This window comes from Amblyomma americanum, chromosome 4 (assembly GCF_052857255.1).
Source record: "Amblyomma americanum isolate KBUSLIRL-KWMA chromosome 4, ASM5285725v1, whole genome shotgun sequence".
Lineage (NCBI taxonomy): Eukaryota > Metazoa > Arthropoda > Arachnida > Ixodida > Ixodidae > Amblyomma > Amblyomma americanum.
The window spans coordinates 126,079,764-126,183,186 of NC_135500.1; the positions used below are offsets into that span (position 1 = coordinate 126,079,764).

General features: G+C 45.7%; 1 protein-coding gene across 3 annotated transcripts; it reads right to left on the minus strand.

Annotated features, from left to right (window-relative positions):
* Positions 1 to 20,497: 20,497 nt before the first annotated feature.
* LOC144128326 (DNA damage-regulated autophagy modulator protein 1-like) lies at positions 20,498 to 94,300 on the minus strand. 3 transcript variants are annotated; one of them, XM_077661648.1, is made up of 8 exons: positions 94,159 to 94,300; positions 71,189 to 71,363; positions 55,439 to 55,584; positions 38,356 to 38,423; positions 37,540 to 37,712; positions 35,303 to 35,477; positions 28,605 to 28,669; positions 20,499 to 23,658 (listed from the first exon to the last, which is right to left on the minus strand). In XM_077661648.1, the coding sequence occupies exons 3-8, from the start codon at positions 55,567 to 55,569 to the stop codon at positions 23,437 to 23,439; spliced, it is 834 nt and encodes a 277-aa protein (XP_077517774.1). In that variant the 5' UTR covers positions 55,570 to 55,584; positions 71,189 to 71,363; positions 94,159 to 94,300; the 3' UTR covers positions 20,499 to 23,436. The 3 variants fall into 3 exon arrangements, with proteins under 3 accessions (XP_077517775.1, XP_077517774.1, XP_077517773.1); XM_077661649.1 differs by lacking the exon at positions 71,189 to 71,363 and having other exon boundaries at positions 20,498 to 23,658; positions 94,159 to 94,298; XM_077661647.1 differs by lacking the exon at positions 94,159 to 94,300 and having other exon boundaries at positions 71,189 to 71,960.
* Positions 94,301 to 103,423: the final 9,123 nt, after the last annotated feature.

The window sequence follows — 103,423 nt, forward strand, 5'->3', positions numbered from 1 at the left end:
GTGTTTGCCTGCTCCCTTTTCCTTCTGGTTGCTGCTACAATGTACCCACTAGCCCTGAGCGAAACTTTGACCAAGTGATTTGCCATCGTGGCGAACATGTCTCCATCAGGGATGGAAAATTCCCACCGATGCAACCTTTACATGCGCTGAGAGCGTCACACAACCGTCCAATAAGGCAATACTTAGGCGACCGGCTACGTCTAGAAGTGGAAGAATATTCGCACGGGGCATGCGCGTTGAGCAGAACCACGAAGAAGGGACCACCATCAGGGTTCTGCCATTATGGAATAAGCTATTTTGCGTCTGCAGGAAAAACTACGCCAAGGACCTCCTCCGAGATTTATGCCGGCCTAGGGATCAGCGTAGTATGGTGATAGCAAAGAAAATTATCAGAGCTATGCTAACCAGCTGAGCGCATTATTTAGCGCAAACTGGTCGGAATTAGCGCCACTTCTGGCATGTAAGGTCCGTCTGGCGCATACATGCAACGAGTACGCTAACGCTGCTGCAAGTACATTTACAGGCATTTTATGCACGTTAGGAGGCAACCCGACACACAAATAGCTACACGGCTTTGGTTTTCCATTGCGCGCACATTTAGCTACTTGGCTTTGACCTCTTTGTTTCGAACACGCTTAGGCACTTGGCTTAGCCTCTCTGTTTCGAACTCGTTTGGCCAGTGGGCTTCGCATCTTTATGAGCCAGCACCATGGGGAACTTGCGCTGAAATTTGCGATGCCGATTGCAGCGCCATAACACACTGCCTAGCGAGAAGAGCAAGCAGTTTTGGGTAGTACTCTTAGTACTTTTCCGCGCCACCTTCAAAAGGCGCTTGTTGGCGTGAGCCGCCGCGCTCTGTCGAAGGCGCACGTTCAGTGCGTCAGCTATCTGGGCTACGCCGAGAGAAGCTAGGCAATGAATGCTGTCAGCCAAACGCGGGTATCTAATCGTGCAGAATGCGTTCTCGCGTTTGCAGCGGCCCAAGCGGCTCACAAATGCAGTTTTGAGTCACCGAATGGAACAATTGCAGTGCCACCTTGGCAGCGCAGGTTCCCCATAGAGAAACGTACTTACGTTAAGAGCGGACACTCAAGGCGTTTCGCGGCCGAGCGAGAAGGGGTCTGACCATCCGCCAGGCGGCCTATGCTAAGTGCCTTTTGGTGTTTGTACACGCTTTCGGGCAGTAGTTTTAAACCGAGTTAAGGGTAGAAAGGCTAGCGGAAGTGTGTGTATCGAAGGTTTTTGCGTAGAAATTTTGGAAGGCTTTTACCTTGCGTATTGCTGAAAGTTTTTGGTGTAGGATTTTTGGCGGGCGTTTACGTTGCGTAGTGCCGAAGGTTTTGGGTAGGAATTTTGGTGGGCTTTTACGTTGTGTAGTGCCGAAGGTTTTTTGTGTAGTAATTTTGGCGGGCTTTTACGTTGCGCAGTGCCGAAGGTTTTTGTGCAGGAGTTTTAGCGGGCTCTAACGTTGACTAGTGCCGAAGGTTTCTTCTCTAGGAATTTTGGCGGGCTTTTACGTTGCGTAGTGCCGAAGTTTTGTGTAATATTCTTGGCGGGTTTTTACGCATAGGAATTTTGGCGGGCTTTCACAAGGCGTAGTCGGCCGAACGATGGGTCGGCAAGCTAGGAAAGTTAAGGAGGACAAGGACGGGGAGTTAGTACAGTGCCAGGAGTGCGACCGTTGGTGTTACTTAGATGAGACAGGGTTCGGGAGCTTAGCCGAGGCGGATGAGGCTAGCTTCGTGTGTAAGATGTGCAAGCGGTTTGGGGACGCCGTTCATGCGTTAAAAGGGGAATGGGAAGCTGGGTTTAATGCACTTAATGCGGACCGGCAGGTCGAACGAGAGGCACGGATTAAGCTGGAAGCTCAGGTCGCCGATTTGATTAAAAAGGAGGAGAATAATGCCGCCCTGTTGAAGCGAATGGTGGGCGAGATTAAAGAAGAGCGGGAAAAGCGGACCCAGCTAGAAAAACAGGTTGAAGCGCTCAGGTCGCGGCCGGCTGGGCACCCCAGTTCGGAGAAGGGTCAGGTGGGGGACGAGGCTCGTCGATCGTACAGTGCTGTAGTGCAGCGAGCATTGAGTGAGAAAAATGAGAACGAAATGAAAAAGGTTAAAGCGGGCATGGAAACTCGCGACAATAGCGTACAGCGGCAGGAGAGTCAGCTAGAGCGATCCGAAGGCCAACAGATGGAATTAGGAAGCGAACGTTTGGGGCGCAGGAGAGCTCTGGTGGTCGGGGACTCGAATGTAGCGAGGGTTGAGGGAGGCGTTCTGACGGCAGTGAAGGCAGACAGGCGGGTGCAGGTGGAGGCTCAGTCGGGAAAGTGCATGGTGGATGCAATGGCCAGAGCCCGGGAGGTGGTGGTGGGCAGCATGGATACCGAACACCTTGTGGTCATCCATGCTGGTCTCAATGATGTACTGCAGGGGAGGAGCCAGAATCTTGAGACGCAGTTGGAGGTGGGGATGCGTAGGCTTAGAGAGGCCTCTGAGAGTGTGCATGTGACCATATGCACAATCCCAGAGGTCCAGAGGCAGGCTCGCGAAACGGAAAGGAGGGTTGTGGAGACTAATCGGGTAATTAGGCTATTGAGTCGACGACTAAGATACGAGGTGATGGAGGTCAACAGGGAAGTGTACGAGGTTAGGCCCCACCCTTTTGCACAGGATGGCATCCACTACGGTGGTGCCGCTGGCAAGAAGGTGGGTAGTAGGCTAGGTCGCCAGGCAACAGCTTTTTTGGGGGGACCCAGAGCTCTGAAGGAACCAGTGTAGAGAATAAAGAATTAAGATCAAACGTACAATGGAACCATAGGGGAAGAAAGAGACGCAAGCGACAGGGCCAAGTTAATTCAGATATAGGTTTCATTAACATGCAAGGTGGCAGGAATAGACTGAAATGGGAGGAAATAGAAGAACAGTTAAGACAGGAGGAATTGATGGTATATGGTTTAGCGGAAACACATCTTAGAGACATGGAGCAACCACCCCGTAACCCAGAGTACGCATGGGAATATTGCAATAGAACAGAGGGCTGCAGAAAGGGAGGTGGAATTTGGGCATTCATTCATAAAAGTATGAATTTTCAAAGGGTTAGACTGGGATGCAGGGAACATTTATGGCTAAAAGGAACAGTGGCAGGCAAGCAAACACTCCTTGGCTTTGTATACCTGTGGACAGGGGTTAATGCCAAAGAGGAAAACAGGAAAATGTTAGAATGTATTGCAAGCGACATTGATGAGCTAGGAGGACAGGGCGAGATAATTATATTAGGCGACATGAATGCACACATAGAAGGCCTGGATGGGTACACGGATTCGACAGGAAGCATGCTGCAGGACATGTGTGACAGGCATGATTTAGTTGTATGCAACAGCACCGAGAAGTGTGAAGGGCTCATAACATGGGAGGCGGGGAGTCTGCACTCGACGATAGATTATGCACTAATGTCACAGAGGATGTATAACAGATTAGGGGTAATGAGCATAGATGAAGATGGCTCCTGAAGTCTAGGTAGTGACCACAAGCGTATCAAGTTGAGCTTCAGAAGAAAAAGCAATGTAGGACTGAATCAAGATAAACAATCAAGGGGAAATTTTTACTCAGAAAAGCAATTGGAAGTAGCAGCCAAACAAATCGAGAAAGTAATTTTTGAGGATAGTGAAACAGAATGGACTTATACCAAATTAACTCGATTACTGGAGCTAGAGCTAGCTAAGGTGCGAGTAAAGCTAAAAGGGAAAAGATGCAAACCCGAGAGTTGGTGGGATGAGGAGGTCAAGAGGGCAATAGAAAAGCGCAATGAAGCATCCAGGGAACACAGATATTCCAAGAAGAGGGGGGAACCAAAACCCGAAGTAGACAGAAAATGGGATACCTTCATAAAGTGTAGAAGGAACGCATCCTATTTGATTAATGAGAAAATTAGAAGAAAGGGTGCCCAATGGATGTCAAAAGTAAATAAAAAGGATAGAAAAGCAGCCCAAAAATTCTGGAAACATCTAAATGCATTGAGTAATAAAACTAGGCTAGAACAAAGGTTTATTGTTACAGATGAGGGTATTCGACTAGAAGGGGATGAAGCAATAAAACACATAGGAACAAGGATGACGGAAAAATTTTCAGCAAAGCACGTGGTACATAATTTATCGAAGGAGGATAGACCGGTTACAGCAATAGCTTCACTTGAGCAAGGAGAGTGGGAAAGGGCAGAGAAGAAGGTTCCTAGTGGCACATCAACAGGACCAGATGGTATCCCGATTATGTTGATAAAGAAGTTAGGACCAAAATCCAAGCAAACATTAATACAGGTAGTGAACAAAATGATAGTGGATGAGAAAGTTCCCGATGAATGGCGATTAAGTAGAATGAACATGATATATAAGGGAAAGGGGGACAAAGCAGACGTAAGTAACTATCGCCCCATAACAGTGACATCTGTGGTTTACAGGGTGGTGATGCAAATTATAAAGGATAGACTGCAGGCTTGGGTGGAGAACGAGGGGGTGTTAGGGGAACTACAGAATGGGTTCCGGAAACAAAGGAGGTTGGAGGACAATCTATTTTCATTGACACAGTGTATAGAAATTGCGGAAAAGGAACATAGGCCCTTATTGCTAGCATTTCTGGATATTAGGGGAGCCTATGACAACGTTACTCAGGAGCATTTGTGGGACATATTGGGCACATTGGATGTGGAAAATTGAGTAATTAATCTTTTAAAAGATATATATATATATATATATATATATATATATATATATATATATATATATATATATATATATATATATATATATATATATATATATATATATATATATATATATATATATATATATATATATATATATATATATATATATAGGTAACAGAGTGCTCATAAAATGGGAAAAAATGTATCAGGGCCTGTAGAGATACAGCGGGGTCTTAGACAAGGATGTCCTCTGTCCCCTTTGTTGTTCATGTTGTACCTGCAAGGTTTGGAGGCCAAGCTAGAGTGGAGCGGACTAGGTTTCAACCTATCTTTTTTCAAGCAAGGGGAATTGATTAAACAGACATTACCGGGACTAATATATGCGGACGATATAGTGATAATGGCTGACAACAAGGAAGACCTGCAGAAGTTGTTAGACATATGCAGTACAGAGGGAGATAGATTAGGCTTCAAGTATAGTAAGGAAAAATCTGCAGTCATGACATTTAATGAAGAGGGCGGCGAGCATAGAATACAGGAGTTCGTGCTAAAAGTAGTGAATGAGTACAAGTATCTTGGGGTGTGGATAAATAACAGTGTTGAGTATCTGACAGAGCATGAAAAAAATGTAATGAATAAAGCTAGTAGGAATGCAGCTGTCATGAAAAATAGGGCACTGTGGAATTACAATAGGTATGAGGTGGTAAGAGGGATCTGGAAAGGGGTGATGGTCCCTAGCCTGACCTTCGGGAATGCGGTCCTGTGTATGAGGCCAGATGTTCAAGCAAGGCTGGAAATTAGGCAACGGGGAGTAGGGAGGTTAGCTTTGGGAGCACATGGCAATACACCAAATCAGGGGGTACAGGGTGATATGGGATGGGCGTCTTTCGAGAGCAGAGAGGCTAGCAGTAAGATAGCATTTGAGGAACGATTGAGAAGGATGGAGGAAAAGCGGTGGGCTAGGAAAGTTTTCAGATACCTGTATATAAAGAATGTTGACACGAAATGGAGAAAGCGAACTAGAAAATTGACAAGCAAATATCTGGACAGCAGTAAGGGGGCAAATCAGCAATTATCGGTTAAGAAAAAGGTTAAAGGAACAGAGAGAGCTTTGTGGAAAACAGGGAGGCTGACGAAATCGGCACTAGAAACATACCAGACCTTTAAACAGGAAATTGTCAAAGAAAATATCTATGATAATTGTAGGGGAAGTTCTTTGTTGTTTGAGGCCAGGACTGGAGTTTTGCGGACTAAGACGTATAGAGTCAGGTAGCATGAGATAGACACTTTGTGCATTGCGTGCGGAGAGGAGGAGGAAACAGCTGAACACTTGATACTTTTCTGTAAAGGGCTTCACCCTACAGTGGAAGGCAGCGGGGCTGACTTACCCAAGGCATTGGGGTTTAGGGATAGTGAAGGGAAAGTGGATTTTAAGAGGTTAGAAGTAACCAAGCGAAGGTTATCTGATTGGTGGCTAAAAGCAAGACAGGAGTAAAATTTCACAAGACATGGCTAGGTGGCTTGAGCCACCGCCCGATTTAAAGGGTTCAGCCGTATCCATCCATCCATCCATCCATCCATCCATCCATCCATCCATCCATCCATCCATCCATCCATCCATCCATCCATCCATCCATCCATCCATCCATCCATCCATCCATCCATCCATCCATCCATCCATCCATACATCCATCCATCCATCCATCCATCCATCCATCCATCCATCCATCCATCCGTCCGTCCGTCCGTCCGTCCGTCCGTCCGTCCGTCCGTCCATCCATCCATCCATCCATCCATCCATCCATCCATCCATCCATCCATCCATCCATCCATCCATCCATCCATCCATCCATCCATCCATCCATCCATCCATCCATCCATCCATCCATCCATCCATCCATCCATCCATCCATCCATCCATCCATCTACTTCAAAGGTCGACAGCTTATCACACGTCCATCGGCTTACATCCTAGAGTTCCATTTCAATATAGAAGATGGTGCTGCGCCGGTGATATGCCGCCGGTTGCGCGCACCTCACCGCGCTTTTCAACGCGTCGCCTCGTTTTTCCGGTAAGTTGTTTGCTTTTGCCTGCAGGAATAATTTTGATGTTTCTTGAGCTAAGAACATTGTAGCAAGTCGTTTGTTATGCTGCGTGAATGTAATTTGCACGTGTAGCATATAATATGCCGTTAGCCATCCGTTCGTTCTTGTACTGTCTTTTCCGGAAGAGCATGTGAACTACTTCGAAAGCGTAATTTTTCAGTCACTCGCTACACGTTCGGTTTAAAACACAGAATTTATCGATGGCTCACCCGTATCGTAACACAAACCTTTTACATGGCGTGGGTCGAAGAGTGTAATGCACATTTGAAATCGGCTACGTGAAAATACCTTTGTCACACGGGAAGCGGGCAGTTTTGGTCGTGATCGGTCAGATCCTCATCGGGCCTCAATATGCCCCATGCCGCGATCGCGTTTGAGCCGCGTTTAGGTATAGTCGACTGCCACGGGAGCATCAAAATGGAGCTGCCCGATTGCGTTCAAAATCTACTATGTGCTTTTTAGGTGTCATAGAGTGCTAGGAAACGAACAGCAAAAAAGAGAAGCCTAAAATAGAAACTATAAAGGTCGTTTTAGACTGCAGTACAACAAATGCTAGTACGTTTTATTCAGGCATAATTTCTCATATCTGTGTCAATACCGCCGACATGATGTGCTTCAGAGAATCTCGGATGATCCGCATTGATAGGTACGTTTTTTTAGCGATAATACCAAAGTGAAATATTTTTTCTGGAATAAGTTATATAGAAGGATTTTTTTCTGCCAACTTGGCAAATTTTGTTGGGTGTTCCGGACCTACTTATTGGCGCTAGGGCTGTTCTTATTTTTCGATCCTTGGACCGTTATATCAGCGATCATTTTCTATCGCGATTGAAAGTCGGATCCCGGTCGAGGGCTCGATCACAATCGAAAATGCCCACGTGAAGGGGCATCAGAAAATCGTTGCGGATACTGCGATCTACGCAATCATTACGACAGTGTGCGATCACTGTCAAGTGAAAGGTTATCACTGGTCCGTACCGCATATAGGTACGGTCTGGAAGAAAACAATAGAGCGGATTAAACTACGGGAGGTACTGCTGCGTTTCATGGTGTGAGAACAACGGGCGAAGACAAAGGAAACCGGTGACGAAGTTCTTCCGCATTCCTCGTGACAGCAGGTGATTGACGCCTGTTCTGTGTACTTTAATGAATATATAAAACAGTGCTGCCAATCTCTTGTTAGAACCGGCTACTATGCGCAGGTTTTTATTAGTCAGCCAGTGAAGCGAATAATCACAGGTTATACTGCGTCATAATTATTTCAGGTCGAAGGCTTGGATCGAGTATGCCAAGAGGGGCGAGCTGTTAGAAAAGTCGCCGACCCAGTTGTACGCCACGTACCACATCTGCGGGGACCATTTCACCGCAGATGACTTCATGGACCTCGGAATGACTTCGATGAAGAATACGGCTATTCCCTCTGTTAAGCCTGCAGTATACTGGGAGTGTCAGCTCGCTCAAAGAGGAGTTTTTTGAGTGGTGTCTACGCCTTCACCAAAACGTAATAACCGCCTTTTACGAAGAGTGCAAGCTTACTATTGTGTTACTATGATGCATTGAATATGTTGTGCACGTATTTCTGAACAGCCTATGAACATATCACTCAAAGCTGCTGATGTGCACGAATCGAGCGTGCTATATACATGCCTTTTTAACCCCTTACTTGTGTCTAGCTGTTCACAACTCCTGGTTGTTCGCAAGGGGGATGTTTTAGATGTCAAACCCGCAGAGCGTATGTGCAATATTTTTTTGTTCCTGACATGGTGCCACCGGCTTTACCATAACTTCTTTCTTGTTGCTCTTTGTATAATGATGTATTTTATGAAATGTGCGTGATCCCGTATTTTTTTCCCGTGCAGTTCAAATTGTAGACAAGAAAAAATACTCTTTGTGTCAAGCCACTCCCTTCTATGTCTGAAACTGAAAGAGGCGGCTCGACGGCAAAAAAAATTAAAGAACAGCTCTGATTGTATTATTCCAACCCGCATGAACTAATTCAGCTTGCGTTGGTTCTTCGCGAAGCTTGGTATTTCCAGTAAAAGTCTGCGATCCGAGCGTTTATTACGTCTATATGTATGGCATGCTTAGAAATGAAATATTGAAGCTAGCTTGTGCTCCACTTAGACGATGTAGTTGAACATTTTAATAGCCAAAGGTAAATCAGAATTGAAAGCATTGCTATCGAAACCGAAACTGAAACAGAGCTGAATCACAAGCCTAAAATCTCGGAGGACGGAATTAGCGGTCTGACCACCCGCCCGGGACTCTGGCAGCAGTGTAGTAGCTCAGCCGAGGGGCCCTAAGGGAGTGTCCGCGCTTTACGTAAGCATGTTTCTCTACGCCTGCACCACGGCTAGCGGCGTGGCCTTGCACGTTCAGCTCGGGTATCTACGAGCATCGTAGGGTGCACTTTCCCGAACATCCGGCATGCACTTTTCCGCAACTCATCAACGCGGCACTGAACTCGCAGCTGCGTCTTTTGAGCAAAACGAAATGGGGCAGTAGCTTTCTCATAGCTCGGTGGACGTCTTAGGCGCAGCTACAGCTGGCGTGGCGAGCATGGCGAGAAGGCGGCATCAGACTCACGCCTAGAAAGAGCAGCCGCCCGTGCCTTTTGCGCATGCGCATTTGACACCGTTCCCGGCCGGGTCTTCGTGATAGCATTTTGCGAAGCGCTGAGGCCAAGCGCTCCCGTGTTCCCTTTCATAGTGATGCTACATGTATTTCATAGGCTTGAGCAGAGAATGCACAAGCGAAGTCACCTGATGTAGCCGCCAGGCTAGAAGAGCGGCAGGATGGCTGTAAAAATATCAGCTTTCAGCATCCGCTTAACTAGGCAGCGCGCCCAGCATTAGGATCCTTCCGATCCCGCATTATGATAGATACGACCACTGACTCAAGCACACCGCAATACATTCGAAGGATGCCGACAATGCCACGCTTATCTAATCCGCCCAGCGTTTCTTTGTGCCCTCCCCCTCCTAGGCTCCTCTCACCTCTGTGCGCGCTTACCCCTTTGACCATCATACCCTAAGGAGCGATTAACTCGGCGCGCCAGCTATCGATATTGTTGCCAAATAATATGTCGGCGCGAGCAGTGGGCTTAAAGGGAAGCTAAAATGTTTTTTTGCGGATTCGAGGTTATTGAAGCATTCGAATCTATGAAGCTTCTAGGTGAAGCACGCAAAGTGTGCGTGCACTAGCATTTAAAATAGTGACGTAATCGCCGATTAAAACCACGACGATGCTCAGGCTTCTCTGCACTACGTTGGAAGAATGCGGGGAAACTCGTAGTGACGTCATCGTTGCCGAAATTTCAGATGTCCGCTGTCTTCGCCTGCACGCTGCTGTGCGCCGTCCGATGCCGCCAAACAATGCTTCGTGAGCTTCATCTTCGATGGCGTTAGTTGGCTTCCATGAAAGCACCGTTTCTTCGCAGGAAAGGTAGCGCTGTCGTACGTGACGTCATTATCGGGGCCTCTGCCCGTCGCTGTGCACTGCAGAGAAGCCTGAACGCTGATGCCGCTTTATTCGGCGACTACGCCACGATTTCAAATGCTAGCTAAAAACGGTTTCGCAGGCTTTACCAGCATGTTTCGCACAATCGGCCCTTTTAAACTCATTGAATTCTAAAACCGCTTCAGTTGCCCAAGACAAAGGAAATTCTATGCATGCGAATTGCGTGAAACCGGAGACTACTGTTCAAAAATTCACCCATTTGAAATCACCTTTTGTTTAACTCTTACGCTATACAAAATTTGCGCCCTGAAGGTCACAATAGCTTGAGGTCACTGTCCTGCTATTAAACCAGCAACCTGCAAGCACTTCTCAGTAACGTCTGCTCCAGACGCATTCACCTTGCCTGATCGTTATCTCTTAGCCGTAGGGTGTGATGCTGACGGTGGCTGCCTCGACATTTGGATGGACACTACCACTATCCCGCCAAATACGCTCAATTGTTTCTACAGATTTACCGCGCTGCACGTGAGTCATCGTCTTGGCAATTTTTATTGTAGTTATGTGTTTCTGACCTCACTTCCTCATCGTGGTCATGATATCGTATCAAAAAAGAAGGTTGCTGCCTCTTCAGTTACCGTTAAACAATTTCTTTTTTATTTCTCTTTTCGCGAAATCGACGCCGCACTACGGTGGCGCCGCGAACTATAGTCCAAGCATGATCAGCGCGCACGGCACAATGTCGTTTGCTTCGTTGCGAGTGTTTAACCGGCACAATCAGACTTTGTTGTCATGGTTTTCCTATAAAAATTTGCATTAGGAGCGCTGTTACGTGGATATTTACTTGCTAATGGAATAGATCAGCTAAGTGTCACTTCCTTATTTTCTGATGCCCGCAATGCAGATAGAGCATGGGAAATGGAAGCTTTCCGAATGTGACGTGCCGCTTGCAAGGCCATTATACCGCAGTTTTATCAGCAACTGAGCTATTTATCTCTAAATAAGGTGATTTTCACTGAATTGAACGGCCTGTATGCAAAAAAGATTACGTATAAAGACAAAGGCGTAGCGTGTGTATGATCGTCTTACATTTGTAATTTATCCGATCTTCACTTTTAGGGAAAGGAGATATTTATTCACCTGTAAACTATTACTGTTATTTGCCTTGTACACGTGTAGCTTTGAAACTTTGAAATTTGTAGTCTTGTATGCAGTATTTGCAAGTTTTGAAATCTATAGCCTATTCAGTAGTGTTGTAATGAAAAATATGGAAGCTGTTACTGTTGCCTTTGGGGGGATGGAGCGTTGTCAATCTGTCTTCAAACAGCCTTTTCTCCACTTTCCTTTATCGCTTTTTATGTGGAATAAAAAACATGCTTTGTTCTGTTCTTTTCGATGTAATTAAGAGGCGTGTTTGCTAACAAACATCACTGATCATACATCATTAACGGGCGCCTCTCAAGTGAGAAGAGTCGTGTGCGTGACTGCATCGGCAATGACAGGCCTTAGTACGGCATGCATGTATGGATATATAGTGCTTTGTTATCCACAGAATGGGGGGGGGGGGGGGGGGCAGCAAGGGTGATATTATTTAATTAGAATTCCATTTAATCCTGATTCCTTTTGCAGTTGGTTATTGCCCGAAGCCTTTGCTGTGTCTGGAATGAGCCAGTAAGGTGGGTGAATGTTAAGATTCGAACGAAAGGAATTGTATCAGAGAGACCTTGCATTCATGACCTTATTTTTCTCACTTCCCACCTGAACACACGACTAGAAATCTGCCTTTATATTTAAAGTCATAATTATCATCAGCCTAACAACATACGCTGCAGGACAAAGACCTCTCCAAGTTGGCTTCAGTTCACTCTGTCCAGTGCCAGGTGCGGCCACCTTATCCCCACAGACTTCCTAATCTCATCCGCCGACCTCACTGTGACGCGCCTTGCTAGGATAGCACTTTCGTGGAATTCACTCAGTTACCTTAAGGGGCCATAGGCTATCTTGCCTTCGCGTTACATGCCCTGCACATGCCCATTTAGTCGTGTTGATTTTGGCTACCATATCACTGAACCGTGTTTGTTCCCTAACCAACTCTGCCTTCTGCCTCTTTCATAACGTTACACCAATCACATTGTTTTTTTATAATTCGCTGGACTGTCTGCGGTCTATGTCCAACTCTTCGGCGCCACCTTCCAGCCGTGGCAGGTGGCGCACGTGTTACGCTATGGCTCCCACGGCTGCCACGGCTGAAGAGCTACGCTCAAATTTTGCATTACCGACTGTCATAATGATTTGTCAGGTTTTTATTAGCCTTCAGGTTTTTGTACCAGAGGTTAGAACCGGTAAGATACTTAGAATAGCTGATAATAACATTTTTCAAACGGAAAAGGGCAGACCTTTAAAATTCAAAACTGAAGCGAAATTGACTGGAAAATTTTTTTTATTTGGTTTCAGCGCAATATGTATTGCAATCACAGGCTCTGGCTTACCTCGGAGAGCGGAATGTTGGGCATGGTGGTTGAAATGCACAGCTGAAAAAAGGGCGTAGTGCCAACTGTAGAAAATTGCGTCTATTGTTTTCTCAGTCAGCTGTTATTGAAGAGTCTTGCTCGTTGTGTCAATGGGTGATTTTAATTACGGAAATTGTAAATTGTGGAGTTAAACGTCTTGAATAATGCATGGGGCATGGAGAACGTCATGGTAAAGGGATCCAAACTAATTTAGGCCACCTGTGGTTCTTTAACGTGAGCTCACGTTGCGAAGTGTACGTTGAGTTCTCGCCGGCGGTCAACCGATAAGCTTTCATGCAGGCAGTTTTAAAACACCTGGTTGTGGTTTCCTCCTTTTTTCTTGTTTAGTAGTTTACATCTCGAGGCACTAAAGACTGGCTCGCACTTGACACGCCCCTTCAAAGCCTTGAAACTTGCAACAGAGGTCCGGAGCACGCTATGTTTCCATCGAATCGGTCTGGGTCATACCCTCTACATTTTGGCTGAGTGTTTAACGTTTTTTATTACCCTGTTCTGATTTGCTGCTGATCAGTTTTGAAAGCTAATTATTCTGCGGTGAGTCATTGCTGTTCCCATACGAGTGCTTCAATTATCTAGCTGTCAATCAATTTTCGTCCGTTTGCCTCAGCCGTTCTTGATACAATATTTTACTGCGCACTCCCTGCGCTTCAAACGACGTCCAGACCATATCCATCGGAAGGGCTCATTTGTGGTTTTGCCATGAGCGCATAATACCACCCTCCCAAGAGCGTTCTGATTTATTTCTTGCCCCGATTGAACATCAGACCTCAAGAGCAATACCGCGTTCCCAAAAGTACTCCCCCCAATGTGTCTTATTTTCCAAGAACCTCTCAGTACTGCTTAATTAGTGTACCGCCATAGAGCTTTACGACTCAGTATCGTAGTATTTGTCTTCCCTTTCGCCCTAGTAACTTGTTAGGGCTTTGCAGTGTGTGTCTTGCCAATGGAGTGATGAAACAGGGTGGTGCTCTCATATTTTTTTTTCTTCATATAGTGAATGTGCCTGCATTCTAGTGAAACGTGTTCAACTGTTTCTATGGATCAACCACACTCGTCACATGTGTCACCTTCGTGGCTAAATTTCATTTAGGGTGAAAACACTACTTGTACAATCCCAAGATATTTGTATCCTGCCGGCATGGGTATCGAATGGCCGTGTACCATAATCGCTTGATCTGTGGCACCGTTGAATACAATCATACATGACTTAACGGCACTAAACGTGAAGCCTGAGATGTCTCCTTCTTCGCAAGTATTAACCAGAATTAGTAAATCTTCCTGACTATCAACTAATGTACAATATCGGGGCATGCATCAAATCCATGAACACCTTCTCGACAACCATTGTTCCTATTTGTGCGAAAATTAAAACTCGATATTCCCTTCTAACCTTATTTCCATATTTACCATGTAAATTATGAACAACACCGGGTATAACGGACAACCCTGCCGTAGTAGTTTCGGTACCGCGACTGCTGGTGCACTTCTTATTCCTTCCCATGCAATATCGACTATATTCCCTCGGAAAATTTCCTTTCGCAATTTTATTACCTTGTGACTTATAGTTTAATCTTTGAGTGTGCTCCGCAGGAGCTCCCTATTTACGTTTTTGTAGGCAACGCTTATGTTCAGGAAGGCTAAATACAGAGGCCTATTTCCCGCCATACCTATTTCCACACATTGGGTAGGCATTAGCAGGATATCATATAAGCACCTACCGCTTTTTAACCCGCTCTGAAAGTTTCCGGGTATTTTATTACAATCTATCTCTGTCTGCATTTTGATTGCGCTGGCTGCATTACCAGTGTATGTAACCAAAGTTATCGTAATCGGTTTGAATACTTTTATGTTGGTCTTATCTCATTTCCCGCTGTAGTTCAAATTCACTCTACACTCTCGCCAGCTTTCCGGATTTGGCTTCCTTCATATGACTATTACCAATGTTTTTAAGTCTTGGCGACATCTATCAATTGCGCCACGAAGGTCCTAAATGATAAAGCGCTAGTCACGTGCTGTTAACATAATCGGCGCTGTTGTCTATACTGCCAACAAAAAGACGTAAAAAGGGAGTAACGTCCTCTAGGGAACTCTTTTTTATAAAACGTAGTGCGTAAGTTGAACCCTTTTCGTTAGCCTGCACGTTTCTAACACATAGGTTAGTACCAGTAGGAGAAAGCAGTTATATACTTTTAGGTTGAGGGTTATTGGTAAACTGCCATTCATGAACTGAGAGAACCTGCCAAATGCGCTCCACCCAATTCATATTCTTCTAGTTATTTCACTCTCATGAGCCACGTCTGTGGTCATTGCATGCCCTAAGCAGACGTATTCCCTTACCACTTCCAGCGCTGCGGTGCCAATAATAAACTGCTGTTCCCTTCCGCGAGTATTGGACATTATTTTTGTGCATTTTAATTTTGAGACCCACCGTCCTGCTCTGCTTGTCTAAGTGTTTGATGATGCTTTGCAGCTCATCGCCCGAGTGACCTAGCAAGGCAATGTCATCATTGAATTGCAAATCACTAAGCTATTCTCCGTTAACTCTTATCCCCAAATGATCCCAATCCAAGCCTCTGCATACCTTCTGTAGACAGGCGGTGAATAGCATTGGCGAGATCATGTCTGCCTACCTGACACCCTTGCTTATTCAAAATTCTATTGCTTACTTTATAGAAAACTATGGTAGGTGTGCAGCCGTTACAGAGAACTTCTAGGCTAATCCTGTTATTTTTCAGCTCTGAGACCTCTTTCTGTTTGCTACACCTGTGTGCACTGTATTTTCCTTTGATGATAAACTGGTTCAGCGGTCAAGAAAAACACTGACAGCATAGATGGGTAGTGACTCGTGAAGGCGATAGTCAGGAAAATTGTTTGAAACAATTCGCTAACTTGCTGACGAACCCGCCGGCACATTCCAGCTCATGCGCCAATTTACTCACCGTGTTAAGCAGAACTGCTGTGTGGAAGCTTGTCATCTATCAATTTACCGATGAGAACAGATACAACGAAACAGCCGCCTTTTAGAGACCGGTTAATTCTTACCAACCCTCTTAGGTCTGTCCTGCTGACTCAAGTGGGTGGTTTGAGGCTAGCTTTCAGCGCTGTAAGGTGGTTACCCAAAACATGGGACACCAGGAGCTACCACGCGTTGGGCGGAGTGCAGCGGGAAGCGCAGTCCAGCTCGCTCATGAACGGAGGACGTGCTGGGGGGAAGAGTTTACCTGGGAGGTAGAGCGCTGACTTAGGGGTGCTTGGACAGCACCAATATCTATGCCTACACGCATATCGTCCGTGAGTGTATCGCCCTGTCTTCATGCGTCGCCGTTTGAGAAGTAGTAACTATGCCAAGTACGAACAAACTCGGCCAACTTTTCGTCCTTCAGGTGTAGTGGCCCCGCATAGCTTATAGCGGGGCTGGCTGAGCTAGTTAAGTGTGCGGTGGTTCTAGACGTAACGAGGAAAATGATTAGACTGGCGTTGTCTGATAAGATTACATTGACGGCGAGTAAGGAATGGGGAAGGGGCAGGGCGGAGGCGGTTAGAGCTGCGCAGTTCTTGTTTCTCTTTTCTTGGTTTATTTTACGGCGTATATCTCACTTGTCCTTGGGGTTGTAACCTTCCGGCCAAAGACATCATCTGGTTGCTCGGGGACATCTCGCGGGCGGCGATATGAGCCTCTTCGTTGCCTAGTGACCAGGCACTGTTTCTCAAGGATTTTCAGTTGGTGGTGATGTTGCAGATAGACGTTCAGGTGTCCATTAATGCAGCCGAGCCCGGATATACTAAACCCTGATATTTCGAATTATTGGTCGTAAGGAACAAACTTTATCCTCTTGAAAATCGCAAGCAAAAGTATAGGTAAGTCGTGCTGCTTATCGAACTACAATTTTGCCGCAAAGTCGACACGTCGGACTGCGTGATGCGCCCCTGCAAGCGGCGCTTCTCCTAAGGGCCCTGTTCGATTACTTTCCGCGCGCGGAGACGGGCGTCAGCGCGGCTTTCGACATCGTGGGCAGCGGTAGCGTTGTGAAAACGGACGGTGGGAACGTGAGATGCGCGCGAGGATGGCCTTCGGCCTCTTGCACTCATTTCCATGCCACATCGCTGTCATGCGATGAAGCCAACCTACCTGAGGACAAGAGGCGGCCGTTGCGTGGCGTTTATCGCTGCCGAAGGCGTCACGGAAACCAACTACACCTTAATTTTAATGAGCGATATTTATAGTGTGCTGGCACACGAGAATTAGACGTACTATAATAGGAAGTGGGCAGTACCAAAGCACCGTTCACAGCGGCTTGGTTGCCAAGTAGGTTAGGCCAAAAACGCCTAGCAAGCGGTGCACCATACACCAGGACGCCGGCGGAAGGCACGTCGCTGTGAGAGACGCGTCACCAGCGGGGGTTCAAAGTATTTCCGCTTCTCGTTTCAGAAGAGCTTACTATTGCAATCCTCGCGCTTCCCTTCACGTTCGATATATCGGGGTTCAACTACATACGACTTCGTATTAGCGAAGAACTCCCAGAGAAGATGGGACTAAAGTTCCGAAGTAGTCTATAGGTGGAATCCGCCGAGGAAAATCTCATTACGCACACAGCCATGTTTGCAGCACGCACTCCTTTCGGTTCTCATCACACAACGTGAACCACATTACACCTCTTTCTGTCTATGAATTCAACCCTCTTACATTGGGTTAGGTGCTTAATTGTTCTCCTTTGTCATCCTGTCTTTCACTGTGAGAAAATCTCCAGGTACAAAACCGTTGTACCCAAGAGGGAACACTAACTCGGAAGAGTTATAACCAGACAGTTTGCAATTACATTTTGACCAGTTTGGTCGCCGCGGAGAAAGGTGGAGCTTGTCGTCATTAAGTTAACTAGGCTTTAAGTTTTATAAACAGCGCTTTAGCCTAATGTGCTTCTATGGCTAAGCTTTGCTATAAAATGTTTGCTGTGCGATTTTCAAATGCAGCATGTTGCCTGCTGACCTAAAAGCTAGAAAACGCTTTGATCACTGGGAAGGCTCCGCGATTTCTTATTTTCTTGCGACATGAATTTTTCATCTTGCTTCTTGCATTCTTGCATTATGGTAAGAAAAACAGGAAACATAAAACTAAAATGAGCAAGAATGCACTTGGGAGGCACCTACAAATTATTATCATGTCTATTTCATCACTTATATTTGATCTCCCAGTTTTATGTAACAGACGAGAAGTGCCCAAATGTGGAAGCTTCTGATTATCCGTAATTCAGAAACTCTGTCTCGTCATTGTGATTACCATCAACAGTTCACCACCACCCGCAGAAGTGTATCCATACTTCTCAAAAGAAATTGCAAAATGAATATGTCCTGAAAAATGTTTAAAAATCTCACAGCGCAGTTGAGGCTAGCGCATAAAACCAATAATAGAAGTATAAAGGAGGTGACGCTCAGAGAGGACGGGAGAACAACAAACTCAAATTTATGATTGATGAGTTGAAATAAAAAAAAGGTGAAAATACACTTGGGAGAGACATGTAATGGAGAAAGGCAAGGGAATGTAAATGTAATGGAGAACGGTAGAAAGTCACCTGGATAGGTGCGATTTGTCTAGTGCTTAGAAGACGAGAGTGGCGCAAGACAGGACAAACTGAAGGTTAATTAAAAGGTCCTTGTGCTTCAATGGGCCTAGCTCGGCACCTGATGACGATGACGATAATGCTGAAAGGTCCAAGGTCACTGTTCCCTGACAGAACATGTAGCGTACGCAGTGTCCGGCTACGGGAGCATACGATTGTCATTTTTTTTTTCTTTTGGCCTGTTGCTCACACAGTCTAAGAACCGCAGCCATCACCAATGTCGTCTTCATTGAGAGAGGAATCTTTTGCCTTGTAAGCTGAAGATACATGAGAAATTTGAGTCAGATATACATTTCTTCCCGCGTTTAAACGCGCCTGCTATAATTTCGAGCCCCCACAATGCAAAAAAAAAAAGAAATGCCCACGCACAACCCGCGCATTTATCTGTAGGATGCACGAATAATCACTGTTATAAATGCGCACAGAGTGATCATTTTGCGGTTGAAAAGTTCATTTCGAGAGGCTTGCTGTAACGCGCAATTCACAGCATTCAGTTAAAGCTCTCACTTCCATCTGCCGAGGCATCATCGCTGCTGTCAGATCTCATTGTCTTCCCATCGATTTTATCATCATCATCAGTCTGACTACGCCCACTGCAGCGGAATGGCCTCTCCGGCGTAGAGGTGCATGGTAGAGATAGAGATGGCGTACAGGTAGAGTATCCGCCTTGCGTGCAAGAGGACCGGGCTTCGAATTCTGGTGCCGCGCAATTCTCCACCGGGTTTCAAAAAAAAAAAAAATCCGCGTGCCGATGGAATTGCATAACCAGGCCTGGAGTGCGGCCAGATCTCGGTGACCAGAACCGACAACGCACACCCTCACCATAACAGGACTTGGCCACCCTGGTGTAGTACTTGGCCACAACCTTCTATGATCAAGCCAATTACCCCATCCATTTAGGCTGGAGCTAATTGCGCACTTCCTAACTTTTCGCGCACCATGTCGGCGGGAATTGTCTTTCCATGCATTGATAATCAATTTATGTAACAATGCGATGTAATTTTCGAACGCGTCCCGTTGATGTGAGGACGTGAAGTCCGCCGGCAATCCATCCAGCATACATCCGCTTCACGTATGCACTAAAAGGCTTGTCGAGACAAACATCCAGTGATTGGAGAACGGCAATGATGCCGCTAGATACGATGACGGGGTCCGTCGAAGTGCCCTTTCAGTGTTTCAGTGTTTCCGTACAGCGACGCCGGAACGAGTCTATCGCAACCATTGGCCGATTTGCCAACATGGCTTCTGGTGCTGCGTCCACTGTTTAAATTCAGTAAGTGGCGAGCCGCCGCGGTGGCTCAGTGGTTATGGTGCTGGGCTGCTGACCCGAAAGACGCGAGTTTGATCCCGGCCGCGGCGGTCGAATTTCGATGGAGGCGAAATTCTAGAGGCCCGCTTACTGAGCGATGCCAGTGCAAGCTAAAGAAGCCCAGGTGGTCGAATTTTCCGGAGCCCTTCACTACGGCGTCCCGCATAGCCTGAGTCGCTTTGGGACGCTAAACCTTCATAAAACACAAACCATCAGTAAGTGACGAGGCCGCTATTCATCAAGGATTTCCCTGCCAGCACAACCATATTCCGGAAGGAATGAAGTGCTCATGACAACCTTCAGCTTAAGTGCAACATAAAGGTGCAGCTGTGTGCCTTGGGCCAAAGCACCTACAATCACAGTGCAGAGTAACTCGGTGTTGCCGGCAGGGAGGACAGTAACAAACTTCGAGCTTTTCTTGTTCTGAGTTGTGTCCATCGGCATTTCGAAATGATTGGAGCTGCGCTCCTTGCCAAGCCCGATAGCTGCCGTTAAAGCCTCTAGCAACAGCTCATTTCTGTGCACTTCGATGTTGAAACACCTGAACGCATGTGTCCATCTATTGCTCCCTCTTGAGACTAGTTAAAGGAAGAATAAAATAGGAAAGAACAAAGGCTCCGATCGAGAACAAGTCTCGATCAATAAGGAAAGGCACATGACTTAACCTTACTGTTGCGGCTGCGCGAGCACTTCCTTGATGCGACTGCCGAGTGAAGAGCTTTTCCATTAGTACTACAATATAAGGAAGTGCACATTCACACTCGTACACAATGGTGCGCAAATAACAGCCTTAATCTCGTACACGCATTTTATTGCCCAGGAAACGGGCTATTGCACGATGCGAGGTTTATGTGGCACACTCAGTGACGGTCAATGAGAGGAGACATAAATAACGGATCTTCCGAAAAAAATAAATAAAATCAAACCAGACATTTATGACTAAAATTTCCCAGCCAAGTTAGCCTGCCCACTTTTGTGATGGTGGACACATCATATGGTGCAAGCAGGAAAAGCGAATGGAAGTATAACGTTGGTAACTGCTGCTACATAGGTACGATTGATTTTTTTTTTATCCCGAAAATAACACAAAATAATAACACTTTTTACATGTGAGTTCGCAAGGGACTTTGTAAAAGCTGCAGCAAATGATCATTGGACCCATCAGAGCATGATATAAAACCAACAAAAGACGGTTACTGTTATTACCTGATGTCATAGATATAAAACCGTTCATTTTAGCGTGGTACACTAACCTTATTATTCGCATAGGTTCCGGAGACTACGCTTTCTATATTTATGTTTGATAAAACAATGCATTAATTTGTTTACATATAGCCATTTATATATGTAAACATGTGTTTATGTACAACACAAGTCTTCATACATATTTGTATGAAGACACAGCACATTTCTGTTACTCTCATTGTGCCAGACCCATAAATTTTAGTTGTGCTAACTACATTGACATTTAATATTCTCAAGGTGAACTCATAATATAAAGGGTAGTCAGCATTAGCTTTCTACTACAATTACAAGACATTGTAATAGTTCGCAATTGCTTTCATTACAAAAGATAAAAGAGCATGCCACTTTTACAACTTGTGCACCGCAGAAGGCCATGTATATTTATTCTAGTTACTGAAGAACTGCAGTAATGGATTGAGAGAAAACCAGCGGCGTCTGGTGATATCAAATTTAGTACTAGAGCGCAAACCTTAAGAGTGACGCAATTCTTAGGCGAACTTAGAATGCCGTTACACAGCGGTGCAATTAATAAAGATCATGCAACGGTGTACGAAGACCGTTAGCAATAATGACAATTTCGGAAATATTCTAAAAAATTGACAGCAATACATTGTACTGCGCCCTCATAGCCTTTCACAAACCATATACTTTACCAAATTTTTGTGCCCATTAAGCGGTATGTTACATAAAGCAATTCGGATTCCAGGACTGCAGTCTCCATGCTCATTCGAATGTTTTGCGAGGGAGTTTATCAGCGATTCACCAGTGCTGCAGAGCCTCCAAATTGTCTGAATTTTCAGCATTTTAATCGAAATACATGCGCGTTGTTCACACGATGAAAACTAATGGTCAGTCATATTTCGCAAGCTTGTTTTCTAAGCAGCCGCCCGCGCCCTTCAGAGGGCGTTAAAAGTCTGTTGAATGTATGATGGTATTCATCCCGATGTCGATGCAGGCACAGTAACTCTTCCTAAGGCCGTAAGGTTTAGAGATAACAATAGCCACGTAAATAAATCTGCGGTGGAAATTAGCAAACACAGATTAGAAGATTCGTGGCTCAAAAGCAGAGAGGTGACTTAAGATTAAAAGTGTAGGAAGATTAGTTTAGTTTATGGGGGTTTAACGTCCGTAAGCGACCAAGGCTATGAGAGACGCCGTAGTGAAGGGCTCCAGGAATTTAGACCACCTGGAGTTCTTTAACGTGCACTGACATCGCACAGTACACGGGCCTCTAGAATTTCGCCTCCATCGAAATTCGACCGCCGCGGCCGGGGTCGAACCCGCGTCTTTCGGGCCAGCAGCGGAGCGCCATAACCACTCAGCCACCGCGGCGGCTAGAAAGTGTAGGAAGACGTATTTTAAAGAAAATGGGAAATTTTAATAACTTACAAGGCAATTAAACAAAAATCAAGGAAAAAGACTGAGCATGGTGGCAACTGCCATCACCCCGTTTCAAAGGGGACGCTCCTACCTTCCATCCATCCATCCATCCATGTGGAAAGAATTAAGTGCAGTGACCCCCACGTGCCACTAATCGCGATCACTAATGATGCGAATGAATCTAGCGTGCAACTCGTCCATAAAAGAAATAATTTCTCACGGACGCCACTGTAGTCACTTTATTCTATCACTCACGTTGAAACAGAAATGCGGTATCAACAAGGTAACAATTAACAAAAACTGCAAAGCTCGCCTTTGCAGTTCATATCACAGACATGAAAAATGACACCTCCATGAGTTTGTTGAACGCATGTCACCTGTGTTTGCGTCAGAGTCTAAATAGGTATGAAAGAACCATTCAAGAAAAAAAGGCTCGTGAAAACTGCACTTGATCCCGTAAAAACGTGCCTAAGCAAATGACATTACGAGAGAACAACTGCTTGGTGAAAAAAAGCACTGCTCCTTTGATCAGTTTGCAGAAAGCATCGGCAATGGTTATTTTCCCTCGATTCATCTTTTGCTGCAGCCCGTCGTGTTGACTGGCTGACTGACAACATCTGGACCGTGGCGGTACCTCAGGCAACTACAAATGGCGGGTACCTCAGGCAACTACAAATGGCGGAAATGAATAGAATCGGAATAGAATTCTATTACCCTGGCCCGGTCTAACAAAAGTACCCCTTCGTTCGATGCAGCCACACGGCAGTGACCATGATAGCACTGTTGTAACACAAAGCACACTACACTGAAACTGCGCTTAACAAAAACATATGTACAAAACAACACAAGATATTGTGTCCCTCATTTGGACCGTTAAAAACATGCACAGAACGACAAATACTCGACCCGTGTACACACAGGCGTGTCATTCCTGAAAACAGTTGCATCCATACTTGCTCGCTTGAAACTAACCACACCATGATTTGAGCACCCGTTAAGAACTGGGCGACAGTAGAGTCGATGGTGGCTCGCAAAGTTTCCATGGTCTCATGCCTCCGAAAAGGCCTAACATTCTGACTAGATGCAAAGCAGGCCTCTAATTTGGGGGCGTCGGAGGGTCCTCCTTGAGAGACGTCTCAGCAGGGCTGCCGGCCGCTGGCTTGAGGGGCGCTCGACTCGAGTTGGGGTCAACGATGTAGTCCAGCTTCAGCGTCAGCTTGAACTTGCGGAACTCGGAAGCGAACGACAAAGTGAACACCATGAACGTGAGGACCACAACCCACTCCGACAATGTGCTGACTATGATGCCGTCGGGATACTGAAAACAATGAAGAAAATAGTGAAAGACGAATCACACGGGAAAGAGATAGAGGATACGCAAGCTCATAGAAAAAGTATGTAAAATTGAGGGTTTCATGGAAACCAGTCTGATCATGAATAAGCGCAGCCGCAAAGTGTTAAGCGCCAACCAAAACAAGAAATGCTTTTTTGGCCCCGCTTCTGCCTTGTTCATAAATCCGCCCGTAGCGGAGACGAAATGACTTATTTTGAATGACTGGTAGGCGACTGATAGTTTTCCGCGAGAAAAAGTAACAGTATGGCTGCTGCAAAAGGTTTTATCACCTTTACGTACTATACGTCCTAAAGCATAAAAAAGGTAAATGAATGTGAAGAGCAGTTTGCCCAAGTTTCTCCTGGAGCTAAAATGTTATATGCCTGCGTCAGCCTACAACTTGAGCTCGGCGGTAACACGACAGATTTGAACCCGCACACGTCGGAGCGAATACATGGGAAAAGCAAAAGAAGCCTAAGCTACGTTTGGGTGCTGGCATGTGTCCGCGTTCAAGTGAGTCTAGTCCTAAAGCAACTTACGCAGCGTTCATTAAAACGCAGATATGTTGCCGATATTGAGCCTTGATGGGCAACTGAAAATGTTTTAAAGTTCGGATAGCTTTGAGGGGTCCAAGTGCGACAATTTTAGTAAAGCATGCGAAGTCTTTTTGTGCTAGCATTTGGAGTTGGGATGTAATAGTCCATTAAAACTACGACGACGGTGTTCTGGCTTCTAGGCAGAGCACTGCGCCGGGTAGATGGCCTGATGGTGACCTCATCAATTCTGGCGGCAGACGTCTAATGCAGAAACGTTTCCCCGAATGAAAAAAAAAAAAACACCACCGAAGGTGAACAGGGAGCGTTGCTGTGCGGCTGTATATACCTTCTCATCAATGAGCTGCTCATGCGCCATTGACTAGACCTTCAATGAGCCCATTGATGACGCCATTAACGAACTCCTCCACTCTTTCCCGATGCTCTGAGAACATCGTCGTCGTTTCATTGGCAATTTCGTCACCATTTGAAATTCGGGCAGCAAAACGCATTGCCCGCCTTACATACATGCTTCGCATATCGGAATATTTGAATGTCCTAGAATTCGCAAGAAAATGATTCAGCTTCCCTCTAATAATTGCTTCAATGAGCGCAGCGTCAGTTTGTGCGAAGTGTGCGCAACACACCTGCGACCACTTCGTAATCAAACGTCGAAATATCGGTGACGACATGCAAAAAAAGTCTCTCGTTACTGAAGAGAAAGTCTTTGCAACGTAAGAGAACTTCTTGAAGCGCTAATTAGGGCCTATCTGGTTCCCGATTGAAGAAAATGTAAACACATCGGGAACACCGGAGATGGACGGGAGTGTATCTGTCTTATTTCTCTCTAACTTGATATGCTGCGTTCGTTGCATGTTTTTGCATTCTGCCTTTTGCTTCCTATATTCAGACGTTGCTGCAAACGATAGGGCTAAAAAGCGCACGATATCGATGGCGCGGCTGCGAAAGAGAATTGCCTCAACATGGTCTTTACGGAAGAGAGCACTTCTCTCTGTTGAGCGGCATTTCAACAACCAAAACTCCCGTTTTCACCCAAAGGTCCGCACTTGCCGGCTCGTACACTTAGGCCATACGCCCCAATTGCTAGAAGCCCTCTCACATGCTGTGAGCACTGGTAAGTGCCAGGAGCCATCACTGATAACTGTTGCGTTTAAAAGGGCCGTGGATCACTACGGCACCGTGCAGTGATCACAGTCAGTAACACAGTTCGCTCTCTAATCGTTACCTTTCAAACTTCATCAAAAACCGATCTATATGTACAGTTGGACGAGAACAAAGCGAAAAGGTTCAAGGAATTCTTTCGAGGCATTCTTTCCCAGACTCTTTCCTCTTATGAAGTAACGCGTGAACAATATGCTGCATATTTAATTCCGATAGACGCCTCAGTGTGCGCTAGTTGGTATGAAGACCTTCTAGAGGTCCGCGCAGAGGTTATTTTTCGACAGAACCCGTGGGTATAGGTGCAGACGCGTCCTCAATGATCAGAAACTATGACCGAAAAAAAAAAGCCAGAGAAATGATAGTACAACTTTGAATTAAGATGCAGTTGAAGAATGACTCAACCCAACTTTACGCTGGTAGGCCTTTTAAAAATCCGGTATAATTTGCAGTATCATACCAAGTGGCCAACGAAAGCTACCCCGACAGTTTTTTTTCCTTGCAATACGCTAACGAAGTTAAGTGCATGCTATAAGCTCGGCCTACTGTCCTGCTGAACTTAAGCAAGCGTGGCCAGTTCGCCGAAATTCGAAAACGCAGTGAACGCAACACGTGGCAGATGTGGAATTGCCTTGCTTCGTCTGATATCTAGCAGGCGCGTAAAGCGGCAAATTACCAGCGTGGAATCCGGATCACATTTGCCGCACCACTCTGCGTTGAACTGGCGTAGTTTCTTAAAGGGGCACCGTCAAATTCTCGCTATTATTATAACTCTCTCTGTAGTTTTCGCTGGCTTTGTTGGTTGCTTTTCGACACCAAAAGACGCATTTCTTCCTCAAAGAGACTGGTTTTAAAAATAGGACACTTCTCTCCACCACTGGCCTAAAACGCGTCATGTAAAGACAGAAAAAAAATAAATAAAGACTCCATGATAATCGCTTAGAAGTGAATGGCGCTATACACAAGCCTCGAGGTTGCGCACACACCCACAAAGTGTATTGACGTCACCAGATTTTTGCGAAAACGGCCAATGGTGGCGACATCTATGTTTTATTTTCGGAATTTTCTAGCTTATGAAAGCTTCGTTTTCAGTGGTGGTACGCTCATTGTAGATCTAACGCGGTTACCAGTAAAAACAGGGAGACTTTATTTGCTCTCAGTTTCCTATTAAGCTCTTGATGCACAGAAATCACGCAGTTCTTCATAGGTAAACTGTTTGCACAACGGCAGTTCGTTACATTGCACAAACCAGAAAACCCATCCACCTTGCGTTGCACTGAACGAAACGGACATACAACGGAAAACACGCACCTGAAAGCAGCTTCCTATGTCGCGTGGCAAATGACATGTCGGTTTGTTTCGTTCTAGCGTGAGGCCCGTTGTGATACGGACGGAATTTCATGAATAACAAAGCATTCAACCATTCAATGAATGTGTGAGAACTATAACTTTGAATCGTTCTCACAAGGACCGTGGCGCTGCAAACAATGCACCGCAACCCGCAATACCGCAACCCTTACCGCAAGAGCGAATTTAACGCTACCAATTTTTATCCTCGCAATTTTTACTGTTTTTCAGAGAGTTCACAATTATTCCAACCGGTCTTTTGCCAGTGGTTGGTACCGGTGGTCTAAAGTTTTGCTAATGTGAAATTTTCTTGAAAACAAAAAAGTCGATAAGGTGATAAGAAAATACTCGAAGCGCGCGAATGCATCAGAAGCTAAACAAACACTTCGCGGTTATTTTTCCATACATCAACCCTAACCAGTAAGAAAACAATTGCGCAAAAGAAGCATGGACGAGAAGGGAAGAGGACAAAAACAACCTTAACTCCAGCCCGCAATCACAGCGCAAGTCAATATGAGTGATAAATGCATATTAATTTCTTTAGTGCAAGTCGTGGCGAGAGAGGGCGACGCTTCATGAATAAGAACGCCCGGACCAACGCTTGTGGTCTGAACTGAAACGTGAAACCCGATTCAAATTGGCCGCCGTGAACTGTATTTACGCAGCCGGTGAGCCAAGGGCGAACGAGCTGTCAAGGTGGCGCCACCAAGGGGGAATGTGCCCAACGAAGGTACGCTGGAAAAGGCGGCTTATTCGAATGCGGTTATGTGCTGAATGCTGTCGATCATTGGTGCCAGTAAATTGTTTTTGCTTGGCAAATTGCTGCGATATACTTCAAGGTATTTGTGGTGTCCGGGCCGGCAATTTTCCACTTGGCTTTAGTATGATCAGTGGCGTTTTTCGAAGTTCGGGCTTTATATTTCTTCTGCCATTCGAAAGCTATGCCTGCTGCTCCAGTCTCTGACTAAAACTAATCGTCTGAAGACAGCCCTTTTGAGGTGCGGCATCTACATTATTTTGCGGTGAAATATTGCCAATTGTTGCTTGCTTATTCGATCGTAGTGACTATGTAATACCTGCCTGTTGGATTTGGTTATGGGTGCAGTAAAACGAAGTTAATTACGACTTTTAGTTGATGGTCGACACTTTAAGTAGTTGAAGGCTGCAGTCTACCCGCGGGAAGCTTTAACTTCGTGATGTTCTTGTGATCTAACTTGTTACGGTGGTATTATTGCGCAGAACGTGTATTCTGCCTTGATCTACACAAAGAAAAAATCGATAATTAGAAAGTATTTTAGATGACGATGGAGAAAATGTTGTACAGAAGCTTACTTCCACCACCTTTGTTGAAAATTAGTCGTTGAGAAAACAGCCCTGAGCGCAAGCCTAAATTATTCACATAACGCTTAAATTTGTCGTGTCACTCGCACTGAAGCACCCGTACGAACATAACAAGTGCATTTCTCGGAGTCACACAGTGAAACAGTACTATTTGTCTACATCATAACAAAAAAATAACGAAAGAAACTGGAGGAAGCATTCGTTCAAAAAACCATATTAACCCGCGGACAAAAGGGGTTCGTCGCAGCTGAACTCCATAATAGAATGAGTGCTCAGATCTCGAAAAAAAAGAATACGCCGCCAGAATCAAGATTGCAAAATTTGTACTAAAGGAGGTCAGTTGTTTGGGGGCAGAAGCGCAGCGCTGAGGTGCGCAACAATAACTGTCGAGTGCTCTTTCATTTCGACAAAAGACACAGGACCAGAGAGCACAGCAGTAAATAATAATAAAAACAGCCAGATTCGCAAAGGTAAGCTTACCAGCAATTAGGCGCTAACTAAAAAAAATAGCACATGGATACAAGTACTTACCATTCGGGTACTATCTGGGAGCGGCGCCAGCTTTTGCGCATCGTGTACAGGACAGAAGGCTATTGCTGTAAAAGAAAAAAAAACAGGTTTTGGATGTAAAATTCTCGCTCAGCATACTGGTTGCATACATTCGCATCCATGCAAAACTCTCTAGAGAATGTCTGAATGATGCTAATGATTTTATTTCAATGACGCAGAGGTGGCTTGGCCAGTGCTGGGGCTGCTCCCAGGTGAGTCGAAGACCCATTTTTTCCCAGGTATTTTACACAAAAGATTCCGAGAGAGCACAAGACAAGAGGAAAGCTTGGTGTCGGGAACGATTTCCTTTTAAAATATCAGCAAACTTTAAAACTATAAAAACGAGCCCTCAGGATAATTGTTAACGTTTCCTGCGGCGCATCAGCAGATGACTTTTTAAATAAGGATGATGATGGATTTTTATGGCGCAAGGGCATCTATGGCCAAAGAGCGCCATGGCCCAAGGTATTTTCGAATTCTCAAGGTGCGGTCAAAGACCTATTAACCAAGCATTTCACCCTAAAGAAGCCAAGCACTAGAACAGGGAAAGCTTGTACCCATTGTACCACCGGTGGGTACCCGACGGCACTCGGGATCGAACCCCGCACCTCCCGCATGCGAGGCGGATGCTCAGCCACTTGGCCATCGCTGCGGACCAACTTTTCAAATACTGCGTATAATTCCAATACCGCTATGTAACTATGTAAAATAACGAACCAGACAGCTACATAAACATACTTAAGACTCTTCAAGCAAGCCGCTGATAATCTAGCTATGTTTTTCAAACCAATGCTCAGACTAGAGGAAAGTGCCACAGCTATGGTACGCACACCCGTGGTCATTTCCACATTCTGCAAACATGAAGGAATTATAAACGCGTAATGATGTTATAATTTACCACTTTCTTTAAGACACCATAGAATTTATAGTGCACAGAGGGCATTGTTGTAAAGTCTTGTTTTTTGTTCACTGCGTGTATGTTCCGTTTTTTATACAGTTCGGTGGCCCCTTAATTTTCGCGTTGTTGCTGTCAACTTAATGAGAAAATGTAATTTTCTCCTGTCCTAGTGCAAACCAAATACTTTCTTTTTACATGCATAATATTACGCTAAAAATGACCAAGCTTTTTACAGGGATGCAGTCACTTCGCGAAGTTTTCTATAAGCTTTTTGGCTGCGCTACTGTCATCTCTGTGGTGTTAAAAAAAAAGATGACTTCTACGTATTCAAAAACCGGTGGGTACCCGGCCACGACGGGGTAGCAAAACCGGCACCTCCCGCATACAGCACGATAGAGTGCTGTCTGAGGTTCTTGACTGCTCCGACTTAGTTCAAGTAATGTATCAAGTTGGTTTCGACAAAGTACGCACCCACATGATGCACGCACACGTTCAATTGCTTCTTAGTACATAATAAAAAGTGCAGAATGAACGATTCGCTGAAGACCGCGTATGAAACAAAAACGTGTTCCCCTAGTCGTCACGCATGACCTGCAGCAACATCGCCTCAACGCCTCCTCCATTTCTGTGGCATGTTATGCTCCTCCATTCGGTGACCTTGGTGCCTGCTCCACACGTGCGATGTAAGGGGATAAACCGCGCGAGACTAGAGATTTACCACAAAAAATGGGTGGGAAAATTTTCGTGTTCTGTTTCTTCGCTAGTCGGCGCTCTAAGCCGCGCCAGCGTTATGACACAAGCCCTCGACCCCTATCTATGGCTCCGCATCGCAACGAGTAAACGCAAATAAGAGTCCAAACGGCTCTAACTGCGAAGATAGCGATGTGACCGGCAATGAACTAGCAGTGACGTTGTTTAGATGCCGAGTTCTCCGGTTGGCTACCTCGGTGGTAAGCAGAATCCCTAGCTGTATAACTAACAACCCTCTACCGTGCGGTTGCCATGACAACCTCCTTGATCTGACGTCCAACCTTCGTCCCTAGACACGTCACGGCGACCTGCGCACGTGACTTGCAAATCTCGCGCCGACGCAGCAGCCCTGTCAGAAACGTGGCTCGTGCGACGGCAGTGACCTCGTCGGTGATGTACGCAATTGAAGCACCGCCGCGTGCCTACACCGAAATGGTGTTTGCAAACAGGGTCAAGCCTTCCGGCCCTGGTAATAAATCGCACCCGGCGCCGTCACAACATCGTATGGAGGCGATTTGTCTTGTGTCTCGAAAGGCGCATTTACGTAGGACCCCGCGAGGCCTTAAGAGGGTCAAGTGAAAGGAAAGTTACTGTGGCCCGGTGGCAAGAGTTTGAGCATGCTAGCTTCTTTTTAGTTTCGCGAAATATGATCGGCATTTCCTGCCGCATAGTGCCTGAGAAAGGAGAGTCATAAATGTGTTAGGGCACAAGTGGGGCTTCCTGCTGGGCCACGACACGTGCGCTGTAAAGCTCGTAATGCGATATAAGCCACACCTGCCATGTGTCACAACTGGAGTATGTAGATTTCGTAACAACATGCAGCCCCTTTTAAGGGTAAAAACAACGGTGGTGTTTTCTTATTGAGCTCGAGAACTTCAGAAATATTGCTACGAACAGCCAGAGAGGGTAATGGTTATATTGCTATTTAGATCCCTCCGCACTGGCTTTGCTGCAAGGAAAAACAGGTGGCGTTTGTGAGCTTGTGCCATGCAAATAACGCGACAAAGAAAATTTCAGCTCCTGAACATCGTGCACTACGACTCGAACTCTTCCGCTCATGCATGCGATATCACCATGTCCACGTGGCTGCAACGAGGTCGACAAGAGGCATCATCGGACAGCGCGGATATCGCGTATAAATGAATCAAAAAGACATGCATCCGTCTAACACCACTCTGCAGTGAGATTCGCCGTCTCCCCGAAACCCCTAGCCTTGGATTTAGCACGCCATTTCGCACCACAGGTCGCAAAAATTTTCATTTCAACGTCAGTCACAGCATCCAGACCGGCAAGGCTCGAGTGCGGATGGGCTAGCCGTCGCAACTATAATCTCATCGCTCGCGCCATCATCCGCACTGCGCCGTAGCTTGCTGGCCTTAAAGTGCAAAATCATCGATTAGTGCTAAATTAGCTGCTGCGTGTTAGAATGGGTCATGATTGGTCCATACTTTTGTAATTGTACAACGGACTCTATTGGCGGCCAAAGTAAGTTGTACTATAGTCAGTCACGAAGCGCTGTTCAAAGTGCGAGATATTTTTCAGATTGCAAGCGTAATTTAGCTGCCATTAGCTGTCGCTTCCTATTAAACGGCGAAATGCGAGACAAAACAGGAGCACAGAGAGGGACATTTGTTCGCGAATATTATCCGCTGTCATTAATGCCGTCCTATGCGCAACTAAACGCAGCACCATTGTAACCGTTTGTGGCGCCAGCGGTCGCATTTAACGCACTCTTTGGGTAGTCTTGCAGTGCCTATAAACAAGCATAGGACACATTTCAACACAGTTTGCATGGTTCTGCCCCTTCACGAGCGAAAACAAAAGTTTTGAAAAATAATTTCCGGGGTTATTTCATGGCAGCGGGTAGAAAAGTTTGAGTTAGCACTTCTCGGAGTTGGCCATGCGAGTGTTTTTGCCTCGGCGCCGGCAGCTCTCCTAAGATATGTCTGGTTAAGGTTCTCCAGTTCCCGTTTTTTGACATTTGTGATTCCAGAAAGAAAATAACCAGTGCTATATTTTCTCCAGTACTACATTCAGGCCGCGAAAAAATGTATGGCTATTCGGGAAGAACAAAAATAAAGCGCTGCCTATGAACTGCTCATACCCAGCGAAGCTCGTCAATAAAAAGGTACTGCTGGTGCTTCATTATTTGGAGAAGGCAAGCGGTATAACTACGAGTATGAAACACGCCGCGTCCCGATCTGTATCCAGAACTTTGCACCTTTTCGCACAGGGAACTAGTGTTCTCAAAGCGCAGCAACGTACATGTTCAATTCATGGATGGCCAAGACAACACTTGATTAACAATATATATATATATATATATATATATATATATATATATATATATATATATATATATATATATATATATATATATATATATATATATATATATATATACACATATATACACATATATACACATACATACATATACATACATACATACATATACATACATACACATACATACATACACATACATACATACACATACATACATACATACATATACATACATATACATACATACATACATACATACATATACATACATATACATACACATACATACATACATATATATATATAGATATATATATATATATTCCCCTGACTGGCATCCGGGGTCATTTTTGTACCATGTTTTCGAGCGGCAAGGGGCTGAAAGGATGCATTTCGTACACTTTTTTTTAGCGGCGCAAATTTGTTTGCGAGGTAGAGAATTGTGCTTAAAGCATTCTTTTGCTCTTCTTATACCCGGGGCCACAATTTCTACAAATTTTTATGCGAAACTTATAGCATCTTAAAAAAGGTTAAGCTGACATACGAACTTCACAAAATGTAAGGTAAGTTTTAATTGCCCTCTCAGCATCCATGGGATCCAATAGGTTTCGAAAACATTCTGGTGCAGCTAACACAGATGTAGGTGAGACGAACAGTGTCAGCCTTGTATGTTAAGTGTGAACTAAATAGGATACAATTACACAGTTTCGTGAGAAGGAGAATAGTCCCACATCATAACTGACGCTATGCGGGAACTTGAAACCTCATAAATCATGGGGCTCGTTATGAAAGGAACTTGAACGAATTATAATGGCTCAACCTGACCTCACTGCGAATGTTCTTGTGTAGGATGTGCGCAATCTATGTCTTGCAATTTCGTCGACACTGTAATGCTGGGACGTGCACATACCCGAAAGTACTTTTCACACAGGACAGCAGACCATGAGTCATGCCCATACCCGCAAGGTCGCAATAGCGAAAAAGAGATGATGCGCTGTCAGAGACAGCGCCACTTTCATGGTCGTGCGGATGGCCCGCGCATTTGTGCACGTACGCCAGCAAAAAAAATTCCCTCGAATTTGCACAGGAGCGGAAGATCTTTCTTTCGTAGAAAACCGAGCCAGAGAGCAACGATACCCGCGCCGACGTCGTTCTTTGCGCGAGGCAGGTGCAATTCGTCAAAGGTGAGACAGGCAGGGGCCGGTTCGCGTCTTCAGCCAGTGAGTGACCTTGAGTGCGCCGAGATGGATGCGGCAAGCGGGCGGCGACAGCGGCGCTGGCCGACTTGGAAACACAATAGGAAGCTGCTGCTGTAGTGCTGAGAGGGAGCGGAATTCTCACCGCGAGCAGCAAACGAGGCGGAAGTGAACTGGTCCTTGGACAGCGCTCAGCCCCGCACGCGTAGTTTCGTTTGCATAACTTGGCATAACGAGCAGCCGGCGCCGCGGCGGGAAGCTAACGTCGTTTGATTTGTACTGTTTCCTCAAGGTTAAAGTGCAGGTAAACGCTCGCGTTAGTCGCACAGCGCAAAGCCTTGAGTAGAGAAAACAAAAGGAAAACACGACGCTTTAAGCGGCGTATATTAAGGCCACCGCAATCACCTGCTGACGCAGTATCAGGGACGCCTGCCGTACGAGGGACTGTTTAACGTTCCTCTTATAGAAGCCCTGAACTAGCTCGGCCCACGTTGGCAAATGAAAAATGTAAGTAGAAGAGCTGCTATTGTTTAACACTCGTCTCTAGTGGCGTGAGTTAGCAAACCCGAAGGAAGTTTTTTTTTTGAGAGCACCTGGAAGTGATGACAAGGAAAGCCTGCTCATGTGGTGCGCGACACGGATGTGTGCTCTCTGCTCCGCTGCTATACACTGGCGGCCTTTTCCTTGCAGTTTAACATTGTCTGTCCTCTTCTGCTCTTCGGTCGTTCGCGCAAGTTTGGGCTTGCACTGTCCGGCCACAAGCTTAGCGTTCCGTGCCCGCCGATAGAGCGTGTGGTGTTCTCTCCTGGTTTTGGAATCTTTCTAGGAACACACGAAGGTCGCAAAAATGATAGAATAGAAATCGAATCGCAAAATTTCTTTGTTCATTTCCTTAAATTTTAATGACGGTTGGCATCTTTTGGAATGAAGAAAATATGTTGCAAACGCAAGCTTTGCTGCAATGGGGACTTTGAGAAGGTGGCTTGCTTTGCCTTCACAAACAGAGGTCGTCTGTCATGTTCAGGTATTCAGAAGCTGTGACAGAAAACAATCTATCGAAAGCACGAAGAGACTGTCAATCTTAAATTCTTAATCGATCTTTCAGTACCCGTTAACACTCGGTTATTTTGTGGGTATTTGTAATCATTAATTCCTAAGGATGGGCGCGATATCGTGTCTTGTGGAATTTTCGCATTTGTCAAGGGGTCTTGAGAATAAAAAAGCACGAGACAAACTTGCGATGCTCGAAACAGAACAGGACCGAGATTTTCTCTGCCAATATATGAGCAAGAACTCGCATAAACAGCCTGCCATACGCCAAACGTCTCCTTAAAAGTGATGAACAAGGGGTGTTGGAACAAAAGCAAAAAAAAACGTTTCATTGTACCTAAACACTCGCGATGCAAACATCGGGCCTGTGATCTACATTTCGAAAGCGATGTACAAACACTGCTTTTTTCGGGTCATAGTATACGCAAAGGAAGGTCTCAGTCAAAGGAACTTGTGGAGAATAAGCCGGAGAAAGTGAAGGTCCATATTGTTCTTACTTGTGATTCCCGAAATGATCCCCACGGTGGCTATGATGCAGCGCAAGTAGAAGGATGGCTTCCAGGCACCGTAGTCGATGATGTAGTTGCACAGGGCCAAGATCCACATGAGGCTGATGCCGCTGGCAAACATTCCCACGGCGCCGATTATGTGTGGCAGAAAGATCGGAAGAAGCTGCGCAGGATAAGGAATGCGGGGTGGAAACAGCAGGCGGAAAGAATATTAGACGTTGTCGAAGTCAGAGCCACTATAGCGACCACGTCTGCTAATCACTTTTTAAAGCCCAAAGTGACAGCTTGAGCGTATTCAAAAGGTGTCAGTTTTCGAAACCGAGTATTACAAGAAAAAGTGAGTAAGAAACCACTAACTACGATTATGAAGTCGAAAATAACTGCTCGAAAGAGATATTGCAAAGATATGCATGTGTTCACTTATCGGACGCGTAGTGGGAAAGAAAAAAGCGCACATCAAAAATAACTTCAACACTGCAATGCCAGGCATATCACGTGTGATGCAAAGTGTGTAAGTGTGAATAATTTTCATATCTGCTCTCACAACTTAATCGCAGGAACGGTCTCTTTCAAGATATTTATGAAAGCAAGACCAAATTTTTAGGCGAACTCGTTTGAGAAGGGGTGCCGAAAGAAGTTCGTGCAGACTAACTCTTATGGTAAAGGAGCCTGAAATTTCTGTTGTAACTGTACATCGACAGATGGTGTAGCAGTTCTGAATTTTGCTGTTCAATATCTGTGCTTGCCTATTGGCGCGGACTTTTATATTAAGTACAGATTCATAAATTATCAGTTGCTTAATTTAATTAAGCTGTGTGTTGATTACGCTGTAATCAACTTTTTTAATGAATCTCCCAGTTTTTTTTCCACATTTATGGAATGAAGGGGCTATTAGTGATGGAGTACTAGAAACTCCTAATATCTGGCGTTTTCAATGCCAGGGCAGTACGGCATAAACTGAAGAAGCGAATACTGAACGCAGCTCGAGTGTTTTAGAAGTAAAACAAGAGATGTCTGCAGGCAGTCAAGAAGGAAAATGATATACCGAAAGTCATTCCATTCAGGAATTCTGCGCATGCTGAAATTTCTTCCAAGTATACGAGACACCGTGCATTGCACATTAAGCAGCGAGTAGCAGTACGAACTTCTTGCAAATTTTTTGTTACACGATCCTTCAAGGCGCCGTGTTACCAAAAGGCAGATGTCTAGCTTCCATACGAATTACGTTACTCTCACGAAGATGACTATTGTACAACCAGCGCGCGTCTCATGCGGCAGGTTCTTCTGATATTCGATACAATATCCACATAAATTTATTCGCATTCAATGGAATGTTTCTGGCTCAAATAAGAGGCCTCAATATCCTTGCTTAAGCGTACATCATTGATTGAGGAGGAGCTTAAACATTGTTTAATAACAAAGATAAATATCTTCTTGGGAGGGCTCAGTCCAAGAGCCCTCTGGCCTGGCAAATCAGCTTGCGCTATTTACCAGCTCGTGTGGCCTGACGTGCGGTCTTCCAGGTCCTTGAGGAATCATTCAGCCTAACCACAAAGCTTTCGCAACTTAGAAATTGTATTGCCTGGCTAATAGAGTAGCAGGCTTACAGAAGAAAAACAGCACTTAATTATAAAACGCCATTAGGAAACGTCGCGTTTAAGTGCTCATTTTAGATACTGTGTGCCTGCCCTACATTGTAATGGAGACAGAGCTGACGCCTCCTTGCATAGTGTACCGAGGAGTCAGAGTGTGCTTCAGAGGGAACTAAATGTGCAAAGGCCAACTTCGGGGGATTTTTCGAAACTTTCAGCTGACGATCGCGTTGTAATTCTAAGACATCCATTTCTCAATCACAAGAAATAATTTTTCATTCTTGTGAATTCATTAATTTCATAAATTTGGCAGCCGCTTCGCGTTTCGGTATTAAAAGCGAAAAAAGCTCCGGGTAACTTATGGCAAATGTTTTGGTGGAACACATGAACCTCTAAAAGACGCCGCAGTGACCCGTTAGAACCGCAAGAACTTAAAGGTGCGCCCTTCATGAGAATGAAGTTTTTCCTTCACCTTGAACTGCGACTGCCAAAGCGCATCATAATCATGATTGTACGTAGTTATGATGATGATGATGAAAGAGAATCTCAGCCTAAGAACGACGGATTAAGTCTGCACATCGATGTGCATTGTGACTGACACAGCACTGAAGCCTCGCATTCGTAGGAACTCACCCAGGTGCCGTCCCTGCGCACGGTACCGACGGGGTTGATGGCCAGCAGTACCATTCCCGCCGAACAGCCGAGTCCGGCAAGCGGTATGAGGCGGCTGAGCCATTTCACGAGGGTGTTTTGAGACGCATTCGTCACGACCATGATGAGGTAGCATATGCAGCAGCCGACCAAAACTGCAAGGGGTAGGAAGCAGCCTCATTGGAATCACCCGCGCATTCACTAACAATGTAAACAACTCGGAGTACTTCGCTTGCTCTAATAAATGAGCTAAATAAATAAACTCGCATAGGTATACCTAACGGCACAGAAGGACGGTAAAACCAATTAGAGACCCTCGCTAGTTGCCATACACAGTGCGACATCTTATGAGCGAATAACTCCATTATTTTTTCGCAGGCTAACTCGAAGGGAAGGCTTAGGCACAGGGTGGGCAATTTGTGTACAACGAACTAGCAAAGCCTTTACGAACATTCTTGGAAGCTCGAACACGTTGAAAGCGCTCAAGTATGTTGCCAAGTATTTCTCTTACATGTATTGTTGACCAAGTCAACACTACGTCAGCAACACAGCAGTGAAGGACCATGTGCCCCTTCACATGCTTTCACCTGCCGTGTCGCCACTGTCAGTGTCATCGAACCGAACGTATTCGTGACGCGTCAAATTTTCCTACGGGGCCTTGAAATATTCGGATGCTTACTGACTTTACTCCGTGCAAGTGCAGATGGGCGGAACACTGATTTCTGCGTCGCACTACCTTCAGTGTATCCTGCAAATTGGCGCCAGCTAGAGCATGCAGACCGTAAGAAATATACTTACAGCATAGCGCTACCAAGATCATGGAAAAACAGAAGATGCTACTCTGGGGAGGGTCTCCGCCTGCATCGCTGCAAAAAGAACGTGTGGTGTTACGACAGATACGAATAAACCGGATACACGCAAAAGCGTCTGACCAAAAACTAACGCTGCATAAGAGCGGGTAATGATGGTAGCCGGCAAGAGCTATAATGTGGATATAATGATGCGTGTAGCCTTATGGAAGAGCACTCCAGTCGATCGACATGTGAACAATGATACAAACGTTTTGTCGCTGGGGCGTAGAAGAGGCTTAAGAATCGTTACCAGCAGATGTTTGCACGGACTGCGCAACAATTGCAGTATGTCGCAGAGCGAAGAGACATAATGAGAATTAAACAGGTATTAGGCGAAGTTGCTCAATTTACCAGCTGCTGCTTAGAAGAGATATGCAGAAGGTTCTGTTCAGAACAGCTGCAGTAATGGTAATGGCGTACCCCTTAGCTACCACCCATTCGATGATGACGTTCCCAACTGAGTAACTCTGGGAATAAACTGCACCGCACGACAGAAGACCTGCAGGAAAGATGCAACTATAGGTTTAGTACTTTATGTGAAAACGAAACTAAATGAATGGTCAACCCAAGGAGGGCAGAGGTTCAGGTCAAAGCGTTATATGGCTTTGTCATTACTACATAGCCATATTTTATGACCAAAAAGGGATAATACGGTAGGAATATTGGGTGTTTGCGCCAAAATTTTGAGGAAAAGAGCTAAAGTGCTGAATATCACACTAACTCACAACGTCAGCACAGGACGACTCGTGTAAAGAAGAGTAATATCGATGGTTTGCTATTACTGAGCCTCAAAGAAAACTTTTGCAAGATATTCTGCCACGGCGCGAAAAAGGAAGTAGAAATTTACGGGAAAAGTCTTCATCGTTTGGCGAAATAAACGAACGGCTTTTGAGATCGCTATTATAGGCTTCTATATCGCGGGAACGCCGCATCCATTAATGCTTCTCAAGCAGATCAAATTCGTCTTAAAGTAAACCCTGGCATTCGTGAAGCATTTGCCTCCTGAAGCCGAAACATTCTATTCCGGCAAAGCAGAGACACTGTTCTTATACGTCTCTAAGGCGTTTGATAAAGTTGAGTGTATAAAATTACTGCATAAGTCAATGTATGTCAATCTTCCTAACTACCTCATTGAATGGATCGGTATTTACGTAAAGAACTGAGACCAATTGGCAGAAATCAATAGCAGTGTTTCTGATCGCCGCGCAGCAACCTCCGCGGTGCAGAGTACAGTATCTTGGGCTCTTTGCTTTACTTGTTACACAATAATGATATACTCCAATTAATTCCTGACAGTTTGCATTCCATTCTTTGCCGAGGACTGCATTCTTGAAAGCAAACCCGCAGTTAGTGACTGCGAGCCATTAGAGCTATTTATTTTTTTGACAGAACAATGGTGTAAAGAACGGTGTATGAAGCTTTACACCCAAAAGTCTTTCTAAAGGTCACATGTAAAAATAATGATAATTCATTTCAATAATAACTTGCGCAATTACATTACATAGCTAGCGTCATGTCGCCGTAACTGTTTAACATAGAATACCCATATTTCAAATATTTGTGCATCAGTTTTGGACACCTTTGTTTTCTCAGGCGCACAACTAACTATGCTCCATCCCAACAAACACTTGTTTTATAATCCATACCAGTTCTTAACTTGCATTTGTCGTCTGGGACCATAATACTAAATGTGATGTTCATAGCTTAGAACTAATTCAGAGAATTGCTGAGTTTGTTTCGATAAATATAAAATAGCAGACTATCCTACTGACCTTACATGATTGCGAAGTATACATTCTATGCACAGAAACGCGCAGGAGAATTTTATTTACTTCTGATGCGCAAGCTTTTACCCAACATAAACCAAGGCCCGCTGCATTGTTTGAGAGTTTTCAGCGCAAGACGAACACAATATAACCGCAGTAACAAACTAGAACCAATTTTAGCAAAAAACAGTTTTCTTTTACGAAGAGGTTGTTTTCATGGACGATATGAGCCTTGAACTCTTTTCCAGAGAGCCAGATTGAGCGCGCAAAATTTCGCCAGTTGCTAGAGTGGTATTCGTGTGGCTGACAGTACTACTGCAGTGTATTCTTTTTCCGTCCCTTATCACTTTTTATGCATTGGTTATTTTGATTCATTAGTTGATTTATTACTCAGTTCTTGCATTGCTGAACTTCCGTAATTCAATTTCTTTGATTTTGCTAGTTTTGCAGGTGAGGTGCTTCTTTACTCGCGCTTTATTGTATACGTATGAGTCCCATCCTGCTAGGGCAAACATGTTTCGTGTATTATTTCTAAACTAAAGCATAAAAACCCGATTTATGAGGATTATAGCCAATCTCAAAAAGTAATTACGCACGTTACAAAGCTGTGGAAACGCTAGAAACGTTCTGTGCATTGTCAAAAGTCAAACTTTCGAGGTACATAAAATCAAGTTTAATTCAGTTTGTTAAAGCACGAAGCTTTAAAATACTTAATTTACGATCAACCAGCGCTCAAAATTCGTTAGTGATAAAAAGAACATATGTGGGTGAAATTTCGCTTCAATATCCTTCTTTCTTTTGCTTAATTAAGTGTTTTGCTAAATAGGTGGCATTTGTGCGGTTAAACCTCATGTGTCGCTTTAACGCTGAACTGTTTGTGCGCTTGAAAATGCGCTTGATGATTATGTAAGCGGAAGTACTCGCCATTGATTTCAAGAATCAAAATAGTACCTGTGCTATAAAAATAAATAATAAAAAACGACAAGGAAAAAACGACAGGGAATTGAACGTATCGACCGGGGGCCGGTCCTTGTCTTTACAGAGACCAGGCCCCGGTCGATACGTTCAATTAATTCGTTAAGTTTTCCACTGTTTTTCAATTTTTGATGATTGCGCGTTGCGTTTATTATTCAGCTGCGAAAAATTCATTTTCGAGATGATATATAATTCATTACGAAAGTTTACATGCAGTCTTCAAACTACGGTGCATAGAGGATAGTTTTTTTCATTTGGGCTGGTAGCAAATTGATTGATTAATAAGGTTTTATTTGATAATCATTTATAAATATATGAGAAGCTAGCTACTTCCCAAAATAGGCTCCACGTGATTTAGGGCCCATGCAGAGACTCTTCAAATGATCCTAACTGAGGCTCTCCGATCGCTGATGGGTTTGATATTTGAAAAGATAGCCTGTTTACTCCGTAACTTGGCGACATAAGAGAACGCGCATCTGCTCAAGCAGTTTGGCGCCGATAACGACTAAAGAAAAAAAAACATCTCTCGTCATCCTTGCGTGCCCATCGCAGCGCTCCAAGACTCATTCTCACCACGCAAGTGGCGAATCCTTTCCTAATCTGCACGCAACTTCTTCGGTGAATTACAAGTTTTACTACAGCTCTACTAGGTACGTTCGGCGTAATCATGTGTTATCTGCGCCGCCCACATTCTGCATTTTCTCTCTGCGCTCCCTACCTCTTACCTCCACACATCACGTACCCTGACTGGCTACTGCACCGGACTACTCGGAAACTCGCAACACAAGACATTCGTTAGAGCTACCTACGAGGCTGATGCGAGTATAGTGGCATAAAAGACATAGACATCTCACTCCCCTATCCATAGTTACTTAACACTGCGATTGGCGTCAACATTTGGGCTCACATCGGCCGTCGCTGGATTTCGCATTACCACAAGATTTCGCATCTTCGCATTCACACCGGATGAATGTTTTTTATACCTTGGATTTGTAGTACGGACCACCCCTTACATTTACGCAAATTTCAAGGTCGAATAAGATACTCGCGAGGTTGCGCACGGAATTCTGAACCTGAATACCTGCCTGAGACAGAAAAAATACCCATACACCTTAGACTTTCGCTGGCGTGCTGCGACCCACATGCACAATATTCTTGCACAAAAATTTTGGAAATTGCAAAACTGCGCGATACTGGTATATTAATATTGAAGGTAATGATCCACTCTTCCAATATGTAGCAAAATCTCTTTCATAGTGTTTGCATCGGTCGCACTGAGCTCTTAAGATTGCCTTGGAAAGCCAATGGGGGAACGCTTTTGACCATAGCAAAAGCGTTAACAGCAAAAAAAAATGCAAGCATTCCGACTGGAGACCTGCGGGTATATTAATTGTTTGTGTAATCTTACAATACAATACAAGAAAAAATTGCGCTCATAATCTCTTTCCCGTTCAAAAATGTTTTTGTCCAGAATTGTGGGGTATGAGTGAGCCTTCGGCGATGTCAGCTTAATGGAACCGACAACAGATGGCAATAGCAACGTGGCATGCGTGCTTTTCGCAGTCTCTGAAAAATCTGAGCTGTCGCACGACTTCGTAGTGCCGCTGAGTGTTCGTGCAGCACAGGAGGAGCACATGACGTCACTCACCACCGACGTACCTGAGACGCAGCGAACGTGTTAAACGCATTCTTCGATGGCGATTAGACAACACCAGCATAAATAAAGGCATTGCGGTCTCCTACTAATATCCTTAGAAGGTCGGCGGCAGGCCATTCTCATTACTGGAGCGCCTGATTTTATCGCGCGTCGAGTCGCTATCGACAGCAGTCTTACGTTCATATATCGCTTGCGGCTAGCTCCTATGCACTCGCGCGCACTGATGGCAGGGGCCTATTTCTTCAAGGCAAATAAAGCAGCCAAGGTAGCGCGCTCATTATACTGAATCAGTGATGACCGACATAGTTTTGCCATGAACTTAGTCCGCTGCTTCAACATTCATCCATGCAGCTAGGTGCACAACAATACGTTGAATGACAAAATAATTTTCGAGTCGAGATAACCGCCTACAATAAAAAATAAAAGACAACAGGCAACCCGTCAAAGAATTCCTACGCGCCAAAGACAGCGGACAGCGCTGTGCACGCCTGGCGGACATGTTCGACCACCAGGGGTTTTCTAAAACGCCTTAAATTTTCACCACACTGACGTTTCACTCTGTCTTCAACGGAGTGTGGCACGGTGGCCTACTTATGGAAGCCAGGTTGTTTCTCGCACAAGTCCAGATTTCTCGGACGTCTCTAAATTTTTATGAAAAATGAGTAATTTCTCACTATTCTCCACCCAAGCGCAGCCATACAGCTAGAAAGGCAATAGCTTTCACAAAAAGTTCGTAATTGAAGAAAACGGTATTGATGATAACGAGCAACTCCTCCTTTATAGGAAATCTATTCCACCTTGAGGGGGATTCCCCTGAACATTGCCCTAACACTGCTTCCACTTCGAGTTGTCGCTCGAAATTCACTCTCGCCCTAACTTACGCTTGTCGTCCCGGTCAGCTCAATTAGCAGAGCCACTGCTCCGGTGAGGCGGTAGTTCCGGATTCGAACCCAGGACTGGGACGAATTTTCTTTGACTACGAAGTTTCTGTGAAAGCTGTATAGCTCTCCCTTGTGACAATGTGGCTGCACTTGGTTGGATGCTAATGGGTAATTACTCACAATTAATCTACTCCGCCTCGGGGGATTCACCTAAACATTAAAGCATACTTAATTTTGAGGTAACTGGGGAATATTTAAGACACTGTTATACTGATGGGAATTGTCTAACCTTCCGATGAGTAGCAAAAACTTTGTTTTTAAAGTTTGTCTCGCGCTCGCACGTAGTCGTTAAGACCGCCATAGAAAACCAAGGGGGACATTTTTGACAATGGCAGAAAACCACAAGCATCGCGAGAAGCGATCTGCGGATATATTTTTGATTGCTATTATGCGACCTTATAATGTCCCGCGGAAAAAAATCTCCTTGTCCAGATTTTCTGGGTAAGAATTTTGAGGGAGTTTATTAGACAAGCCCCAGTAATTACCTTCACCTATGTTGTAGGCAAATTTATGCAATGTCAGAGCAAATGCTTCTTCAATTAGGCCCTTTAGAATCGTAAGCCATCCCCTGCTACCCTACCCTAGCAAGCTTTCTATCCTTCAACCTCAGCATACGATCAAATACGACTTGATGATGTCCTATTTGAAACTACCATCAGGAAATAACACAAGAAGCTCATGTAGTTCGCATATTAGATACGCAGTACATTGCAGCTTTAGCTCTTGGATTTATACTTCTGCGCCAGGACAGCAAGAAGACCACGTCGGCTCAGATAAAAAGCTTAGTTTTGTTTTCCTTGACCTCTCAACAACGTCACACTTTTGAAATTGTCCTTCAGTGGACTTTTGCTCGAGGTAAACAGCTCTGGGCGCTTTGCGCTGCGGTAGCAGCCCACTGGCCAATAAACGCCATGTTGAAAAGTATCTTTTTTTTCCCAGTTAGTTGAGGACAAAAATAAGTTCACTGACATGTTAACGCTAGTGACTAGCGATGCTTCGACCGCAGTAGTTAAAAGCATCGTAACATCATGAACAAGTGACGTCATCAGGTATGCTCGCCAGTAATGAACCACGGTAACTGACTGGCTGAAAAACTTTATGTTCAAAATATGTACAGGGAGCGAGTGCAGCGGTCCTTAAGGGGCGGTCCTTACAAACGCTAGGTGGGCAGTTCATTAGATGAGCCCATTGGCTGTAGCTGCGGCTAGGGCGCGCCCGACGAGGGCCTTTTGGTTTGCCAGGTCAGAGCAGCCGAGCAGGGCCGCCTCCCAGTCCTCCCGGGTAGGGTTGGGGATAGGGGGAAGGTGCGGGGTTGATTGGCATGCCCACAAAATGTGGTAAATGTCCGAAGACTTTTCCCTACAGTGCGGGCACTACCCTGTGCACGCAGGATCGAAATGTTTGTTGCCTGCCGGGCGCAGCAGTGTTTTTGCATAAAGGCGGAGGAGTAAGCGTTCCTCCGCCTTCGTGAGACCCTTGAAGGCTTAAGAAAGATTGCATGGCCGAATTTGTAATATTGGATGATTTTCTTGAAGGAAAAAGCCGGATTGGGGTCGAAGTCCGCATCGAGGGGAGGCGGGGGCGATGCCCGGAGAGTGAGCGCGCGGGCAGCGGCGTCGGTCGCTTTGTTGCCCTCGAGACCCGTGCGCGCGGGTCTATCGTGCGGGGCGCGGGGCGCCGAGATAATTACTATGTTGAAGTATTTGGTAAGCCAAATAGGGAATAAAGCTCCTTTCGATGTTCCTGCGGGCCCCTCGCGGGTCGGTAATGATAACCCGCGAGTCCTGATCGGCAATGGCGAGCGCGATTGCCACCTCTTCCGCGTGAGTAATGTCGTGCCTTGAACATGAGGCTGTTCACTGCGGTGTTTTGGTGGACGATTGCGGCCGTATACCAGCCCTCATGGTGTGGGCCGGTGGCGTGTGCGTAAAATACTCGGTGTTTGTTTCCATAGTAGCGCGAGGCGCTGGCCACTATGGTCGTATCGTGTCATGTCGGCCGGAAGAGGGCCTACGTGCAAGGCGTACCTCCAGATTTCGGGGATGCACACGCGCTCTTCCGTCAGTGTTGGATGGTGGATGTGAAGTCGGGCAAGCAGGCGGCGTCTTTGGGAGCCTTGTGTAGTGGTTTGTCAAGTGTGCTTCTCGGAGCTCCATGATGGTGTTGACCATCCCCAGGAGGAGCTCGTTGGACGTGGTGACCGGGAGGTCGAAAGCACGCTTGTAAATCTTACGAAGAACCACCTCAAGGGCTTTATCGCCATATTTAGAAAGTGGAGGTAAGGCGTCGAGTACAAGACTCTACTGGTTACGAATGCGTGCGCCAGCCGCAAGGCATCTTTGCACCGTGACCCCCCACGGTTATTGGCAACCCAGCGGATCATGCGGCCCACCTGGTCCCCCACCTTGCGCAGTTACCTTATAATTACCACGTTAAGGCGTTAGGAGTAAAACGTGTGATACAAACGGTTCGTTTATGTAGCAGTCTAACACAATCGAAGAGCAATGGAAGAGTGCGCCACATACAGAACAGCGCACAGCACTATAAAGGGCAACGTTGGCGGTAACGCGTTACAAGTAACAGCGTTACCAATAACGCGTTACTTTTTTCGGTAACTTGGTAACGTACTCGTTACCATTTCTGAACTGCAACGGGTAACGTACTTACATTAAATTTTTTTGGTGCTGTGAGGTATCACGTTACTAGTTACTTTTTGTTTCAATTGTCCTTCACTCCGCCCCTTTTTTAGAAAAGGGGCGCAGAGCACCTAAAGTGATGTTGAAAATAAACAAAACGTACAGGCGCTCTCGACGAGCTTTGTTGCGGCTCGCATGCATGCCAGAAAACACCTGCCCTTGAGGATACACCCAACTAAAAAAAAGTACAGAATAGCCATAGACCGCGAAAAACACGTGCACGAACAAGCATTCACACACTTGCCTTCACCTACCTCCCATTCCCAAACAACTCACACGCACAACTCTCTAAAGAGTGGAAGCATGCCGAGCATTTTGGAACATCACATTTTTCAGAATTACTGTAAATTTATTGAGAGTTCAGCGATGTTTCCTTTGTGAAGTTAGAATTGATGATGAAGTGTCATTTTGTGTTTAATGTCACATTCAGAAAATGGATTCACCCTGTGCTACAGAGTTAGAAGCCATCACATGTAACTCTGCAGGGAACTTCACGCCATTATAACATTGCTAAGCTGCTGCACATTTGTGCGAAGTATTCTCGTTGAGCTAGAGAAATCTCGTTGAAAAATCTTCGTGCTAGAAGTTTTATGCGAATTATGAGCTTTATAAAATTGTTATCTTGAGTTCTTAATGCGAAGATGCACTAATTAAAATGTATGGCCATGAGGTAACGCAAAGTAATGTGCGGTACTTTTTTCGGTAACGGTAACGCGTTCCCTTTTTTGTAGGTAACGTAGGGCGGTAACGCGTTCCTTTTTATTAGCGTAGCGAATAACGCATTTAGTTACTTTTTTCGATAACGCCTACAACACTGATAGAGGTCCACAGTATGTTAGTATGTTGCCCCAAAGCACTCTCTCTCTTTCAAACCATCTTATCAATTGTGCTCACATATTATCCTCAATGATGGCGTCTTTCTACGCCGATGCTTTAGGTTGTGCCTATACTTCGCATCCTCTAGAATCAAAATACTTGTAGTGGCAGTGCATATCCAGTGTTATCTTTGGAAGCTTTTGTTGCTCTTTGGGAGCAAAAATCAAAGGACAAAAACAGTAAATATTCGGCGGTTGCATATATAATGATCGACAGCATGTTGTGCGGCCATGGTAACATGGGCACTTTCTTCAGAATGTGAAATGTTTTTCAAAGGTATCCCCCTCTTGTCTTGACTACGCAGCCGGTGCCCTGTCCTTCAAGAAACATGCGATCCTGCTTTATGTGAGCACAGCTTCATTGGCACCACTCTATATGCGGTGAAATAAAATGATTTTCACGGGCAGTAAGTGTAGGACACCGTGTTTTAAATGCCCGCTGGTTGAAAGCAGCAGTGAAACAGCACTGAAGGACTGGCTGTTCTTGCTGGTTTTATTAACAAAACGAATTATAAACGTAGTAATAAAGCACGACTACGTGTTCCATGAATATCACTTAACAAATATTTCGTGTAGCACAGCCAGCTTTTCCTATTCGGGGTGCGCTTCACAGGGTCTGAAAAGCTTCTCTCATCCACATGTGACAAATCCAGCGCTAGCCAGCACATCCGTGTGCAAGGGGATTGCCATAGCGTTTCTGATTGTTTGCTTCCGCGCTTGCTTGCACAAAGCCCTCCCATTGACAAAACTCTTCCCCTGATGCCACGGCCAACCTCCACGTGCTTTCCCGCGTTCGGGTACCGCAAAACATGCCAGCTCTGACAGCACGTGACCCGAGAAGAAGGGCACGGTTCACACCTCACTGAAGTTAGGATATGACGTCAACGCTAGCCTTCATAATTGAACTCCCGCTTCACACGCCGTTCTTCCGACACATTTCGCTTTGCACTGCAACAGGGAAGTGCGACCTACGCAGAGATCAGCTCTCCGGTTCCCGCCGGTTGAGTGCGGACAAAGGTACTTTCCATCGGGTTACGAGTCAATCTGCGCCCTGAACGCTTGCAGCATCCGCCCGCACTGGAGCTCGACGTTTGTCAATTAACCGGCCCGAAGCATATCGTGCTGCGGGTAAAAAAAGCAGCAGAGACTAACAAATAGACATGAACACAAAAAATAAGCGATAAGGCGCGAAACCCAGTCTTGCGCACGACGCGAATGCGTGCCTACGTTGCGCCGCTCACGCGTGCAACCGCGCACCGTCGACGACACGAGTTGTCGCCGCTGCCGCGTGCGCATGTGTCGCTTGAGAGCATGTTTAAAACATGTCTCGCGCCGCACACAGAAGGGGATCGCTGGTGGGGCCCTGCACCTGGCAGAGATGCCACTAGCCGCGTTATTACGCGGAAGTTTGCCGCGAGCAGTGAAAGACAAACCCGCAGGGCCGCCGGCTCGTCTCCGCCTTCCACTGCCTCTTCCATTTTCCTCTTTCTTTACCCTTCCCTGTACACGTCGTCACATGATTTGCCTCTTTCCTGACCGTGTCCTTGTTCCGCGGAAGTGCCGCTAGGTCACTTGGGCATGCATGCCGCGCCGCTGCAGACATGACGCCGCGTGGTTCCCGATGTCGATGCGCCGCGTCTGTTTGCGCGAGTTGGTGCAGGCCGGGCATACACGCGATGTGTCAACTAGTTCGTCATGCCAAGGCGCTCACCGGAAAAACAGGCTGTTTTTGCCACTGGTTACCGCCGCTGCGGTAGATGTAAGTATGGCGGTAAGAGAATTAAAGGCAAAATATCAGGAAAGCGGTGTGATGAAAGGGTTGTAGGAGTATCATTTGCCAGAACCGAGACGTTTCTGTAGGTCACAATTCGCATTGGCGTTGAAGTCAAGGAAAGTAATGTTAAGGTTACGAAAATTCATTTTTTTCGAGAAACATTACAAAACTTACTGAGTTATAGGTAGAATAAGCTTCATTTAAAACTGACCTATTAGACATGTACTCACCCCAGTCTTCTCGTTATTTAAAAGGCGGATTATGGCGGTCAATGTTGGCGTTGCAGCTATGTTTCACGCCTAAATTTTTTCGAATATTTCAAAAATTCACAAAATTTTGATAGCTCCTTCATCGATTCACGACGGATGTAATAAACCAGCGCATAAACCAATACTTGACAGTGTTTCAAAATTTGACAGATAAAGAAAAGCCGAGGGCGTTTCAGTACTATGTTGCCGCTTTCACACACGCATTGGAGTTCATTCCGCGTGCGAGCGTTACTAATAAATCCACAAATCTGGGAGATACCGCTGTTTGTCCCATGCACGGGATCATTCATTCGCATAAGAACATAGGATAGAAAGGAAGGCAATGCGAAAAACTCCGCAGTGTTTTCTGTGCTAGAGTGTTCTTTCATCCCTCCCTGCCACCCAACACTAATTCACGGAAGGGAGCTGCAGGTATCTAAGTAAGGAACTAAATAAAATAATAGCAGACTGCAAAGGGGCAAGAAGGTGCGATTGTGTTCCCACTGTAAACATGATTTGCACTTCAAACACACAATTCGTTTCTTTTTAGCGGTGTTTTGCTTGTTTTTTATTTCATTTGCGGTAATAACTCATGGACGACTTTTTGGTGGCTTATGATGTCATCAGCTTTGTAGGAGGATTTGTATGTCTTGAACAAAAAATTCCGCCTGTAACCCCTGGCTAGTAAGCCATCGAGAACGCGATCGTTAACAGCCCAAGTGGTGGTCGGGGTGGAGCGAAAAGAAATGAAAATTTGGACAAAAATTTCTGTTCTTGTGGAGGCGGGATAAGGGAGGGGTTAGGCGGGGCGCAGCTATCCATAAAATTCCTTTGATTTGTGCTTCTAAAAAAGCGGTCAGTGAAAAACACAAGCACTATCATCATGTCTTTAGGTTAAGCCCTGTTGTACTTGATACCAGAGTGTGGATCTGAATATGAGAAGAAACTTATCGGAGCCCCGTAGCTTCAAAACTTGAAGCGGTCTCGTCCGTGCCTTTTCTGGACATGTTTTTGGGATTTCTCGCGAGCTCTGATATGCTAACAGTCTTGCAAACAGGCCTTTACGAGTACAATACGACAAAAACTGGTTCACCGTGCCTCAATCTTGGCTTTATTTGAGCTTGTACTTATCATTATGCACAAACGCAATAAAGGAACGAACCATCTGCATACTCTTATCGCGGTGCCCCAGGTGCTGAAATATCTGAACTAAGCTCAACGTAAACACGTCACTGATAAAAGTCGGTGTCTTGACACATGAGAGACCTTTTCTTAGGAGCGATATCAGCAAGAACTGCGCATTTAACTCTCTAGAGGCAGCAACGTGAGAAGTTGCTGACAGCTTCCGCGTGTGTCTGAAGTGCTCAAATGACATATCGCAACAAAAGACGTATGGCAAAGTGTAAACTTTTCCTGGCTATTAAGACTTGAAACGGCAGCGAATAATAATAAAAAAACAGTCTGGTTCATGGCTGGTAAGCAAGACAAGTGCGCTATTTTCTTGGGCACGATATTTTATGTTGGTATGCTTTAAGAACACTATATTCACGGTAAAACTCGTATGCACCACAAAAACAAGGCTTTTGTTTTCTCATCGCAAGATTACCAGAACCTTGGCTTACAGCCCGCTGCCAAAGACAAACACGACAAAAAGAAACTGAAGCAAGTTAAGTTGTCAACCTCTAGAGTTTCCTGACAGTGCCTTGCTTAGGCGATGTTCTTCACGGCAGGCCATTTCAAGAGACATGACACCCGTGAGGGGTTCCGCATACAGTAGTTTGTTGTTTGTGTTCTGCTTTTTGTTGTTTGCTTGGTTCTCGCACCCTGTTCTCGAACGTTCTTTGTCGCCTTTCCCGTTTTTGTCAATGCGTCTAAGAAATAGCCGTTCAGTTGAAACGCGGCTCTCATTCTAATTTAACTGTGTCCTGTTTCTGCCGCGCTGTACCTCTTCGCTGTGTCACACCAACTAGCCCAAAGTGCCACTTAAGCGAATTACACGCCGACTTCTCCCTGGCCCAGAATTTTACATTAAAAAAAAAGAAGCCATAACGGCAACTTTGTAGACATGAGGACGTATACCAAGGCAGAAATTTGCCTTATGCATTGAAAGATTCCAGGCCGATACGGTTACACTTAACGATAGAAGGAAGAAAAAAAAAGCTTTCATCGCAATGACGAACAAAAAAAATCTAAATCCAAGGTGCATACAGTCAGTGCATGTATTTTGCCACTAGTGTGATGAACTACTCCGTCCGACATGCACGAAGAGCTCGCAGGCAAATATAGGAGGCACTTAGACACTGATGCCTCACCAGAGACAGTATCTGGACAGTATCATATTGGCGTAAACGGGAGCTATCCTCGACGCGTAATGAGAAGGTTTAAGAATATTCTCACAAAATCTGCAGCATTGTTCAGCGTTTATAGTTTACTATTTCCGCACGCAAATCCAGCTTCACAGCAACGCGGTCGTGGTGCCGTCAGCTGGCAGCCGGAAACATTCCGATGCTGATGGTGGTACACTTTAAAAACAAGGTCATGCGTGTATGCATGATAAGCAGTAACTAGGGCATTAAGACGACGCAATCTTCTACGAAGACCATGCGCAAAAATTAAAACCGTTGATTTCAAATATGCATTTCGACTTCGCTGCTTTTGTCAAGTATACGCTGCAGATTTGCCAGCGAAAGTATACGTATACAACGGTATGGCTGTTTAGAGCTGTGTCTATTCCTCCAGGCAAATTCGCACGCGAAAGGATGAAGAGTGCGTCGTTTCCCATGTCGATGGCGCCTTTAATGTTTTCCCACAGCCGTGTTGCGCGTTGGCGGCGGCGCATTTTAGCAACGGTACACGGACCGTCGATTTGCACGGCGACGCGTCAAGGCCGACCAGTTTGAGCGCGCATCTGTTTACCAGGTGGGCGTTCTCGGAAGCGTTTGTCGGCTGTACCCTCACCAGGTGCGTTCCCGAGCGGTGCAGGAGGAGCCGTCACTTATCGAGGGACTTCGCGTCTGTCCTTCCCGTTCCTGTATGATGATCGCTCGCGGGCATACGGAGTAGCCAAAGCGGATGAAAGCTATACTTGACACCTTACGCTTGTAAGCGTGTCCCGCGTGGCTTTATTCCCAATTTTTAGAACTCGCAGCGCGGCGTCGTAAAGAATTCTGAAAGGAATCGACTGGACGCTGTATTCTAGCTGAGGAGAGTATATTATGCTCTTGGGCCTTATTCATCACCCGATAAAATTTATGTATCAATCAGGCTTAAGCTACATGTTTTTTTTTTCGCCCGGAGCACGCAACGCAGCTTCCCACTGCGCACAAACTTCCACCACATTTTAATTTAAATTTCTGCATCCTCGTCAGAGTCAGAAAATATTCAGGAGACACTGAGCAGAAAAATAAGTCGGGCTGTGTCAGTATCGGCTGCTTTAACTGAAAATGAAGCTTTTATAAGCAACAAAAGTGCGATAAACTAAATACAGGTGTCGCCCCCATTTCATCGCTTAGATCCCTGAGCCTAGGATACATGGCCTTTCACATTCTAATGGCGATCACGGAGTTGGTTTTGGTGCTGACATCAGGAGGTGACATCACGACGCAGGTAAACAAAAAGAATTGCTGATGGCCTAGCTCTGTTAGGCCAGGATATACGTAGCGAAAGCGCGGCGACTTCTGCATCGGAAGAGTGCATTCACTAGATGCGCCTTATTCATGGTTAAAGCTTTATCCGTCCTGGCGGAGTGGTAGAGTCTCTGCCTCAAACGCCAAAGGCCGTGGCTCGATTCCGAGCCTCGGCACAGTTTTTTTTTGTTTTCATTCAGTGAGCGTGCGGGAGATTTCAATGGCTCCCACAGATGCCGCCACCGAATACATTGGTTAGCGGTTAAGCGCAGACCCTGTTAAGGCGAGCTTGTACTCCGGCGTAGTGCGCGCGCTGCACGGCGACGTCACGTCGGCCAAAGCGAGACCCTCTATACTCCAACTGCGCTTGACCGCCGACGCGTTCGGCGGCTTCGGAGCACTCTTACCGCACTGGCAGAGACTTGGAGCGTCTCTCTATTTCGCGCCGACTGCGCCAGCCACCGCCGGCCCGGCCAGACCGGTTCGGCTCCATGGCGAGGCGCGCGTTGTGACGTCATGTGCCTCCTCGGAGCACCGCCACGGTGAAATCGCAAGTTCGCAGGCCAGTAAAGCTTTCGCTTTAAAAATGTCCCACACCCAAGCGCAATTTTCTCAGCGGTAAATGCCACTATTTTTCCCAGAAAAATGCACAGAATCCATCTTTGTGAACAACAAACAAACGAACCGGAATGTATGAATGTCATTTTAATCAAGGCCAAAAATTGGATCGAGTTGCTCACAGTTCCCCTTTCAATGCACATCAGTGTTATACGTTTTTCGACAGAAGCTTCTGTTCTGCAGCCTAAAGGTCATTCGAAGTTATAGGCTATATCCACTGAGCTCCGCCCGTAAGCGTTTCAAAAATTCTATTGCAGCCGCTGCGGTATGAGCCACCTTCCATGCTGGCTGTTTTTTTTTGTGTGTGTGTAAATCTGCGTCCTGCTTCTTTCTATGATCCTAACGCTTCACTATGAGCTTATTTGTAATTTTAATCGAAGCATGTACTCTGTCCGTGTGTATTTAACTAATAAGCAAGATAAGACGTAGCTGCATGTGTTTGAAGGCATAGGGACCAGTGGAATGGAGCGTAGCGGAAGATAAAAAAATGCTGTTAGACTAATGGCTTCAAAAATTGTCTACGTTCACTGGAATACCCATACATGAGAAATGTGTTTTGATTAATGCTGACCATGCAGGCTGTTGCGTCAGGTCTCAATAGGATATACTATCTCAAGTAGTGGCGTCCCTGTTGAGAACTATGTTCACAATATAAAGTTCTTGCCGCGGTGTCGCATGCAGGGACTGATAATTTACATGGAGTTCCCCCGAAATTACGTGGTAAAAACTGCAGGAAATGTTTCTTAATAAGCCAAGAACACACACACACACACACAAAAGGCTCGTTTAACGCTTGCTTATTTTGGCTTATGCCTGACTGAAGATAATTCGGTGGAAGTCTCGATCCAGCGATGAAATCTGAATTCTTATAATACCTGCTGAAGACAGCGGAGCTGTTCGAACTACATGCTGCAGCGGTACAATACAATATACAATTCGCAATGATAACGAAAAACAAAGATCAGCTATCAAAGATAATAACTTTTTAGTCAAACACCTCTCTTATACCAGACGTTTACGCGAAATGTCTCAAACGGAAATGAACACATCCTATGCATTGCCGAGAATTCCCCCCCCCCCCCCACCGCACCCACCCGCATAGCATTAATGCCGAGGAGGGAGGGTCTTATTATCAGACCGCGCCTGCCAGGAGCGTTATTTAGTAGTACCCTTGCACTACTTGCACTGACCGATTTCGCAACTGTTTGCCCTGCTAATTTCATCACTGTCTGCTAAGCTTGACTTAGGTGGACCCTCCAAGGTAGCAAGTGATCCACCTAAGTCACGTGACCTTGTGACGTCATCACATTACCGATTGTGATCATGCTGCCCATCGGGGCAGGTGGCAGTTCAATTAATGACTAGTCGCGAGAAATTGCTCGGGAAAAGCAACCCAACAAGCCCCACCGGTGGCAGCACCTGCCACCGCCGGGCAGTGGCGCATCGTTTAACTGATGCACCATTGCGCCAGGAGTGGTATGAGGGGTACCAGGGATCTATGAATGTAGAGTCGAGTATGATCAGTTCCACATATGGGCATTAACGCATTAAAGCTACCGTGTCATACCCCCAAAGGTAAACTCTCTCGAGTTTTAGCGCCCTAGCACTAAGGACCCCGCTCACCACTTTCGCCGATATTTGTCTGAAGTCTACTTGACCTTAAAAACAGCCCCAAACCGAAATCGAAATCGAAATGAAAACCGAAGTGCTAGCGCAAGTAATTCGAATCTGGCCTAACTGCGTTAAACCGTTCATTTTTTTTTCTGCGCACTTCTCTAAATAACCGTAAAGTATCAGGCGGGTGACCATTAATAGCTGGACATGTCTGCGCTCAGGAAGAGATAATTCACTCACCTGATGTACGGCAGCCATGGCTCAACGTCGCCCCTGCTGACGGCTATGGCATAGGATGTGAGTATGCCCACCACGCCGGATGCGGCTCCGATGTACGGGATGTAGTGAAGCTTGGTGATGACGACCTCCATGTTTCTCGAAACTTCCTGAAATCAGAAGTGTTAAAGGAAATCGGCTTTGTGAGGAGCAGAAAAAAACGCAGAATTTTCAAAAACTCAAGTGCAATTTAACAAATCTCGACTGACGCAACCAACCAGTCGCGCTCGTGTTGCTATATATTCGCAATATTACTGACATCAAAATTTAATTTAGCTCCACACGCAGAAGTCACTGCCGCAAGCAAATAGCTATCCACCGAGACATAGGTGCCGTTCCACAAGAGAAACCACCTTTGAGACTGAATCAAAAGCCCTCCATATCGCAATTGCTAAGAGAGATATCTCGTAACGTGTTTCCGAGCTCGTTGCTGTCTCTTAATTCATCGTAGGATTTTCAAGGCTCCAAGTTGCTGCAAAACCACTTCAAGGCCGACATTAGCGTAGGGCTGCTGAAATAAATTTTGAAATGAACCTACAGAAGTAAAAATGTGCGTAAAGAACCCGAATACATGAAGTCCAGAAATATGCTCAGAACAATAACCAGTGATTAACTGGAATGAGCATAATTGAAAGAAGCCCCATTTTCCGGCTCATGTGTCGAACAGAGCTTTCACGCAACTCATGCGTCCTCCAAAAGAAAGCTATGTAACATGGGTTTTACCAGAAACGCGCGTGTGCTGAGGAAGTCGAAAAAACAGCGCAGTCTTGCGTTCGCACGCAGACGTATTTGCACTTTAATTAATCGCCCTTCTTCGCTTAGTTTTTCATCGGGTATTATAGCGCGAGTGTCGTCATACTGGTAGCGACATTGATATACATCAGGCCAAAATGTGAAATTATGTCCATACGTGCGATTAGCACATAATTTAAGGACAAATGCAGCACTGATGAGACAGGCGATGGGGCGAAACAAGAAAATCAAGAGCTTGGTTATGGGCCTCCTCGATGCCCCTGGTATACTGGGGTACCTTACGTTAATGCGAAAGCATTACTAGTCCCATTACGAGAAAAGCAGGCGGTGTGTGCTGTATTAGTGTGTACTCGCAGATGGTAGAGAGAATCCAAGCGATTGCAAAAAATGCGCTGACGTCATCAAGCGGCCGTATGACACACAGCAAGCCGAGCACCGCCACTTGAAACAATCATATACCGTGTAACTAGTCTATATATACTCGTCCCTGCCCGAACTCGATGTGGCGCCAGATTTCCCGACATTCTTACCAAAATTGTGACGAAACCGTTTACCGTACAGCGTTCCGGTGGTGTCATACGCACGTGTGTGTGTGTCGGTGGGTGGTGCGTGTATACGGATGGATGTCAGTGCACCCAGGGACAGTGATGCGTTTGCATTTCCACACGTGAGCAGTCTTAAGTGTATCTGCTGAATTTGTTTTAAAACTGACACCAGGGCGTTTCCTTCTTCAGCACTAGATATAAGACGAACGCAGCTGCTGTGAAGCAAAAAGTCGGTAAAGAAAAAAGACATGCAAGAGAGACGTGGAGAAAAATGAACGACTTGCTATCTTTTTTGTATCACAACTTACCACTTTAAACAATAGTTATGAACAGGGTTACTAACTTCCCGTGGTTTATTCAAAAGTTTATACAGTGCAACCTCTGTCTTCTAAGAGCGTTTTACTTTGACAACTTTGATGCAATTAACTATAGTGGGAAAACGCACAAACTATATCAGAGTGCTTCAGGTAGCAAACACTGCGCAGGGCGAGTGCATTAGTTTCACCCTGAAGCGTTCTTGTACGCGTAACATCCATACCTAAGCATTTCACAATTTCGGGAGTAATCTAAAACGCCTTTATTAAAAGAGTTTAAGCCGAATAGGAGAAATCTAAGTGCTTTTAAGTATGCGAAATCTTCAATCTTCTTTCCTAAGTGTTCCTCAGTTTATGCGTACGCGTTCTTCAGTTACGAAATTACGGCGGCTACTTCAGTTGAAAGCGAATGCTATTTCTCTCAAATTCCCATTCAGCGCATTTTTAATTCTTCACTTTTTTTTTTCAACGTATCGCCTGCCTTTCGCAAACTGTTCAATGCAAACGATTTCTTTTCACACAGTTTATCGGCTAGGGTTTTCGATCTTCGAATTTCTTTAATTAGCCTGTCACTGGCACCGCAAGCCGCAATCTCCAAGCCGCGGGGAAAGTGCCAACAGTCTGAAGCTTTACATTTCCTTTATGCATTTCGCTTTTAATGTTACGACACATCGACTACCGATCGAGTGAATGCGTTCTCCCAACAACTCCCCCAGCCCAACTTGTCCGCCTATTCGCCTGCCGCTGTTAGAATCTTCATTGCAGTTCGCGCTGGCCGTGACTCCTTTTCCAGAGTGGCGAGTGCCTTTGTTCTCTGTGTCAGTTGATGCATTTCCCTGCAGGGCGCATGATTTGTTCGAAACAGCCGCGGTGCACCTGCCTCGTAAATATGGAAGGGTCGAGAAGCCAATCAAGCAGAACGAAGGCACCCCGTCGACCTCAAGGGCGAGAACTACGTCACTGGCGACGTCAGCAAGCAGAGAAACGGTCACGCTAGATTTCTTTGAGCGCTTTGAGTAAGCAGGCCCGTAAGCGGATCAGAGAAATTGTCTTTATATAGCCTAACCTCACACGGTGCAGAGCTGTGTTGCACGGCAGAGTTCGGCATCAATTATCGGAGTTCCCCTTATCCCACCCCCCCCCCCCCCCCCACACACACACAAATTCCCTGCGGCGTGTTTAATCACCGATGGCGGCGTAGACTCCTTAAGCTGCATTAATTCCATCTGCAAGCTTCCATTCTGCAAAACAAATAAGAGTCTTAGAAGTGCACTTGCCCAGACTTTTGCAATACAGCAACCGGAGCCAGCACATTTGCCACCGGTGATTGCATGCAATTATATAGCATGTATGCGGGAGTAAATGAGGAAAAATGCGTTTCAGAAGGCGCGCTGCAGGTCTAAATGTACGAGCAAACTTGTTGGTAAAAAAGTCGCTGGAGTTTGTGAAATATTAGCTAGACCACTTTTTTATGCTATTCGACACCATACCAACCGCACGCAAAGAGGGTTGCCGCATTTGCTTCTATACGCCGTGGAAGAGGAAGTATTGATATTTTGGTATTCCTATATAATAGCACTGTGTAAACATTTTGAGCTAGACACCTTTCAGACAATAGCAATGCGTACAGTGGTTTACTGTAAACTAGTTGCCCATCCGGGCCCGTCGCTTGGCAGTAGTTCAGCCGAAACGACCGAATACTTCGGGAAGCAAGACGCCACGCCAGAAAACTGAAGGCTTGGTTCGCATAAAACAGCTTCTATTTATGCAGCTGCCGGGTTCACTCACTGCGAAGTTAATGCAGGTAAATGTTCTATTTGCATAAAAAATATGCATGGGGCATATACCACAGAATACTAATGCAACGCCCCGCCCATGGAGGAAATTCCGCTGTCGGGGGGCTCGGACTCAGCCACGAAAAATTTGTATGCGCCGCACATTTCACTTTCAAGGTCTACGTGTCAACTGTCTTTCCTTTTACAGTAGAAGACGTGCAGAGAAAACCACTTTCGGATCAGACAGGTGCCAGCTTGAATTTGTGGGTTGAATGCATGACCAGTACGGCCGGCCCTACGATACACAAAATGCCCCCGTACTGTACTTGATCGCATCAAAGCTAGCTGGTGCTTGCATTTTCTATCAGAAGGCGCAACAGTGCGATCTCAGCAGGAAGTTAGAGAGACTGAGTGAAAAAAAAGCCCAGAACGTCGAACCGAAGGACGAAGGAGAGTTGAGACCTGCGAGAATTAGAATCCGTTGTTAGTAAGTCCAGTGTATATGTTTGACAAGATGACTCATCTTGTATATGTATATGTTGTATATGTATATGTTTGACAAGATGACTCACCGCCTTCGCTTAGTTTTTAGAGCTGAATTACCTCCACACGTTGTCCACAGATGCCCACTTCGACGTCAATATGCTTTGATGCGTCTCTGTATGAACAAAATAGGACGATAACTCCAGAAAAGTTATTCTGCGCTGAGAGCTACAGACAAGACTTTAGAATAAGCAGAACATGCCAGTCTACAGTCTGCAACGAAGCAAAATTTCACTGCAGCTGCAGCATTTAACTTTTAGTAGGGGAAGAATTGTCTCATCTGGACGCCTTGCGATGCTGAAGTAGACTTTCCATGCTACGCATAGCAAAGACAGAAGGAAGTGAAGACAATACCTTCAGACAAGCCATCGAGGCCAATAAATGTGCCAACGTATTGGTACATAAAAGGAATGACATTGCAAATAAGGTGCGTTGTGTGCGGTGACTGATCACTATAAAAGACTGGAAAAAAAGAATCTGACGACGACGTTATCTAGACATTCCGCCCCTGTTTCCTGAACCAACCGTGGCGCAATAAGCAAACAACTAAATCCAACACCTGAGATGGAGAGCGTGGATTCATGCGATACTGTGTGTCTTAGTTGCAGCAGCGACTACTTACATCAATTCGAAATGAGAACGTCTTGTACACGAAGGCATACATCACATCACAGCACACCATATCACATGATGGGGTGTAAATGATAGTTCTAAGCGCTGGGGAGGAGCAGTCGCTGCAAGGGAATTGGGGAGACCAATAATGGAGTGCTTTCAGGAGCATTAATGAAGCAGGGAATGGTAGGTATACATGCAGGACTGGAATAACAAATATACATGGAACACGTTGATAGCGGCGCAATCCTCGAAAGGGTTTATCCATATCACCTTCACAAGATTCGCATTCGGTTGTGCAGTAATTTTGCAAAACGTTTGGCACGTTTCAGGAGGATATCAAAAAGTTAAAATTTTCTAAATAACATTTGCTTGAATCAGCCTTAAAGACAGAGAAACTGTGAACAGTGCGAAAATGCAAATAAAACAAAGCTTGATTGTGACCTATAAGCGGTCCTAACAATTAGTATTACTCCCGACGTTGTTTCTGGCATAGTAACAAACATTTCACTGTTTACCCTCGGTAGCACTACGGAGGAAAATACCTGACGCTGCTTTTACCTTGATCGTAACTGGCTATAATTGCGACCAACTATTAGAATGTGAGGAGCCCAGACAGAAAAAGAACAGCACGAAGGAACTTTCCAGGTGTCTTGCTAGCCAGCAGTTACTGCGTGAGGCCAGCTAAATTTCGAGCACGAAATGTATATGAAGCAGCCCTTAAGGAGAGAGCTGGCGAACAAATAAAAAAACCAATTCGGGAGGGGCAGAAAACTGCATGAACGATTTTGTGCGTAAATACATCTTATCTCGCGCCCCGCTGTGTAGCATAGTCAGGCGGTGACAAGCCATTGAACTGCCACTGCTAGCTCTCTTGTTCAAAGGCTCACATGTTCAATTTTTCCTAACCACTCAATCTGTGCTCCGTCATGATTCTGGAGTCAGTAGATGCCCGATCAAGTGACATTTCTTGATTATATTGTTTATTAGATGGGCATTTCAGCAGATTTGTCAGTCCTCATGACCCTGAAGAAAGTTTGCAACTGGAAAACCTTTCTAGAACTTAAAAGGTTAAAGTCACTTTCAGAAAAAGAGGCGCAAATGAGGCTAAATCGAAATGAAGATTTATCAAAAAGAGAGAGAGAAGGAGGAATCGGCATATGTACGAGCCCAATAAAAAGCTATCAAAATTATGTGTTGTGTTTTATGGCACATAGGCAACTCAGGCCATCATGCGCCAAACTCAAGGTAAAAAATTATCGATGGTGTAGCCGGCGTAAAACATTGTTTTGAATTACTTGATAAAAGAAGACAGATTTGGTGAATGGTTAATATAACAGCTTTAAAGAAGGTCGGATAGTCACAGCAGGCATCCTTGGCTGGGAAAGGGTGTTGAGCCTCCCAACCAGTAAAACAAAACTTCAGCCTTCCTATCATGAATGAGAGTGTGGCTGACGTGTATCGAAAAATGAAGTGAATCAGTGGGTAAAAAATTCAGGGTTTGCTGAGAAAACCTGCTTCCCATAAAAAGCTAAAAACACAAGTTGTGTCAACAGTTGCATCTTCACTCAAAAGCAATACTGGGTGTAAAAGGTTGTGTTCAGTATAAAACAGTAAAATATTTTTTCCTAAGTTTATCAAGTTTTGTGCATGAGTATAAAATGTTATTTATTGTTATGTCATCTCCACATTTTTCACAGACCGGTTTTTCTTCTCTTGTCAATGGAAAATTGTGTGTGATGTGTGTGTGTGTGGCCTATAGGGAGACAACATAAAATAACTTCAATGAAACGCTGTTGGTGCAAACATGACTTCCATTCACCTAGGACTGGCTTTACGAGGTGCAGTTTGTTGTTTACTTCATTGTTCTCATTGTCTGCCATTTTTTCCTTAAGTTCTCTTGTAATAACGTTGTGCAGTCCTTAAAAGGTATATTTACTCTTTTTATTTCCTTGCCGTGAGCTTGAGCAGCGCATAAATCTGCTCTGTTATTGCCTTTTATTCCTACATGAGTCGGGGCTCAGCAAAATTTTAAATTTTGTCCTTGAGCTGTGGCAGTTACTATGTTGTGTATGATGTAACCAAGCAGAGGGGTGCCTGCATTTTTAGAATGGAGAGCTGTAAGTACACTTAATGAGTCTAAATAATAGCGTTTTTGAGGTTCTCACTAAGTATTTTTTCTATGGCCACATATACTGCGTAGCTCTCCGCGGTGAATCTGGATGAACACTGTGGTAGTTGCACTATTTCCTCCGCATTCCCTAGCACCACTGCGCTTCCTACGCAAGTATCTGTTTTTGATCCATCAGTATAAAATTCTGTAAAACTACTGTGTTTTTCTTCGAGGGCAAGGAATTCTAGTATTATTTGTTGTTGTGGAGTTTTTTTTTACGGGACTGTGTAAGAGCGAAGTAACAGATTGTAGGAAAATTGTACCATGGAGGCAGTGTATCTCGTCTTCGAGCAATGCAAGGTAATGTATCTAGTACTCCGAGGTTTTGGCACATCTCTTCAAAACGCAAAAGGACTGGCCTAAAAGCTAGCGGTTTGTTGTTAAACAGAATTCTGGATGGGCACTTGTGACTATGGGGTAACATAAATGTTTGGGCATCGAGCGGATTTTTAGTATGTATGAGCATGTGAGCATGGTTCTGTCTAAGTGACGGTTCGTTGGTTTCTGATAGTATTTTCAAGACGAACTAGGTGCTCTGTAGTGGAGCACGCATTCTTAAAACCACATTCGATGATATCCAGAAGCTCCCGGTCTTCTAACACCAACGTTAGTCTGATATTCAATATAATTTCAAAAGATTTCGCTAGAAAGCTTGTCAGAGCTATGGGCCTATAGCTGCTAGGAAGGGTAGGGGGTTTTCCGGGTTTTAAACATGGGACAATGATGTCATTTTTCTAGGCTTCGGGAATTTTCCCCGACACCCAAACTTTGCTAAAAAATCTTAAAAGTACCTCTACAGCCGGATCAGAGAGATGGGCTAACATTTGATAATGTATTTTGTCAGGGCCGTGTGCAGTTTGCTTACCGGCGGACAGCACTTTATTAATTTCTTGAACTGTAAGTAAACTACTGTAGGATTCATTTGTGCCGCCACCTGTCGGCAGTCTGTTTTTCAGCCGTGTTTTTGTATTTTAGGAATGAATTTGTGTAGTGTGATGAACTGAAGACTGCAGAAAACTATTCACCCAAAATGTCTGCCTGTTCTAAATTTGTCTGCATACCAGGGACTGACAGAAAAGGAACTAAATGGGGAGTAGTTGACAATTATCTTTAGAACCATCTGCCACATTTGTTTTGATGTGGTTGAGCTGTTTATTGACGACATGTACATTGCCATGAAGTTTTTTCGGCATTACGGCGAATATATCGAGCTTTTGCTCTGGACTTTTTGAAGTTGATGAAATTCTCCTGCGTTGGATATCTACGGAAAATTTCCCATGCTTTGTTTTGCGTCCCGGCATTCTTTTGTGTACCAAGTTTTGTGATTTTGTTTTGCTACACCAGACGACTGTTGAATTGCTAGGCGTGCAGGGTTTAAAATACACTTTGTGATAGATTCATTTAGTTCGTTTATGCTGAGATTAACTGAAACTATTTTATCTAGGCTGGCCCTTCTCTAAAAAGTGCCCAATCTGCTAAATGCAAGTTCCACCGTCCTGGTATCGTCGGGATGACTTGCGGTGGGGATGTTAGGCTGGCTAATACAGGGAGGTGATCGCTGCCGTATGGGTTGTCGATGACATCCGAATTAAAATCGCTAAAAACAGAGGGTGAACCAAAAGACAAATCTATGGAACTCATTTTACCCGTGCTTGAAGAGCATTATGTATCTTTACCGGTATTTAGGAGGCAAACATTATTACTTGAAATAAAATTTTCTAAAATACGACATCTTGCATCAGTGTGTGCACTTCCCCAAAAACCGGAGTGGGCATTAAAATCACCAACTAGCAGGTATGGCTCTGGTAGATGTTTTAAAAGGCTGTCTAAATCATTAAGTGTTACTCTGAAGTGTGGCTCAAGATAAATGTTGCACATTGTGATCGTCTTAAAATGAATGACAGTGCAACAGCTTCGTATTTGGTATTAAGTTTGATTTCCTGGGTTGAAAAAGCAGTCGGAACGACAATAGCAACCCCTCCTGACAGTTTATTTGCTTGCTCTCGGTCACAGCGAAGGACATTATACTTATTTAGAATGTTTTTTTGTTTGGGACCTAAGTTGGTCTCCTGTAGGCATAAAGCCACCGGGGACAGTGTGTTTAAAAGTTCTTTTACGTCACTGTAGTTATTTATTAGTCCTCTACAGTTCCATTGAATTATGAAAGCCATCTTAATTTTGTTTTTCTATGTAGTTAAAAACTAGATCAAGTTATTTATGGCCCCTTGATTCGGGGCCTGTCTTTTCTTGACCGATCCAGAGAGCTCCGCCGACCACCCGACGTGGATGGCACAGGGCTGCCCTGGGTCGTGTCCATCGCCTCTGAAGAAGCGCTGGACGACCGCGCAGAGGACACGTGGATGTTAGAGTTAGACCTCGACCTGTGGGAGGAGGTCTTGGGGGCCACCGACCCGGGTGTCTGCGAGGCCTCCTTTTGTGATGGCGGGGCAGTGTTAGCTACTCCACCGAGGGGCGCGGATGGCCCCGCCACAGGCTCTTTGCGAGTGGCCTGGGCACGTGCCGAAGCCTGGTGTGGTGTGCCGCGCCCACGCACATCAGCGAAGTTTGTTTTTGCGGGGAAGGAGAATGTGCTTGATTGTGTGTACCGCATTCTTGCTTCTTTGAAAGAAATGCTTTCAGTAGTTTTCAGTGTGATTATTCCTTTTTCTTTCTTCCAGGACGGACACGCCCTGGAGTACGCAGCATGTTCTACTTCACAGTTTGCGCAGCGTGGGGCGCTGTCGCAGTGATCAGAAGGGCGATCTTTTGAAGCGCATTTCGCACAAGTTTTGCAACCGGAGCAACTCTGTGAACCATGGCCGAACCTCTGGCAGTTAAAGCATCGTCTAGGGTTAGGAATGTAGGGTCTTACATTTATTTTCAGATAACCCACTTCAAAGCAGTCTGGGAGAGAACTTTTGTGCAAATGTCAAGACTGTGTTTTGATGGGATTTCTTTGCCCTCTTACTTTGATCCTGTGGACATCAACGACGTTTTGCTCAGCAAGCCCTTCTTTGATTTCTTGTTCTGTGGGCTGGGGGAAGTCATCTTCAGAGATTAAACCACAGTCTGTGTTCAGGGATCGATGGGCAGTGATGGAGACAGGTATGTCACCCATGAACACAATGTTGGAAACTTTTGAGTGTTGGACGCTATCTCGGAGTTCGAGCAAGTGGTCTCCACTAGCCATTTTTGTAACCTTGTAGCCTAAGTCCAAGGCACCCGTTAGACATTTTTCTACGATGAATGGGAAGATTACTCTGGCAGATTTCTCTGTTCGCTATGAATCACCTGAAACTTAGGGGAACTGTTTTTTTTCATGAAATGTTGAGTTACCTCACTCCGCCCTCTCTGAGAGAAGGCTAGCCATAGAAAATTTGTGTTTTTTGGCTACGGTGCCACCCACCCACCATAGAGCCCAACTAGGGGACAGGACAGGAACTTGTAGCAAGCCCTGCCCACGCCAGCTGTACACCCGAACTATAGCCAAATATGACAACTCGGGGTAGTTGGCTACACAAGGATAACCCTCGCCGCCTATGAAAAGTGAAGAAAAAAAACTGAAGAGAGGAGGAAGCAGGAAAGTTGTAAGAAAGAAGATAGGAAAGTGAAAGATGGAGGGGAGGACAGGAAAAGGCTACTGCCGATTTCCCCCGGTCGGGTAAGGCCAGACGTGCCGCCTAAAGGAAGCTGGGGCCATACTGGCGCGTTGTTTCCGCCGAGGAGCCTTAAAGGTCTAAACGCTCGGCATCGGCTCAACCACCAGGAACCCATTTTCCTCGGACACGGCGTTGCCACGCACGGCTAGGCGCGGGTGTTCGGGTCCGTTGTGACACACTGCTCACCATCATCCCCCTGGAGGGATGTCCCTGCGGATGCTCGGGAACCCGTGGTGTCGCCACTCACCAACGTCTGCAAGCTGCAGACGCGCCCCTGCGGTGACTATCAAAATTAATGTTGAAAACAAATTCACGTGAGAGACTTGTGCAACGGGAGACAAGGGAAAAACTGTTGCTCACCTTGACCAACCTGTTGAAACAATGGGGCTCTTTGTTCTTTTCACAAAGTAGACTAACTCGTTAAGTCACTTTTTGTCCACTCGACAGTTCATACTGCCGTCTAGTGAAGCAATATCGCGCATATGGATTGCATCAGCAAGGTTACAGTGCCGCAGAAACTCTCGTCACGGTACGTCTACGGAATTCCAGGAAAGCTGCTCCTTAACGAGGGGGCCGGGGAAGGGAGGTTGATTTAGGAAAGCAACATACTGCCAACGAGGCTCACGAGGAAAACGATAGCAGGTACTTCAGCACAGAACGGGGAAGGAAAATACGGGTTCCTCCCAACGTCGCCAAAGATTACGACAATAAAAGGGGTGAAACGTGCCGAACGGTTCCTGGTTCTTTTGCCTTCCTGGTTTGCTTGTCACCAGAACATTCTCGGAGGCAGCCGGCAAGCAGCACCGCAGCCTATAAATTTGTACTAAGTAAGACAATAGTGGTTTTCACTCGCTCCGTTTCGGTTGGCTTAGTCCAACTTCCTTACCAATGGCGAGTGATTAGCATTGTGAGCAATACCATTCACTAGGCTAGAGGAAGACTGTAGAGCATTCAGTAACTTGGCTGCACTCCAGTTTCTTCGGCAGTTACCTTGCAGGAAGCTAGTTCACACAAATTCTTGCCTGTTACGCTAACCGCTTACCTTCCCGCCCTTCGTTCAGACTGATCTGGTGGTAGATACACGCTTGGACCAATCAGAAAGCAAATCGAACGTTTCTTTCTCAGAATTCACCTTAGTACAGGACAGTCCGTGAGCAGAGAGCATGTTCGCTATTCGCAATCTCATTTGCCTTCGTGGCTACCAAAGCCAAGGCCTCGTACTGAAAACGGAATATGAAGTAAAAAATGAACCGGCAAAAATTCAAAGGACAATGTCAGTGAGTTCCCCAATGCAAGAAATAGTGTGAAAGGAAACCTTATCGAGCAATCTTGCGGCGTTGACTTTGGAGGTCAGTGATAATATCGAAAGAAGATAAGCAGATCAGAAAAGAGATTGTGTGGGCCTTCATGGGTGTTGCCACTCCGTGGGATGAGTGCATGTAGTCCTTGCAATTAGCCCTTTTCGCCTCGGTCGATGCGGAGGTCGCAAAGATGGGTAGGCGAGAGGTCAAATAGCCACAAACAAGTCGCGTTAAAAAAAATGCGTGGAAGGAAAATTTTTCCCAAGCAGCACCAGTATGACGTCCCACGTGGGAAATCAGAAGATAGCGTGGCTGCCGGGAATCCGTTTTTTAAAATTTTTTTCAGTGCAAAGGAGAAAAAAAATGCAAAACTGATCGAATAGCATTAAACGCAAGTTTTCACATTAGGAGCTAAAATAGGATGCATGCTTCTGCCAGTTCTCAATCATTGTTCATATCAAAGGAATACAGACACCAAACTTTCACTTGTGTGTTTTCTTCTTTGAAATGATGCTTTGGACATTCGGTTTTGGTTTATGGGAGTAAGGTCCCAAAGCGACTAAGGCTATGGGGACGCCTTAGTGAAAGGCCACGGAAATTTCGACCACGTGGGGTTCGTTAACGTGCGCTTACATCGCACAGTACACGGACCTCTAGAATTTCGTTTTCATCAAAATTCTACCGCCGCGGCCGGGATCAAACCCACGTCTTTCGGGTGAGCAGCCGAGCGCCATAACCACCTAGCCACCGCGGCGGCAATTTAGATATACGTGTATCGCTAAATAATTTATAATTTATTTTCGGTTTCTTTTTCATCAGCCTAACGATGGTTATGACATGACGCATGAAAAGAAACGGCAATATAACTGCTGATGTGTCGTTAGTGATTCCAGCTCTGGAAGGAGGCTGTTTTAAGTGTTGTAATTAAAACTGCGGATCAGGGACTATATTTTAGTTTTGTTCATGGCTCATGTGACCTGAACATCAATTACACGCCACAGCTATCGTTAGGTTGATGATACCGATACCGAAAAAACACCAGGAAGAAATTTAATTATAAATTATATAGCGGTAGTAGTCGAATACCACATGATAAACCCTGTATTTTATTGGCTAACGCATCATTTGAAGGAATAAAAAGGCAACTAAAATTAGTGTCTATGTTCTAACAAAAAACTAATAGGTAACAAGAGTTTGCTTGCTCCTTTAATGATTGACAGTGGCTTACGCAGCCTAATTTTGTCTGAATGCATGAATTCACTTGCATCAGAACCGAGCGGATTTTTCAGGAAAGGAAACGAATGCATATTCTAAACAATACTGTGCGGGGGTAACAGCAGAAGACTCGCATAAATGAGGGAATTTTCGTGGTCACTGCGCTCTTTTCCGGTATGAAAAGGGGAGTGGAAGAGCCGTTGGATAAGTAACTGTATTCTATAATGAACACTGGAAGAACGATGCATAACAGACTACCCCACGCAAGGAATAATACAAAAAAGGGAAAGGTCCCACGCTACACGCCAAAGTGAACGATATTTTAGCCAAACAGCGCTTCGTAACGTGCAACCTGTGCGCAATTACAAGAGGGGTTGCATGGTCATCGAACAGTGTCTTGAAGACATGTCGGATGACTAGAGTTAGCTTCAAATTACTCGGGCGCTTTTCCAATTGAATAGTGCGCCACACAAAGCAATCATCGTCCAGTGGTTTCACGCACCAAATAGATGTCATTATGTCTTTTACTCACGTCCAATGGATATTAATTCTCACCACTCTCTGCCCTACGAATGTCAAGTTTCATAACTGGTTAAGTAAGGAGTTGCCGTGCTGGCGGCGCACGTGGGGTCAGTCTGAAGACATCTCAAGGACGCTTTCCAATACGCAGCGTGGAGTAAAGAATAAAGAGCAGAACACGAAGAATAAAGAGCAGAACACGTCAGCCCAACGCCGCGAACACCAACTAAAAAGAATGCACAAGGCGAAATGACCCTGGCAGACTTCCAGCAAGCAGCACAGACGGGAAACTGAGTTCCGAGCGGCGCTCGCTCACGTCTTCAAGATTTCGCATTAGAAAATTGTCGTTCTGACAGAGTTACGCAAAAGTTCCTGACTGCCTGCGGCTTTGGAAACTCGCGTGGAACGATGCTGAACAATGAGCGTACCAGTGGTTGGTAGGGTACCGAGTGTCGTCGTCTTCGTCGAAGGCATTGCGCAGACGTCTCGTGACGGAAGGCCATCGGGCGAGTGAAGGGCAGTCCTTACGCGGCAAAGCTCGGAGCGCAGCGAAATTGCGCGAACACAACTCATAAGTTTTTTCCCCAAAAGAGCGGATGTCGAGGCAAGCTAAATTTCACCTCAAAGTAGGGAATCGTAGAACGCGGAGCTTGACAAAAGTACATTATCTTTACGGACGTGGAAGCAAGTTGTACACATTGGCAATGAAGGACGCGAACTTTAAACTAGAAATGAGCAGGTGGCCTCACGTCAAACAAGGAAAAAGGCGACGCTAGCCCGCGGTGTGGGGTTGAACAACCTCCATCCGACCGGTGCAAGTGTTTACGCAGCCGCAGCTCCGGATCTCTGCACTCTGCCTAGCTTTCAGTTCTAACAAATCCTGGTGCGGAGCGTAATAAAAATGGAGGATGTTCAGGAGAACAGCAGCTCAGCGAAGAGTGTTGACAGGAGGAAGTGTTTAGAACATGGGATGATAACCGAATTACTAAACTGCCGCTGAAGCCTCGCGGCCGACATAGAAGCCAGAAAGGATCATGAGGTTAATTAGAAAATCGTGAAATCACCGACTTATTGTAAATGTCTCGGACTCAAAGGAAAGTCACTTACAGTTTACAGTAGATATCGGGGGGAGGCAATACGAAAAAAAATGACGCACTGTAATACATGTGCCCTGGGCAATGGCATAACGCATGTCTGATTTTCTGCCGATTAACACAGTATATATGGGATATGCTTATCACAAACAAAACTTCCGAAAGTGAAATAAGCGACAGTAAAACAAATATCGGATTCGTGGTGTCATCTAGCATCCTCCGAAGCGTTGCGTACTTCAATCAAGAAAAAATAAAAGCACGAAATCCGGTACACTATGGGGAAGCAACGTAAACATTAGAAACAAATCACTACTCTTAACAAATGCAGTGATAGAGAGGCATCTTCCTGTCTCCCACGTACTCCATGAGCGCGTTAGTAATCGTGTTAGTAATAAATAATGCGCATTTCACTCACTTTTTTTTATCAGCCAATCGTTTGGTTGCCTTCCTATTGGTGCGCTTTTACTATTCTAAAGAAACCATCCCTGCGGAAGCGTTGTTGCCAAGTAGAACACTAGGAAGACTCACAGCTGGCACGCTCCCAACCGGGCGCTCTGTTGTGCTCGCTTTCTGCAGCTGAAATCCTAGATGTGGGTCAGCAGATATCAAACCGCATTTTTACCACTCCGCTAGATCTCTTGCGCGTGCTCCACCACCGAGGTCATTCAAGCAAGCTAGGGTGTATATTCGCTGATCTGGCAGGAAGAAAGACACCATAAAGAACGCCAGTACTTTATGTCGAATTCCGGCTTGGAGAAGTGAAAGCGAGTACCATGCTTTAGGCCACCAAACTAGAGCACCAATTCTCGAGGCTCACGAAAGTTATGTGAAAGCAGAATTAATTTTCGACTACGGTCCACCCCATTGTTTCCACACGGCCTAACAAAGCCCATTTGTGTAACTATCACACGTCAACGGGCGAAGACAGGAATTTTGCTTACCACATGCGACGGCGTCAACATCGTTTACGCAAACGAAAGTCCCACATACAACCCCGGTCAAAACAGAAAACGGCGATTTCCATGTACTGAAAAAAATTCCGTCAAAGTTATCACGAAGTGGCAAAAAGAGCAATGGACAGCAGCGCAATACAAGGCCGGGCTCAAACCAACAACGTAGGTGACCGGTATTTTGTGGTGGAAGGATTTTCGCATTAAAATGCGGCTGCAGCACTAGCCTGACGAAGTTCCGGAATAAAAACGCTCACTTACCCAGGCGCCGGCGATGTCTGAGTCACTGGGCTTCGCGTCGCGCGCCACCAAACAAAAAGCAGAGTCCGTGCCGAGCAGAGGCGGCGAAGTAGACTCGGACGAAAGGAGCTCCTCCTTCCGGCCAAAGGAAACCCGACGTCACCGCACACTTTCGTCACAGCTGGAGTGGTCCTATCTGCAGCGGGACGGAGAATTGCATCCAGCGTTGTCTCTCCTCCGAGTCGCGCAACTTCACATCTTCGCACACGCAATATGTATACGTAGTAAGAACCACGCTAGTGGTAATGGCGGGAATTAAAAAGGAAGGTGGTGAGGAGGAGCGTGGGTGAGTGGCGGCGATTATGTTACAGTGATATTCGTCTCGCTGGCGCACTCGGGTGAGTCCACTGCCGGCGTTGTCGGAAAACCAGTTTTCCCCTTCGCAACGTAGCAAAGTGCGGTCCGCCGGCGGCGAGTAGCAGTGAGAGTCCGAAGGGCAGCAACCCGTGCGGCAGAACCCCCGCCACCGCAATCTCCACCGGCAATCGAAGCCGCCAGGGGCTGCCTGCACTCACGCGAGTTGCCCTTGAACGCCGCGGGGCAGCCGGCGCTTAGCGCTTTCACGACAACGCGTGGTACACAAGTCCTCGACTCCTCCTCCTAAGGCCGTCGAGGGCATTCTCCCCGTCGTCCGCCGGTCCTGCCCACTGTATCCAGCGTCGATCGAGTGACGCATACTTTTGGTGGATACACAAGCATACCCTGACGCATGCGCTGTTCAGGCACTCCAGCGAGTCGACGCACTGCAGTGGACCAAGAACTCGCAGCTACGCCACTGTTTCAGCGCTCCGCTCTCGTGCCAAAATGTTAGCGTTACGCGACGTGTGTGCATGCATTCTATCTTCGGGACGGCAGTCGTTACTTAAAAGTATGTCCCTAAAATGGGCGGGTAAGAGTTGATCCTATGAAAAACGCGCGTGGAGGTTTGGCAACGAGTTAAAACTACAGAAATGAAGTTTCAGGGGCGAAAGCGGATCACCCTGAACACTACCTTGGTGGCATAAGCAGAAAGGAAACTACGCCTTGTACTTTGCAACGCAGGATATAGGTCAGCCTTGGAGCACAAGCAGCATCTGATGTAAGATTCGTGAGAAAGAGAGCAGTTCCATAAGTCACTCAGAACCCTCCCCGCCGGGTTTATCCAGGTCCCGAGTTGTTTTTGGTACCGATATCTGTTCTGTTGACCTGTATGCCTAGATAGTGCTCTGTTCAGCGATCATACGTGACGCACCCTGGTGCTGGAGATTGTTATTATCGGCCGCGGCATTGAAACAAAATTTGTGACGACGGTGTCCTCACGGACGGAAGTTGTGATGAAACAAAGGTCTCACTACTTTGCCTATACATTTGGGCTATATTTGCTCGATATTGGTTCATTCGTTGTCTAATTTAAACAGCCTCTAGAAGTGCCCACAGGTTCTCGTTCTGTTACACATCGTGTACACATCGCTTGCATCTCAGGGGCAGTCAAAAGCGCAGCAGAAACAGTACAAGAGGTAGGTCGCTGAAAGAACTAAGATACATTTCTATTAGCACAAACAAAGGGACAATTTGCTGTCCTCCCCGAAAAAAAAAAGATATTAAAGGGAATAAGCGAGTACCGTCAACACATATTCTTGAAGGTCATCTTAGAGCGAAACAAGGTGAGACAAGGAAATATTGATGCGATTCCGCGAATTCTGTTGGCTTTGTTTAACTTCCAGTTCGGATGAACTGTTCTTGCACGTGCCAGGTACGTCAGCCTTAATAAAAAAAAAAAAACACCAGTTTTTAAGCCAGCTGCAGCAACAGCTGTATGTTAGTGCAGTCGGTGGTGTCCGGCGGATGTTTTCCAGAGGTTACTGGAGAAGGTTGAAAGCTGAAATGTTTTGTAGGTGCTATAGGCTTTCCTTTATCTCCTGTGCTAAGCGCTATATGTGCGATAATAATGCGATAATTTTTTTTTCTCGCCAGTACTTGAGTCCAGTAGGGAATGAAAGAGTTTGTCCGGGCCAGCTTTTGCTGACGCATTCGTCTGCACGTGGTCACTGTGCCGTAACCTCTGCTATATATTTCTGTGGTAACGCCTCTAGAACGGACCGGCTGTGACTCAAAAGAAGCAGGTTAGGTGTGGAGTGGGAATGAATGGTGAATTTTCATGCCACCAGGTTTAAGAGCGTGCGACAGGTAGAAGGCGTAGAATTTGTGAACACAGCGGTGCGTGTTGAAGTCGCCACCAGACAGAGCAGAGAAGAAAGACTCCGAACTTGCAGCGTGCTTTGATGAGTGGAAAGAGGAGCTAGATAGGAAAAAGCAGGAGAAACGACAGTTGAGAGAGTGGCTAGTTGCAACGGCAGACAAGCCGATGAAGTAAGTGTTGATCGATTGTACAACGACGTAGCCAGCTAGGTCAAATAAATTTAGGCTCTCAACATCTCCGAGAGAGGCTACGCGGAAATGTGTCTAAGAAGGTAGGTAGTGACAGCGAAAAAAAAGTTGAAGCAGTGAACCGCCCGAGAGGTTTGGTTTGGTTTACAGGGGTTTAACGTCCCAAAGCGACTCAGGCTAAAGATACAAATAGAGAGAAAAAAGTAAACAGAGGGGAAAAGCCAATTAGGTTTGAAGAGGAGTTTTAATGGTGGAAGGGCAGCTTCGGCTGAAGAGTGCCATGTCATAAGGTACTTTTGTGCGGTCAAAGGCCTGTTTTCCAAGGATTTCATCCCTGAGGAGCCAAGCACCGGGCCAAGGGAAAGCTTGTACTCATTGTATCACCGGTGGTTACAAGGCAGCACTGCAGATCTAACCCCACACCTCCTGCATGAGGCGGTTCCTTAAATGACTAAGCCTATGCCGCGGTCCCAATGAGAATTAAATCGACAGCTAGCGCTGAGCAGTTTCGTGGATACCAAACACATGCACGAATGAGTGGAAGCCATGATAACAGGAGTGAGGGAGAGTGCACATGCTGAGGGGGAAAGAGGTGGAAATTGAGACGCTGACTGCGAAATGCATCAAAGACTTGTGAGCATTGGTTTTTTCCAGGTGCACGTAGTCGCATGCACAGTGCCGACAGTGTGTTATCAGAGCAACCGCAAGGAGAGTGCACTTAGTGCTCTATTCGAAACGAGAAATGAGACCAGGTGAAATTCATTTCAAGGAATCGGGCGTAACGAATAAACATAGAAGATGGACGCAAGCATAATTTCCAGCAGGAGGGGATTAGGGGTAGTCGCCTTTTATGGGGTACCATATTGGGTCGCAGGGTGACGCGCGGCTGAGATAGTTGGCGACGTGCGGCTGTCGGCATCCACCGTTCCTTCAAAGCTTCGCACACACTGTGGCAGGACGGCGGATGACAACGGCAGCACGAAACGTGGTGCAGTACAAAATAGGGAAAATAAGTGGAAACATAAAAAGAAGTACAGTAATAAATATAGAAAAGCCAACAACACAGCCTACAAGTACATACAGGGAGGTAGAACGAAAACTAGTACTAAACTAGCCTGGATTCTGAGGAACAGTCGGAGTGTTAGAGGTATATGTTTTTGCGCAAACGCATCATCGGGATCTTCAATCGCCACTTATTGATGGGTGTAAAAAGTAGTGAAGGCCGTATTCGGCAATTTAAGATGGCAAAGTTGGAGGCGTAGGGAGTTGAATAAGAATGGGGTGACAAAGAGCAAAGAACCAATGTGAGGAGAATTTGTGGATAAAAGGAATTAACGTAAACGAGTTCTATTAGTGTAGTGGTGCACTCTGGAAGAAAAAAATAATGCGACCGAAAAAAGGGGCCTGTAAATAGAAGCATATGAACGCTGCAACAGAAGAGTCAGATGGGTACAGTACAGTGCAGGAAAAAAAAAAGGAGACGACTTTGTCGAACAGCACAGCCTTATCATAGCACACAGACGAATGGAAGGCAGGGGACTTATAAAATGAAAACAGCAATTCTCATTCTGGAAGCGACTACTGCTTGATGTCGCAAACTTTGCACGAAGGGCTGAACGGCAGGAAAACGGACGGGGAAAAAACAGGGTACTGTCGGGGAAAATAAGGGGTTGCTCGTAATGTTTTTGGCCATTGGAAGAGAGATCAATTAATACGCGTCCGAAAAGCCCGAAAACAGCACCGGACTGACTGTGATCATTGAACTCTATACCACGATTAGAAAAAGTTTACAAAAGTAGGTTCAAATAAATCATGGACGGGAAATCAAATCTAAGCCATATTTCAGGGTGAGGCCTCTTCAGTAAACGCGGGTGTAAAGGTGAAAAGAAACATTGGCGGGACGCAGAAATTATTGGTGGGACCAAGTCTCATGGCAGCTTTCATAGAAAGAACATCGAAAAGCAGAAGCTAACAGGACAGGCAGCGAACTACTGACAATTTACTGAGGGCGACAAGAAGGTTTTAAAAGCAAGCCAAGACCCACGTGACACAAGAAAACGATTAACAGCGCACAAACCAAACAAATCTTCATATCAAAACATCATTCATCAAATACCATATAAAACGTTTGGCACGTGCACAGCAAGAATTCAACTGTCATCGAACTCTGTGAGCCGAAACCAAGACCAGAAAGAAACTAGTAAACATGAAAAGTGGCAACATTAAAAGCGTGAGCCAGATTAATGTTACAAACGAAATGTAAATTCAAAAGTAAAATTTAGCAGTAACAAAAATGCATCAAAGTGAAAGGTGAAAACCTGCTTGTCACTCTCAATAAATTGTTGCTAGTTCGGCGACTGTCCTGATAGCTCTAGCCATGCAACTCTAGCCACGCAACAATAAGAAGCCGAAATGACAACTTTAGCACGTCGAAAAGCAATAAGAGAAAATTAACAATTAGTTGAAATTAAAGAGAAGTATGCATGACAAAAAGAACACGACATCGTCCACAGAGTGATTCGAAGACACTCAAGGTTATCGGACCTCAGTCAGTGGAAAATAGTTCGAAGGACTGCTAAGCAGCTTCGCTGACAGCTGTGGAGTCGCCAACCGTCACCGATTATATTGAAAAACGAAGCATCTATGCGGTTCATTTGCGAACAGCTGGGAAAAATTTCTTGAAAATTGAGACAAACGTCTAAAAGGCTTGTTGAAGAGAATATCGAGAAGGAGAATTTTTGCATAATGAGGACGAAATATTTGTTTTATATTATTTCATTTCCTTCAAGGTAATGAAATGAGAGAGAAGTGAAATGATACAAAACAATTAAACGGGGCAGGAAATCATTATGTACAATCAAAGCTAAAAAATATTGTATATTACACCAACAAATAATACAAATTAACAGCGAAAATCACAAACAACAAATATAAAACATCATCAAGAAAGAAACATGGACACGCCAATCATTAGGCCTAAAAAGGCTCCAATAAAGGCGGAAAAACAAATGCTCTGTATGCAGCCAGAATACGACTAAATACCATTGCCACCAATTCCTAATCTCGGGAAGGAAACCAGAAGTGCTCCACTTGCGACTTGAAATCACTTTCAGCTGCAAAAATTCCTTCAAGCTCGAAGACGGGCCGAATGACCTCGATGTACAGGAATAATTAGAAGGACAAGATTGAGTTCTTCGGGGAATCGACGATAACTTTGATGCAGTAGAAAATACCAGTGCGGAGAGAGTCAAGGACCAACCGGACGGCTCAACCAATGAGGCTGGCTTATCAGGGGTATAGCAGAACGAGGTGACAGAAGGTCGTCGTAGACGAGACCTTGACTCGTCTGCTATCACGTAACGGATATAAAGCGCTAAACTCACGAACGACCTCCATAGATAGCATTTTTATGTATTACACGTGTGCACGACAAGGTAAACCATATGGCCTGCTAGGACAAATAGTACAAATGAAGGGGGTCTTGCTAGCGAATGCCTTGCGTTACTATGAAAGGTCTGAAAAGAGATAAGTTTCATAGTGACATGGGAAGAATGAACAGCGCAGAAAGAGTGAAAGCAAGCAAAGGACTCCGGGCGAAATGACCATCATACCTTGCTCTTTTACGCGAAGAGAAGAAAGAAGAATGGATTTGGTATTTTTTCAGGTCGACGATTGGGACATTGGAACAGGAGTTGTCTGCCAGAGCGGAGGTTGATGGTACCATTTTTCTGGCTGACAAATGAAAATATTTGGCAAAGATATATCGGTAGGAAGTGAGGGCTCCAGGACTTTGATTTAGACCAGAAATATATAGTGTTATAGTGAGTAAAGATGAGCCAAGCATTCTTTCACAGCAGAGTTTGAAGTTAACTACAGGTAAAGCGGACGAGTTCCTAATTATGCAGATAAATCATAGAATGAATGCATGCGTAATTAGAAAATGTACAGAAACAATGAAATCGAAATGAGATGCAGCTGTCATGAAGGATAGGGTGGTCGGAGGCCATGATCGATATGAAACAAATTGCTGAATTCCGAAAGGAGCCGGAGTACAGGCTCTAAAATTCCGAACTCTAGTGTGTGTAAGGTATCTGGCACCAGCTCTGGACATGAAATGAAGCAGAAAGTAATTAGAATGCTAGCTTCAGGGGCCACATGTTACGCAATTAATTAAAAAAATCCAGCGAGATACAAGGCTATCAGGATATTACTCCGTGAAGAAACACTCCATGGCTCAGCGTTAAATACAGATTTCAAGGGCAACAACATTAGTCTGACTGAAATCCAAATTTCAAGAAAAATATTTACTGGCAAAAAAAGACTGCAAGATCAGCCGGGCGTTCGAGCTCCACAGGGGGTCTAAAGAAAACTGTCGTCGCCGAGAATTCCGTGGAAGCGCTTTACTTTTCGTGATTAGCCTGTGTGTGTGTGCTAGTCTCAAACATTTAAGGCACAGGCAATATTTGCTGCTACTGTATGTAAGGTAGGACGATGATAGCGCATATTCTTTAATAATGTTAGGCCCTTCGGCCTCAAGTTAAGCGTTTCGGATATTTGTCGTCACGTTAAGATTTAAATAGGGTTGGGTAGAAAGACAGTTTTCTGAAAACTGAAATGCGTATACGACACGATTCGCGAAGGGAAACCAGAAATCAAATACACGAGGATAAAAGAAAACTGGCACAGTTGATTCGGAGGAGTACACCTCACCTGAGTTTTAATTGCTAACTACGTGGCGTATGTTGGCCCTCAAATCTAATGTGGAGGCTACTCCATCTGTATATACCTAACGGAGTTTCACAACCTTTGATGACTTTAGCCTCAGCAATAGCCCTCTAATAAATTTCCAGTTGCCTGTCGCATCGCATCAGACAATAAGCCTTATACAGGCACTGGGGACAGGTTGAATTTGACGTGCATCAGTTGATTTGCAAGTTCTAATGAAAAAGACGCTGCTTTCATTGAAAGCGAAGGTTTTGTAAGCTAGGAAAGCAAAGAAACAAAGTGGTACGATTTTAATGTAGTTGAACTGAATAGACATGAGAAAAAACCCTTGCTTGAAATGTGCTCAAGCATGGAACGTTGAGATTGACATGCTCATCCTCAAGGTCACCCTCCCATCACTGCAGCTTGCGCGATGCTTCTCCGAACTAACCCGAACCTACCCGGGTTACTCCGAGGCTTCACACAAGGTTTATGGTTGTAACCATATTAAGTAGTGCTTGCGCACTAAAAGACGTACAGGTTTCGCCACCCTCGGCTATTTTCGCCAGCAAACAGCCGCGCGTCGCGAAACTTTTTTGTGTGGGTATCTCTGAGGCTAGGCTACATCGCCACTTGATTGCAGGCGTAGTTCCAACCCAAGCCGGAGTTTTTTTCGGTGTTGAAGCCATGGGTTTTAATTAAACGGCGGAAAAATATTTAAATTAATTTTTTTAATCAATAAACGAGGCTTTTGTTGGCGGACAAGTATCGCTACAGCCAGAACGAGTCAGAGTCGATTTTTGCACAGGGCAAAAGTTGGATGGAGTTAACCAAAATGCTTGAAGGAGAGCAGGTTACTAGTCATGGCACAATTTGCGCCACGAATCTGGGCCAGTTAACCCAATCACACGCCGTAGTCAAATGCCTATTTCGCCACCTAAATCTGTACTGTCATTTTAGTTTATTCATCCGTTAAAAGATACACTTGGTAAATATCAAAAATATTTAGCTGTGCATGTCTTTTTGGGGATATGAATTATTTAGTTTTTGCGTGCCGATGTTGCCAGAGCGAACAAAGGCAGCGAGGCGCCCGCAAATGCCGAAGTCAAGGGCGAACTCTTCACGTTATACACCTCGTTTTTCCTCTTAGCAAAATGTTCGATCGAGCGGCAAGGACGATCGCTAGGAGCGGCATGGTAACGGTTCATGTGGGCGCCGTGTTCTCGCTAGGTTGTTCGCCTCTGCAGAGCTTGGTATGGACGCGAACGGTAATGCAACTTTTTTTCCTCCCTTTCACGCAATCTGGAGGGAATCGGCCAGATATAGCCGCGGATTCCACGTATTTCGTTCAAGGTTGCAGTTAAGGATTTAAGCATCCCAGTGAGACAAAAGGCAAAACGTGTTTGGCATCTTATTTGTAGCGATACCTACATTACGGTAGCATTTCTAGCCTTCAGCGTGGCGGCGCGCAACCCTGTGGCGGCGCCGCCACCCTGTGGCTGCGCAGTGGCTGATCACGCGGTTCGTCACGTGGTTGGTCACGTGACCAAGTTCCACTCGGCCAGCTGTAGCTTTCGCGTCACTCCAGGTTTAACTAGAGCTAAACCACCGCCAATTTTTCTTGTTCAGTTTGGTTTGTATGCCTTATATATTAAACGCAGGACAATGACATAAAAACGAAGACTTCAAGAGTCGCATTGACGTCACTAATACTGCTGCATCGTTGTTTAGGCAAACATGCGAAGCCATGTGAGCGGTTTCCGCCTGCCAGATGTTGACAACATCACTGGTAAACAAGGCGCTATCTTCAGGAAAGAACTGCATGCCGAGTTAACGCCAGTTATCGCATCTTCTGCTTACACATGAGGTCACAGCGTCAGCTTGACGATCATTACGGCCAATCAGGAAAAAAGTCATCTCCATGTCGCCTGCCCGATAGGATCTTAATCTTTTAGTGTTGGAATGTATTTTAAAGCTAGTATTCACGGTTTTCGGCATCCGTCACGTCCGCGGTTTTGTGCGCAAGCACAAAAACCGTAGCCACCAATTACAAAGAGTACCCGTGGTACCAAGTGCGTTCGCTGTCCTTAAAGATACATGGCCGCATACGTGCTACAAGCGGAAAAATGAAAGATACTTCTGAGCACATTTGACTGACACCCGCTATGCTTGGAAAAATGTAGGCTTAGCGAATAAATGTATGGCAAAGACACGCTATAGGGGATTTAGTAGACTTTCTAGAGGTATCAAATGTGTCGGATGAATATAAGGCTCACAAAGCACACATCGCTGAGGATGCTCTCTCCGGCCAGCAGGATAACTTTCTAATTGGTTGCCATAGAAGGCAGAAGTTTTGAAAGCTCCCGCCCCATTGCCTGCATGGGTTAAGTCTACTGAATAGCATGACCACGCAAGCCACATGCTTGTGTTTCCGTTGTCTACCAGATGAGCGGGGATGCTTTCTGTGAAATTTTACCACGGGCAACGCCAGGCATAGGGTCGTCCACTGCCAGCTCGAACACGGCTCCATGTCGCCGGCGCTCCGCGGAGCGCCTCTCGCGGGCATCTGGCCAACTACTGCGCAGACACAATGCGAGTCGTAGGCGGGTGTTCCAGCTTTGTCGTCTGCTACAGCACGTCCCTACGCTTGCCTCGGCCTGTAGCAGCTGTAGCCGGCGTACTGTAGCAGGCGACAAACACGGAGCACCTGCCTACGGCTCTAATCGCGCCTGCTTCCCTAGGTGCCCGCGAGAGGAGCTCCGTGGAGCGCCGGCATAGAGTCACTGCATCCAGTGACTCTACGCCGGCATAAGGAGCCTACTCTAAACACAAATACACCTATATGGGAGTAAAAAAGGAGTGAACTGTCCTATAGCGCAGATTCTTTTATAAAAGTGTGTGCGCCAGTGGACAGTTTTACACACTTTGTTAAGAGTGTACATGTACTACGGTTGGCAAGGAGCCGCGTTCAAGGTGGAAGTGGATGACTTTGTACCTTGGAAGAAATGACAAAAGCACAATGTATATTTCGGTTCAGATTCTTTGATTTTTAGCATATGCTGGCTTGGGGACGTCGGAATGCGAACAAGCCCAAGAAACCGGAACAGATGCTTCTATTTCGAACGGCTGCGACCACGTGCCTCAAGGCGTCGGACACTCAAAACCACCGCAGAAATTTCGAATCTACGGTTCATCCCATTGATTTTCTGAGACCATTGGAAATAGTTGGCGTCAGTGCAGGAAGTATTATACGCGTCAAATTAGAAGCGAGAAAGAAGATTAGGCCATGATAATCTCCATGTTCGCGCAGAATCTCTCGGGACTCTCCGGTTGTCTGAAAATTACAAGCTTAAAATATCCTCATTCAGTTACGCGGTGTTCCTAAGTAACTGAGAGGTCCTAATCCCTTTTGTCTCGGGGAAGGTGTTTTTCAATTCTACAGAAAATGTAGAAAAAAAATGAAACACTATTGTTCCAGTCTTTGAGGCAATGCACCGTTCACTGTAGTCCGGTCGAGCATCTTCAAATTTCACTAAGCCAGGCCAATCCAAACCGCCAGCCAGGCCAGGGTCGAGTCAGCGCATCCCAACCAGCCGCGAGGAGCTGTAGGGCTGGCCGTGGTCGGCTTTGTCGTTGTCGTAGGGCGGACAGTTGAAGTCTCTGTTCACTGTTGCCGTGTTGGCGGTGGCTCCATCCCTTCAGATTTCCTGACAGTTTTTCGGTGCGCCTGCCCATTCATTCCCACAGTTCTAGCCGGGTCTTCGTTGCCTCGACGCATGTGTGGTGTCAACGGTGAGCGCCAAACTCTCGGCCAGGGAGCACGATCGAGTATCACTGAGAAGCCTTGGACATTGATGCAGGACGTGGAAGAGGGTCTCTGCCGGTGCACCGCGCAAGCGACACGTCGGGTCCAAGTCAAATAGCACGTGGCGGCGATGGTTGTGAGCAGAGCGACTGTGAGAGCTTAAAACAGAAGGACGCTGCCTGTGTCTCCTGGCGGCCAAAAGGTGGCGCTAGTAGTTGAGTCCAGTAAAGGTGGCATGATTTCTTCTAATTGCCATTTCTGGTGCGCATTAGAGATCTATGTCTGCTACCCCGCTGTTATATCGTTTCCTTTCTTTTTAAGTGTCATTTCCTACATGCCTAAGCATTCATTCAGTTCACTACGCCATGTATACTTAGCAAGCCTTTGCACAAGGTGTCTAACGTTGGATTGGACTCCTACAAGAAGGACACGGTCCTGGCAAGGTATACGCATTATTGACTGCCAGCCACGTTGCGAACATGGTCACACTAGTCGTGTCCATCACTGCACTGAACTGGAAGAAGGAAATGTTGTTGCTTTAAATGTAATTTTGAAAGACCTCGATGAAAAGATTTCGAGGTTCAGGATGATGGAAACAGATGAAAAAACCGGCATCTGGTTGCGGTAAAGCTTTCCAGGTAATCAGAAAGTTGAAGAATCGAATGCTTAGCATTGCGTTTCAACACAACAGTTGCCTATATATATGATCCGATCGAGAGAAATCAGCCATAAGGCATATCCAAGCACACAAAGCAGACAGTAGTGGTCGAGCTTATTAGCGCAAGCAGGTTCAAGTTAAACAGCATGGCTCTGCGACCACTTGCTTTTGAAGTGGGCCTTCGCCTGACACCGCGAGAACTGCTGAACTAAGTTGAGCATGACCAATTCAGCGTAATATATATCCCTTCTAAGGTCTGACTTTATATAGTAGGGGGTCTAAGTGGGAAGCAATCACGATTTGGCACGAAAGTTTGCCGGCCGACGTTTCCCACGATTGAAGGGAAAAATAATTTTCCTGGGGGGGGACATTCCAGGAAGCATGCGAGATTAAAAAGAAGCGATGAAGAGAGAAGTAAAGAAGTAGTTTTCTTCTCCGGGGAATGAACAATTTTCTTTTGAACCGCTCAGTCTCTAGAATGGAAAGGGAATCTTGAAGTCGTAGTAAAACACCTCTCAACCAGTCGCTTACAATGTTGTGAGAAATAAAAATTAGGATTAAAATGAGTAACTTAGGATTAAAATGAGCAACTGTGGCTATCATGCGCCAAACACAAGGTTAGATTATCTGCTATATAAGTGTATGCATGTCATGATATTAGATTTAAAACATTGGAGTTGCGTTTCCCCTTCCGGTGGCGATGAGAGGAAACTACTTGATGATGAAATCGGGGTTTCTTGATGACCCGGTGGTTCTACTCGCAAACATTCACATTACTCAAGTAAAGGAGAAGGTTAACTATTTATTTACAACATAGGTAAAAAAAACGAGAAGAAACAAAGCAAGGAGAAAACTATTTACATGACTAAATCGAGGATCAGACGAATTCAGCCTCCGCTCAACCCAGAGCGCTTGGTTTTAAACCCTCTGTCTCCGCCCTTAGCGGGGACAGCAACCAATAAGATAACAAACGACCCATCTCGCCAATCAGTGGTTAGGGAAAGGAAAATAAGGTCCGCCCACTGATCAGAGATTGGGGAAAAAGTTCTGATTAAAACATTTGGGAAGGGAGAGGTTGCAATCAAATAGACAAACAGCACAAACGCGACCACCCTCTCCCACGGCACCCACGGCCCAGCCGTTACCACTTTCCTATCTCTTTCGCACACGCGACAAAACGATCCCTAAAGTGTTTACAGAATACACCGCACGAGACGAACACAGTCGTTACGGGAATAGTGGGTTTCCGGTCACTCGGCTAATACTCAGCCGTATCTCGTGCGCCCCCGAAACCTCGTCATCCCCTTAACAACCACATGTCGACAGCTGTACATGGTTAGCGTTTTTCCCGGCGGGTCATCCCCGTGACGGCGCGGCGTAAACGAGGACGTCCGCCGCACGAAGGGGAGGCAGGGACGGGACGGGCCCCTTTGTTGGGGACTTCCGACCCCACTGGAGCGGCCTTCCTTGCGAATACAAGACCAACGAGTTCGCGGAATGGTCAGCGAACTCCACAATTGGCTTTCTTCAGAAACTTACAAGCAAGAGAAAAATCGACGACGTGCTTGTTAGCCTAAAAGCAATGCGGGATGGAATGGAATGTGTTCATTGTAAAATGCAGTAAAAACTTTTGTTCTAAGTTCTTCGAGATGCTAACACAAGATTAAATTGTGATTAACTGTGAGCTCATCAACACACATTTCACATACAGGTTTGCCTTTTTTTTGCTAATAAGAAGCTATTTGTGATGTGTCTGTGACCTATGCGTAAACGACATAAAATTACTTCGATAAAACGCTCTTTATGGCGGCATGCTTTCCATTCTTTTAAAACTGGCTTTATAGAATGCAGCTTGTTTCCTTCATGTTCCCAAGAAGCTTGCCATTTGGCTCCTAGTTTGCTACGTACTAACTTCATGTGATCTCTAGGTGGCAAGTTCGCATGTTTTATTTCCATGGTTCTGGGATGAGCAGCACACATGTCTGCTCTCTCATTGTCCCTAAAGCCAACGTGACTGGGAACCCAGCAGAATTTTATAGCGTGTTTTTGTGTATATTGCGTATGATGCTGCCTATCAGTGGCTCCGTGGCATTTATGGAGTTTAATGCAGTACGGACGCTCAGTGAATCTGTATGAATGATGCTGTTTTTTATGTTTTCATTTGCCGTTTTCTGTACCGCAACACAAATGACATAACACTCAGCGGTGAAAACTGTAGCACATGGGGGCAGTCGTACTGCATTTTCAATTTGTCCTTGTATTACTGCGCTCCCAACATGAGCATGAGGTTTTGACCCATCAGTATAAAACACAGTATAATTTCTGTAGTTTTCTTCCAGTGCGAGTTGTTCTTGTATTATATGCTCAAGTGGTGTACAGGATTTTTCGAAAGCGTGTTAGTGTGACGTCACACACTGTAGAGAGAGTGTACCACGGTGGTAGTGGTTCGTGTCTTGGGGCAATACTTTTAATTTCATTTAGTATGTTCAGAACTTCGAATTTTTCTTCGAAGCGTAAGAGCAACGGCTTAATCGCACGAGGCTTATTGAAAAGAATTCGTGATGGGCATTTCGTGACAATAGGGTAACAGATGCTCAGGCTGATAAAGGATTTTGAGCATGTATGTACAAGTTAGGGAAGTTCTTCGATCTTCTAAGTCAGGTTCATTAGTTTCCACCTACTGACTTGCTATTGTGGACGTTCTGTAAGCACCGAGAGATAACCGTAAACCAAGATTTGGAATAGGATCTAGTCGTTTTATGTAGGACGGTCTTGCTGAATCATATACTATAGACCCGTAGTCTAACTTAGAGCTAACCAGAGAACGATATATATGCAACAGGCATGCCCTATCAGACCGCCAGCGTTTTCTTGACAATAGTTTCAGCACATGGAGAGACTGGGAAGCTTTTTCCTTTAAGTTTTTTATATGTGGTAAGAAAGTGAGTTTCCTTATCGAAAGTAACGCCTAAAAATTTATGCTCTTATTTGACTGGTAGTGGGGTTTGGTTTAGATATAGTGTGGGATCGGCCTGTAGGCCTCGTTTCAAAGAGAACGGAACCGCTGCTGTTTCCTGAGAGGAGAAAATCTAAATCCGTTTCTATCTAACCAGGTAGCCAGTTAATTTACTGTCATTTGTATCTGTCGCTCACAAGTAGGTACGCTGGAAGACCTGTATGCTGTTTGCAGGTAATCTACGTAAACTGAGTACATTATGCATTTTGGGATTACTTTTCCCATGGAGTTCATTTTAATGATGAGTGGGGTACGTCAGTTTCGTGAGTAAAAGGGTCGGAAAAGGTTGCGCCTCGACTCTGCACGTGCGGTTGGTGAGGAAGTCGCTCAAACAGCTCAGCATCCTGCCGCGGATACCTAGGTCCGCTAGGTCACGGAGGATACCGAACCTCCACGTGGTATCGTAAACCTTCTCCAGGTCGAAGAAGACCTCGATACAGTGTTTGTTGTGGATGAATGCTTCCCGGACAGTTCTCAAAGCGTACAAGGTGATCTGTTGTGGAACATGTCTTTTTAAACCGGCATTGGTGCATATCTCAAAGTTGCCGGGACTGTAGTATGAAGGTTAGTCTGACGTTTAGAATGCTTTCGAATGATTTTGCGACACAGCTAGTGAGTGCTATTGGTCTGTAACTGAGGGGACTAGTTGGTGGTCTGCCAGGTTTTAGGAAAGGTACCATGATTGCTTCTTTCCATGCTTGAGAGATTTCTCCAGTCATCCGTATTTTATTTAAAAATTTTAGAATTATTTTGGAATTTGTGGGTGTAGTTGGATGAGCTTGGAACTGTGGAAAAATGCTCACTTAATATGTTGGCCTACTCTTCTAATGTTGTTTGAGTACCGTGTGTTAGCTTCGGAAATGTTAAAGGTGCAAAATTCCCTGTGAATTTCCGCACCTGTTCCCACATTTTCTTTGATGATATTGAGCTGTTTATCGAGGATATGCACTGTTGCCATGACACCTTTTCTGCGTTGCGTCTAATGTATCGTGCTTTGCCTCTAGCCCTTTTGAAGCTGAGCAAGTTTCCTGCTGTGCAATATCTGCGAAGGTTGTCCCAAGACTTGTTTTGCTGCTTTTTTTAGCCAACTTGTATTCATTTGACCACCAAACTTCCCAAATAAAACGTCCCAAATAAAATCATAAAAAATGGAGATACAAATCGGGGCAGGTCATTTTTCCAGAGCTGGGACAGCAATACGTGTCTTTTCTCGTATTCATTAAACATATGCTATTTGAAAGAATAAAATCCTAGATGAGCTGTCCCCTGGAATCAGAATAAGGAGTGTGCGTTAAAATCCCCAATTATCACATATGGCTCAGGAAATTGCTAGAATTATAATTAATTTAAAATTAAAAGCACCATTTTTAATCTGGAATGAATTTAATACAGAATTTGCATGCCTAAAAGCTAGCTTTGCGATTCTGAACAAATTCCAGAACAAACAAATTGTGGCAAGAAGCACAGGCGGGCATTTTTTGATTGTGCAAAAGGCGCCACTTATCAAAAGAAGGTTGCGGAAAGATGAACAGCTTTTGACAAAAATCAACCAGACAACGGGGTTTACTTAGGCGTATAGCGGAGCCATTACGGCACCCAATTAACACCTAAATACCTTGATAGAAGAGGCGATGGGTTCTCCTTATCTTACAAAAATTTTGAGCTTAACGGTTGCTACAAGTGCTCTAAGAGGTATCAGAAAACACGTCGGCTTTTTTCATTTCATCACCATAGTCCTGCGGACACAACGGTTGTGATCAGAACCCGCCGTCTCGTGACTAGCAGCTTCAGGCTACAGCCGCTGAACAAACGTGCGGAGTAGAGCCAAGGCTTGCGTATGGCCTACTGACACCAGCACAACAAACTTCGAACACTTATCAAAACGACTGCTTGTAGCACATCACTGCCGACCGAGCAGGTATAAAATTTTGTTTACAGAAACTTGCAGACCACCAAAAAGAACTTGGGGTGCAATTAACGCACATTAAGATTGAAATTCGATAGCATTAGAGATCCTCATTTTAGCTACTGTGGTGTGTCATTTGTCTTCTTTTAGTTTTTCTTTCTGAATTCTGAAAATCAATGAAGAAAATAGATATTCTCCGCGAGCGGAAGAAGATGGGCATTCTTGTCTAACCGAAGCCAAGAACTCGTCCTAACCGGATTTTCCCGGCATTTTTTTTCTCGCTTCTCTTCTCCCTTCGCCCTCTTACTTGCTTCTCTCTTCCGTAGGCAGGTTTCGATGACGTCACCAGGTCACGTAACCTCTTTCTACCAATCCTTAATTTCAACCTGCGAAGGTGGGGAGATTGCTCACGATCCGGTGGACCGGTTGCCACCTGTCTTAATGGGCCGGTTGCAAAGGCGTCACAAGGTCACGTGACTACTCAGTTCAGTGGGCTGGTTTCCGCCTGCCTCCGTTGTAACGTTGGGATGACAAAGTCACGCGATCTCTTTCGCCCAATCATGAATTTAATCCCACCTGCCACGGTGGGCAGGCTGTAATGAGGTCACCTGTCTCGACCAATAACCGAATTTCGTGACACACGCCGTCATTTTTCTCTCATGTGGACTCTAATGCTGCGCATTAATAAAATGAAGTGAATACTCAGTAACCTGCGTGCCAATTCTTGTTTCCGACCAAATTTCAGTTCCATGAAAGTAGGCATTTATGCAAACAGGCAGCCTTCGAGGACAGGAGCAAAACAAAAATAAAAACATAATACTCTCTTACGACTTTTTTTTTTTCAAAAATATTTCGCTAGCCAGCAGCCGGAGCGAAAGAGCAGGAACGCACTTCTAAATGTTCTTTTCGTCCAAAAAGCCTCCCATCCGCTTTATTTTGAGGAGGATAAGAATAGTTACCTAAACACCAGTTATCTAAAATAAACAATAGACCATTTTAAATAAATAGTCTAAAATAAAGATTTAGAGCTGCAAGGCTTCAAAATACATGCAGCTGAGACCACCTGGGCTCTTTGCCATAAGGTCGACGCCGCCATGAGAGAGAGACCAGTTGGGCCACTTGCTCAAAGGCATTGCCGACGATGCTTTCCAATTGCTCGCCTGCAAACATTGCTCTACTGATGGCGCCATCATCAAGGAGTGCTGCCGATTTGAGCCAGTGAAAGGCCGCCGCATTCCGTAGCCGCATTCCCGCCTTCCGAACGCAGCCGCGACATCTTCCTGTGAAGACCAGGGACCTCCATCCCGCGCACCCGCGTCCTTACCATCTCTACGCTCCTACCGTCCCTGACAGGAGCACGAGGATCGTACAACGCTAATTGGAGGCCCTGGCACCTATGGTATCTCCATCAAACGCCCCCCATAACACGCTGCCCGTCATGTCGCTTATTCAGGACGCCGCGAGGCAGGAAATCGCCAGCATGAATCTTTCTCCGGAGGAGTGTTCCAGTGGCAGCCAAGCCGCCCACCAGCCCCTCCACTCCACTGCGTGTTGCCGCAACCCGGTAGAATTGCGCACGGCCGATGACAACACCATATCTGCTTTCACTGCTCCCGCACTGGACGCATGTTCCGCCCCGCCCCGCTTCTCGCCCCGCTCCCAGCCAGAGCAGTCTGAACCCTCCTTCCACCACGCAGGGCGCTTTTACCGCTTCCCGCCATTGCAGATGCCCCGTCTTTCGGCAGCTACCCCGTACGTCCGCTTCACTTTGCAAAACTAGCAGATGCAGCTCCAAGAGGTGACACTGCATCAATGACCCTGACCAGAAATCCTCTATTGACCACTCGACCGAACTTCCTGGAGTCCACCGTGCCCCTGTGCGCGCCCTCAATGACGCCGGTGGGCCCGTATCTATGATGAGTGCTGACCTTCGCCGTCGCCTCCGCAGAATTCTCACGCCTGCAACGTCCCATGTGCGCGTCGCGGATGGTGACACCTGCTGTCGACGTACTATGTACTGCTCGCGTCACTATTGCCGGCCACAGTACCCCGGTTCAGTTCAGCGTTTTGACCATCTGTGCCCATGACTCAAACTCTGCATAGGTTTTCTCTACGACCATTCCGCTCTCATCGACAGCTCGGGGGATTCCTACAACTCTCCTCCAACTCAAGCTGCCACAACTTCAATTCCTAGCACGTCCATCGCTACCGCTGATTGTTCAATAAGGACTACACTCGCCTGCCGTTCCCTGCTTGCCGCTTGCCGCTGCCTCTCCGGATATTCCGTTCAACCTTCTGATCATTCTGGCAGTGAAAGCGACACCGGCCTGTTCTCGCTCTCTGCTACCGCTCTCATTGGCGAAGAACAGGGACGGGATTTCCCGCTACGCTCCATTACCGACCGCCTCAACTCCTCACCATCCGACCGGGCTATGCGCCGGTTTAGGCTGCGTAATGGGACTTTACACCGCAGAAGCCCACTGGTCCCGATCTTCTGCTCGTAGTGCCGAAGCACATTCACACTGATTTTCTCAAAGAGCTCCATGATCTCCCTAATGCTGTTTGTTGGTCATCAGTGTTGGTCCCTATAGGTGTATCGCGTACGACCGCGTGCGTCTTCGCTTATTTTGACCTCGCCTCTACCTTCTGTACGCCGCTATGCTGGTGCCTGCGATCCCTATCAGCGCCTGAAACGCCTTGCCACTCTCTCAGCGGGTATGCTCCAACCTATTGACGTAGCCCCCGAACCTTTCTATCTTGTCGGCTCAGACCTTCTTCGGCCCATTTCCTGGGCCCACCTCCGGCAACAAATGGGTTGCAGTTGATACGGACAGTGCCTACACAATCACGCGGGCACTTTCCACCAGTACTGCGACTTATGTTGCCGACTTTTTTCTGTACGACCTCATCCTCCGTCACTGTGCACCCCGCCAACTTCTTACCGACCGCGGCCCGCTGGTTTTTTCCAAAGTTGTCGACGACATTCCCGCTTCCTGCTCGAGTAAATATAAGCTGACCACCGCCTATCATCCCCAAACAAACAGCTTTACAGAGCATCTCAAGCTAACTCTCACCGATATGCTCGCAATCTACGTTTCACTGAGCAATCATGACTGGGATATCGCCCTCCCATCGTGACTTTCGCATACAACTCCCTCCTTCCTGACACCACCGGTTACTCATTTTTCTGCCTTTTGTACGGCTGCGAGCCCAAATGACCTCTTAGCACACAGTTTCCTATCCCTAATTCTCCGTCTTCTGAACCGCACGTGCCGACTATGCCCGCCAACTGGCGCGTTCCCGACTACTAGCCTCGCAGACCTCACAGCAGGACTACTACAACAGCCGCCATCGCATATTTCCTTCTCCCCTGGCGCCTTCTTGCTCTCGTCGCCATCTCGACGCGTCGGGCTTTCCGAAAAACTTCTCTCCCGATACGTAGGCCCGTACCGTGTGCTCCGCGAGGTGACCGCCGTCACCTACGAGATCGCTCCAGCCTTAACGGAGACCACCTCCCATGAAGCTCAGCGTTATGTCGTACACGTCTCTCGCTTCAAGCCCTACCTTTTGCCGTCCCCTGCAACGCCCTAATCTACCACGAAATGGTGTTTTTGCGACCGGGGGGCCGCGCGATGGATAATATGAGTGGAGATGAAATGAACCAAGTGTCAAGGTGGCGCGCGTGTTCTGGGCCTTAGTGCTCCGCGCTGCGTGCTCTGTGTGGGTTCTGTGCTCTCGGCCTGTGCGCTGTGCCCTGGTTGCTCTTGCGTCGTCGTCGCTGTAAGTCACGTAACGTATAGGTATCGAAGTATTTCTTGCCTTCTCCGGCATGCGCATAAAGAGCGCCCAAAATGTGGTGCACACGTAGCCGAAAACAAAGGTAATCAATAAAAATAATGCACATGAAGCTAATCTCATCATGTACGAAACAAGTTGCTCAAAATAGGCACAAGAGCTTAGTGCGGGAGATCAGCAGGCTGGAGCAAGGAGCAGAAAAAAAAGAGTATCAGGCACGCTAAAGCGTAGAGATGCAATAACGAAAGCAGTATAAGCGTCGAGTACAGTCGTCTAAGAGTTGCTCGGGAAATGACGTTCGAATATCGCGTTGGGTGCCATGAGCTGGTCGTCCTGCTGGGTCGCTGGCATATCCACAAACTTTTCGCGTTTCCACGCGGCTTCGCTCTCGCTAACCTTGGAGCTCTCCCGACGGCGCTGGCGTTTCCTGCGGTAGCGTCAAGTTCTCGGGCGTCGACGCTGTCCTTGCGAAGTTCCCGCAGCCGAGAGCCCTTTCATTCGCGGGCTACGCCGTTATGTTGACGGAGCTGGCTCTCCACCATTGACTCTTCTAAACGCTTTAGTGCGCTTTGAAACTCTTGTTTACGTTCTCGCGCCAGTACGTCGCTTCTTTCAGTGCTCCTCGGAAGAGCTCAAGGCGTCTCTTATCAGAGGAGCCAGGCAAGACAAAATGAAGAACCTGATGCGCACAAAGGCACTTTCACAGATAATCGCTGGCTTCTTTTTGCGTGAAACAAACATTCGATCAAAATCGATAACTTTAAGGAAAATAAGCGCAACGATGATACCACAAATGTACTGGCAAATTTGCATATTTTCTCTATTGTGTCAAGGTACGGCAGTCCATGCTTTGCCGGTAGTATAACAGAACCCAGTCATGACCATCTTCCTGATTATTAACCACTATTGCCCCTAAAACTTTTCGTGTCAGCTACTGAACAATTCGGCAGAGCACGTGAGCCTTTGGAAACTGCGGTTCCCAACCGCGATTCCTGCAGCCAAGGTAAAAGTGGGAAAAATGAGCCCAAGAATGCTTTCACAAATTCAACACATTCATATCATTTTTTCAACGCTCTTTCAACACTTGAGCGTACCGGTGGTCTCCTGTTTTTGATAGCACTACTGTCCTACTCAAGCACAAAGTTCTGCCAAGTACTGAAATAGTTGAGGCATATCATTTCGCGAAATCTGGAGGCAAAAACGCGTGCGATGCTTTTATCATGCAGCCGAACGAAGTCAAATTCCTTGACAGGTCATGCGCAAGGTTAAACTCCGTTTAGGTTCCTTCGTTTATTACATTTCGAGCTGCGCACTTCACAGTAGTTTTCTCTGTTCTTTGCCAGTTACAGTCTAAGAGCTATCGGTGCAGATAATTTAGTGCGCAAGCGAATCCTCATTTTTTGAGTGCTTCCAGAAATGTGATAAGAAAGCTGCTTATCACGCAGGGTGGAGGCCAAGTTCGTCGTTAGGCCTCACATAACGACCCTGGGAGAGCAGGCGACAGCGCGAGCTATTTAGCGGCTCCAGTGAGAGCGCCAAAGGGCGCTCGAGAGTGAAGCCGCTAGGATGCCTCGATACCACTTCCTTAGAAGACGCCAAGAACCGCACCGTCGGTCATCGCGCAATGTATATAGAGCACTTCTAAGAGCTGCCGTTGTAATTTTTTCCCCCTTTGGTCCAGAGCTCTCGCTTGGGATTACGTGAGGGGATACTCAGGCATCTATATATCTGAGTAGTACGCCAGGTTGAGCCGGTTTAATAAACTCGTCACTGAAGCCGTACTGGGCCGATGACTTAAAAACACTGTATACTGTGCGGTTATATCTGAAAGGAAAAAATGAAATCCCGCAGTTCAGCCCTACTTCTGCGTAGTCATGCTGAATGTGCCTCGGTATTCTATTCATTCCATGACCTCGCGCTCATAGGAAGAATATCGAAGTAACTCGGTGTATTTCCCCGCGCGCTGACACAAGAACCTAAGCATTTTTGGAGCGCGCATGCCCCATGCACAAAGCCAGCTTGACAGCTTCGCTTCCAGACGGGCGGCGCCGACACAGACATGAAAGAACAGGCTTGTAGGCACACATGCAAACAGGCGAATAATGTTGCGATAATATCAGCTCCATTTCTGCGCTGCTCGTTGCAGAATCTGTCTGAACGCAGAGGTCACAGCAACTGGCGTATGTGTCGCTGCTTGATTGTTTGAATGCCATCTCAAAGGAAAAAAGGCAAATGGCGAGAAACCTACGCTAATATATTTCCTCGCCAGATTTCGCAGCCGCGTCAGTCAAAGCGAAGGGTGCTCTGCATTTCAAATGTCCGCGGCTACTAGCACCGATCCACCAAAATGTTATTAGAGCACTTTGTTATACAACCAGCGGCCAGGTGCAAGAAAAAACCCGAAACTCATCCCGAACCAATTGTTTCTTCATTAAAAAAAGCCTAATTCACCCTATAAGCAGAATCTGTGGCTAAAAAAAAAGCAACGGCTCTAGTTTAGAACACTAAAAGACAATAGGGTTAACGAGAACGGGTTGTACAGAAAGGTAAGCGGATAAAGGTCAAGCGCCGGCATTTCTTGTTTTTCTGCGGTTCACATAAATATATAGCGGAAGACGAACACCACGAAATAAATTTCGCGTACACTCGAAGAAAGGCACCTTAATCGCTTATTACTCACTCAATGCTGGTGTCTTCTAGAAATAGCAGTAGCGTGCTTCAAGCCGACGGCGCTGTCCGGAGTACTGTCCTACGGCACACTGTTCTACGCAATAGCGAATACTAAAATGCCAAGACCAGTCACAAGCATAGTTGCGCACGCACACAGCAGAACAGCACGCAGGATCAGTATATTTCACTTCTGCCTTAATCAGTGTAAGTGGAAAAACGGGAGCGCGTGCTTATGTATCAGCTACCTACGTATCATATCAGTCCGGCGCATCTCGTTAGATACGCGTGCCCTTCAGTGCCACGCAGGGTGGTTATAACGTGCAAATAGTGCGCGAAGTTCCCGTACTCTTGTAAAGTCTGATTGAGATACCTTATCGTGGCTGCTGTTTGCTCCATCGTATATGCCTAGCATATACGAGGAACGCCACCAACAGGCAGTACTGTCATTGCACTGTTTGCGTTACTAGTGACACGAAATACAGCTTGTGCAAAAAATCTTATCATATTTGCCCGCGTTCCTTTCGACAGTATCCCGTCCGACACAGTGCCGCCGCTCTGCACTTCCCTTGCGTTACGCGAGGCTTGCGCGGGACCTCACCTATGCGCGTACACTGTGATGTTGTGGATAATGGAAACTATATCGATTTCGCGTGCCCGCGTTTTCTTTCCCAGCATGAGACACTCCCAGTAGAAAGCCTGAGGAGATTGAACGTTCTCCTGGACTACATCTCACGCATCGTGCACCCTGACAGCGCCCGAACTGAGCGGAGATTAGTGTCACAATCCCTCCTAGAAGATTTTAGAGTACAGTGGTACAGACGCAATCATTTAAAACAGTGACTAAGGCAGAACAATTGCAGACAGGCCATTGTAAGGCTAATTTCACCTTTACATTCACACTGCCACCACCACCCTTAAGAAAAGACTCCTAACAGATGGCGCTTTACTACAGCAGATCACTGGGAACATACAGAATCTTTAAGCAGGAAATTGCCAAAGAAATTATCTATGATAATTATGAAGGAAATTCCTTGTTATTTGAGGCCAGGACGGGAGTTTTGTAGACTAAGACATATAGAGAGAGGTACCACGAGATAGATACGTTGTGCGTTGCGTGCGGAGAGGAGGAGAGAACGGCTGAACACTTGGTACTTTTCTGTAAAGGGCTTCACCCTATAGTGGAAAGCTGCGGGGCTGGTTTATCCAAGGCATTTGGGTTTAAGAACAGTGAAGGGAAAGTAGATTTCAAGCGGGTAGAAGTAACCAAGCGAAGGCTATCTGATTGGTGGCTAAAATCAAGACAAGAGTAAAATTTCACAGTTCTTGGCTAGGTGGCTTGAACCACCGCCCGATTTAAAGGGTTCAGCCTTATCCATCCATCCGTTCGTCCGTCCGTCCGTCCGTCCGTCCATTCATGCATCCATCCATCCATCCATCCATCCATCCATCCATCCATCCATCCATCCATCCATCCATCCATCCATCCATCCATCCGTCCGTCCGTCTGTCCGTCCGTCCGTCCGTCCGTCCGTCCGTCCGTACGTCCGTCCGTCCGTCCGTCCGCCCGTCCGCCCGCCCGTCCGTCCGTCCGTCCGTCCGTCCGTCCGTCCGTCCGTCCGTCCGTCCGTCCGTCCGTCCGTCCGTCCGTCCGTCCGTCCGTCCATCCATCCATCCATCCATCCATCCATCCATCCATCCATCCATCACGCGGGAGCGCAGAAATGGTTTGTGGCATGCTGAAAAAACGTGCACCGATGTTAACAGTAAAGGTTACCGCCACTGTATTTGACAAACTGTGAGATGACTGCTTTTTACGTCCGTTAAATGAGGATGCGTCATTCGAGGCGATAAACAATATTTAGGGTTGTGAAGCATTGCGTGTACGTTTTTCCAAGCATCACAGTTCATGACCGAGATGCTTACAGCTGAAAGAGAAACGGGTTGCTAGAGCATGCTGTCGATGACAGCCACTATACTGAAAGCACGCCGCAATGTGTCACACCATGTTGACAAAACCGAACGCGTATACGTGACCTTATCCTTCCTCTAATTCACAGTGGCAATCAAGTCATTGCAAGTGAAACAAGAAGCAAAAAAAGAAGCAGCCAGAGCCTTCACATTCTGAGCCTAAACGCCCTTTGCGCTTTCTTACCTACAGTAACGAAAAGATAACGTTTCAGTGTTTCTGTTCTTAATTCGCGGTTTTAAGCCAGAGGTACGGTAACACTTTTCATTTTCTTTGCATTCTAAATACGTGGAATGACTTACGGTTGCGTACTTACAGGGTTTCTTCTGTTGTCTTTGAAAAAACACAAAGCGCATTTTTCAGTGCCATTTAGCAGTTTCAGAGGCAGTCAAGTGCTGCTTCAATGATGTTCAATACGCAAGTGAAGCAATTCTTTTAGTTAAAAAAAACCTATTTTCGCCGCTATCACAAAATTAAATTCCTGCATTTTCCCCCTCGCTATATAATAGTACATATTTTTTCTTTACCATTGTTGTTAATCGGGATTATTGAAGACAAAAGCTCCAGTTTTTGTCAAGCACTACTCGTTCCGCGTCTTTCTGTCCTCTTTCCCATCGGAGATCCGTGTGAAAAGTTTCCCGCCACTCCCTCGTCAGGCGTGTTGAAAGAAGAAGTTAAGAATATAATTTTCAACCTGTATTCAAGTGGAATACACTTTTCCATGGAAGCAAAGGACGCAGACCTGTAAATGATTAGAGTGAACTGTTATGTGCCTGACTTTTACAACTCAGGCCAACGTAATATCAAGATGGCTGCCGTATTTACTCCCGAATCTTCCGTGTGGGTAATCGCCCAAACAACGGGAAATGGATATGAAGCTCTCGTTGGAAAGTAGTATACATGAAGAACAACGAAAGCATTGAGCGCCAACATGAGATTAAAGTGATGGACGCCGCGTATGGCATGTCACTGTTGCAGCTCCACTACGAGAAACCTGTCCACTGGAGGCAGCCCTGTGTTTGCGACCAGTGCAAATGGACGATGCGTAGGAGAGCGCAAGAGAAGACGCGACATAAAACCGCGTTCTTCTCGCTCTAATATTGTTTAGCAGAAAATATAAACGCCGCAGCGCCACCTATATCATAGATTAACTACAGCAGTCTCTGGAACAACGATATTGTTAATTTTCTATCGGCGAGGCGACAGCACAGAGGGGCTGAGGGCTGATCGCCGTATAGGCGTTGTTGTTGACTAGCAGTGATAGCAACTTTCGTACTTTGAGACGGCTCGTGAGGCAGCCATAAGGAGAGGCTTTCCGTACAGTTATCGCTTGCGCCATTCTTTTTTCTTTTAGTTAGAATGTGTAGACGCAGTTTTTTTGCAGTCACACTTTTCGAACGAAAATACCCTAAAAGAGGAAAGATTCGTCGAATGGAACCGCACTTTGCTGTCCCTAATCTATTCGAGACGTAAACCACGTTCTCCCGCCAACCACCAAATCTGTTTTGTTCAGTTGCTGCGCTGGCGCGTTCCAACTTCCAAAAGGAAAGGCCAACAGTTATGCATTACAACGTACAATATGCACGGTTTACGGTACAAAAAAGAACAGTTGCGGACACCACCATCGACCTCAACAGAAAAGTCTTCAGGCAGGACGCTACTACCGTACCTAGGTAGCAATTTGATCACGGGAGAGAAGATGCATGAACAAAATTAGGCTTGGGAATCACGTTGGGAGAGGGGAGAAGTAAGCATAGGGAGAGAAATCAATGAAATAGAAAAACAAACATTACGCAGCGTACAAAGTCCAGCTTTCGCGGGCAAAAATTCTGTAAATTGGAAAATTGTAAGACACTGTTATGGAAGCATTGAAGGCCATAGTTCATTATTCTTATATGTCGGAAAATCTTTCTTTCAAATTGTTTCCAGCGATCGCATCGAACATTTAAGACTGCCATAGAAAACCAATGGGGAACGCTTTTCACGATGCCAAACGCGTGAATAAAAAAAAAAAACAAAAAACTGCCGTCGAGTGATCTGCAGATATATTGATTGTTATAGTGAAATCTTACAGTATATGAAAACATTGCGCTTATAAAAGGTTTCCTTTAAAAAATGCTTTTGTCCAGAATTGCTGGGTATGCTATCTGTTGACGAGTGCGGAGAGGTGTACAGCAGAGGGACCGCAAAAAAAAAAAAAGCTAGCGTTTCTTTCGAGCGAGTTTAGAAGCAGCCAGACAGGAAGATCAGGTTCTTGCTTTAGTTTCTTTACCGGTTTCATTGGCCTCTCGTCGATTTATTCCAGGTTCTGTTCATAGAAAACACATACCAAGTTTATCAGTCGAAATCGTGTCTGAGAAGGAAATGTGAAGTTACGACAGAAGTGGACGGAAAACACGACCAGTATAACGGTAAAGGAAGAAAACGAAAACACACGCGGGGAGAAGTTGAAAACACCCAACATGAATATGGAGAATAAAGTTAACTTGCGCACATATGAGCGGCCATGAAGCATGAAACGTTCGCTGCTTCGCGGTGAACGTAGTTCTGAGGGACAGCTAGAATCGACAGCATCCGCTGAATTAAAGATTTTTGTAGAGACCAAGTCAGCCGAAAATTATTTTGAATTTTCGTAAACAAGAAAAAGGCTAAGAAAAAGTGCAATAAAGCCTGCTCAGAAAGAAGCTTTAGAGGTCTCCCAATCTATTTCAAAGGCAGTCCTTTAGAGACAACACGTAAAATATGCGCTGCGTATGCTCACGAGATACATGATAGTGGTCTGCCTGATATGCCAGCCCATGTTTTTTCAAGATGATTATGATACGCAGCGATGCTTGAGCCAATAATGAAACACATCTGCACAGATCTTCAGCCAGGATAGCTAAGGTTTAAGAAGCATGCAATCCTTGCTGTAGAAAAGCTTCATTTTAGAGGGTCAATATGTTCGAACAAGCTTTTGTCTTTTCCGCACAAAAAGCTGGCCGTTGGGAATGCATCCGAACGGCCACCCAACTAAACTTTCTTCACATGCCATCTGGCAGAGAAGCCTGTCTAGATGAGAACCTAGAACCACAATATTATAAACTAGAGTTTACTTTTGCAGATTAAGGTCAGAGCTCTAAATTACTGCTCCGCGAGGCTTTCACAGGACGTAACTATGCTTCTTCCAGTGTATTATGCGGAGAACACTGTTTTTTAAGGTCATAGATTTTTGTTTTGCAGCAAGCACATGAAGAGGAAGATTGCCCTTTGAAGCCTTGATTAGCACTCCAACTTTGCTAAGAAAACGGAGACAATCGTTTCTACGCTGATTCACTCTTCCGTTTGTTTACCCCTCGGTGGACTTGGACGAACCAGGCTGTAAGCCAGCTGTAGTTTCTGGCTCATAACAAGCCCAGTTTGTCGTGTGTATGCAGGCACTTTGTGTCCGGGGCTCATGCAAGTAGGGCTCATGCAAGGCATTTTTTTTATTTCCCCACAGATCGCACCACGTGCAGTAAATTACAATTTCGGTGCCATTTTCGAAAAATAAACTTGTCCGCGAGGTGGTTGAGCTGCATTTATACGAATATTGTTCACATTGAGATTGGCTACGTTCGTCTTTATGTCCTTCTATCGAAAAGAGCAGAATTACGTAAAGCAGGCAAAGCAGGCAGTGAAAGAGCGCTGACCCCCGTGCTCGAGGGGAAATCCTTGGGCCTCGCGAATATGAATAACAAAGCTGTTGGTACAAAAAGCGTTTCCCGTGGCGCGGGGAGAAATTCTAGCGAAACAACAAGGTCGAGACCGCAGCCAGATTTGCCGCCTCCTGAAACATTTATGAAAAGCGCCAGAAGAAAGAGCGGAAACACCCAGGATGTGATGCAAGTGACAAGCAACAGGATGAGTCGCATGTAACGAACCTTGAATTATACCAAAGGACCTACTCTTCGCGGTAAAGAAAAATGCGCCTTTTTTGCGGATGGTTCGTTTTTTTGTGTGTGCGTGTGTGTTTGTGTTACAGGAAACTTCCCCCGAAAGACCATCAACGCTTATGGCTCATACTGGAACGGCCTGCTCATCCATACTGCAGCTGCGGCTACCGCCGTTTAACCTGTGCCCGGATTGTGTACGCCGCTGGAGTTATTTGCAATTCAATTTAGTTTAATTCAACTCACAACATTGTTTCGTACGAGCCGTATAAAAATGACAAGACAAACAATAAATAGCTGCTAGTTCGTACCTTGACAAATGCGCTGTCCATGAGCATGCCTGCATGTCTGAGTTCGTCTATGCATTATTGAGCTCACTAATCGGAAGCTGCAGCTGCGCACGTGCGCGTTGAAGGGCATTTCACTCGTCTGACGGAGGTCGGTAACGACAAATGTGTTCCGTAGTAAGCACGTCACACGGAGAGTCAAAAGTCAGCCCCCCCCCCCCTCCCCCTGCTCTAGGAAGCAAGCGAGAGGGGTTCAACGTTGAGCGACAGCAACTGTGAAACAATGAGGAAACAGCTTAACGCTTTGTTTCTTTAAATGGTGCAGCACTGTGGTTAACGGAGGTTGCGTCAAGTAATCTGAAGTCAAAAATCGCGAGCTGTGTGCGGGAAAGAATCGCTGATTGGAGGTCGCCGCCCTTGCTATCGCCTAGACCATGCGGGAAAAATAGGCCAAGGCCATCGCGGAACGAAGGCAACCAGCAAGCCAATGATTAACAGCAAAATTTAACTGCTCGCGATACAAAGTGCACACAGGAAAAGGAAAGAGAAGAAAAGATTGTTTACAGCTCGCGATAGAGATACGTGCCGAATATTTGGCGCTTAATGCACTTCAGATAGAATCGTGGCCGTGGTGCAGGGACATATGGATGCCATTCTAACGCACTTGTCACTCTTCGAGTAGCTTGGAAGATGCTTGGAAAATTTCAGCCAAAGCTAGTTCATGACAGCGTTTTTCCTGATCAGATTACTTTTTCCATGTGCAACAAAAGTTCATTGTTAATCAGTGCATAATTAATTCTACTCGTATTGTATTGTGTTACGCAGTTCCTTCTCTGATCTCTGATCTGGTCTAGGAACCAGCAAAAGCACATCACAGCTCTTTTACCGCTATTGTATCGTCATCGCGCACCACCATCCAGCGCGTATTGCCATAGTCATTGGATAGCTGTTCACACACACACACACACACACACACACACACACACACACACACACACACACACACACACACACACACACACACACACACACACACACACACACACACACACACACACACACACACACACACACACACACACACACACACACACACACACACACACACACACACACACACACACACACACACACACACACACACACACACACACACACACACACACACACACACACACACACACACACACACACACACGCACACACACACACACACGCACGCACACGCACGCACGCACGCGCACAAACACACACACACACACGCACACACGCACGCGCGCGCACACACACGCACGCACGCACGCACACGCACACACAAACAAATACATATTAGTTAAAATTACTTAATTGGCGGTACTGAGCTGTTAATGCTGATCTACGACTGTTTTGCTTTGAACAAGTCGCATTTATCAGCATCACTGGCACTGGAATGTAAAGCCTGTCAGTGAAAAGCTCTACTGTATGTTTGCTGCATCAGTGGCAGTGCTAGCGGATATTATAGTCTGATAGGCTGCTTGATGTCAAAATTTTCTATTTTGTTACTTCGTGCAGAAAAATGCATCGTACCCTTGATCCACTTAGGAAAATAGATTTATAATTGCAAGTTATTAAGCGAAAATCAGTGCAACAGCAAGGCTGTGCTCTACGACTGTTTAAACTTCTCCAAATAAAGTGATAGCCCCGTATGTATAACAAAAACTTCTAAACTCAGTCGACTCTGTGACACTGGTTCATTAGGGAGCTGAAAGCAACTTAGTTGAGACGTTCGATAAAATTTATTGGTCCAGATATCATCATAATCCTGGCTACGCCCACTGCAGGGCGAAGTTATTTCCCATATATCTCCAACCAACCCACTGCGGTCATCATAACCCCGCAAACTTCTTAATCTCATCCGTCAACCGAACTGCCTGCCGGCACCCGCTACGCTTGCCTTCCCCTGGTATCCACTCCATTACTCTTAACGACCACTGATTATCTTGCCTTCACATTACATGCCCTGCCCACGCCCATTTCTTCCTCTTGATATCGACTATGACGTCATCAACTCGCGTTTCTTCTCTGACCAACTCTGCCCTCGTCCAGTATCCTAACGTTAAACCTATCATTTTCTTTCCATAGCTCATTGCGTAGTGTTCAATTTAAGTTGAACCCTTTTCGTTATCCTCCATGCTTCAGCCCCATAGGTGAGCATCGGTAAAATACAGCTGTTGTAAACTGCCTTGCACGATCTGAGAGGACCTGCCTAATTCATTGATCATGCTTTACAGTTCATGTCCTCAGTGAGTGAGTTCCTAATTCACTCAGGTGAGATATACCCTTGAACAATTGAACAAAACTGAGGATCTGCAGAGCGAAAATGCAGCGTGCTTTGGTGCTGGGCTGATTTAATTAGCCCAGTTGTGCAAATAGCGTTAGGAATAATTACGCAATGCGACCATGGGAGCTTAAATACGCGCAAGAATGACTTTAGAATCGAAAGCCCATTAGAAAAACAAATCCAGTTTTCTGTGGCAAAAACTTTGAAGATTGGAAAATTGTGAGACACCGTTATAAAAATATTAAAAGCAATGGTCTATAATTCTGAAGTGTAGCAAAATCTTCGTTTTAAAGTGTTTCCAGCGATTGCATCGAACAGTTAAGACTGCCATAGAAAACCAATTGGGAATGGTTTTAGCGATAGCAAACGTGAATAGAAAAAAAACTACAACAGTGCCCTCGGTTGTGCTGCGGATATATTGACTATTATAGTTAAATCTTACAGCATATGAAAAAAAATCGCATTCATAAAAGGTTTCGTGCTGAAAACTGCTTTTGGCCAGAATTGCTGGATATGGCCGCTTCTTTGTCGGGAGCCTGGAGGCCTTGTCGTTTCCTCCGTTTGTTTCAAGTTCTCACTACTTTCGATAAGTTCCCTGACAGGGTAACGCGAAAAATGTGCAAAACAGCCACAATGAGAGCGTCACCAATCCCATCCGTAAAAAGGAGAATGACGCAAAAATTGGCAGAAAATCGAGTTTTATTACATATCCGATATACGTGCGGAGATTCTTTAAATGCACGTCATTATTTGAGTGTGGTCCTGTGTGTGTATTCCAGACAAGGAAAGCT

Bases quoted from the DNA above. Each gene is read 5' to 3' on its own strand.
- LOC144128326 (XM_077661649.1), bottom strand. From the start codon at position 55,569: ATGGAGGTCGTCATCACCAAGCTTCACTACATCCCGTACATCGGAGCC. The intron at 37,713-38,355 runs GTAAGTATATTT...TACCCCTTGCAG, and splicing joins GATCTTGGTAGCGCTATGCT to TTTTGGTCGGCTGCTGCATA. The intron at 35,478-37,539 runs GTGAGTTCCTAC...TATCCTGCGCAG, and splicing joins TGCGCAGGGACGGCACCTGG to CTTCTTCCGATCTTTCTGCC.